The 122451-nt window shown below is 39.7% G+C and overlaps 3 protein-coding genes, 2 long non-coding RNA genes, 1 other non-coding gene and 1 pseudogene across 17 annotated transcripts; 5 read left to right on the forward strand and 2 right to left on the reverse strand.

Moving 5' to 3' along the window:
• The first annotated feature begins 1373 nt into the window (after positions 1–1373).
• nat8 (N-acetyltransferase 8) lies at positions 1374–8653 on the forward strand. The gene is made up of 3 exons (XM_088354519.1): positions 1374–1490; positions 6303–6585; positions 8107–8653. Exons 2-3 carry the CDS (start codon positions 6315–6317, stop codon positions 8490–8492), a joined length of 657 nt encoding a protein of 218 aa, XP_088210645.1. The 5' UTR covers positions 1374–1490; positions 6303–6314; the 3' UTR covers positions 8493–8653.
• LOC148351985 (U2 spliceosomal RNA) lies at positions 7204–7324 on the forward strand (annotated as a pseudogene).
• A 3336-nt stretch (positions 8654–11989) lies between the features above and the next one.
• On the forward strand, positions 11990–67934 carry dctn1b (dynactin 1b). Of its 7 annotated transcripts, none has more exons than XM_088354676.1 (28): positions 11990–12109; positions 32096–32332; positions 33554–33632; positions 33782–33813; positions 43350–43370; positions 43695–43862; positions 47663–47860; positions 47928–48132; positions 49268–49346; positions 52900–53059; positions 53138–53242; positions 54910–55101; positions 55188–55304; positions 56931–57083; positions 57216–57376; positions 57458–57626; positions 59199–59267; positions 59332–59544; positions 60035–60196; positions 61834–61965; positions 62039–62167; positions 62857–62999; positions 63275–63408; positions 65055–65170; positions 65231–65411; positions 66179–66252; positions 66316–66405; positions 67163–67934. In XM_088354676.1, the coding sequence occupies exons 2-28, from the start codon at positions 32105–32107 to the stop codon at positions 67301–67303; spliced, it is 3651 nt and encodes a 1216-aa protein (XP_088210802.1). In that variant the 5' UTR covers positions 11990–12109; positions 32096–32104; the 3' UTR covers positions 67304–67934. The 7 variants fall into 7 exon arrangements, with proteins under 7 accessions (XP_088210802.1, XP_088210798.1, XP_088210799.1 ...); XM_088354672.1 differs by lacking the exon at positions 11990–12109 and adding an exon at positions 20319–20451; XM_088354673.1 differs by lacking the exon at positions 11990–12109 and adding an exon at positions 20319–20451 and having other exon boundaries at positions 43698–43862.
• LOC148351987 (uncharacterized) lies at positions 20780–26448 on the forward strand. The gene is made up of 2 exons (XR_015852849.1): positions 20780–22417; positions 23259–26448. It is a non-coding gene; the product is annotated as an uncharacterized LOC148351987 (long non-coding RNA).
• Positions 67325–93532, reverse strand: alms1 (ALMS1 centrosome and basal body associated protein). Of its 6 annotated transcripts, none has more exons than XM_088354667.1 (21): positions 93514–93532; positions 90080–90188; positions 89879–89999; positions 89349–89761; positions 88321–88487; positions 87813–87975; positions 85732–86346; positions 85452–85567; positions 82729–82997; positions 80758–81170; positions 79671–79814; positions 78343–78483; positions 76563–76795; positions 74681–74959; positions 74039–74114; positions 72575–72730; positions 72270–72514; positions 70186–70279; positions 69118–69172; positions 68929–69028; positions 67325–68093 (listed from the first exon to the last, which is right to left on the reverse strand). In XM_088354667.1, the coding sequence occupies exons 2-21, from the start codon at positions 90168–90170 to the stop codon at positions 68037–68039; spliced, it is 3948 nt and encodes a 1315-aa protein (XP_088210793.1). In that variant the 5' UTR covers positions 90171–90188; positions 93514–93532; the 3' UTR covers positions 67325–68036. The 6 variants fall into 6 exon arrangements, with proteins under 6 accessions (XP_088210793.1, XP_088210795.1, XP_088210791.1 ...); XM_088354669.1 differs by lacking the exon at positions 93514–93532 and adding an exon at positions 93248–93499 and having other exon boundaries at positions 72270–72511; XM_088354665.1 differs by lacking the exon at positions 93514–93532 and adding an exon at positions 93248–93498.
• LOC148351989 (uncharacterized) lies at positions 83721–86364 on the forward strand. The gene is made up of 3 exons (XR_015852893.1): positions 83721–84090; positions 84186–84259; positions 85165–86364. It is a non-coding gene; the product is annotated as an uncharacterized LOC148351989 (long non-coding RNA).
• Positions 93533–97093: 3561 nt separating the features above from the next.
• On the reverse strand, positions 97094–97175 carry trnal-uag (transfer RNA leucine (anticodon UAG)). Its single transcript has one exon. It is a non-coding gene; the product is annotated as a tRNA-Leu (tRNA).
• Between the last annotated feature and the right edge of the window lie 25276 nt (positions 97176–122451).

The following is a 122451-nucleotide window of genomic DNA, read 5'->3' on the forward strand; positions in this document are numbered from 1 at the left end:
AAGCTCAGTGCTCTCACTCACACTTTGTCAGTCCGTCAACGAACCTCTGCAACCGCAAGATGTGGGTTTAAACTCTGTCCAGTTTCCTGCTTGTGTTTCCAGTACGGTATAGTTCCCGTATATTTTGTCCTGTTTATTATCGATCTCTAGTTTTGTTTACGTCTAGTTTGTCCTGTTTAATTTCGATATCCAGTTTTGATATCAATCCTGTCCGGTATCTGCTCGTGCAATTGGTATCGATCTCGTCGGCCTCTGGTTTCCTGTCATTCTACGCCAGACTGCTGCCTTACGTCTTCTGCCCAACCATTAGCAAATCACTGGCGTTTGGGTTAACGTGTATGACTGCCCCATTTCCCGGAAAAAGAAAGATTGTGTGAGAAACGTCATGCATTTGGGTTCTCCTTCTGTTCTGGTTTTTGACAATTGTTGGTTAGACTGGGAGGTCGCTGGTTCGCGCCTCGGCCGAGTCATACCTAATTGGTAAAATGGCGGCGCCCTCTGTTGGCTGCGGCTGCATCGGCTCGCTACAACAGGTCAGGTGTATCGACATTTCGTTCTGTGTACATTGTTACAAAGAATGACAATACAAAGGAAATTATTATTATTATTATTATTATTAAGCAGTTTTCGTGAATTCCGTAAATGTCCAGAGATGGACTGCAAATATTTGATTTTTAGATAATTACTTCATTGTAAAAAATGTTACATTTTACAGAGTTGTAATTATTCAATTATAAAATTCATAACAAAGCAATAAATGTAAACTCTTTACAGTGAATTTCAGCGTGAATCTGAATTTAGAATGACACAATAAATCAAAATTGTACAGTCAATTTGTGAAAGCATACCAGTTAGATAATTGCTAACCCATTTATTTAGAAATATAAGAAAAAAGCATTAAAATTTTGTAAATAAGTGTTCAAAGTTTTCAACCGTTTCATGGACTGGCTCACCTTTTTAGGGTTAAATATTAAACCATTGTCCGGGTTATAATTTTTTTAGGGGACTTTTTATACGGAATTCTCGTACTATACTTTTAAAAATGTTATTAAATGTATTTAGACCAACAGTACATTTATAAATTCATCGAGTTTAAACTTTAATTTGATAAAATTGTTACGTTAGGCTCCGCCCGCCGTGACCTTTAGAAGGATAAAGAGGACTTGCCCAAGATACGTTCATGACTTCCGTTCCGCTTTAGCGTCCAGGTGAGAAAACCCACAAAACATCTAGAATAGTATCATTGTTGCTACATATACATACGTATGTATATATTTACACACAAACCAGCTTAATGTAACGTTACCAACAGAAAATGTGGCAAACAAAGATTACATTTTGTTTCGGAGTAATATACTTTTTATTTTTATGAAGTACCATGAACGCACCAGATTCTCAAAGAGTAATGGGGACAACGAGAGGATATAATTGCTTGTCCATCCACTTTGCGGTTTTACTTGAATCTTTACTTCGTTTTTGATCACATAAAGGTAAAATTGTGCTCTTTTTCGTCTTTCTCCTGCTGTAGGTAAGAATGTGGAAGGGAAATCAAGAAAAAGGCATGCTAGGATGCCTAGCATGATTTTGAGCGTCTCGCTTGCTAGTGAATCGCTTTATTTAAATCGTTTTTATATAACGGTCATGGATATTGTTCCTTTTTGTTGCAAAATATGATGTGGGATGAATAATATTGCCCCTTTATTCGTCTCAAATGACAGGATGTGATTCTCACGTGACGTTGCACCGTGGTTTTGGATTTTAAAGGGACAGTGTGTATTATGGGTCTCAAATTCGCAGGGCCAATTGCGACCCCAAGATAATAGTTTGAGACACCCGCCTTAATATGAAAGTTGAAGGGACAGTGTGTATTATGTGCCATCTAGATTTTGCTGTATTCTGCCGTGCCATCAAAAACGAGTGCTAAAAGCACGACGGAATAAGACAAAATAGAGAGACTCAAAGGCACCTTATTACTTTTGAAAAGAAGATGAATAAGAAAAAAAAGAATTAAAAATAGAAAAGGAGAAACGGACCAAAAAAAAGAAAGAGAGAAATGAAAAAAAGAAAAAAAAACAATAAAGAAAAGGAGAAGATTGCTGTCCCCCCTGTATTTGATTTTTTTTCTCTTTTATTCCTTTTTCTGTCTTATTTTCCTTCTTTTTTTGGCTGTCTTTTCTCCTATTTTTTCTTTCCCGTTTTCCCTTTTTACTTTTTACTCATATCTTCCTACTTTTAATTCCTTTTAAAAAAAATCCCTTCTTTTTGTATTTTTTTGTGAAACGTTCGGTAAAAATTGGAAAAAATTGCGTTTTGGTCACTTTGAGTCTCCGAAATTTGTAGTCTTCCTTGGACTACACATTACAGCGACATCTAGTGGGCAAATATCAAAATTGTCTTTTCTAAGAACAGCGGAATATTTGTGATCAGTGTGTTTTGTGTGGGAAAACCCCAATATACCTAACCTCACCCAGACCCTAGCTTCAATGGCCCCCAACTCAATTGAGTTTGAGACCCCAGATTTAGTTTTTCCTATTGGTGGACCCCTCCCCCCTTTATTCCACTTAAAAAGTATCTATTCAAATAATAAGCAAAATCACATAATATAAATCAATGATGTTCAGTAAGGTTTGTGTCTTTTGAGGCACAGTCAGATTTACAAATAATAAATCTTAATCATCATTTGATTGGCAGAGCAAGAAAGCCACATATAAACCCTAACATTGGCAAAAAAAACGTTTTATTGTGTTACTTTTAACTCATTTTTTTAAAATCCTACAAATCAAACTTACCGTATTTTCCGCACTATAAGGTGCACCGGGTTATAGGGCGCACCCCGAAAAAATAGTTTTTGGTCCTATTTTTGACATACATAAGACGCACCGGGCGCTACAATAAGGCGCTACAATGGGAACGTCGACAAAACAGTCAGATAGTTCAGTCCAACTTATTACCCCCTTAACATTCCGAAAGCTTGCAAAGACGCAAATACGTGTCGAGAACACGTGCGGATGCGGTGTCCGTACGATGTCACTCAAATGCATCGTTCCATCATTCGGAAGGTTAAAGTCTTGGGATTCAAGAAATGCCAACCATTCCTTAGTATCTATTTTCTTTTTCGCTCGCAGCTTTACTGTGCATATGACAATAAACACTTGGAATTGAGTTTAATTTAAAAATAGACACTCCATTCCATCCATTATCTGCACCGCTTATCACAGAAACATCGAATTCAGTCTGAAACAAGACAATATAAAACCCGGAGTAGCTCACCGAAGTCGTGTTCATAATAATGTGCAGCCAATGTCCTCTTACATCCGTGAGGGTAGTAAATCCAGGAGAATACAATATTTACAAATACAGAACAGAAAAAAATGCTTTCAGCCACATGCTATACACATTCATCTTTTTCGGCCAATTGCGGCTTTGTTTCGCCGTTTAAGCCAATGCCAGCCTGTAAATGATAAAAAGGGTCCGCCCCTTGACCTCCGAATAACTTTAGCCAATAGTGATCGTTTCAACTGATGATTGACACATCTTTTTCGGCCAATTGCAGGCTTTGTTTGCCGTTCAAGCCAATTCCAGCCTGTAAATGATAAAAAGGATCCGCTCCTTGACCTCCGAATATCTTTAGCCAATAGTGATCGATTCAACTGATGATTGACACATCTTTTTCGGCCAATTGCAGGCTTTGTTTGCCGTTCAAGCCAATGCCAGCCTGTAAATGATAAAAAGGATCCACCCCTTGACCGCCGAATAACTTTAGCCAATAGTGATCGATTCAAATGATGATTGACACATTGGTTAGCCAATGAAACGCCGGTAAATAAATCCCAGCATACACCGCGTACTACTTGGCGTTCGGGGGGAAATCTAGTCGGCGGCTGCAAGTTAGTTGGAAAACTTTGCAATTTTAAAATTGATCCATAAATAAGGCGCACTGTATTATAAGGCACATGGTCAGCTTTTGAAAAAAATAAAGGCTTTTAGGTGCGCCTTATAGTGCGGAAAATACGGTAATTACACATTGGATTTCTTTTATTTCATTTCTTTAAATGTATCAAAGCAATTAACCCTTGAACGTTTTGCAAATTAACCCCTTAATGTCGTCATACTGTTGATAAACAATATGTGTCTGTACAATATCACCAGTCACTAAAATACGTCATGCCACCTATCATTGGAAATCTTAAACTCTTGGGATTCAAAATATGAATGTACTCGTCACAGAAACAGCCTGATCAGTCTGAAACAAAATACCCCAAAACTGTGAAGCTGTCAAAGCGCAACCTAAACGTCTCCAAAGAAGTCAGATGATGAGTTGATATTCTGCAAAAATTAAGTCATTCCATCCAGGACCATCCAGCGAATCCAACCGTGTAAATGATTTACTGCGAAACACACAGTAATGCAGACAGATGAAAAAAGCCCCAAAAGTATATCTGTTATGTAACTTTTGGGTTGCCTACCGCTGGTTTTGGGTTAGCTGGTTAGGGTAGGTTTAAGGCCAAGTGTTTAAGGTTAGGACAAGGTTAGTGTCATTGGTTGGGGATAGATGTTAGGGTTCGGTTTAGGTTTAGGGTTGAGGGGTGAAGGTTAGGCGCCCCAACTTCACACACCCGAGCTCAGGTGGACCCAAGCAATACACGTATGGCTCTTTCAACATTTTGGGTTGCTTACCCTTGGTTTAGGATTAGATCATAGGTGTCAAACAGGCAGCCCGCGGGCCAGATCAGGCCCGCTAAGGGATTGAATCCGGCCTGCGAGACAACACTCAGAGAACCGCAAAAGAAAAACAAGCTGCAGCTCGAAATATGTCAACTTGAAGTTGCCAAAGCCAGGTGCCTCTCACAAAGACACTGTACTTGTATTTATTTCTCTCTCTCTCTCTCTCTCTCTCTCTCTCTCTCTCTCTCTCTCTCTCTCTCTCTCTCTCTCTTTCTCTTTCTCTTTCTTTCTTTCTTTTCCACCCCTTTTCTCTCACTCTGTCTTTGTCTCTTTCACTCTCTGTGTCTATTTTTCTCTTCCTTTGTTGCTCTTTGTCTCTTTCACTCTCTGTGTCTTTTAACCTCTTTTGCTCTAACTTTCTGTTTTCCTTTTCTCTTTCTCTATTCATACCCTTTGCGCTCTCTTTTCTCCTTTCTCTCCTTCTGTCTTTCTATTTCTCTTTGGATTTTTCTTTCTCTCCCTTTCTTTTCCCCCTCTCTCACAACTCTTTATCTTTTGTTTCTCACGCTCTCTCCTTCTCTTTCTTTTTCTTTCTTTGTCCCGCCCTCTCTCCTTTTCCCTCCCTCTTTCTCTTATTTCTTTATCTCTCTTTTTCTTTCTCTTTAATCTACTAGTCCAGCCCCCGACAGAATGTTTGTTCTATCGTGCGGCCCCCGAGTTAAAATGAGTTAACACGCCTCGGTTAGATGGTTAGGGTAGAGTTTAGGCTTAGTGTTGAAGGTTAGGGTTAGTGTCATTGGTTAGGGTTAGGGTTTACGTTCAGATTAGGATTACAGTTTAAGAGTTAAGGTCAGGCAGCCCAATTTACCACAAACCTTAGCTATGGTGGCCCCCTAGCAATATGGCTATTACAACATTTTGGGTTGCTTACCCTTGGTTTAGGGTTAGATGATTAAGGGTTAGGGTAGGGTTTAGGCTTAGTGTTGAAGGTTAGGGTTAGTGTCATTGGTTATGGCTAGAGGTTACGTTCAGAATAGGATTACAGTTTAGGAGTTAAGGTCAGGCAGCCCAATTGACCACAAACCTTAGCTATGGTGGCCCCCAAGCAATATGGCTATTACAACATTTTGGGTTGCTTACCTTTGGTTTAGGGTTAGATGATTTGGGGTTAGAGTAGGGTTTAGGCTTAGTGTTGAAGGTTAGGGTTTGCGTCATTTGTTAGGGATAGGGGTTACATTCAGATTAGGATTAAAGTTTAGGAGTTAAGGTTAGGCAGCCCAATTTAACACAAACTTTAGCTACGGTGGCCCCCAAGCAATATGTCTATTTCAACATTTCGGGTTGCCTACCCCTGGTTTAGTGTTAGCTGGTAAGGGGTTAGGGTAGTGTTTAGGCTTGGTGTTTAAGGTTAGGGTTAGTGTCATTGATAAGGAATAGAGGTTAGGGTTTAAGAGTTAGAGTTATGGTTGTAGGCGGGCTAAACTTACTCAAGCTGCAATGGCCCCCAAGTACATTGAGCTTGAGACTCCTGTCTTACCTGCATTGTTTATTATAAGAACAAAATAATACAACCACTGTAAATTGTAAAAAAAAAAAAAAAATCCACTTGATCATTTTTTTATGTGCGTCCTTTGCAGGCGAATATCACGATGTCCGGCGTGGTGATCCGCGAGTACCGTGATGGCGATTTGGCAACGGTGAGGGAAATCTTCTCCCTCGGAATATGTGAACACATCCCGTCCACCTTCATGCATTTTCTCAAGCAGCCGTTCAGCCAAATGCTGCTTATGTGCATCTTTTGCGGCCTGCTGGCCAGCTCAAAGTCTTTCCTGCTGCCCGTACTTGCCATCACGCTGCTGCTGGCTGCTTTACGCCAGATAATCGCCTACAGAGTCAACGGATACATACAGACGTGCACAGGTAGAAAACTCCATGTTTTTGTTTCCCCTCACTTTTTCAAAAATATATCCCTATAGGGGGCGACGCGGTGGTTAGCGCGTGTGCGGCACAGTTCTGAGGTCATGGGTTTAAATCCAGCTACCAACCTTCCTGTGCGGAGTTTGCATGTTCTCCCCATGCTTACTCCAGTTTCCTCCCACATTCCAAAAACATGCATGTCAGATGGATTGGCCAGTCCAAATTGACCCTATGTGTGAATGAGCGAGCGAGTTGTCTGTCCTTGTGTGCCCTGCGATTGGCTGGCAACCAGTTCAGGGTGTCCCCTGCCCACTGCCCGAAGATAGCTGGGATGGGCTCCAGCACCCCCGCGACCCTACTGAAGATAAGCGGTACAGATAATGGATGGATGGATATCCCCATATGGATTTTACAGTAAATCGTACACACTCTGCTACAGACAGGATAAAACAATGATTAAAGGAACGTTGTGTTTTATTTGACCACTGGATGTCACTGTTTTGTGTCACGCAAATAAAAACGAGTGCGAAAAAGCACAAGAAAGAATACAAACTATGGAAACTCAAAGTGACCAAACCTCACTATTTTTTTGTCTAATGTGGACCTTATCTTAAAGCTAGGACCTTATCTTTACCGTTTGGTTGAGACCATTTTTGCAACTCGGAGATGGCATAGGAGCTTGCTCTGTCCACTCCATGCATTGACCCGGTATTGCAGTACCTCCGGGAACGGTGCATTCGCAATGATCGCAGCAAGGCTTTAGGGCTAGGACCTTAGCTTGGCCTTTTGGCTGAGAGTAAGTGTCCCGGCTCCTGGGCTTTGTAGCGTATTAAGAACTGACCGATAATGGATAATGGATAATGATTTATGAACAAGCTAAATAACCCTTAAAACCCCTTAACCCCCCTTTTCCATTTTTTTTCCAATTCTTTCCCAAGGCTCATGTTATGTATAATAAATACAAATTTCTCAACCGACAATTGTTAAAAATAATTGTTTTTTTCATTATTCATGTCTTTTTCCTTAGTTTTGCTAGGTAGTTCATATATGTTTCCGTATACAATAATGTTTTTAATAATGTTTTTTACTACTAGGCGCTAAATAATACACACTGTTTTTCGAAACATATTATTAAATGATTTCATTTAATGACTACAATGCAATCAAAGGAAGGTGCTGTATCTGAATCCGATCAGGAAGCTTCTCCTGCTACTGGTAACCACGGAAACCAGTATTATCTGTTTCATTTGGGGGGGAAGCCCTACCCCTCCAGGAAAGACAGGGCTCCGCCAGGCTGTACTTGCCCAAGACGCACCACAGCAAGTGGCTCCCCCCATGACCCTGGCCGTCAAGGGTTTCGTCAACTGTCATGACAATTCTTGCTCCTGTTGCACAGTTTACATATTTGGACATCAAAATCAAGAATCTTTGTGACATCACTCTTCTTTGTTTGCGCAAATGTATTACACTGCCATCCTGTGGTCACAGAGTAGATTTGTCTGACTCATGGTCTCTGTCCTACAGACCTCAATAGCATCCACGAGACCTACATGGTCCCCCGAGATGCCTGTTTCTGGGTTGCAGAGGTGGACGGCCGCTTGGTAGGCACGGTAGCCTGCCTCCCCAGGAAGGGCGCCCCCGACTGTCTGGAGCTGAAGCGCCTGTCAGTGCTGCGCAGTCACCGCCGTATGGGTCTGGCCAAAAAGCTCTGCCGGACGGTAGAAGATTTCACTCGTCGACGGGGCAACGCTGCCGTAGTCCTGATCACTTCGGTGGTCCAAACGGACGCCCAGAAGCTTTATGAGGGCATGGGTTTCCGGTTGGTGCAGAAGTTTTTGGAGACTGACTTGATTGGCAAGCTTATTAACTTCACGCTTTTTGAGTACAGGTTGGAGCTGAACAAAGACTAGAGGGGGAACTGACTTGTTTTATAACTACTTTTGTTGTAGACTTGAGCGGGTTCCATGCAAAAAACTGGTCCGGGACAGATATGAAGTTGAATGCTCCAACTCCTGATGATGATGTTTTTGAGTTACTACAATGAAAACAGTTTTCTGATATTTTATGCTAACCGTGGTTGGGTGTGGTCACAACTTGATTAATAGGCTGTCATTTCTTACTATTGACATTATTTCTTTTGGTAGAATAATACAGGATTAATACGACATTAATACATTCTGAGGTGGGAATTGCAAAGTGAAATTGCTGTAAAGCTAAAGTATCGTAACTCGTGTTATTTGGCTTCAAAACTCGGCCCTAAGTGGAAAAGTAATTGCCCCCTGAACCTAATAGCGAGGTACACTACCTTTGGCAGTGATAACAAAACATCAAATGTTTATAATAATTGGTAATAAATCTTTTACAAGATTGTGGAGGAACTTGGGCACATTTTTCCTTGCAAAATTGTTTCAAATCTGCCATATTGGATTTTCCAGCATTAACTGCCCGTTTGAGGTCACACCACAACATCTCAATTGGATTTAAATCCAGTCAAGAACCTTCATTTGTTTTTGTTGTGTCATGATTACCGATGTGATGAACCCGTGCCGGCTCCTTTGGCGCCAACGGCCTTGGACTCTGATTGGCTTCATGCCACTATTTAAACCCACGTCTATCTGTCACCGGTTGTCAGTCCGTCTGCGAACCTCAGTTTACTCTAGGCAACCTTTTTCGACCCTGACTCACACCTGTTTTTGCTCCCGTCTGTGCCCCGGCTTCGGCCCGTCTTTTGATCCTGACCACGTCTACTCTCCTCCCCTGGTTTTCGACTCATTTCTGATCCCGACCACGTTTTTGCTCTCCTGTCCCGGCTACTAACCCGCTTTTTCTGTTCCCGACACCGCCATCCCTCGCCACGGAATTCCCACTTCCGCTTTCAGAGCGACCTGCTTTCCGCGATCACCGGATCGTGAGTGCGACCCTTTCTTTTCTTCCAATAAAACTGAGGGAAACGTAACGCAAGTGGGTCCTGTCCCCGTTCTGGTCCTGACATGTTGACTCATTCAAAGGTCCAAAAGCCATTTCCAAGGCTGTAGGGCACCAGGCAACAGTCAGAGCCATTATCCACAACTGGAGAAAACTGGGAACCGTGGAAAACCTTACCAGGAGTGGGCGACCAACTAAAATCACTCCAAGATTGCAAAGACGACTCCTCCAGGCGGTTACAAAAGAACTTCAAAAAACATCTAAGGAACTGCAGGCCTTGCTGGTTTTAGTTGAGTTTAGTGTTCATGACTTTACCATAAGAAAGACTTTGACCAAAAACCACTGCTGTTGCAAAACAACACAAAGATTCATATCACATTTGCGCAAAAACATCTTGATTATCCTCGATACTATTGGCGAAACATTCTGTGGACTGATGAGTCAAAAATTGAACTTTTTGGAGAGTGTGAAGCCCCGTTACATCTGGCGTAAAATCAGCAGGGTTGGGTAGGGTTATTTTAACTTGATTACTTTCAATTACTTTTGGATTACTCCAAAACCAAATATGCTAATAAAAGACAAAAGAAACTAAATATGAATAAAATTACTATATTTTGTGCAGGCTTGGGGAGTAACGGAACACATGGAACGGCAAAAATGATGTTGGCAAGCTGTTTGGATTTACTTTCATTTTGTTTCTGTCGCATTTTATGTTAGTTTTGCTGGAGATCAAAGCCAGGAGAGAGAGCTTACCACGTGTTGTGAGTCATCATTTTATTCATATTTAATTTCTTTTGTCTTTTATTAGCATTTTTGGTATTGGAGTAATCCAAAAGTAATTGAAAGTAATCACGTTAAAGTAACCCTACCCAACCCTGAAAATCAGTCCAACATTTGACAAAGAGAACATGATGCCAACAGTAAAGCATGATGGTCGGAGTGTGGTGGTCTGGGGCTGCTTTGCTGCCTCAGGACCACTTGCTGTGGTTGACTGAATAATGTATTCTGGTGTTTATCAGAATATCATAAAGGAGAACACTCAGGCCATCAGTTTGTGGCCATGCATCTTGTCAAGTGTAGAGATTTTTATTAGTATTGCTAGTATCTTTCCTGTATGTGTCATTAATATTATTAGATGTGTTGATTTATATAGTATTGTAATTCACACAACACATTTTAGCGGTTTTAACAATGTTTTTATGACACATATTAACACTGCAGCAGTAAATGTTTGATCAAAAAACGAATGAGACTTTGCCCATTGATCGATTGTTACCTGAGTTGATGTTCACGTACCTTATTTCAACATTATGTCACATTTACATGTATTTCTATATTATAGTTTAATACATTTCAAGTTTTTTTTCTGTTCTTGTGTATCCTCCTCAAAAATGGAAATTTACTTGTTTTTTTTTGTAATAAAGGTAAATGAAATGTGTGTGGTTTTAAAATACCTTAAGTACAAGGTCTCTCAAAGGGCTGCATAGATCACAGACTATCGTAGTTATTCCGGAGAATAAAGATGAAAAATATTATTTTAAATTTTAACATGGAATTACAAACAAGGATAGTGCATTTTTGAAACATATACCCAAAATCCTTAAATTCAGGGGGAAACTTTAACCGAATAAGTCATGTGTCGTTAGCGACCATAACGGCTTTTTAAGCCGGCTCTTTTAGGGGAATGAGAGAATCCAACTCCCTTCATTTTCTCATGATTTCTTTTCTTCTGTAGGTGCACGTGATTGGTCAATATGTATGGTGTCGTCCCTGCACAATATAAACAGGAAATAAAAAAGAAATTAGTGAAAGCAGGAAATTGATAATACGACAGAAATACTACAGCAAAGGTGCAGAAATACTGGAAAATTACTACTATGGAAATACTACATTATACTGAAAAAATAAAACCACGGTAATACTACAAAAATCCAACCTTAGAAATACTACAGAAATAGTAAAGTTAAAAAAGCCGGTTCTCGAAAAGAGTCAAAATTCTCCTCACTAAAACAATGTATTTATGAGGCACACACTGTAACGTTTGTTGAGCTTTTATTTTGAAGGCGGGGTGAAATACTACATTATAATGAAAAAATAAACACACGGTAATACTACAGAAATCCAACTTTAGAAATACTACAAAAACACTAAGGTTGAAAAAGCCGGTTCTCGAAAAAGAGCCAAAATTCACCTCATCAAAAAAATGTATTTATGAGGCACACATTGTAACGTTTGTTGAGCTTTTATTTTGAAGGCGGGGTGAAATACTACATTATAATGAAAAAATAAAACCACGGTAATACTACAGAAATCCAACTTTAGAAATACTACAAAAACACTAAGGTTGAAAAAGCCGGTTCTGGAAAAAGAGACAAAATTCACCTCCCTAAAAATGTAATAATGAGGCACACATTGTAACGTTTCTTGAGCTTTTATTTTGAAGGCGGCGTGTTACCGTAATACTTGCTGTGATCGCGCAGTCGTTCCTCAACTTGCTCGAAATTGTCTTGCGTCGTGGAGGAGACTGACCGCTACTCCAGCTGATGGACGTCAGTGGCCGGAGCCGGAAAAACGGCGATATTTTCGGATAAAACAAAAACAGGTACTCTTTCACAAATATAACATGATTTAATTTCTCAAAACGTGCTTCGAGCTACCCCGTCCCCTCATGTGTAATGTGTTTGGAGGTGCACCAACGCTATTTAAAGGGGCTAGTTAGCAGAAGCTAGCTAGTTAGCCGAGGGAGTGTCCTCCCTTTGAAAGCGTCACGAAGACAACAAACGTGCAAATGATTTACATTGACCCCTAATAGCTCATTTTTCTCCATAAACGGAACAAATATATAATGTTTTTTTATATTCTTATTTGTTGTAATGATTGAAATGATTCGCTCCACTTTGCAGGGCTACATCCCGGATTTAATTCTTAAAATATTTCAGGATAATCATCTTTACTATGACACGTTCTCTGATTTGGGACAAACGTCATTTAATGACAAGTGTATCCCTAATTGAATGCTATTTTTCCTGTAATGTGCAAGTTGTAGTCACAAGATGGCGCCAGATATTAGGCCCAGATTAAAAAACACAAAAAAGTTAAATTATGCATATAAAATATAATTAACATTTCCTGCTGTCAGCGGGTCGTCAGAATAAAAAGGATGTGATAGTTAAACGCTTTTTAAAAAAATGATATTCAGTTGGATTTACTATTGTTTTTCCATTTGTTTTTGTCATCATTTTTACATTTTGAATTTCGTCATTTATTTCTGTATTTATTTAAAAATTTGTTGTCGTATGTATATATTACTGTTTTAATTCCCAATCATATATATATATATATATATTTTTAATATTTGTAATTCAGAATAAATATTTAATTTTCAAATGTATTTATTTTTATTCGCTGTATTATTTATTTATAGATTTATTTCTATATTTTTATAAAGGTATTTTTAACTTTGTAGTGTATTTCTGTATTAATATATCCACTTAATATTTTATTTACGTTTTTTCATATTACTGTTTTCCAATTTTGTGTAATTCAGACTAAATATGTTAAATCCATATTTTTTTATTTACTTGTTAATGTCTTTATTTTATTATTTCTAATTTAGTTATTTATTTTTGCATTTTTACATGTAATTGTTTATTTATATATTATTTTTTTATGTCCAATTATTTGTAATTCAGAAAAAATAGTCCATATCCATATTTATTTTGTCTTGTATTTATTTCCACATTTGTTTGTCAATTTATTTTTATATTTTTAATTTTGTATTTTATTTCTGTATTTATATATACATTTATTCGTTCGTGTATATATTATTGTTTTTATTTCCATTTGTTTGTATTTCAAAATAAATATTTTATATCCTTGTCTATTACTTTATCTGTTCAGAAAGATCCCTCAGTTTTCGCGTTTAATGGGGACCAGAACCTCCCATGTAAAGTGAAAATCCGTGAAGTAGCGTTGCACCTTCATAGAAGCACGCTAAGGGTAAACTTACCTCAAGATGCATTCATTACCGACTAAGAGTATACGACCGGGCTGTACTTGCCCAAGACACACAAAAGAAAAATCTTGCCCCTAGACCCTAGTGGTCAAGGGAACCATCCAACTAACCAACCAACCAACCAACCAACCAACCAAGTTTTGGTTAACCAAAAAAGACAAAAATAATAGTTAAAATCTTGCATTGTTTTTTTCTGTTTTCATGTTACTTTATTAAATTTATGGTTACATGCAATCGTTATATTAAACCATCCTCAAATTTGACTTGGTCAAGAGTGACTAGATTACATTTTAATGAAGAATTTATGGGAAAGCAGCTTTTCCTTGCAGAAGCAATACCTAGACTATGAACAAGTAAAAAAAAAAAAAGAAGATGGCTGGTACAAAAAATATAAGCATTTTCCTGACACAAAATAACCTAAAACCTATTAATTCATTCGTGGCCTCCCAAAGGCATTCAAAATAAACCTAACTAGCTATAAAACTCATCTTCCTGCTGACTGAAAACACATTCAAATAGAAATTTAACATAAAAATACAACATAAGATTATCTCATCTCATCTCATTAGCCGTACCGCTTATCCTCAGTAGGGTCGCGGGGGGGCTGGAGCCCATCCCAGCCATCTCCAGGCAGTGGGCAGGGGACACCCTGAACTGGTTGCCAGCCAATCACAGGGCACACAGGGACAGACAACTCATTCGCTCATTCTCACCTAGGGACAATTTGGACCGGCCAATTCACCTGAAATGCATGTTTTTGGAACGTGGGAGGAAACCGGAGTGCCCGGAGGAAACCCACGCAAGCACGGGGAGAACATACAAACTCCGCACAGGAAGTCTGGAGCTGGATTTGAACCCACGACAGGTTCCCATGACATGAACTGTGCCGCACAAGCGCTAACCACTGCGCCGCCGTGCTGCCCAACATAAGATTAATACAATGATAATATAATGACTTAAAACAGGGGTCGGGAACCTATGGCTCGCGAGCCATATATGGCTCTTTCTATTAATATCTGTGGCTCGGAGACAAATTTGATTGCATGCAAAATATCTCCATCTTGTTCGAAGCTTGAGTTGTTCATCCTATTCAGGAACACGCAAATCCAATCCAAAGCTAAGTATCCAATGTTACTTCGCAGTATATATAGGGCACGTTTTTCACTACAATTTACAGTCAAGGTGTCACACAAAAAAGGGGGGAAAAAACTCGTTTTGGCTGTACAACGCTAAAGAATCCTTTATATAAAAGTTCACTATATAATCTGTGTTCAGTGTTCAGATACCTTATGATGAATCCACAGAACACACTGTAAATACGCCAAAACACCGGAAGAGAACTTAGTCTTTTGATTGGGTGAGTGGGAGGGATGGGTGGAGCCATGCAAAAAGCGCAAGCACTCCCTCCCATCTCTCGCCCTACGCCATCTGCGCCAAAAGTGAGCTCATCAGGCTCCCTATTTGCAGAATGTTGTGACGTTTTTACACAATAACTGCTTGTATCTGGTTTTGAAACCAATATGTATGAAAAAAAAAGGTCAAAAGGAGTTTAACCGATCTTGAGTAATTGCAAGAAAGAGACAAGTTTAAAGTGGTATGTTTGTTGATTTTGGGACAGGGGCTCTGGCATTATTCTCTTTTCATATTTTTTTATCAAATCATCAAAAATAAATGTGCTGAAGACTAAGCTTTTGTCTGGGGTGCGGGTTTAGCAATTTTGTAAATTTGTCTCATAATATATGGTGTGGCTCTTTCCCAAAATAAAATTAATATTTTTTGCTTTTATGGCTCTTTGAGTCAAAAAGGTTCCCGACCCCTGACTTAAAAGCTGTGGTCTCTAGTGGTAATGTCTGGATATTCTCGTAACCTGGATTTTCTCTTGTATTTGGGCAAGACCTTTACTCGAAAGACATCTTGTATCTAAAATTTATCGTAGCTGGAGTTGGTTGAGGAACATATGTTGAGGAGCAGTATCATCTCTGTTAGTGCGGTTAATGGCGGGTAGATCCCCCGCAAAACATGAAAATTCGCAAAGTAGCAACGCCCCTTAATAAAAGTCTCCAAAGGTCAAACTTACCTCAAGGTGACTTCCTTACTGACTGACAGTATACGATTGTAACAAGATAACTACCATAGATCTACAAATAAAAACACAGATCACGGAATTGCTGTTGAATGAATGGTCTTTATTGTCACAATATAAACGTACAATGAAATTGAAGTTCTTTCAGTGTAAAAAAAGCGATCGAGAGAGCGGCTGCCTAGCTACACGCTAGCATCAGGTATCCTTGTCTTGAGCGAGGTCTCTGTGATGGTTAAAACACAACCGTCCCGAATATAGCAGTTTCCCACGAGTCGTAGCTCAAGGTCATCCTTTTAATGGGTAATGGATCTGGCTTTGGTGAGATACAGGCTTGGCAGGAGTAGCTTCTGGGGGTTGTTACGTGGCCGCAGTAGGCTGGAACTGCGGTGCAGATATTGCCTTCTGTCCTAAAGGCCACAGAGCACCTGCTGGTAATCCCCATTTCTTTGCGCTCTTCTGACTTTGCTCAGTCTTGATTTACCGTATTTTCCACACTATAAGGCGCACCGGGTTATAGGGCGCACCCCGAAAAAAATGTTTTTGGTCATATATTTGACATACATAAGACGCACCGGATTATAAGGCGCTACAATGGGAACGTCGACAAAACAGTCCGGTAGTTCAGTCAAACTTATTACCCCCTTAACATTCCGAAAGCTTGCAAAGAAGCAAATACGTGTCGAGAACACGTGCGGATGCGGTGTCCGTACGATGTCACTCAAATGCATCCTTCCAAATATCATTCGGAAGGTTAAAGTCTTGGGATTCAAGAAATGCCAACCATTCCTTAGTATCTATTTTCTTTTTCGCTCGCAACTTTACTGTGCATATGACAATAAACACTTGGAATTGAGTTGAATTTAAAAATAGACACTCCATTCCATCCATTATCTGCACCGCTTATCACAGAAACATCGAGTTCAGTCTGAAACATGATACAGGGAAAATATATAGCCGGAGTAACTCACCGAAGTCGTTGTGTTCAATAATAATGTGCAACCATGGTCCTCTTATATCCGTGAGTTTAGTAAATCCAGAAGAATACAATATTTACAAATACAGAATAGTAAAAAATGCTTTCTCTATGCCGTCAACCCAACGTGTGATTCACATTCATCTTTTTCGGCCAATTGCAGGCTTTGTTTTGCCGCTTTAGCCTATGCCAGCCAGTAAATGATAAAAAGGATCCGCCCCCTTTACCTCCGAATAACTTTAGCCAATAGTGATCGATTCAACAGATGATTGACACATCTTTTTCGGCCAATTGCAGGCTTTGTTTTGCCGCTTTAGCCTATGCCAGCCTGTAAATGATAAAAAGGATCCGCCCCCTTTACCTCCGAATAACTTTAGCCAATAGTGATCGATTCAACTGATGATTGACACATCTTTTTCGGCCAATTGCAGGCTTTGTTTTGCCGCTTTAGCCTATGCCAGCCTGTAAATGATAAAAAGGATCCGCCCCCTTTACCTCCGAATAACTTTAGCCAATAGTGATCGATTTAAATGATGATTGACACATTGGTTAGCCAATGAAACGCCGGTAAACAAATCCCAGCATACACCGCGGACTACTTGGCGTTCGGGGGAAAATCTAGTCGGCGGCTGCTGCATTAGTTGCAAGACTTTGCGACTTAATATTGATCCATATATAAGGCGCACTGTATTATAAGGCGCATGGTCAGCTTTTGAAAAAAATAAAGGCTTTTAGGTGCGCCTTATAGTGCGGAAAATACGGTAATCAAAGAAGTTATTTTCAATGTAACAAGCCACTGAAATACAAGCTGTAGCAGTTTGTTTTGGTGGACAGATTGACTTGTGACCTGACCACCCCTCCTGGCTGTTTGACTGACAGCATACACCAGCCTATCCCCGTCACGCACACAGTCACGCCCACCCAACACACAAAGCTCCCCCTAACCTTGCCCCCGTGATAGCATTTGCCGTGTGCTGTCTGCTGCAGAACACAGTGCACGATTCGTGGATATCAATGACAATAAAGACATTTCAATTCAAAATCTGGGAGGCAGGGAACCAGCGATAACTAAAGCACAAATTAGTGAGGTGTGTCTTTTTTAATGTATTTAGTTTATAACATTATAAATTTGTTGTGACATTCTTTTTAATGCAATTGTAATGTTTGTGACTACATGAAAGAGCAGATACATTTACTTTACATTGCGGTTATATTTAGTTACATGTATGTTTTGCACATGTATGTTTTTATTTATCAGTGTCTTTATTCTCTTTACGGCACCTTTTGGGTGTCCCGAAAGGTGCTTTGAAATAAAATGTATCATTATTATGATTATTATATATATATTATTATAAATGAAGTTACATTAGGCCCTTTGAGAAGAGCCATTACGCTGATGTGACCCTCGGTGAAAATTAGTTTGGCACACTTCGTTAATATGGTCAAAAACGCAAGGTCTGCCCTCCTCCGATTGGTTCTTCCTAATGTCTTATTGGAATCGGCATCATAGGGATCGTGTACACGCCTTGGAACAAATATTTCGGTTTCCAATCCTCCAATAAAAAGCAGAGTGAAGAATCAATCGGAAGTTGGATAGGAGCCCTTATGTGTGTCTCTTAAAATTGATCAAGGCATGACTCAGCTGCTTGCGAAGACATTTCTGTTTCCCGGAAACGATCTCTTTTATCCATAGCAGAAAGAAATGACTAAAACGCCGACGTGTGCAGTCGACTTAATCCTGGTTTTGTCTCCCCCCTGTCCAGCTTTTGTTTAACATTTTATGCTCATCACGTTGGCCTTTTTCATCCTCGGGCTGAATCAGTGCACCTGTTTGTTGACGCTTAGGACTACTAAAGTTGTTTTACATTACCGTCAATGTGGTTATAGTAAAATCTTATTTCTTCTTAAAGTGGAAGTCGACCCAAAAGCTTTTCTAACAATACTATGTTGTTTGGGCCACTATTTGTCTAAACACAACATTTGATTACCGTATTTTACAGAGTATAAGGACAAGGAGAAGTCGCACCAGCCATTGAATGCATAATAAAGAGGGAAACAACAAATCGAACTGACGCATAGGTCACATTCTTGAGAGAAATGTATTTGATAAAATAATTCTCCCATCTTATGAAAGTGTCCATGGGAAAAAGCCCTTCTTAGTTGTTTTCACTACCAAGGTTGAAATTATCAACACAGGCCTAGAGCGCCCTCTTATAGTTTCCTGTGTAAATAACATTTGAAATGAAATACAGAGAGCAAAGTGTTAACAATCTCACACATAAGTCGATCCAGAGGTGAACCCCCGGCTAAACAATGAAGAAGAATATAGTTTAAAGTTAGAAAATCCCCTTATTTGTTTCACTCTCTGAAGGCAGCCATTTTGAGAATTGTCATAGAGGAATGAAGACATTGAGGTTGCGAAGGACCAATCATGATTCACCTGCTCTCTAAAGCAGAACCATGATTGGGTGCGATCTAAAGCCTGAGCAACATCAACAACTCCCAAAATGGCCGCCCGCGAAGATGCATTAAAAACTGTTGGATGTTTCTTCTTAACATATTATTCATAAAAGTCCCCACCGTCTATTGGGTATGGCCATGCGACTTAGCTGGGGTAGCAATTTGTTTGCCTTATTCATATTTCTTGATAATTGCAAGCTTCGTTTTAATGGTTATCATGTGTTTGCTTCTCCGTTTAGCATCACTACGAGCCTTGGACCTGTAGCAGATAAATTCAGTACAGAAAATACAGGAGGTACTTCTGCCAATTGCATATTGGAATTTTCTTAATGCCGTGACACAAACCAATAGCAGAACAACATTTTATATGATGTTGACCAATAGCAGACATGTGTCTTGGAGACGCTATTCGTCCATCCCAATAATTAGGGTGGGCGATACTGGGAATTTTGGTATCGATTTGATCCAATAAATACAGGCTAGTATCGAACGATACCGATCAGATACTGATATTTTTTGCTTGGAAATATAATGATCATTGAATAATTGAGCTATCCCCTTTTAGTTTATTTATAAGATAAAAACGGCACTAAGATTTCAGGCACTTAAAATCTTCTTTTGTTTTAAATTTAATAACTGCGATGCAAATTTTACAGGTAAACTACATAAATATTTCTATTATAAATGTTTCTGAACAAAAGTCAATAGAGTAATCTGAAAAAAGCAGCAATGCAACAGAAATGCAAATACTCCATAACGATGTCGAACAGTAAGCTGAAATATCTTTCATTGCAAAGAAAGTGTAAACTCAATTGGATTGAGTTTGAAAGTTATAATGTATGTATAATTTTTCAACCCACTGAGGACATTATTTTAGTTCCAATTAAAATGGGAAGACAATATCGATCCCAAGACGGTAGTATTGATCCCATGTATAGATAATAATGATATTTGGATCGATTCGCCCACCTTTGGCAATAACATTTCAAGGTTTGTCATATAGTACTGAAAATGCCGTAAATAGGGACGTATTAAATCATTTTATTCCACACAGTAATGTGAAAAAATCCTCAGATGGGGACACCGTACCCCTCGGGTCTCCTGTGATATTGTTAGTAAAGTCTTTGAGTAGTCCTTTTTATAGAAGTTGATCCAGACTGGTAAGAGATGAAAATATGCGTCTGTCGGCTTTAAGACCCTGCACCTTTGTGGAGCTGACCGCCCTCTTTCTCTTTCTCACAACCACAACACACTCACCGATGCGCTCAGTCTGCTTCCAGCCTCTGCATTTATAACGGAGGCGTGAGGTCTGAACAAGTGCCATCGATACAATAGCTGATTCTTAACGTTTTTGGAGTTTTTGTCAGTGGACTAGGGAACATGTCCCTAACCAGGAAAACCACGTCCACCCGGGTGAGTGTGTGACACATTTTTTTTTCCCCGTTTGAGCTCAGGTGATCCGGACTGTTTGTGGGCAAGGTGTATTTGTGTTTCTTAAAAATTTCCGAGGATTTTGTTTTGAATATCCCCATCAGAGTGATGGTGGAAAACGTGTCACTCCAGTGATGATGTCACCTTTTAGGCTTGCCTTTCAATACCTTCGTGCCTTTTAAATGTGCTTCTTCTTTGTTCGAGCGTTGTCGCAATTTCCAATAGTATTGCAACGATTTAAATATTTTAATGTGGGTGCACTTGGTGCTACTTCGGTAGATGCGGCTTTTTCGGCTCGGCTCAGTTTTATTTTAGGAAATTGTTGGGATATTTTTCCGAGACTCACTCAATTGGCCGTGCGCGTGCGAAGGGAATTCCCTTCCGCAGAGTCCTGCCATGGCCGGGCGTTATGCCAACGGGCGGAGACATAATTGCGTGCGATTCTTATTCAAAGATGTAGGAATGTCAAGACTTGATTTTATGAACAAGTTTCTTGATAAAATTCTGAAGTTTAAAATGGAGGACTTGCATTGCGTCATAACTTTGACTTCTGGCAAGGGCTTTGATGTAAGTTTTGTAACGGCGGCTCTTTATCAAGAGTTTTGGAATCGTTTTGAGGGGGTGAGGCCCCAGTTTTCTGGTTTTATAGTGGAGAAGCTGTCTGATAATGCCAACAAGACAGTTATTGTCAGGATGTTTAATGAAATGGTGAATGCTGAGGATATATGTTTTTTGTTGAGTAGATATTGCTTGATAAAAGGACCAGCTATGAAGGTGAGGGATGAGAAAGGCGTTTGGAATTGTGCCTGGAGGATACCCATCCAGCAATTGCAAGATCCTCAGGGCTTTCAGGGACTGAAACAGCTCCCGTCGACTATATTCCTGGGGGAAAACCGTGGCTTTGTCCACTATCAAGGTCAACCGAAACTCTGTCGCAAATGTGGTGAGCATGGACATCTAGCTGAGGTATGTGATCGAGTTTTTTGTGGAAAGTGCAGGACAATTGGACATTCCTTTGAAGAATGCACCAATAGCAGAAAATGTAATCTCTGTGGAGAAACGAACCACCTCTATAGGAACTGCCCAAAGTCGTTTGCTAACAAGTTGAAAGCTAGGAAGGCAGTTAACAAAGACAACAAAGACAATGAAATGATGTCAGAAGACAATGAAATGATGTCAGAAACCATAGATAATGAAATTAATATATGCAACAAAGACAATGAAATGAAAAAAGACAACAAAAACAATGAAATGACTAAAGTTATGGAAATGCAAAATGAAAATGAACAAGAAATTAATAAATTTATGGAAATACCCAATAAAGATGAACAGAAAATGAATAAAGTTATGGAAATATCTAATGAAGATGAACAAGAAATGCACAAAGAAAATGAACAAGACAAACAAATTGAAAATACACCTCAAACCTCTGGAGGAGAGACCAAAGAATCAAATTTGAGTCAGGAAGGAACTGGAAATTCTAATTCGATTTTTCATCAAATACCTGAATTTGGACAAGACAAACAAATAGAAAAGACAACACATATTAATCAGGAAGGGCCTGGAAGACAGTCCAAAATAACAAAATGTTTTACTACGCCACTACCGGAATTTGAAAAAGACAAAAAAATTGAAAAGGTGAACGACTCTCCAAAAACCCCTACAGGCACTGGAAAGAGGGGTAAAAGTAAGACAAAATTGGGGGTGGTGAAAACACCGGAAACAAAGGGAAGAGATTTAGAAGAAAGCCGATTGCCGACAAAAAAGCCCACAAGGGAACTGTATGAAGTTGAGATGGAGGAAGTCGGGGAAGGAAAAAATCTGCCCCTTTGTGGGCAGGGAAGTAAAAGACCCCTTGATAGGTCCTCTGGCTCACCCCCTAACCCAGAAAAAAGGGGAAGACCTGGAACCACAGACAGAGAGTCGGAGGATTCCAGAGTTTTCCCCGGTGAGTCTCCAAATGAAGTACTACTCTTAAGTGATATGTCTGACACAGGTGACACTCTTGATGATCACCAAAGAATGGACTCAGATCCCCCGGTTTTGTCTAACTAGTTTAAATACTTTAACCACAATTATGAACATTACATTCTCTACTATCAATGTGAGAAGTGTGAGATCAAAGATTAAGGCTCACAGTGTTTTATCGTTCTTAAAAACTATCAGAACAGATGTGTTTTTACTACAAGAATGCTGCATCCCCTTTCTAAAAAATTATAAACAGTGGGAAGAGATTTGGCCATATCCTTCATTATGGAGTGGCTCGAATGAAAACCGTAACGATGGGGTAGCCATTTTAATAAACAACCCTCAACTCATCATAAAGGGGAGTACTGTGATGAGAGAAGGACGCGCAATCTTAGCAAAACTTTCTTATATAGGGAATGATTTTAACCTAATTAACATATACGGCCATGCCGACAGACATCTCAGGTACGAACTTTTAGAGGACATCCAGTCGCATATGCTAGGCCATCAACCACTAATCGTGGGAGGAGATTTTAATTGCATCCTAAGTCGGAAGGATAGAAAGAGGACCGATGAGGAGTTTAAAGTAGATAAAACATCAACTTTATTACAAGACATGTGCCGGACATTTAAACTGGTGGACTGTTTTAAATCCATACATCCAGGAGAAGAGGGCTTCACCTGGTTCAGTAGTGACAATGCCAGAGCCTCTCGAATAGACTACATATTTACAAGGGGTTTAGCACAGAGTGATGCAAGATTAATTCCTGTTTTTTTTTCGGATCACTTGCTATTGTCCTGCTCTCTCTCATTCTCTTCAGGTATGACTGTTGGGAAGGGTTTGTGGAAGTTAAACTGCTCTTTGCTGGAGGATGAGGCTATAGTCACACAATACAGAGAGCTTTACAAAGACTGGCAGACCCTTCAAGACTCGTATGATTCTCGAGCAGAATGGTGGGAAATGACAAAGAAACGAACACAGACCTTTTTTAAAAATGCAGGGAAAAACAAGAAACTTAAAGAGATGAAACGCATGTCGGGTCTACAAAGAAGACTCCAACGCTATTTCATCCTAACAGAAAAGGGGATGGACTTTAATGATGAAATCAAAGAGACCAAACAAGAACTAAACGCTTTGGCGGAAATAAAGAGTAAAGGCATCATAATAAGAAGCAGAGAAAGAGAAATAGAAGAAGGGGAAAAATGTACACGCTACTTTTTTAAAAAAATTATGAGCAAAAATGAGGGGCTTTTTAAACTTCAAAACGAAAACGGGCAAATAACAAAGGAAAGTAGTGAAATAACCAGATTGGTAGAAGACTACTACAAAAAATTATTTGAAAAGAAAGAAACACATGAGAATGAAATGGGGCATGTATTGGATCATATTTCAAGATCAGTGCGTCAAGACCCCTTTTTAACGTCAGACTTTACCCAAGAACAACTGAATGATTGCATAAAAGCTATGAAAAAAGGCAAATCACCTGGGGAGGACGGACTCAACCTCGAATTTTACCGGACTTTTTGGGATATTTTAGCACCAGATCTGATTACGGTTTTTAACGAATTTTCCAGTCGAGACAATATGCCAGACAGTTTCAGAATAGGGATAGTTACTCTATTGCACAAAAAAGGAGACAAATTTGACTTAAAAAACTGGCGACCTATAACACTTTTAAATGTGGACTGTAAAATTTTCAGCAAGCTTCTAGCGACACGAATGTCTGTAGTCTTGGGAGACTTGGTTGATCCAGACCAAACCTGTGCCATTGTGGGAAGGAAGATCAACGACAGTCTCATGCTGATCCGTGACACCATTTGTTATGCGAGAGACAGAAACATGCGACTAGCGGTCCTAAACCTAGACTTTGAAAAAGCCTTTGATCGAGTCTCGCACCAATACCTCTTCAGGGTATTGCAAAAATGTGGTTTTCCCCAAAAATACATCAAGTGGGTAGGACTGCTATACCGAGACATCTTCAGCAAATTCATGATTAACGGGAATTTATCGGAAGCAATCGAGGTCAACTGCGGTGTACGTCAAGGTTGCCCTATGTCTCCGCTTCTCTATGTTCTTTGCATTGAACCTTTGGCACAAATGTTAAGAAAAGATAGATTTGTCGAAGGGATCAATATCCCAGGAAGTGGGGGACAAATTATCAAGTGTGTTTTGTACATGGATGATTTTAATATTTTATGTACTGACCGCGCATCTGTTGGAAGAGCCCTTGACTTGACTGACCTGTTTGGAAGGGCGTCTGGGTCAAGGCTAAATAGAGAAAAATCACAAGTAAAGTTTTATGGAATGTGGAAAGAGACAGAAAAGGCAGGACTCCCGCTGACGGTATTAAAGACAGACCAGAAAATCCTAGGGATAAAATTCAATGCGGATGGAGGAGGCGAGACCAACTGGGATGACATGACAAGGAAAGTTAAGCAAAGACTTGTTTTTTGGTCACTGAGAAAAATGACAATAGAGGGGAAGGTCCTTATCATCAAAGCGATCATCCTACCAATGCTTTTGTCAATCAGTTTAGTTTTTATGCCCAAAAGAAACGTGCTATTACAACTGGACCGAGCCATCTTTCGCTTTGTCTGGGGATCAAAGTGGGAAAGGATAAAAAGAGATACAATGAAAAAGAAAAAGGAAAAAGGGGGAAAAGGAGTACCTGACCTCCAGCTTTTCCTGGGAAGCAAATATGTCTCTCTCCACTTCCAAAACGCTGTGGGCCCACCCAACAACCCGAAAAGTCAAGCAATGACCCGGTTTTGGATGGGCTCATATTTGCGGAAGCTAAAGCTTGTACCAAACAATCGTTTGATTCCAGTTTCATTTAACTTGCCACCAACACATCTCTTTATTAGGGATTTTTTAAAGAAGTTTGATTTGGAAAAACAAGAATGTCACAATTTACAAAACCACAGGGCCCTTATTGCTATTGTGCAAGAGCGAGCAACAGTAAGCCCTGTGCGGGGGCTTGCGTTTGGCGAACCTACAACGGTTTGGAGAAACGTGAATCATCCTGCCCTCCCAAACAGACTAAGAGACTTGTCATGGATGGTGGCTCATGAAGTTCTCCCAGTCAGAGCCGTAATGCACCACCGAGGTATGTCGGCGACTTCGACGTGCCCTCGACCTGGCTGTGGCGCCCAGGAATCGGTGAGGCACCTTTTTTGTGAGTGCAGCGCTGCCGAGGTCTTGTGGACAATGGCCGACCAACTAGGAAAGTTCCCGGACTTGCCAGCAGGGGAGGTCCCTGATGCACAGTACGTGCTTTACGGGGTGAGTCGGTCGATGAGGTCTCAGAACGACTTTGCCAGGGACTGGCTCACTCTCGCAGCCATCAAGGACGCCATCTGGACCTCCAGAAACCTGTTGGTATGGAGGTGCAGGCAGATCCCCCCTGTGGCTGTGCTACAAATGGCTGCGGATACCATACAATCTGCGAGCGGCGGGGCTAGGACGCAGCCATAAAGAAGACTCGTCTGCACCCACCCAGAGATGGGAACCGGAACTACACTGTGGGAGTCCCGGCAGCAACGGGAGATATACTGTGGAAGTCCCGGCAGCAACGGCCTGAGAGGACCCACTGTGGGAGTCCCGACAGCAGCGGAAGCTACACTGTGGGAGTCCCGGCAGCAACGGCCTGGAGAAGACCCAAAAAGAGGACTGTAAGAGTGCTGTTTGGGAGGGTGGGATGGCAGAGCTACGCCCTTGCACAATAGTATTGCCTTTTACACGCTGGTTAACTACTGTTGAAAGAAAATAACTCTGAAATTGTTTAATTGATGTCGGTTTTGTTTTTGCTGCTGTTGGAGTCGGTGGATTTTTTCAGACCGAGGACAATCAACTTTGGCCTGGACGGATCTATTGACACTAACAAAGATGTTATATAATGAAATTGTGAATATGCTTGATTGCTATTGAGTTTTTCGAGAAAGGTTGTTCAAACCTCACATTGTGTTTGTTGTTAAAATCGTCATATTGGAATATAATATTGTGAATATGCATGATTGCTGTTGTGTTGGTCATAATTGTTTTCTGTTGTTGGTGATCTATTGACACTAACAAAGATGTCATTTAATGAAATTGTGAATATGTTTGATTGCTAATAGGATTTTCGAGAAGGGTTTTTCAAATCCTCACTATGTGTTTGCTGGTAATAACATCATATTGGAACATAATATTATGAATGTGCTTGATTGCTGTTGTGATTGTCATGATTGTTTTATTTTAATATTAGTGTCAATAAATTTGTTCAAACCAAAAAAGCATTGATTCAGGTGTCCTTAAAAAGTTGAAAGTTAAAAACTTTCTCTATAAAGTTTGTGTTAAAGCCCCAGTATGTAATATTTGACCACTAGATGGCACTGTTGTCCAATGCAAACAAAAACCAGTACCACAGCATGCAACAAGACCTCAGACAAACATGGCGGCGAACTAAATAGGGATTCCACTATGTAAAATGCAAATTTGTCGACCTATGATTTGTTTTATAAAGATTAACATTTGTATGATGGTTGTTGTATTTTTGCCAATTATTCAAAACAATATTTTTTGTACCACTAGGAGGCACTAAATATTACACACTGTCCCTTTAAGAATGCCCAAGTGAGTTCAAAGAGCCCTTATTCTTTATTTCTCACTTGGTCTATCTGCTTTTAGTCTTACTTTTAGCAAAGCTGTTTAGGGCGGAACAAGGTAAGAGGAATGTGGGTGGGGGAATGTTTAAGTGACGTCATGCTCATCTGCGTGGGTTTTAGTTTTGTTTAAATGTGTTAGTGTCGCAAGAAAATGGTGAAATTAAGAAAAGGGCTAGTTCAAGTATATGCCAAACAACAACCAAAACCCCAAGAAAGATGAAAAAAGTTTGTTTATAAATGTTTATTCGAGCACGTCTAAGAAATGCACGAAGTTGCACGAGCACAACATGAACGAGCTGACTGAAGCTGCAATGATGACACAAACCAGGAGATGGAAGCAGCGAGTAAAAAAGTTCCTTATAGCTCTTTTAAGTTTGTTTCTTCAGTTTGCAGTAGCTGAAAAAAACCAATTGTATTACATTTTATATTTAGCGTAAGGTGGACTATTGTTCTGCTGAACAATGATGGCGTGAACGTTAATTAAAGTAAAAGGAATGAGTGCATCACTAAGTCCCATCTATTGGAGAACCACATCAATAACATGCAGAAAAACACAAAGGACTGTCTCTGAAAATTCTAATATTGTTTGGTTTTTGTTTTGTAATGCAATTAAAAAAAACAAATATCATACATTCTGGATCCATTACATATCAACCGAATTTTGGAACCCTTTTATTGTTTTAATATTTCTGATTATTGTTTACAGCCTACAAGTATACCATACATGATAACCTTTTGACATTAACAAGTAGTAGATTTCATCACGCACTCTTATTTTTACGCACAAAACACAATCTGTCTCCAGAATATACCAAAAACGACAACAGGACATGGCAAACTTTCACCAAAACAGAAATCTAATGCGATAATTGGAGCACTTTACTCAGCAGAAAGACTTTGTCTCGCTTTAAGAAAAAGCAGCCGTAGACTAAAATACTATTCTGGAGTTAAGATTTTTGGTTGTCTGAATTAGTAAAAGTGGGAATTTTTTTTCTAAAGGGGAGAAATGCAGTATTCTAAAATAAAGATTTTTTTCATCACAATATCCAAATGGTCTGGGAAAGTCCTCTTTTTACCACATCAATGTATAGTTTGACCTTTATCTGTTTAAAAATCACAATTCTATTACAAAAAAAGTCATAACATTCTCCAGATGCATGTTATAGCTTAGCATAGTAAATTAAGCATAACTTATTTTCAAATATTCTCAAGTTGTATTTTTTTTTTATGGTAGTCGAACTACATGAAGCTAACAAGGATTCAGTAAAACGGTTTACATAATAGCCTTGTTAGCATAGCAGAGTATAGTTTAGCGAACACCTTTAGTGCCAAACCCCCATAATTTTTCAGCTTTTATTTCGTGGCTTAGTGAACAACTCAAATAACATATAGCAAGTAGGTTGTATCACTTTATGTAACACTTGTAACAGTAAATGTAATTACTAATATTTGTATTACAGAGAGAATAACAATGCCACAATGTTCAATTTCACATAATAGCCTAGCATAGTCAATTTAGCATACTGTATTTTCAAATATACTTTTTTTAATATATATTTTTCATATTTTGTCCAAACAAATAAAGCTACCGGGATATAAATGACACGGTTCCCATCACGGTTTGTATTAGCATAGCCAAGAAAAGTGTAGCTTACCCTTTTGGTCATTGCCAAATGTTTTCAGCGTTGAAAACTCATATTTTGTCAGGTTTTAGTGTAAGGCCTTTTCACAATTTTGAATAATCGATGCCAGCATTATTATTCTTGTGTTTTTAATTTCCCAATCTCGTTTTATTATCCGCTTGGAGTTGAGTGACAATGAATAATTCAGCTATTCCTGTTAGCCGCCTACAGTGAGTTGCTAATTTTTGGCAACAACACTCACCAACTAATTGACATCTGCTTATTGTTTGGATGTGTTGTTGAACATGTATTGGTTTTCTTCTTCTAGAATCCGTTTTTATAAGATTTTAAAAAATATAAATTGTTCTTAACCACCATTTACAACCCCCATTTGTAAGTATGTTAGTGTAATGGCATTGTGCCTGTGCTCAGCAATCCATTAGCCACAGTAGTTTTATCTTCATTAACATTCCCTGAGGGATTGACACTCAACAGCAAGTTCTTTATCCACTGTATGCTTTTGTTTTTCTTTTGTTCGTTGGATTTAGCCACAAGCTGAAGTTTAGCAATTGTTGTTTCTCAACAAGGATGTGGTAAAAATTGCATTTAACTGTCGACGCGTTTGAAAAGTATTCTAAAAACTCACTTTTGATATGTTAGGCCAGGGTTTTCCTTGGTGCTTTATGAGCCTGGAAGATTAGCAAGCATATCTTCTTCGACCCACCGGGCTGCCAATGAATAATTACGTCCGAACACCATCCTCCTATGGATAACCCCACTATTTTTTTATACCCCAAAACATTTATGAGCCAAACCCCTAGTTTTTCTCGTTTCCAATTACAAGGCTTAGCAAGTGTTTAGAGGGAAACCCTGTAGACTTAATAGCTTTTCCTATCCTTATACACCAGCCATGCTTAGCAAGTCTGCCGAGAGGAACTCTGTAGACTTCCCAGTTTGTCCCATCATGACTATGAGGCTTTGAGGGAAACCCTGTAGACTTCTTAGTTTCTTGCATCCCTGACTAACCAGGCATACTATTTTTATTTAGTAAAACCCTGTAGACTTCCTAGATTCTCTCTTCCCGGACTACCAAGCTTGTAACGTTTTCTGAGGGAAGCTCTGTAGACTACCTAGTTTCTTGTATCCCTGACTACCAGGCTTACTACTTTTTCTTAAGTCAAGACTTCCTAGTTTATACCTTTCAAGACTGTCAGGCTTAACAAGATTTCTGGGGGGAACCCTGTAGACTTCCTAGTTTATCCGATCCGGACTACGAGACTTAGCACATTTTTTAGGGTAAACCCTGTAGACTTACGTTTTTCCTATTCTTGTATACTAGACTTGGCAAGTTTTCTGAGAAATGTCCTATAGACTTCCTAGTTTCTTCCATCCCTGACTACCAAGCTTAGAAGTTTTTCTGAAGGAAACCCTGTAAACTAACTAGTTTCTTGCATCCTTGACTACAAGGTTTACTGCTTTTCCTGAGGTAAATCTTGTAGACTTCCAAGTGTGCTCCATTCCTGACTACCAGGCTTAGCAAGATTTCTGAGGGGAACTCAGTACACTTCAAATTTTTCCCCATCCCCGACTACCAGGCTCAGCAAGTTGTCTGAGGGGAAACCCTGTAGACTTAGTAGTTTTCCCATCACTAACTACCAGGCTTAGCAAGTTTTCTGAGGGAAACCTTGTAGACTTCCTGGTTTTTCCAATCCCTAACTACCTGGCTTACTACCTTTTCTGAGGGAAACCATGTAGAGTCTTTGTTACGTCAGGTCATGTTTATTTTGTATAGCCCTTTATCATAAGAAGTCTCAAAGGGCTGTACTGTACAGACTACATACTATTACAGACTACAATATTTTGTAAAGTAGGAATATCTGTATTTATTCTTTTTGTTTACCTTCTGTCTAAATCTTTTTGCCTATTTTGTGCAGAACTCTGAGTTATAAAAATGCAGTTATTAATGTTACAACATACTACCATAAAATGTGAACATTTGACGTATATGCTGCATCTGGGCTTTGTGATTTTATTGTGCAGCAGCAGAGGGCCTGCTTGTACTTGAATAAAAGTCAGAGGCAGGAGGATAATAATAAACTGCTGAGTCACAACCAGTGCCCGAATGGAGGCGCCCAGCGCTAAGTCTCGATCGTCCTGCCACGATGCTATAGTGACGCCAACGTCCGCATGTGGTCCCGCGTGGCCCTTCTTGTGCCCTAGAATCATGCTCAGTCTATTTTTTATTGCTATGGCTGGTCAAATGGAATTTTCTTTCATATCAGCATTTGCAATCCTTTGTAAACCATAGGTACACTTTTTATCCGTTGAAAAATCTCAAGTCTGTCAAAACGTTTTCTTGTTCTTCTGGAGCTCAGTGTATCTGAGTTAAGACTGTATATCATAGCATAATTAGCATAATTGCTTCTTTTTTTGTGCACGCTTGTTGTTGCATACTCTTGTGTATTTTCGACTCCTTGCTGACTCAAGTAGTCAGGAAACCCGCAGGGGTGAATAGGAATTTTCTGGAAAACAAGGCACAGAACAATTGGGCCTAAGGTGGTGGTTGTCTGTCAAAATGTTTTAAAATTAATTCCTGATGCAGGATTTTTACTAAAATTGACAGTAAAACGTTTTTCATATTATTTGAGGTCTTTGTGGTTCAAGTAGTCATACGAGTTACTCAAATTTCTTAGTAATTCTGCTGTAATTTTGGATTATACTATATTTCTAACCTGTTTTGCCATATTGATATGTTTTTATAGAAATCTAACAAAACAATGTTTACCAATTTTGGGTATTTGCTACTGGAACAAAAAAAGTGTTTACTACATTCTACTCTTTTTTTTTCAATTTAAAAGAAGAATATCATAATTAAAATCAACAAAATGATGTGTAAGATTTTTATTATTTAATTTAAGAATCATAAAAAAGTCGGATAATTATATTATATATATATTATATTATATATGGAAAAGAGTGCAGCGATTTTTACTTTTTCCAACTGACTATTACTTTGAAATTTAATCTTAAACAGCTTCATCCAACAAAATAAGTTATTAAATATATTTCCATGTACTAACTCATTAGCAGACAATTAGTATAAAACAAAGACAAAAAAACTCATTTACTGCCACTTCTGATAAAAATGAATGTTAGTTAGTCGGCATATCATTGGAAGAAAGTAAAGATACTGAACCCTGGCTTGCCTTTTTTGCAAAGATAAAATAACCGAATTTCTGCGGCAATTTTGCCAAAGTTTCACGGCACACTAGTTGAAAAACTCTTTCATTTTTTTGCAGAGAATACCTTGCTTCTATTATTTTTTATTCATGAGAAGGATTTATTTAACTTTATAATTAGACGTTCTAAACATTTTTGTTTCTCCTATGCAGGCATCAAAAATGAGCTCAGACGGAGGCGGGCGACTCCCCAAGGTTGGCTCCCTGGTGGAGGTCATCGGCAAAGGCCAGCGTGGCACGGTGGCCTACGTGGGCAACACCTCCTTCGCGGTGGGCAAGTGGGTTGGCGTCATCCTGGATGAGGCCAAGGGCAAAAACGACGGCACAGTGCAAGGGAAGCGCTACTTTACCTGCGAGGACGGACACGGCATTTTTGTCAGGCAGTCTCAGGTAAGTGGATTTCATTTTTCCATTAAAATATATTTATAAGATGATAACCCTATAAGAGTGGAGTAGGTCTTCTGTCAGCTCTGTCAAAACATTTTTTTCTGCTTGCGCATTTCTTTTTTCTTTTGTTATGGACAAAACATTTCATGTTTTTCCATGCATGGAGTCTGTTTTGGCTTTGGGGCGCATCAGAGAATCAAATGTGGGCGGCATGCAAAAAATATTCACTTGATAAATATTAAAATCTCGTGATGTAAATTAAAAATAATAATACAATTTTTTGAAAATGCTCTTTCATTTGATTACTACTACTATTACTATTTTTTTTAATCAAAACATGATTACAATTTTTTTTTTTAAATGTATGTACTTCCAGTTATTAGAATGTTTTGATATCGTTTACGATAACAATTAAAATTTTTCTTTTTAAAGGAGAAAAAAACATTTTCGTTTGCAGAAAGAAAATGCTTTTCTTCTAATAATGACTAACGGTGCTGTATTTAAACAATTTATATTACATTTACAATGTATTACCAGTAAATATATCATTTTTAATTTAAAAAAATATATATTTTAATATCTACTCTACACTTTACAAACATATTTCCACATTTTAATTCTGTACTTTAGAAAAAAAACACAATTTTAACCTTTTTTAATGTGTTTTTTTTGTACTTTGAAATCTTTTTAGTGTTTTTCTAATTACAATAGAAAACTTTCTTTTTCAAGAAAAACTACTGTTTTCTGTCATACATAAATCTATCCTGTTCTTTTCCAGTGGTCTTTCATTTACCGTCATCAAAAAAGTAATTTTTTGTATTAATGATGTCTATTACTGTTCTTGTTTTTTATTTGTTTTCAATGTTTTTTCAATGTTTATAAATATTAACGTATTGCTTGAAATCTATTTACTCTGAGAAAAAAGGAATATATTTTTAGTGTTTTAAAGATGAATTACAAATTAAACATGTTTTCTAAAAATGTGGATTACTTATATCCTTTTTTTAAACTTAATATTTTCTCTTTTACTTACATAGATTGTCATTTTTGTGTAAGATTATACATTTTAAAACGTTTCTTTAAAATTGTATTTGAGGAAAAACAATTAAAACTGAGAAACACAACAAAAATAATAAACTTCCTCAGACCCCACCACAAAATCAATCAACTTCCGTAGCCATGTATACATAAAATAATCTTATTGTTTGTTCCCTTTTTTTTCAGATTCAACTAGTAGACGATGGCGCTGACAGCACCTCCCCAGACACACCTGAGCCAAGTGCCACCAAAGTTCCCAAGAGAGGTAACACCTTTCCCTCTAATTCTGATAGCCATGTTGACCTTCATTTTTATGACTTTAAAGTCTACCTCCTTGGTTTTTATGATCAAGTTTTATTGTTTGCACCAGGATCTTTAATATCCTTGTTCCTTTTTTTTCTGCCCCCCAATCAGAGATCCCGGACACGTCCAAGTCGGCCAAACTTGTGAGTCATTTACCGAGATATCGAGTTTTTTATCGCTGGTATCCGAACACAATCTCATATTTCAGTTCTACAGACGCTCCCCTACTTACGACTATTCGACTTACGTAAAACAGGATGCCGAAAAATATCGGGACATTGCTGAAAGTTAGATTTTGTATAGTGTGCACCTTTTTCCGAGTACAGGACAGTACTGTAGTGCTTCTTTCTGCTACGTGGCACCGTGAGAGGTCACCCATCATCCACCCCGTAGAAGAAATCCGGGTTCTACCTCCTAGTCTGTGTCTAAACATACAGTACTATGTGTACTCTATCTCCAGCGTGCTAAGAACTTTGACGTTTTCATTGTTTGACATCTCGTGCATCCATTCATCAGGTTGGTATGAAGTGTAAATAAAAGGCAAGCCATTTCTTTTGAAATTAAATTGGAATAAGAAAGATTGATGCGGTTGAGAAAATTGTTGGATCGCATTTTTTTAACCCCTAAAGCTCATCTTCCAAAAGTAAGTTGAACTCAACTTTCTTAATCATCTCATCTCATCTCATTAGCCATACCGCTTATCCTCATTAGGGTCGCGGGGGGGCTGGAGCCCATCCCAGCCATCTCCAGGCAGTGGGCAGGGGACACCCTGAACTGGTTGCCAGCCAGTCACAGGGCACACAGGGACAGACAGCTCATTCGCTCATTCACACCTAGGGACAATTTAGACCGGCCAATTCACCTGAAATGCATGTTTTTTTGGAATGTGGGAGGAAACCGGAGTGCCCGGAGGAAACCCACGCAAGCACGGAGAGAACATACAAACTCCGCACAGGAAGTCTGGAGCTGGATTTGAACCCACAACAGGTTCCCGAGACATGAACTGTGCCGCACAAGCGCTAACCACTGCGCCGCCGTGCTGCCCTCTTAATCATTATAGAGCATATTATTTTATGAAATGTTTATATATATATTTAGTACAAAACAATACAGCTTACTTATATAAACCTTAAACATACAAAATATAGCACTGAGTAAGTAGGGCAGCGTCTGTACTTCTGACATTTTTTCCGTCAAAGAAGACAATGTATACGTTTTGGGATTTTTTTTCAAAAGTGTGATTTCGAAGGTTTTGGCCTGAGACCAGTGATGTATTTTGTCGACTGAAAGAAGTTTTGAAATGCACACTGTAATCCCTCGTTGATCGCGGTATATGGGGACTAGAACACACCGCATTTGTAACATGCGCTCTGCTGGCACCCGCTCACAGTAATAGTCAACCGGGGTAATGGATCGCAGCTGCATTGGTGCTGTTCATTTTAGGTAGATATAATGGAGAAAAAATAAGCAAACAAATTTGCTATTTTGGCCCCTGCTTTCTGCAATAATCGACTGAGAATAATAGCTCATGCCCAAAACAGTGCAGGTAACTTTATGTGGCCTAAAACAAAAAGGGATTACAGTATTATATACGATACTTATTGTATTAAATATATTTTTTTGTTTTACTACAGAAAAAACAGTATATGATTACTCACTATTAAATCCCAATATGTATTGTCCTGTTCTTGTCTCTTACAAATAACAAATGCACACATATTTTGTTTAAAATAAATGGAAGCTGTGCTTTTTAATGGAGGTTTTTGTATTTTCACAAGAGGTTGACAAATTTGATTATTCAAATTGTAATCAGTGAACTCAAAATTTCTCTTCAAATTACATTGCAGTTGACAATGTTTACTAAAAATGTGGCCATAATTTTTGAAAACTGCATTGGGCAATAATTTTAAAGTACCGGTAACTTTATTGATATATGTCAACGTTTTAAAAAATATTGACTGCATAGAAGTTTAAAAGCTCTTGTCAACAGACAGTAATCTATATAAGTTCCTTACAGATTTTAGAAACTACAAAAAACTTCATATATTATGAATGACATTTTTTTAACCACTAAGAGGTGCTATATAATACACACGGTCCCTTTAATGCCCATTTTTTTTCCTACAAATGCACACAAATTCTATTCATACCTGTATTTATTTGCCAATTTGATCATCCACAAATAGTGGTAAAATGTAGTAAACAGTATCCGCCAGTAGAGGGCAATGTGTTATTCCTAACCCGACATGATGAAGGTAAGATGACAAGCGTTTTTCGCAATAAAATTCCAATCTACTTATTTGCACTCTAGACACGGATGATTAAAATTTACTCTTTACTGTTTTTACATTCAATACCACACCATCCCTTATTTAGACAGCCTGGGTGGTGACTTTTCAAGGTTATTGAAGTCATGATGGCCCAACCTGATTTTGGTTTTCATATTATCTTAATTAAATGATTTGCTGGTGTGGATTTTATTACATCTCTTACATTATGCTCGTGCGTGCAAGATGCAGACATGAACGTGGCTGCTCCCTGCCCCCTCTCCGCCCACAGTTCCTCCGGCACAATTGCCTTTAACCCCTGATCTTTCCTTCCCTACTTCCTTCCTCCGTTCCTTGATTTCCTTCCACTAAGCAGCGTGGAGTCAAGGCCAAAAAGGTGCGGCATGTTTTTTTCGCCTGACATCTCCGCCACGTTACCGTGGCAACAATAGCTCCCAAAATGAAGGCTCAATTTGCTGTTTTGCATCATCCCTACGTAGGAAAAGGCCACGCCTGCTGCTTTCTTCCTCGTGAACGTGCTCTCGGCTCTGGCTGGTCTTTTTTGTGGACTTTGTTAGTTAGCTTGATTCATTTTTTTATTCTTTTTATTGGGTTTTTTTCAGTTTGGCTGCAGCTTGTCGTGCAAGTACAGCAATTAATATTGTATAAAGACTGTGACATCACCGGACATTCAGCACCCCATGCAAAAGTGTGTGCTAGGGATGGATGTTAATGACAAAGGATAGTTAAGAATGACTGATACAGACACATATGATGCGAAGGGGGTAAACCAGTGTATGCTGTTCGGCCTCTTTATTGACGAAGGGTTGCTTGGCACAGCAACTCGCCCCCTTGTTGTGCTGTGCGCTAAATGTTTGGTGTAAGGTTCTGGAAGAGCGAAGGGGAATGAATGTTTGGTGAGTGTATTCTCGAATCTTGCTACCTTCCACTAGAGGGATATGGCTTCGGTATATAGATAGATACATAGATGATGTGTGCAGCCCGAAAGTAGTTTCCGGGCCGCAAACAGCCCTAGATCCTGGACACCTTAACAAAATATATAATGAATAAGAAAATTAAAGGTAAAATATCTAAATACATGGACACAAAAACGTAGTTGATCTTTTTTAAACGGTTTAGAAGAATGCAAAAAAAAAATACTCTGAATGATTTCTGTGTCCATTCTAATATAAAATAAAACATGCCAATCTGAAACAAAAAGGGAAGACAGTACCATAATTCTGTTCCACGACAACTCCGCCTGTGTTTTTTTTCTTTTTCCCTAAAGCACTCATGCCACTGTGATCATATCCTCCTGAGCTTTGCTAATCTCCTTTTCACAGTATGAGCAAGATCTAAGAGGATTCATACAGAAAAAGGATGATGATGCGATGATCTGCCGCAGAACCCAAAATACGTTGTCATTTTTTTTTTTCTAATATCGTGAGTTGTAGTAGAGGTTCCATTACATCTCAGCGGAGGCCAAACGTGTTTTGTTTGAAATATTCATCAACTTCCTGCTAGAAGATGAGTGCTGCACTCAGGCGTGTCAGGTTTCCCAATAGGATAAATCACAGCGTGAAGGACAGGAAGTCAGCGAGACCATTTGGCCTCGCTCTCATGCTGATATTGTCAAATAAGTGGTCTGCTCAATGAGCATTTGCCACACAATTTATTTTCATCTTTCCAATTATATACTTCGTAAGCGCTTAAACAATTGCCCCATTATATTACAAAAATCTATTATTGATTTTTTTAGAGGGATAGTTAACAAATAAATATTTGCAAATAAGTATGCACATTTATAACGATATCAACGTTAATGATAATAATACTATAATATAAAAAATATAAATAGGCAAAGTATTGGAATGTTTGAAATATTGGATTTCTGTTTTATGAACAAGTCGGTTCATATAGTTTTAACATTTTTTCACAATTTATTCCTTAAATAAAACCATCTATGTCAATCTGGTTTTATGCTGCATAGTATTTTTATTTTTTTTCAATAAAAATGTTTTTACATTTACACATAATTGTAATAAGCAAAAGAGAACAAAATCTGCAATACTCTGCAAAGTTTCCATTTAAAGTTCTTTGTTGTTGTTCTAAACGGAAACAAAATATCTAAAAATCATCCTGGCTAGCAAATGTGTCTTGTTCCACTTTACACTGTTTTTTATTTTTATTTTATGATTTTATTTTAAAGTTTATCTTTAATAAATATAAATACATTTTCAAAATGAAAGAATAACATTTTTCATCTCATATAATTATTTTACTATTTTTTAACTTAATGCTCTACTAGAGAACAAGTAAAACATTATTGCAAAATAATCTATTTTTAGAACATATAGCCACTATAGAAAACATTTTTCAAAACTATCTTTCACAGGATATTACACATTTTAAAATTGTTAAATAATTTAAATATCAACACCCTTTACAGTATTAATCAGTTTTTTTTTAATTATAATTTCTTTTCAGGTGATAAAATATTTTACAAATATTTCAACTTTTGATCGAATCCTTTTCATATGGACAATGTTTAATGATAAGTAATTACAGTTAGTCCCGAAAATGTTGGTTCAGTGACACAAGTTTTGTTATTTTAGCTGTTCACATAAACACATTCCAAAATACAACAATATAATGAATATTGTCCTATAGTGCACGATCTCAGCTGAAATGGGAGACTTTTCACATCCAAATAGGAATAAGGGATTCAGAATTATAGCCCATGACACTCTTTATACCCCGTTTTTCAAAGGACCAAAAGTAGTTGGACAATTGACTCAGAAGGCTTCTTTCTACCTTGTTAACACGTCATTAATTAAGTTGTGAAAAAGTCTGGAGTTGATTGTAGGTGTGTGGAAGCTGTTGTTGTGACCACTCGTCATCTGTTCAAAGAAGCCCTCAATGGAGGTGAAGCAAAGGATCCTTGTCCACAAAGATTTTTGTTTGAATTACGCTTGATTGACAAATTACTTTTGAGCCCCTAAAAAACATCCGACTAAAGATGAATCCTTCATTTTCAGTCAGATGTTCAACCATTTGAATTCAACATGACAGCCTGCGCTTCAATTCCGGTGAAAATATTTCAATCTCCGATTTGGTCGCATGAAGAGCCCAACTTGTCAAAAAGTGTGTGTGTGTGTGTGTGTGTGTCTGTCCAAATATTTTCGGGCCCAGATGTATCTCAAACACAGTTTTAGCCTTGGGCTTTTCCAATCGGCAATCACTTGTGGCTGCTGCTATTCCTCGGGGTTGCTAGGAGATGGGCGAGGCTGGCATCCACGCTGTTGCGGTTTATTTCTCCATTCTCTTTGCACTCCCGCAGTTGATTCTTTTTCTGCCCGCAAACAATGTCTCTTTGCATCATTGTCACACCCTGAGCACTGACAGAGCACCGCCTCTCCCTGCTGTGGTCACCGTGGCGATGTGCGGCTGAAGAGGCGGGGATGCGTGAGGGCGCTCGCTGATGTCATGGGGGAGCAGGGCGTTAGTGATGAGTGGTTCGCGAAGGGAACGGCTCCGTGAGCTGGCTCTTTGACTCTCTGTTTGCTCTCTTTTTGTCTCTCTACTTTTCTTGCACTCTTTTTCTTTCTTTTGCCTTTCCTCTCACCTCTCATTTTTCTTTCTCTTCTCTTTTCCTCTCTGCTTTTCTCTCTCTCTTTCTCATTTTCTCTCCTATTTTCTCTCTCCCTTCTCTCTCTTTGTCCCTCTCCATTTTTTCTCTCAATCTCTCTATCTTTCTGTCTGTCATTTTCACCCTCTCTCTCTTTTTTGTATTCTCTCTTCTGTTTTTTTTCTCTCTCTTTCTATCTCTCTCTTATTTCCTTCTTTCTCTCTCTTGCTTCTCTCTCGCTAGTCTTTCCTTCTTCCTCTTTGTCCCTCTTTCCCCTTTTCTTTCACTTTCTATCTTTCGCTGTCTATCACCTAATCTCCTTTTCACTCTTTCTTTCTTTCTCTCATTCTTTCTCTCTTTCACTTTCACTATTTTTCACCCTTTTTGTCCGTCTGTCTGTCTTTCTCTTTCACTCTCTCTTTCACTCTCTCCTTCTCTCACCCTCTTTTTCTTTCTCTCCATCTCTTTCTTTGTCACTCTTGCACTCTTTTACTCTAAGACGCTTGTGACTAGCCAGTATAAATGGCACCATCTTTGTGTTTTTGCCTAATACAAACAGATTGAAAGTTTAAATGAGGTATAAGTTCACTCTATATTGAATAAATAAAGGCTAATATAATATAGTAATACATCTACAAAATTAATTTGGCGCATATCGTTTCATTATTATCGCTTATACATCACTAAAAACCCCAAAAATCTTGTAGAAAACACTGAGCCGAAAGAGCCGGTTCTCAATAAAGAGCCAGAATTCCCATCACTACAGGGCATTGGATGAGAGGGCGGGTACATGGGAGGAGGGAGGAAGGTTAACAGCAAAGAGATGTTAGAATGCTGCCGAGGTGCCGGCGGGATTAGGAGAGGACGGGAGGCTGCAGGACCGAAACGCCGCTGCGGCCATTTGCACTGCTGCAGCTCGCCCACCCAGACGCCTTTTCCGTGTCTGTCTTTCCTCAACACCTCCTCTCTGTTTCCCTGTCCGTCTCTTTGTGTGTTTGTGTCTTTCTCCCTTGCAAATATGATGAGGCAGACGCCGGCCCCTCGAAAGGTACAGAACGCCGTCTGAGGGCTCCCGTTGGTCACTGCCGGTTCTGGATGTTGCCGTTTTGTGGTTGGCTTTTTGAGTCGTGCTGGCCTGGGCATAACGTCGGGGTTTAAGGGGCGGTCAGGTCTTATTTGGCCGGGTTAAGTTCCGCCGAATGGTCCTGCTGTAATCCAATAAAGCATCCAACGCGACGCATGAAGGGAGAGCGAGTTGCCGAGGTCTGGAAAGTTTGCTGGATCCTGAGATTAGTCAGCAAAAATATTGAGAGAAATGTGATGTTCTTTTGTTTTTATTGCTGCTTCTAGTTTGAGTGTGAGGAGCACCAGGATCCAAAGATTTCATTTAATTCATGTGGCGCCAGTTTACCATAGAAGTTTTGTCATTATCACAGCAGAAAATCATGTAGTGTTGTCCAATTGCTACCAGAAAAATACTGCTCCCTCCTTAATGGCTATGGGATTTTTCCAAAATAAAATTTTTAGAGTAGCGTATTTGTTTTTAAAAAGGTCTGCAAATATAATTTCGGAAAAACATTGAGTGGTTAACAGTTTGTATTTGTGTGTAATGCAAATGTTTTTTTAATGTATTGTTGTAATTTGTATCATAATAAAATAATGTTTATTTATTGGTATTATTTTTTTATATTAGGCTTAATATATTTCATTTATACATTTTACATATTAGATTATGTGCATTTTTATTTTAATAATTTTCTCATTGTCATTGGAAATTGATTATTAGTATATATAATATTGTCACTGCTATTATACAAAGATATGTCTTCATTATTTGGGCTTTATTTGTTTTTTTTATATGGCAGTTTTTTCATTGTAAATATTCATTTCATGCAAAAATTCAAAAACTGGCGTCAGCAAAGATACACACGCACACACACTTTTATACATACATACATTTACATGTATGTGTGTGTGAGTGTGTATTTTTTTAAGAGAAAAAGCAATTAAGTTGAATTTAAATTCCATGAAATCAAATTTTAATTTTGAGACTGTATTCTACTTTAGAGTAGGCATTGATACTAGATACAAGATACCAGTCCCACAGCTCTATTACATTCCCTTCCCTCATAACTAAAGCAATTTTGAAAAATGTATATGACTGAATAAAGATATATTCAGAACTTAACAAAATTATTTTCCCTCAGGTGATTAAAAAGAATGGAATCTTTATTTCGATTTCTAAAACATCCACTAAAGACCATCTGATACTTATATCAACTACTTTTGACAGGGATTGTATCAACACCAATACCTAATATAAATATCCTTGCAGTGTAATAAGTGACCTTTAAGCTCAGTATTTTATAAAAATCCTTCCTTTTGCTGAAACTATATTCTAAGTTTGTCATTTTAACCTGTTAGCCAGTAGACTAACAAAAAAGTTAAAAAATAAATAAATAAATACCGCTTCACAGACCATTTTAGTTCATCTGTCGATGCAGACAATAAATAAGAGCACAGTTGGTCAGGTTGGTCATGGCTCACTGAAGGTTGAAATGGATGCAAGAAGCAGTTCAGGTGGAGGTGTCTCGATGGCTTTTTTGTCTCGGTTCTGTGTCATTTTGGACCAAGCGTGCACAATGCACTCTTTCATTACAGGGGCACCGGTGCCAGTCACGACGCTTTGCTTCGCTCAGCAGAGCGGATTGATGTTACGTGACATTTGCAAAGTAGATCAGACGCGCATGGTCGGGTTATTTTGATTCATAGTGTAATTACCAGTAATTATTTTGAAAATATGCGTCGTCGAAAATTGATTTTCTGTTCCAGTGTGATTACAATCAAATTGTGGTTAGAAAAATTTACCTGGAATTTACAGCCGCTGTTCAGTAGTGTATCACAATGTCCTATTGTTCCATGTCAGGAGTCATCAACGTTCTGCCCGCGAGCACCAGGTAGCCCCGTAAGAACACCCGAGTAGCTCGCGGAACGGCTCTGAAAATGGATTACCAGTCATTGTGATTTTCTAGGAAATTAGATTTCTGGCATGAGAAGTCTAGGCCTGTTTTAACCCTACTTCTAATAATTACAACTTGGCGATTACATCGTAATAACATAGTAATACCATGATCACTTGTTATTTTAGAAATGTATAAACTATAAACTGCACACATTCCTTTTTTAAAGAAAAAAGAAAAACATGATATACATAACCCGCACCTGACAATAAGCCGCTATGTGCCCACATTAAAACATGACACCATAAGGTTCTTCAAAGTTTTCATAACAAACACAACTGGGAAAAAGCAACACAAGTATCATGGCAAAGAAAACAGCAACACACAAATATTGGCAAAAAATGCATTTGCATTTTCCATAGTGAAGACGAGATTATTGTAACTTCATTAATTCACAACGGATGTTACTGTACTTTACACTTCTTCTATGGTGTTTTTTGGCGGTTGCGTTTTCCTGGACACCACCTGTCTCACTTACCTTTTCTGCTCGAGTGCCCCTGGCGGTTATTGGAAAAAAAAATCATACATAAGCCTGTATATCTGTTAGGATATTGTGTCGAATAGTCCTGAAATTCCGGTAGCTTTCAGCTTCAAAAAGGTTGGTGAGCCCTCATCTACGCGCTAACCCTTCTTCTTCCTTCCTCTTTCTGTTCCTTTGAACCATTCAAAGAAATGTGCCTCAAATGCTTTGCCTTCAATTACTAACCCTGCCTGTTTGTTTCCTTGCCCTCCCCTACCTTCCTCCTCCTCCTGCGTCTCCTCAGACCACGGCCAGACGGCCCAAGGTGAGCCCTTTTCCCACTTCTAAGGGCTTACAATTTCTACCAGTTTCTTTATTGAAAGATTTTTTTCACATCCGTTACCGTCGATGGGAATAGATTTCGAATCTATTCCAAATTCAATCACTTACATTGACGGCGATTCAGGTTGAAGTTTCATTTCAGTTAACTAGGCTTTATTGAAAGGGTTTTTGCTCTGGGTTTTCTGGGAAAAATTCCCATCATCCAGTACCATTGACTGTGACGCACGTCAACATTTCATCGGTGTTGACTTGGCTTATATACCTGAACATTTTGATTTTTAGCAATTTTTGTATGTCTTTCGTCCAGCAGCCGAGCCGTACGGCAGGGAAAGGTCCGACTTCCGGCTCGGCCTCCGCCTCGGCTGGCGAGATGAGCAGCAGCGAGGCCAGCACGCCTGCCCAGACCCCGTTGGCCGCCCCGGTCATCCCCACCCTGCACTCTCCTGGGAACCCTCCGCCCCCTATGCCCAGCAAGGTCTGTAACATCTGCTTGAAATCTAAAGGGCAACACTGAATCAAGACAATATGAGTCATGTAAGAAATGTATGATAAACTACAATAGGACCAATACAGTAAACAGGGATCAGGAACCTTTTTGAACAAAAGAGCCTTGAAGGTTTTGGGGGGGAGAGTGGAAAAAAAGACGCCAAAAATTTTAAGACAGAATTCAACAAAAATTCAACAAAACAGTCAAACAGACCCTCCAGACATCAAATTGGAATTTAATGTGTGACGTTTGACAATTTGATCAAATCTATGCAGCCTGTGTTCCATTTCAACAAATATAGCACTCAAAAACTGTCTCCTTCCCGCAGTTACTTACAAAAGGCCAAAATGTTCCTCAACAACCTTTTTATCCATAAATAATGGTTTTAAAACAAGGTGCGAGCAGAGTTCTTTGGGAAAATGTCACAAAATACTGCAAATGACAAGTATATAAATGTGTTTACCTTTAGCAAGAGAGAGGGCAGTGCACTATCTGTGCAGAGACCTGCCGACCCATACCGCACACCCAATCAAATTGCTCAGTGTGCTTGGCTGGTGTTTTTGAGTGTTTACAGTTTGTTCTGTAGGCTTTCATGATAAAGTGTCAGAACAGTAAACATAGATTGTGTTATGAGTTTCCATATAAAACATTCCTTCGAGACATATAGCCAAAACAGCATCTGTTGGTTTCACACTGTGAAAGTAAACTGTAGTTGAAACTTTGCCTGATATATTTTGGACCGAGCGAATTATTTTCTATCTTGCTTTGGCATCACATACACTAAATTTGGAAAGGTCACAGTGAAGTTTGTAGTCATGAAAAAGAACCATATCTGCCAGCCATAGGTTTCTGACCCTGCAGTAAAATATGATAAAGGCCTTAACCTTTAATTATTTTAATCTTGCTTATAATTCCCTTTCAAATTTCCTGACACAATCCATTGCTGCCTAATTGATTTTTCACCCCACACCTCAGGATGAAATCACCATGGCAACCAAGGTGCGTGGACCTGATGCGCTGGCACTGTCAAGTGCTGTTTGTCAGTTTTAACAGCTTGTCAAAGGTGTGACTGCTAAAAATACGCATTGAGTTCAGAACCCGGCAAACTTGACTTGCATGGGTTTGTTTAGCACTGGTGTGTTCATTGTCGTAACAAGTCTAATTGCTGCCTTTGAATTGTTGGCTGTTAAAAAGAAAAAATCATTCCACACTGGAAAAAATGCAGGAAGAAAACGTTTTAAAATAATCCTATTTCCAGGGAAGTTGTTCCTGATCCAATTTCGGATCATTTTAAAACATTAACTATTATTTTGCATATTTGTTAGTAAAATAATTGCAAGGAAATTTCACGATCCAAACTTTTTCCAATCATTTTCCCTTTTTTGTAATGAATAAATATCAATGTATGTAACATGATTTACATGTTAATTTTAATCATAAATCAATAAATAGCATAAGTATCTCCCGGTTTTTCTTTTACATAATTTTTTTAAATTTCCACGACAAAAAAGAAACCCTTTAGATAATACATTGAAAGCTACTTTTCAATATAATTTAATGATTTATCTTTTTGTTTATTTTTTTGTAAAAATAAGTGCAACACAATATAGCTTTTTTTAAAATATAAATTGTATTATTGTACTTATTTATTTTAATAATTATTTTTTGTAATATGAAAAATAAATCATGTAAAATCTAGCAAAAGTACCTGCCTGTGTTTCTTTTTCTTTTTTCTTTAAATACAAAAGTCAATTCCATTGAAGTTGGGAAAAAGTTTAAAATGTCAGTAAAATTAGAATAGAATGACTTGCAAACCTTTTCTAACCCATATTTAAATGAATACACCACAAAGACAAGATTATCCATGTTCAAACTCATAAACTTTATTTCCATAAGCAAATAATGATAAACTTAGAATTTTATAATTGCAACAAGTGCCAAAGTAGTTGGGAAAGGGGCTTCTTCACCATTGTGTTACATCACCTTTCCTTTTAATAACACTCAATAAACGTTTAGGAAGTGAGGAGACTAGTTGTTGAATCGTTGATAGTGGAATCCTTTCCCATTCTTGCTTTATGTACAGCTTCAGCTGTTCAACAGTCCGGGGTCTCCTTTGTCTTATTCTGCGCTTTATAATGCGCCACACATTTTCAATGGGAGACAGGTCAGGACTGCAGGCAGGCCAGTCAAGCACCCGCACCCTCTTACTACGAAGCCACGCTGTCGTGAGACGTGCAGTGTGTGGCTTGGCATTATCCTGCTGGAAGAAGCAAGGGCGCCCATGGTAAAGATTCTGTTTGGATGGCAACATACTTTGTTCCAAAACCTGAATGTACTTTTCTGCATTAATGGTGCCTTCACAGATGTGCAGGTTACCCATTCCTTGGCCACTCATGCACCCCCATACCATCACAGATGCTGGCTTTTGCACTTTGCGTGCATAACAGTCTGGGTGGTTCTGTTCTTCTTTGGACCGGAGGACACGACGTCCACAATTTCCAAACACAATTTGGAAAACTGACTCATCAGACCACAGAACACTTTTCCACTTTGTATCAGTCCATTTTAGATGGGCTCGGGCCCAGAGAACCCTGCGGCGTTTCTGGATGTTGTTGATGAATGGCTTACGCTTTGCAACATAAAGTTTTAACCCACACTTACGGATATAGCGTCGAACTGTATTGACTGACAGTGGTTTTCCAAAGTGTTCCTGAGCCCATGTGGTGATGTCCTTTACACATTGATGTCGGTTCTTAATGCAGTACCGCTTGAGGGCTCGGAGGTCACGGGCATTCAATAATGGTTTACGGCCATGCCGTTTACGCACAGTGATTTCTCCAGATTCCCTGAACCTTTTCACAATATTATGGACTGTAGATGATGATATCCCTAAATTCCTTGCAATTGTACTTTGAGGAATGTTGTTTTTAAACTGTTCAACAATTTGCTCACGCAGTTGTTCACAAAGAGGTGAACCTCGCCCCATCCTTGCATGTGAATGACTTAGCTTGTTCGGGTCTCCCTTTTTTATACCCAGTAACAACTCTCACCTGTTGCTAATTCATCTGTTCACCTGCAAATAGTTGGTTGATTTCCATTCATCCACTTTCTGAGTAGTTATTGACACCTGTCCCAACTATTTTGGCACGTGTTGCTGTCATCAAATTACAGAGTTGATGATTTTCTCCCAAAACAATAAAGTTTATGAGTGAAGACAATAAATATGTTGTCTTTGCTGTGCATTCATTTAAATATGGGTTGAAAAGAATTTGCAATTTACTTGGATCAATTTTTATTTGCAATTAACACACTTTCCCAACTTCATTGGAATTGAGTTTTGTAGCTGTACCGGGGGAAAAATACACTCACAGATTATTGCTCATTTATACTATTTTTTAATATTGTTTAAAAAAATAAAAAGATACGTTTGCTCATTTTAAATATTATTTTTCTTATTTACCAAATTTATATTGAAAATTATTTTTTCTAAAATTTTCTGCAAATGTGTGTTTTTAATTTTTTAATTTTAATATTTTGAGATGATTTCATTAATTCTAACATTATTTTTCATTCTACTAATTGAGTAAATATATATTACTTTGTAAAAAAAAAAAAAAGAACATTTTTAAAATTAGCTAAAGCAAAAGTGTTTAGAAATGTCAAATTCATTAGTTTTAATGCCACTTCAAATTGGGAAATTATCTGAGAGTGGAAGACCAATTTTTGTAGTGTCCAAACTAAATTTGACTTGATACGTAATTATTAGTAAACCTTCTATTATTCTTCAGGAAGAGGAATCCCTGCGGGCTCAGGTGAAGGACCTGGAGGAGAAGCTGGAGACGCTGAAGCTGAAGCGAACCGAAGATAAGTCCAAGCTTAAAGAACTGGAGAAGCACAAAATCCAGCTGGAGCAGCTGCAAGAGTGGAGGAACAAAATGCAGGAGCAGCAGGCCGATCTTCAAAAGCAACTGAAGGAGGCCAAACGGGTAAAAAAAAAGAAAAGAAAAACCAGCCTGAGTATAGATATGACTCCACATCGTGTTCTTCCGGCAGGAGGCCAAGGAAGCCCTGGAGGCCAAGGAGCACTACATGGAGGAGATGTCGGACACTGCCGACGCCATCGAGATGGCCACGCTGGACAAGGAGATGGCCGAGGAGCGGGCCGAGTCGCTGCAGCTGGAGGTGGACTCAATGAAGGAGAAGGTGGAGGAGCTCACCATGGACTTGGAGATCCTCAAACACGAGATTGAGGAGAAAGGTATGGCTAGTAAACCTTGAGAAAGGAAAATATGACAAATACAGCGGCGCTACTGGAATAATCCGTTCTGAAGTGGGTATCACAAAGGAAAATTGACATATGGCACGGAATGGAAACCTACGGTAATGCATAGTTAAAGGTGGGGTGCGGCATTTGAAACTTAAGGCTGCAATCAAGACTTTAAACCATGAGATGGCGGCAGAGTAACACATGATTTGCGTGCATGCCATAGACGCGCTCAAATAAACTCTTCTTTTTGCATCTTTTTGAGGGTTTGTTCTTCCCCGAAACAGCCCGGATATAATCAGATAGGCACAATGGAAAATAAAGCATAAGGGCTCTTTGAACTCCATTGGACATTGGTAACAGTTTTCAACTTTTTAAGGACACCTCAAACTATACACCCCACCTTTTAAAGTGCTATGAACCCCCAAAGATGAAAAAAAAACATTAAAATAACAATTACTATTAATAATAATGTTACTACTACTTATGTTTAATTTATGCGTATGAAATTAAACAACGTTATAAGTAAATATATGTGTTAAGGAAAAATTAAATTGGGTCTACCTTTGGTGTGACGTGACTGATGGGCAAGTGGAGTAGTGGGTGGATGCAAAGGATGGAGGAGACTAAAATTAAAACTGATTTTAAACCTTGCATGGATTGTCAAGATGACCTTGCTTTAATCACCTTCTTTTTAATAACAGTATCGATCAACAATTGGTGACGGTCATGCCATTGAGCGAGGTTAGTGACTCTTGTACCATATTTGCAAGCTTTGTTACCATGGTTATCATGCTTTAGCATCACTGCAAGCCTAATTGTACAAAAGTACAAAAAATACATGATTGTTTCGCCGATTCACAAAGTTTTGACAAGCACACGAGATTTTGAACTGAATGAGGCGAAAGGCATTGTCCGAAAGAATTCGCCAATAGCATTTTCATGAAGCTGTGATGCAAATCCTTAGCAGACCAGCATTTTATATGACATCGACCGATAGCATCTTAGAACTCTAACTACATAAAATGCAGTAAAGAAGGGGCAAAAAACCCCCACCTTATTTCACTGTAGCCCAGAGGTCTATTGTATGTAGACACCAAGCTTCTTTATTTCTGCGCTTTCCCTCGAGGCTCGGACGGAGCTGCTTCCAGTTATCACGTCAAACAGCTGGAGGAGCAAAACGGTCGATTGAAGGAAGCTTTGGTCAGGTCTGTATGAGCGGCTCTTAATGTTTCCTACCTTTTTTCTTGGAAAATCAGAGTTACCACCCCTGAGATTACTTATTCACCATCTAGTCTCTAACTATTTTTAGTTAATTCATTGATGTGATACCGTTTGATTAAAAAAAAACCCAGGGCTTTAGAAAATATTGTTAACATTGATAATATTTGATAAATACGGGTGATATGGTTTTTCTTGTTTTGTTTTTTAAATAGAGCAAGGGTCACAATCATCATGCCCACAGGCAAGAACATCTGAGAAGCCTGCAAGCTATTCTGAAAATACCTCAGCAGTAATGGATTTTTGGGATTTTCTAGGATATTTAAATTTCCAACTTGCATGAGAAATCATTGTCATGACCAGTGTTTTAAAAGGAACAGTGTGTAATAGTTTGTGACTCCTAGTAGTACAAAAATCAAGTTTAATTTAATAGTTAAAATAAACATATTTTTGAAAAATAGACAGAAACACATTAACTGTGATAAAGTTAAAACTTCTATAAACTCTATGGTGGCAGAATTACTCAAATAAAAACACAAGCATTAAGGTAAATAAATTTAATAGCTCTGTCCGGTGGCCCCGACCACCTCGGGCGAGTGCCCCGGCCACACTACTCGCCCCCGTGTGTCTAGCTAACTTTAGTCACACAGGAAACAGATAAATACACCGGAAATGCGACTTAAAAATAAAAGAGTACAAAACTGATAAACGTACAAGAGATGCAATTAGACTGATTATTGAAACGTTACTTCATGTGTGTGTGTGTGAAAGATTGTTTTTATATTTAGGAATATAAAAACAAGTTATATTCACACAGTGAATTCTGAGAAATGTTACAACCAAAACGACCAACCTATCAACTGTCATCCATCTATCCATTATCTGCACCGTTTATCCTCAGTAGGGTCGCGGGGGTGCTGGAGCCCATCCCAGCCATCCTCGGGCAGTGGGCAGGGGACACCCTGAATCAGTTGCCAGCCAATCGCAGGTCACACAGAGACAGACAAACTCACTCGCTCATTCACACCTAGGGACAATTTGGACCGGCCAATTAACCTGACATGCATGTTTTTGGAACGTGAGAGGAAACCAGACTGCCCGGAGGAAACCCACACAAGCACGGGGAGAACATACAAACTCCTCGCAGGAGGTTCAATCTCATGACCTCAGAACTGTGCCGCATGCGCGCTAACCACTGCGTCGCCGTGCTGCCCGACATTGACTGTCATACCAGTGCTAATTTTTATAAATATTCATAGGTTGAGAAATTTTTTATTTCTTTTACTGTTAGTCGCTGTCATGTTTGTCTGGCATCTTGCTACAACGCTGTTCTTCATTTGGCACTGGTTTTCGTTCCCTTTAGAAAATACGATGCCATCTAGTGCTCCAAATATTACACAATGTACTTTGGTATACATAATCCACTTTTTAATATTCTTCATTAAATGTAGGTTTTTAGATCAGGGGATGGTGTGCTAATAGTCTGTGGTTTGCAATAAACTGTGGTCTGTGCAGCCCTTTGACACTCCTTGGGATTAGGGGGGGGGGGGGACAAATAAACATGACTTGACCTTTTAGTTAAAAATGTGTAAATCACCAACCAATTCAGGGTGTCCCCTGCCCACTTCTCGAAGATAGCTGGGATGGGCTCCAGCACCCCCCAGGACCCTACTGAGGATAAGCGGTGCAGATAATGGATGGATGTGTAAATCACTCGATGCCCTTATACAAGGCAGACGTTTTAGTGGTTGACTGAGACATTTTAAACCTACTTCTGATAAATACAGGGAGTGCAGAATTATTAGGCAAGTTGTATTTTTGAGGATTAATTTTATTTTTGAACAACAACCATGTTCTTAATGAACCCAAAAGTCTCATTAATATCAAAGCTGAATATTTTGGAAGTTGGAGTGGGGCTTTTTTAGTTTTAGCTATTTTAGGAGGATATCTGTGTGTGCAGGTGACTATTACTGTGCATAATTATTGGGCAACTTAACAAAAAACAAATGTATACCCATTTCAATTATTTATTTTCATCAGGGAAACCAATATAACAGCTCAACATTCACAAATATACATTTCTGACATTCAAAAACAAAACAAAAACAAATCAGTGACCAATATAGCCACCTTTCTTTGCAAGGACACTCAAAAGCCTGCCATCCATGGATTCTGTCAGTGCTTTGATCTGTTCACAATCAACATTGCGTGCAGCAGCAACCACAGCCTCCCAGACACTGTTCAGAGAGGTGTACTGTTTTCCCTCCTTGTAAATCTCACATTTGATGAGGGACCACAGGTTCTCTATGGGGTTCAGATCAGGTGAACAAGGAGGCCATGTCATTAGTTTTTCTTCTTTTAGACCCTTTCTTGCCAGCCACGCTGTGGAGTACTTGGATGCGTGTGATGGAGCGTTGTCCTGCATGAAAATCATGTTTTTCTTGAAGGATGCGGACTTCTTCCTGTACCACTGCTTGAAGAAGGTGTCTTCCAGAAACTGGCAGTAGGACTGGGAGTTGAGCTTGAGTCCATCCTCAACCCGAAAAGGCCCCACAAGCTCATCTTTGATGATACCAGCCCATACCAGTACCCCACCTCCACCTTGCTGGCGTCTGAGGCGGACTGGAGCTCTCTGCCCTTTACCAATCCAGCCACGGGCCCATCCATCTGGCCCATCAAGACTCACTCTCATTTCATCAGTCCATAAAACCTTAGAAAAATCCGTCTTGAGATTTTTCTTGGCCCAGTCTTGACGTTTCAGCTTGTGTGTCTTGTTCAGTGGTGGTCGTTTTTCAGCCTTTCTTACCTTGGCCATGTCTCTGAGTATTGCACACCTTGTGCTTTTGGGCACTCCAGTGATGTTGCAGCTCTGAAATATGGCAAAACTGGTGGCAAGTGGCATCTTGGCAGTTGTACGCTTGACTTTTCTCAGTTCACGGGCAGTTATTTTGCGCCTTGGTTTTTCTACACGCTTCTTGCGACCCTGTTGACAATTTTGAATGTAACGCTTGATTGTTCGATGATCACGCTACAGAAGCTTGGCAATTTTAAGAGTGCTGCATCCCTCTGCAAGATATCTCACTATTTTTGACTTTTCAGAGCCTGTCAAGTCCCTCTTCTGACCCATTTTGCCAAAGGAAAGGAAGTTGCCTAATAATTATGCACACCTGATATAGGGTGTTGATGTCATTAGACCACACCCCTTCTCATTACAGAGATGCACATCACCTGATATGCTTAATTGGTAGTAGGCTTTCGAGCCTATACAGCTTGGAGTAAGACAACATGCATAAAGAGGATGATGTGGTCAAAATACTCATTTGCCTAATAATTCTGCACTCACTGTACAACTTTGCGATCATTTTGAAACGCATATCAAACCCTTTGCGCTCATCTGCGACAAAAAAATATCCCTCAGTAAGGTTGGTGACCCCCTTGCCTTAAGTTACAGTTTGAAATGTTAATTTTTGAACAACTATGTTTTTGGGGTTTCATTCAAAGTTATTATTTTGGAGTTGACTAGTTTCTCCCAAACGTCAGGATGCGAGATCTTTCGGCGTCGGAGAAACAGGAGCACGTCAAGCTGCAGAAGCAAATGGAGAAGAAAAACGTGGAGTTGGACTCGCTTCGGGGACACAAGGAGAAGATGCAAGAAGAAATGTCAGCGGCCGAGAAGACCATCGACGAGCTGAAGGAGCAGGTTACACCAAGACTCAAGACGGTTTTTATTGTGAACATGTTCAAAAACCTGCTAGATTTTCATTTTCTTTTATATCAGGTGGATGCCGCTTTGGGGGCCGAGGAAATGGTGGAGACTTTGACAGAGAGGAACTTGGACCTGGAGGAGAAAGTCCGAGAGCTGAGGGAAACCGTCACTGACCTGGTAAGTGCTTAAATCTGTTAAGCTCTCGTCCTGTTTTTTTTTTGTTCCTCTGACCTTTTGTTTCGAAGTTTTCATGTTTATAACAGTTCATCATTAACTCATTCACCTTAGGCGCTGCTAATTAGTAAGTATCAACCCTCTGGGAATGACTTTAGCATGATCAATCACCACTGAATGGCAGGGATCGCGATGATCTGATCTTTTTCCACACATCGAGAAGCCCCCACTTCCTTTTTCTTTGCTTCCTCTATATAGAGATTGAGAGTGTGTGGGTGGACCCCGAGTGATCAAAATCGTGTGAATAACATCACCGGAAACACTGGGGCGCTGATAAGTTCTTGCAAAGTTCATGCATCATTCATGAATAAGTTCAGTGTGCTTGCAATGAAATGTTATTTTGCAAGCAAAGAGCCCTTTTGTTTATGAAAAACATTTAGATATTAAAAGTATAATAAATGAAGTGAAAATTCTGCTTGAAATGCATCCTTTCACGAAAAGCTGTTTTTCTTGGAAATGAGTATTTTCAAGAAACTTTTTCAACTGTTGTTTACTAAACAATGGTAAAAGCTAGATTCATGCGTTTCTTCTCGTGAAAGATGAAGCTTGAAGCTTTCTTTTGATATGTGCTATGCCTACTGTATATAGTTACAGAACTGCATTTTCTGTAGGCCTTCATAAAAGGAGTCAAAATAGCAAAAATTGGCTGGCACCCACACTTACCATTTGATAGAAAGGTCTGACATTGAATGAGGTAAGGTATTTACAGCCTACCCGATTATAGTTGACTCCTTTGCTTTATGGTGTTTTTACTTTACGGTGTGGACTAAGAGGTTTTTCAGCCCCTCTTACGGCTTTTTCCCAATTAGATGACGTAGAAAACAAATTATATTGCATTTCGGTGTTTCTGCCTATGACTGGTGACGTCTCCAAGATGTCTGTCATCTATTGATCGACATAAAATAAAATGCTGGTTTGCAAATAGTTTGCGTCACAGCATCATGAAAATCTTGATATGATATTGGCTGGACTATGTCTCACAATGCTTCTTCATTTATTCAGTTCAAAATCTTGTGTACTTCATGAAGACTTTGCAAGTCAGCAATACAATACTGTTTTTTTTGTACTTCATTAATCACAATGGGTCTTAAGGTTTACAGGAAGGTTAAATGAAGAAGCACATGATAACCAGGGAAACAAAGCTTGCGATCATCAAGAAATATGAAAGCACCAAAAGTACTACGCTCTAAATTACATGGCCTTAAATAATCGAAAAACAGGGCTATTAAAATAATGTGGCGATTAGAGAAATGACATTTTCTAAATATATGACAATCCTCGCAAGTGGAAGTCTTAAAATCAGTTTTAATTTTAATCCATTGTCTCCTTCGTCTGATGCATCCACCCGCTTCTACACTCGACCAGCTCAGGTCACGTCACACCAAAGCTAAATCAATTTTCATCCTCACTTGTATGTGAATTTTTTGTATAGTAATTTAATCCTAGACCTGAATATCAAACATAAATTGTAATTACTATGTACTATTTTGTTATTTTATTGTTTTTATCTGGGGTAGCAGAGGAACGCATTTGCTTCGCTTTACTATAGGATTATATCAAAATACCGCTCTACCCTACTTACAAAAACAAATTCGGCGGATGTCCTCCAGGAAGCCATCAACGAGATGAACGACGAGCTGCAGGAAAACGCCCGCGAGACGGAGTTGGAGCTGAGGGAACTTCTGGACCTGAGCGGGACTCGAGTGAGAGAGGCCGACAAGCGGGTGGAGGCGGCACAGGAGACGGTTGCCGACTATCAGCAGACCATCAGCAAGTACCGACAGCTCACCGCTCATCTCCAAGTAATTCTCGGTTACATTTAGGACAAAAAAATGGGATTTACTTCCACCTCGTGTCCTGATCGTTCGTTGTCGGCCCTCCATTGCAGGAAGTGAACCGAGAGCTGACTAGCCAGCAGGAAGCCTCGGCCGAGCTCCAGCAACAACCGCCCGCTGAGATGTTTGACTTCAAGATCAAATTTGCCGAGACCAAGGCACACGCTAAGGTCTGTCGCTCATAAATGTTGATATCAAAATAGTATCGAACATCCCGATTATAGAGTGATTGAAGGGCGAGGAAAAGCACTGAAAAGCACAAAAAAACTAAAGTACTGAAGAGTATAGAAATGTAGAAACAAGTACAAAAATTGCTGAAAAGCAATGAAAACTACTGAAAAGAAGTTATGACTACTAAAATATACAAGAAGGTAGTATAAAAACTAAAAAGTACTAAAAAGCACAAAAAATTAATGTACTGAAGTGTATAGAAATGTAGAAACAAGCACTAAAAAGTACTGAAAACTACTGAAAAGAAGAAATAAATACTAAAATATACAAGAAAGTAGTATAAGTACTAAAAAGTACCAAAAAGCAATGAAAACTACTGAAAAGAAGTAATAAATACTAAAATATACAAGAAGAGTCGTATAAGTACTGAAAGCACTAAAAACTATAGTACTGAAGTGTACGGAAATGTAGAAATAAGTACAAAAATGACTGCAAACCAATAAACTACTGGAAAGAGGTAATAACCACTAAAATATACAAGAAGATAGTACAAGTACTAAAAAGTACTGAAAAGCAATGCAGACTACCGAAAAGAAGTAATAACTACTAAAATATACAAGAAGGTAGTATAAAAACTAAAACGTACTGAAAAGCACTAAAAATTATAGCACTGAAGTGTATAGAAATGTAGAAATAAGTACAAAAATTACTGGAAACCATTGACAACTACTGGAAAGAGGTAATAACTACTAAAATATACAAGAAGATAGTATAAGTACTAAAAAGTACTGAAAAGCACTAAAAATTATAGTACTGGAGTGTATAGAAATGTAGAAACAAGAACTAAAAAGTACTGAAAAGCAATGAAAACTACTGGAAAGAAGTAATAACTAGTAAAATATACAAGAAGGTAGTATCAGTACTAAAAGTACTGAAAAACACCAACAATTATAGTACTGAAGTGTATAGGAATGTAGAAATAAGTACTAAAAAGTACTGAAACGTTCTAAGAAGTACTGAAAAATACTAAAAGGTAGATGGTACTGAAAAGTACAGATAATTAAAAAATATTTAAAAAAACACCTTTGAAAGTACTTAAAATACTAAAATAATCTACAGTACAAAACATTAAAATAGAGACAAGTACTGAGAAGTACTAAAAAGTACACAATCATACTAGAGAGTTCAGTAATGAAAAGTATTGAGAAGTAATAAAAAAGTACTTGGAATGATGAAAAGCTTCACAAAGTAGTGAAAGGTGTTGAAAAGAGGCTGAAAAGTACTCAAATTAACAATATTTATAAAAATGACTCAAAAGTATGAAAAGAACAGAAAATAATAAAAAAAGTACTGACATTTTACAGGAACCTGGAAAAAAACTATTCTTGCGAAATTAATTTGGAAGTTTGATTCATTTTTACAGTAATATTGGATTTTTAAAGATGTTTTCCTTTAAATAATCTTTCCATTCATTGAGGGAAGAATTTGATAATAAACAAGAACACATGACAAAAGATACTATAAATGATACTTTTCGATTTGAACCAGGAAGTTTCGTGCAAGAGAATTCCTTTTTATATAATGACACTCTGTAATACGTTGTAAATTGGTGTTTTCGTGTGTAGGCCATGGAGATGGAGCTGAGGAAGATGGAGGTGATTCAAGCCAACCGACACGTTTCCTTGCTCACCTCCTTCATGCCCGAATCCTTTTTGCGCCACGGCGGCGACCACGACTGCATCCTGGTGCTGCTGCTCGTACCAAGACTCGTATGCAAGGTGCGCCTGACAGTTCAAAACGCGCCTCGACAAATAATGAACAAAAACAAAATATTGGTGCTGAATCAGACCGAGGGTACAATGGTACAATGCCTAATTGTGAGCACAAGCTTTGTGTGTTTTTGCGTGTAGGCGGAGCTTATCAGCAAACAAGCGCAGGAGAAGTTTGACCTACAGGAGAATTGTGGGGAGCGAACGGGACTGAGGGGATCGGTGGGCGAACAACTGAGTTTCGCCGGGGGTCTCGTCTACTCGCTGACACTGCTGCAAGCCACCCTGCACAAATATGAACAGTAGGTATTTCTCCAAATGAAAACTCCATCTTTATTTTGCTAGAGATTATGACAAACTTGGGGAAAAAATGCTTGCTTTAGGGCACTGTCAGAGTGCAGCGTGGAGGTGTACAAGAAGATCGGCTCCCTTTACTCGGAGATGAGCGTCCACGAGCGCTCGCTGGACTTCCTCATCGAGCTGCTGCACAAAGACCAATTGGACGAGACGGTCAACGTGGAGGCGCTCACCAAGGCCATCAAGTACTACGAGGTGATAATATTGCAGTTCTTTGTTTTTTGTAATGTGATTCAAAAAACGACAACGTCATACTTTCTGGATTCATGGCTAATCAAATGCAATATTGCAGGCCTTTATTTATTTTAGTATTGCCGATTATGGCTTCAGGTGACCAAGTAACGTCACTCAATACTTTGAGCTCTGCACTGCAGCCTCCGGTTGGAAGATATTCCGCAATCAATTGCACATGTGTAGCCATTATCCCCCATCACACATTGCTGCAAACTAGAAATAGCAAAGCGCGATTTTGTTGGACCAGGTGCCTCTATTTTGCAAATCTGTTGATCAGAAAGTGAACTACACTTGTGTCCGTCATCCACTTTCGCATAGATAGATAGATACTTTATAGTATATACAGACGCTGCCCGACTTACGATCGTTCCTAAGTTGAATTTTTTTCTGAGTTGCTTAGGTGCTGTATTTTGTATCTTTAAGGTTTTTATAAGTATGTTTAAGGCTTGTATAAGTAACCTGTATTGTTTTGTACTAAAAAAATCAACATTTCATAAAATATACTCTATAAATAAAGTGAGGTTTAACTTACTTTTGGAAGATGGGTTTCAAAAGTTGCTCCTCTGTGATAGAGTGGCTGAACAAAAGCGATCCAACCATTTTCTCAACCGCATCAAGCTTTCTTATTCCACTTTAATTTCAAAAGAAACGGCTCGCCTATTCTTAACACTTCACGCCAACCATATTGGATGGAAACAATGAAAATGTCAACATTCTTATAGCGCTGGAGATAGTATAGACATAGTATAGACAGTATAGAATGTTTACACACAAACTAGGAAGAGGAAGCGGATTTTTCTTCTTTGGGGTGGATGCTAGGTGACCTCTCACAGCGCCACCACACAACGGTAGTGGCAGAAAGAAGCACTACAGTAATGTCCTCTACTCGGAAAAAGGTGCACAACTCAAAATCCAACTTACAGCAATGTCCGGATATTTTTCCAAAGCCCGAAAAAACTGATCGTATCTACCGTTTTTCGTAAGTCGAATGGTTGTAAGTAGGGGAGCGTCTGTACGTGCGAGCAGGGCCGGCAGAGCCTGGCATTTCTTTTTTGAAGTTCTGTCCACCAAAAAGTGAACTGCACTCATGCGGTTTCCACCCATTAACCCGATCACAAATTGCTGCAAATAGAGACTGTCATAGAGCACTTTTGTCCGGAGGGGATGCTGTTCTTGCTTACCTAAAATGAACTGCACTGTTTTGGCCTTGTCGACTTTAAATGAGTGTAAATTTGTGTCATGTTTACTTTTTGCTTTTTTTAATTTTACTTTTAACGGAAAATGAAAGGCACCTAAGTGGCCGCGATGCATCATACCCGACAAATGCAGCAACTAGAGGGAGGGACTACTTAGATTTTTACATATTGTTGGGGGTTCTATTCGCTATTAACTTTCTGAGACAGTCCTGTTTGAGGACAGTCTTTTTGCCTTTTAAAATAATAATCCATATTCTAAATGGTTGAAAATAAGGACCATAATCCACTGGATTTCTAAGATAGTTTGACACTGAAATTGTCATTTTTTTCGTTCCAGCAACTGTACAGCATCCACCTTTCCGAGCAGAGCGAGGATTGCACCATGCAGCTGGCCGACCACATCAAAGTGAGAGCGCTCACGCTAGCTAGCTTTGTTTGCAGCGCTAAAGCTGTTGCCGTGCGTGTCTTAGTTCACGCAGAGCGCGCTGGATTGCATGTCGGTGGAGGTCGGACGCCTGCGGGCTTTTCTGCACGCCGGCCAAGAAAAGGCCGATCTGGCCGTGCTGCTCAAAGACTTGGAGACGTCTTGCGGCGACGTGCGGCAATTCTGCAAGAAAATTCGACGGCGGATGCCCGGAACCGATGCGCCCGGAATCCCGTCGGCGCTCGTTTTCGGACAGCAGGTAAGCCGCCAATCGGTCATCAGGGTCCTTTATAATTGACTTGTAATTTACGTTTATAATGATGCTTTGCACTGAAAAATAACGGCGATCAGATGATGAAGGTGCTGTATTTGAGTCATTGAAGAGTTAACATTTGAATTTTGGTCTACAAACTAAATACTTACAAATTATAATGCATACATTGTGTATTGTTTCCTTCAGATAAGGTCATTTTCTTTAGACAAACACACTTTCAATAATTGAAAAAAAGTGTAGTTGTATTCTTAAAAAGGTAATTTTAGAAAATCATTTTTTTCCCGGAAATGTTTTTATTTTTTTTATTTTTATTTTTTTTAACTGTTTTCTACAAAATAAAACAAAATCCCACCCTTAACAATCTCAAAAAAGATAAGCAGAAGAGCAGTTCCAAATATTAAACCCCCCCTATTTATCTCATTATGTTCTCGTGTTTTTTGAGACGTTCATGAATTAAATGGGATTCGTTTTGCAGGTTTTGGAGACGCTCCGCGACTGTCGCAAGCAGCTGAAGTGCGCGGTCGCGCTGTTGCAGGAAGTTGCGGCAGCGGGAGCGCAAATGATGTCGCCGCTGGGTGAGCAGGAGGGGCTGGCGGCTGCCAAGCTGGAGGACGTCGCCTTCAAGGCGGGGGAGCAGGTAAGACACCCGCCCCCACTCTCTAAAAATGGTGGTAATTAAGGCTGCAACGATTAGTTGACATCATTGATGAAAAGTCAATGATAGAAATAGTCGACAACTAATAATGTGACAGAGTGCTAAGCCACGCCCACCATAGTTACGGTACCCATGTTTCACAAGCAGAGCAAATAGGGCAGCCAAAACAACAGCGAGTGACTCTTTATTCGCTATTCCTGATAGCATAGCTGTATTAATCCTTCCTTAAAATGCAATCCTTATCCGAAAAGATAGTAGAGAAGGGTCTCAATTATTATGTACATGGCATCAAGGTGTCAAAAGACAAAGAGTGGTGACATTTCTGGCAAGGAACTTATAGAAACGATATCACAAGTTTCATAAATTTGATGATCCTAGATCACGAATTGCATATCGTATTTATCCCTTATTTCACAAGTCTTCCTTTTAATTACGAAACGCCACCTTTGCTTTGTTTTTGTCATATGCTAATGCAGTATGCTAATGAGGCAGTAGTGACAATTCTCAAAGTGCAAGTAAAGCGGCTGCAGTGATTTACAAATGTGTCTCATTTTAGAACAAATAACCTTGTTTCGGTTCCCATCGATCCTATGCATGCTGAGTTGATTCTGAAGCTGCTAGCATATCATGCATTGTCAGTGATACAAAAGGGGGTCCGCCTCGCGTTCTGATTGGCTAAAAATGAGCACTTTCTGTTTTATTAATTTAATTGTCACCAGAAACGTTTTTCCAACAAAGTGAAGCCCTTCAAGGAATGAAAAGTGCTTGAAATTTTTGCCATTATTCTCAACAAGTCTGCTTAAAAATGAAGCCAACATTGCTCTGGTGTCTTCGCGTTTGCCATTGTCTTTCCTCTTCTCTTGGGATTAACTGCAGCTGACATTAGTTCGTCAGTAGCTACTGGCGGCAGTAGCTCAGGAGGTAGAGCGCTCGTCTTGGGATCAAGGGATCCCAGTTCGAATCGCGGCTTGTCCGTGTTACATGTCGAAGTGTCCTTGGGTAAGACACTGAACCCCTAATACCCCCAATAAGCAGGTTAGCGTCTTACATGGCTGCAATACAAGGCCGCTATTGGGAAATGTGGATCACATTGTAAAGCGCTTTGGGAAGTCATTGACTTGAAACGCGCTATATAAATGCAGATCATTTCATTTCATTTTCTAAATAAACATAATCTCTGCTAAGGGTAACTCACTTGCAATAGAGTCTCTGTCTCGGGCAACAGCATACAGAAACAATGGCGTCAACACCAAAACTTCTCAAGCATTTTAGCCTGGATATGGCCAATTAAAAGACAACTTGCCTAGTTACGAAAGCAGAGATAGCGTATCATGTCAGTACCTCAGGGATGCATGAACATTTGAAGAGGAAGCACGTCGGTTAGTTGAACAAAACAGAGTCTTGTGACCCACCTTGGTAAGATTGAAGTAACATTCAAGCTAGCACAGTTTTAAAGGTATGCATTATACATTTTATGCACTGATTTCTCGAAAAAAGAGAGCGTTGTGCTAGACTAAGGGTTGACAACCCAAAATGTTGAAAGAGCCATATTGGAGCAGCAAAAAATGTAAAGCTTAAGTCTTATCGGTGATCCTGCAATACTTTCCGTCGGTGTTAAGATCTACGGACGTCCCGGCGCCGACCCGTACGAGTGCCTGCGTCAGTCCTGCTGCAGCGTCATAGCGACCATGAACAAGATGGCCACCGCCATGCAGGAGGGAGAGTACGATGCCGAGAGGCCTCATCAAAAGGTCAGGAGACGCCTCCGGATGCTTCAGAGATGCATCTTGGGATTTTTACAACATTTGTATGAATACTTTGTAGGACGCACCCCCCGTGGAGCTGCGAGGGGCGGCTATCCGTGCAGAAATGACGGACGCAGAAGGTTTGGGGATGAAGCTGGAGGACAGGGAGACGGTCATCAAAGAGCTCAAAAAATCTCTCAAGATTAAGGTAAATAAAACGGCACTTATCAAAGAGTTTTCATATTTTGTCGAGACAGAGATTGTCTTCAGTTGGTCCGCTTTTTTGTCGACATTATTAAGGCTTTATTATACTCGTATACAAAAATGTCAACTTTAAGGTTATGACCCAAAATCCAATTTGCCTTGAGAAAACTGAAACATTAAATAGACAAAAACATTCTCACTTTTTAATATTTAACATATACTCTTCTGCCCCCTGCCCTAGTAATAGTGAAACGGGGATAACAGATCACACCTGCATGGGTGCTGTTAATTAGAAGAAAACTGGAGAAAGAGCAGTCTTGCATGACACAAATTTGCCATCTCAACTCATGTTTACAGCAATAGTTGACCAGGCCTCTTTGAAGCAATATGAGATTGGGGATAATGGAATGTGGACGCTCAAGTGCAATTACCTCTTTGGTGGGCAGAGTGGTAAAAAGAGCCGCGATGACGATCCTTAAAGCAATATGTTATTGGGGATAATGAATTACATGCACTCAGCTGTGGAGTACAAAAAGTAAGATAGTATTACAGTACTGTATTAAAATTTGTAAATAAAATCTTTTTTTTTTGTCTTAAGAATATCTTATTTGAAATATTTCCTATTCCCTCTCCCGCCCGAGGGTGGCACTGTCGCAAACAATGCGTGTTTCTGACGTCTCCCTTTTTTTCCAGGGCGAAGAATTAAGTGAGGCTAACGTACGCCTGAGCCTACTCGAGAAAAAACTGGACAGTTCGTCCAAAGACGCCGACGAGCGCGTGGAGAAGATCCAAACCCGACTGGACGAAGCTCAGAACCTCCTCAGGAAGAAAGAGAAGTAAGTCGGCTTGCTTGTACATCGCCTGGGACAGTGCCATACAAACTAATGTCAGCCGCAGTTAATCACAAGGGAAGAGGAAATGCAATTGCAAAAGCGAAGATACCAGAGCAGTGTTAGCTTCATTTTTAAGCAGGCTTGTTGAAAATAATGGCAACAATTTCAAGCGCCTTTCATTCCTTGAAAACACATTAAAACTTAAACTTTTTCAAGGATTTCAAGCACCCATACAAACCCAGTGCGTTGCTCATTTGTGACCAATGTCCTCCCGGCAGGGACTTCGAGGATACGATGGACACCCTGCAGGCCGACATCGACCAATTGGAGGCCGAAAAACTGGAACTCAAGCAGCGTGTCGGTGGACATCCCAAAATGGCCGCCGACGGACTTCGAGGGACTGGCCAGCTCGGTAAGAATGTAATTTGTAATCCAACACTGATTTCAAACCATACATTATCTTTGTATCTAAAGAGTTAAATAAATGATAACCAAGAAACAATATCATTTGTAATCCTAATTCCATTGATTTTCCTAAAAGAAAAAATACAATATTCATTCAAATGTGGAATATGAGGGGTCATTATTTATCAATCCCTAGTATGAAAAAAATATGGGTCATGTTGTTAAAATTTTCTCACACAACCCCAAAAATGAAAATATTTTGTCCTCCAAAAGGACAGTGTGTATTGTTTAGTGCCTCCTAGTGGTAAAAATACACGAACTATCATACCTATGTTCGGTTCTATATTTTGAAAATATATATTTTACACAGTAGAATCCTCACTTAGGTCTCTGCTGTGTTTGTCCAACAGTGCCACCTAGTGGTCAAATAGGTTAGTTACTATCCAAGGTTCACATTTTTTTAAGATAACATGTTGTATTTTATAAAGTGTTGTGTGGATTTGTCCCTTTTCTCCATTCTCTCTCTTACTTTCATAATCTCTCTTTCTGTCACATCATTTTTCTCCTTCCCTGTCTGTCCATCTTTCTCGTTCACTCTCTCCCTTTTGCTATGGACTCTTTCTGTCCCTCTTTGTTTTGCTCATTCTTTTGCTGTCTATTTGTTCCTCTCCTTTTCTGCCCCCCCCCTTCCTCTGTCACTCCACGCAGAAGAGCAAAAAGGTAAAACGGCATGCAAAGTTAGTCGTTTTGCACGCACGTTCAGTGATATATTTGCATAACTTTTTTTGATTTGTCATTTATAAGTTGTGTATTTCAAAGTCTGGTCCTCAAATGCATTCTTATTTTTTTTTTACCCTTTGTTTAAAACGGGGGCGCTATTGCAAAAAACAAGAGGAATGCCGCTTATTTTCGCACGGATCATTTTCTTGAATTCCGACCATTTAGACTAAAGTTGACGTGATGTTGTTTGTCCTCCCCTCTTCTACTGACATGCATCATGTGCAGAAGATCAAAAAGGTACTAGCCTTCTAATGTGCATGCAAAGGGTTCAAAATCATTTTGGATGATCCAATTCAAACTGATTCATTGCCATGGACGACTGTAGACATTCAAAACAGAACAGGCAGTGAATTGGTATTGATAGTTGTGACCAAAGTCATCCAATTAGGACTAATTCTGTTTTACTCTTGCAATATTTTAGTGGCCTCTTCCATTAGCCGTTCAAGTGAGCCACTAATTAACTCTGACCAACTCAAGTTAATTGCCCTTTTCAGACGCTTCAGGTGTCTCTTGCTCACTGCTTATTTGTCCTGCCACTTACTAGAATTCCAGTTATTTAATCAGGCTTCTGAAATCTGCAAATGGTATTCATCTGTGTTTTGTTGTCTTGCTTCGAATGCGCATGCTAAGCTACAGCGTCCGGGTGGTGAATTATTACATTTTATTTAATTTTAATGCAAGGTAAATAAAGTTTTTAAATGATTTCACCCCACGCAGACGAAAATATATTTTGTAAGTGAATGTTAAAAAGTTTAATATATTATCCTTAGAAATGGACACCAAAAACAATACACGTTTATGAAAAATGAATACCCCTAAAAAATACTAGCATTTCATCGTCACCTGCTTCCTTTGTGTACCCCGTTTCGACAGCGAGCGCCTCGTTCGCATCGGGGCTGCAAGTGGTGGACTCTCCTCTGCTGGTGCGTCAGCTGGAAGCTCAGCGCCTTTGCCTGAAGCAGCTCAAGAACCAAAACAACTGGTTGAAGGTAAGGAACTCAAAACGTTCTAAAAACCAGAATGGTCTTGAACGGAGGCGCCCCCTTCAGGCGGAGAAAATGCGCAGCCAGTTGGCGGCCCTGCCCCCGCTCCACGTCACCAAACTGCCGTCCAGGGACGCTTCTGCACCCTTCTCTGGCGCTCTCTACAGGAAGACGGACCAACTGCTGGGAACGTTGCTGCAGATGAGCGCTAATGTCAAAGTGGTGGACGTCACTGGGAAATGCCCTTGTGAGTCACTTTGCTGTTATTATTTGGGTTTTTGGCATATTTTATATCGGTTTAGTAGGACTTTTCCGTGTTGGGAATAAATATAGCCGTTACAGATGGTCAAAAACGGTGTGTTACTTTGGCTGCAGGATGCCAACCACGTCTTTTCGGTTCATGTCCCTGTTTAAAATAGTAAATACCATATAGTTAAATAGCAATTATGAATACAGCATTTACTAATGCGCCAAAAGGTGAGTTGCGAAAAATGTAAAGCCTGTATTTGACAGCAACTGACTTGTGTCGTTTTGTGAACGAAACGTCTCTATGAGCTGACTCTCGGAAGCGAATGGAAGGGATCCTGCTCCCTACCGATCATCAGCTGGTTCCCTTACTGACCTCTTTTTTTCTCAAGTCATGTTTATTTGAGACGCTCTTAATCAGAAGGAGTTTCAAAGGGCTGCACAGACCACAGACTATTATGACACCATCCCCTGATCTAAAACCTACATGAGGGCAAGGAAAATCTCAAAAACCTCAACATGAGAAACGGCAACAAATATAGCCATTGATATTGTAGAGCTGTTAGGGACCCAAAAGAGTCAGATCTTTTTAGTAAGCCAAGCCAAAAAAGCCAGGTCTCTAAAAAAGTCTGAATTGCCATCTCTACAATCTCCTGACAAAGACGTCACTGCAGTGTTTTGCATTTGACTAACAAGTACTCTTTTTAAAGTAACAGAATTAGTTACTTTCCCTAACTAGTGACTTTTTTGTTCATTTTCCTCCTCCAGTAAGTCCGAGCGCTCAACTTCTGGAGCAGACGGCCCGTTTACAGTCGCTACGCGACACGCTCGACCGGCTCAAGGTGAGCACACAAACACGTAGACAAATAGGTACATGTACAACAAACTCCATTTTTTTGTGTCAGGGTGAAGTCGCCGAACACGTGGTCAAGCAACAGCCCGGCGCCAAAGTGCCCTCCGATTTTGCCACGTTTCCCTCTGCCGCTTTCATCAAGGTGAGTGTACGAACAATATGTGTCGCTTGCAAAGCTTAGTTTGAGCTGAGAAAAAATGTTAGTGTTGACATTTCCTCGACGACACCATCATGTGGATAAGAAAATGTATGCGTGCAATAAAATGAGGGGGTGTAAATCATGCTCTGTCAATTCATTTTCATTTAACCCCTTAACATTCCTGTAAAATCCCAAGACGTACCCTAAAGTGTTTTTTTAATGGGGAATTATAGAGCGAAACAAACTGATTACAAAAAGGAACCTTAAATGATGCAGTCATGTATTTGGGCGTGTTTTTTTTAACCTGTCTGAAGTATAGTGTGTTTTGAAATAATGATTTTAAATGGTTGGATTCATGTGAATGTAACGAGACCATGTTAGGGTATTATCGTTTCATGATTGAAATTTTACAGTAGTTTTGGGTGAGGTTCTTCTCTGATAGAGTATATTTTAATATGGTCATCATATCTTGATTCCCCTCCTATTTAAACTCATTACTCCAGTCACTCCTTGTCAGTCCGTCAGCAAACCTCCACATACACAAGGCAAGCACTTTTGACTCTGGCTAAGCCTCTACAGTTTTTAGACTCAAGTGGTTTCCTGTTTTTGGAGATAATTTCAAGTGCGCTTTATACATGAATAAATACTGCAAATGTATATCAAAACATGGTATCAGCCTGATATCGATATAATCATTCATTCTTTATAGGAAAATACAAATGAACAACTCACTGATGAACTTGATGAATGTGTCTTTTAGGCCAAAGAGGGTCTCGGGGCTTCTTCAGGGCTGGTGGGCCGAGTGATGGTCCCGTGTCCTCGGGGACATGAACAAGTCCACCGCGTCCTCCTCACGCAACATCAACTGCGACACGTCCACAGCCTTCTCCTACGCCAATGAGCCTCCTCCTTGTCCCGCAGCTTCCACTTGGTTTTATTTATTGGCTTTTAACATTTATTTTACATCAGAGCAACGTTTGCACATTCGTTTATATCCTTTTTTTTGTGTCTTTGCATGCAAGGCAGGTTGCAAAAGAGTCTAAGAAAGTGGTGATCTTTATGTATTTTGGCACTTTGTCTGGAACAGGGGTCACCCACATGGTGTCCAGTAATGGGTCATTATGATTTTCTAGGATTTGATATGTATATAAGTATATGATCAATTATTTCAAAATACTTTTAAAAATAACTCAAGACAGACGTTCTAGTCGTCAACTGAACCTATTTTAACGCCACTTGTGATAATTGCAACTACATAGTATTAGCGGGATAAGCATTTTTAAAATAACTCATCAAAATTATAGCCGATTGTGCTAATTAGCGACAAAAAGGTTGGTGACCCCTGTTCAAGAGAATATTTCTGTTCATTTTAGTGAAGGGAAGCACTGTTGGCAAATCCGCCTCACAAGTATGAAATGTTACAGCTCGAATCTCAAATTGAGCCTTCCTGTTTGGCAATGGCAAGATGACCCCCTTTTTTAACCACTCTTATGTGCACTGTATGCAAATAAAATGTGGCTTGTCAACCTGAAGCATTTCTCATTAACTATTTTATTATAAAAGTTTTAAAATATTAAAACAACTCTCTATTCTACTCGTTAAATTATTTAAAAAACCACATTGATTAAAACAAATCACCAAATGCTTGCACGTTGGACAGGGTTGTTCTCCAGGCGACGTTTGGTGATTCTCTGCGAGAGGAAAAATAAACCGCCTAAAAGAAAGTTCAAATTGTAAACATTTTTTTTTAAGAAATTTGTATTGACCTTTTTTGGCTTTGGTCTTTAAAAAAAAAAACATTGACAAGTTCTTTAAGAATAACAGCACTTTTTGGTCTTTTTTAATGCATAAATGCCCAAAACATTTTTTTTCAAACGGCAAAAAATTAAGATGCCATATGTACTCGCATATAAGTGAACCTCCTAAAAATGCTAGAAAATAGCCATATACTACGCAAAATACATACCTAAAAGATTCACCTGAAAACTGTAATAACTTGAGTGTTTAGATGATAACAAACGTTAAAATAAAACAATTAGAAGCAGCGCTTCAATGGCACCATTTTAATATTTGGCAATCATTTCCTTCTTTGATTTGTCAATAACTTTCTTGGGACCCATTGTCATGGGCAAAGAGGAAATAAAATGCACTAGATCACAACAAAATGAGATGTGGTCCCCCAAAAAACATCAAAATGGCACTGATTCACTAAACATGAAAGCATGAGGACACTGCAATTCTGTGGACCATTAGGTGGTTATGCCTATCGTACGCCCCCTTGTGTTCATTTTGTTTTATGCCCATATAATAAGCCAAACCCCCATTTCAGTATTGTAGTTTGTAATTCTAAATTTGGCTCATATGAGTATATACAGTACATACTTTTAAAATCGTAACGAGGATATATATATTCCTATAAATGTTAAGTATATTTTTTTGGTGTTGACCCATTAAAGCCATATTTTCTGCACCAAAATATTTTAAAGAATCTCAACAGAATCCCAAATGTAGTCGTGTTTTTCATACCTTGTTGTAGATCTGCAGGTTAAGTCTGTTCAGTCGTAGTTGCGCGTCTCTTCGCTCCATCTCTAACCTGCGCAAAACCTCCGGAAGTCTTTCACACAACCTGAACCACAAAAAACAAACAAAAAAACTGTTGCATTTTGGAAAAGGAAAGAAAACACAAAAAGTTGGCAGTTTGAAGATGTTTCTTACTGTTTGGTTCGCTCCATCATTTCCTTCCGGGGTACCGCCTTCTTCGGTATGCCACCTGCAACCAAGCGCTGTTAGCAATTACAAGCAAAAAAAAAACTGTACAATAAGGGACATATAATAATTGGAAGTTACATTTGTTGTACAAACACACGTCTTATTCAGTGCCGGCCTGTGAACAATCTTCCATGACAAAAGATGAAAACTTGTTTAACTCATTCAATGCCGTAACGTGTGAATACTTTTTCAGAAGCATTGTCCCTGAGTGCCAAAAACTATATTTACGTTTTGCTTGTTTAGTTTATATTATTAAATAAGATTATAAAGGGTTTGGCACAGCTCATGAGTAAGTATCAAGCCTCTGGGAATGATTTAAGTATGATAAATCATTATTAGATGGCAGGAGTGGCTTTGTTCAGATCTTTGTCCACACATCAAGAAAGCCCCAACTTGCTAGTGTTGCTTCCTTTTTCCAGCGAATGTGTGTAGGAGGCCCCATATGACGTCCAGGTGTAGTGAAGCAGTGTGGTGATACTGATGACATATGGACAAATAGTAATAGGCAGTTAACTCTTCAATAGAGCTTGCTCTTTTCCAAAAAGCATGACAGAGTCCCATTCTCGTTGTCTGGTAAGAGAGAGTTGACGTTTCGTGCAAGTCTGCAGGAAGGCAATCGCCATGGTAACAGAAAGTTAACACATTATATATCAGTTGAGTGTTCTTGCAATAAAATTTTATATTGCAGTAAATTGCCCTTCTGTTTATGGAAAGCACCAAATGAAGTAAAAATTCTGCTTGAAATACATTGTATCACAAAAAGCTGTTTTTCTCAGATTTTTAAGAAACTTAAATGTTCAAATGTTGTTTACGAACAATGGTTAAAGCTAAAAACATATTTTTTCGCACTAAAATATGAGGGTTTGAGCATTATATCGATATGTCCTTTGCCTATATAGCTACAAAACAGCATTTTCTGAAAAATGGCAAAAATTGGCTCTTCCAATTTGAGAAAAACGTCTGGCATTGAATGAGTAAAAAAATGTACCAAAAAACCTGTTCAATATTTTTTACCTGACGAGGGTGCGTTCATTTTTCGTGCATGCATGATTCGGACGCGTTGCCGGGAATGAGAAATGAAGTCGGCTCGTCGGCTTGCCAGAGCATCCTGCAGAAGGTGCCAAAAACAACAACGGGTATTAAGTCAGCAGCAAGCTCCTCTGTATTGAACAAGGTCATCCCAATTTAGGTACATGCGGAGCCGAGGTAACACTAACAAGATTCAATGTTTAGTCCAGTAAATATGAGACACATTATTTTCCTAATTAGTTTACAGTCAGGGTGTCACACCAACATTCCCCGTTTAGGCAGTAGGCCGCTAAGAAACCTTTAAAACGGAAACTCGTTCAACTATCTATTTTCACTGTTGAGATACTTGATGAAAACCCACTGATCAAACTAAATAAATAAAAAGCAAACCACTTAGAGCAATCTGATTAGGTGAGCTGTAGAGGTGAGAAGATCTTTGCACATGAGCACAAGGCACTCCCTTCTCTAGCTCACTGCAGTGTGCAGGTAAAGGTAAATACAACGACATCCTTATCATTTGCAATATTTTGTGACATTTTTACCAAAGAACTTTGCTAGCACCTTGTTTTGAAACAATTACACAATTATTTAGGGCTCAGCACTCTTAAGTAACTAAGGGCGGGAGCCAAATTTTAGCTGGTATGTTTGTATTGATATGACACTCAGGCTGTGGCATAATTATTATTTTATAGATTTGATCAAATCATCAAATGACAGTGAAATAAAATGCGCTGAAGAATTAGCTTTAGTCCGGAGAGCAGGTTTAGCAGTTTTGTTGAACTTTGTCTTAAAATATATAGTATGTCTCTTAAAATTTTTTTTTCAATATTTTTGCTTTTATGACTTTTTGGGTCAAAAGGGTTCCAGACCCATGGTGATAGACATCTATGGTAAATAAGTTAATGTGTTCGTTTGGATAAAAACATAAGCAAAAAAAAATAGTATATAGTAAGTACTAATTCTATGTATATTGTATATATGTATTACATATACGTTTAGGTAATATATATAGTTAGCAAATAAATACGCATGAAAAGGAAAAATGTGTGACGTGACTTGAGCTGGGAGTTAGGGGTAGGAGACAGCAGATTAAAACTGATTTTAAAAAACTTAAACTTGAATGAGGATTGTCATGCTCTTAAAAGATTGCCTGTCTTTAACTGCCTCCCTACTTTAAACCCTAGTGGGATGCTCGTTTTTGTGACACAATGCATGTCAGTGTACATTATTTGGAGGTGAAATTAAAGTGTGAGAAATCAGCCATTTTTATGACCAACCACTCAAAATGTTCAGTGGCATCAAACTAGAGGTAAGATTGGACCTTAAAAAAACCCACATCCGACCAATTAACTTGATTTGATGGACCGAGCCCAAACGAACCCAAATTGTCATATTTATTTGAGAGGACTCAGAATGAGGAGTGAATTTGGCTAACTAGGCGGCAAGCTCATCGGCTGCGCCGCGCAAGAGCGGGGCAGAATATATTGCACAGATACTCCACAAAAAAAGAAAAAGGACAATGACAGGCGGATAATTTATCCCCAAAAAAAAAAAAGGCAGCGAGAGAGAAGCCCGGCCAGAGCCCGGACTAATAATCTTACATCAGACCTCTCCATACGCATAAAGTATTTCATTTATTTATTTAGCTCAATAGAATATCTAATTTCATGACGCCGTGACAGGGACCAGCATCGTTACATAATGTGGTCTAATAGCAGACAGGTTTCTTGGGGATGCAACTCGTCATACACATGAATAGCGCAAAGTTCAAATGTTCTAAATGTTTGGGCACACAAAATAATGTGTTAAGGTCGTATAGTCAGGAAAATGCTGTAAGGAGGGGCACTACACAAAGTATTTTTCACCACTAAACGGTGCTATCTAATTTACACTGGAGATAGCACTTCTTCTAGGACATTTGTGAAAAATTGTATTCACAAACAGATGAGCGCCAAGACACTTCATTGAGTCAATTCAACATCATATTCCACCCCGTAAAAAGAAAACATCATAGGGTAGGGATGCTGTATCCTGGGGGTCTACTAGATAAAAATCATTAGAAGTGTAACCTGCAGAGAAGTGGGATGGAGGCTGCTTTTGGACGAAAAAGGACGGGGGAACTCCTCATCCGAGAAATGGTCAGGTTGCTGCTGTCGCGATCGGAGAGGTTCTCGAGCCAATTTGGTGGCGGAGTTGTCGTCGTACCAAAGGGAGCTTGGACCGGGTACCGCCTCGTCCGGTTCCTCGAAATCCTCCTCCCTCTCAGGAAGGTTCTCCTTGGACGAATCGTCCCACGGAATGAACCACCACACTGCTGGAATGGAGATGAATCATATTCATGGAAATAGATATTCTATTTGTCCATCACAGCTACCTTTGGGTGGCTTTGGCGGCATTCGCGGTTTCTTGAACTTGAGGGAGGTCATGAGACCTTTACACGAAGTTCTCCGCGATTTTCCCTCAGGCGGGAACATGGTTCCCACGTCTCGGGTGTGGAGGCGGGTTGCGTTGTATGCGATGTCCACGTCACCTGGCGGCAAAAATGTTATTTAGGACGGTCATTCATTTTGAAGCATTTTATTAAAAAAATGTTGAGTTTAAACTTAAAAAGACACTCAAATTAAGGAGAGAAGACATCAATTGATTTCAAACTTGCAGGGAGGACAGGAAGAAAAGACTTCAGAAAAAAAAAGTCCAACCTGTTATAATGAACCTCCCCGGGGCAATTTTTATTAAATCTCCTAGAATATAAAAGCAGATCCGACTAAAGGTTTTGGAAATCAAAGAACAGTTTTTGGTCATTAGTACCAATGATGAAAATGGCGTGTCATAATCAAGATAATTAACCACAGTAAATAGACTGCATTTATATAGCTCTTTACCAGTCACTGAGGAACTCCAAAGCGCTTTATGATACACTTCACAACTTTACCCTTTTACAAACATACTCTCATATCGATAGCGGAGTCAGCCATGCAAGGCACCTACCTCCATATCAGGGGAATTCGAGGCTAAGTGCTTGCCCAAAGACATAGTTTTTATTCAGTCCAAGAGGTTAACGGAAAAGGTAACACAAAATGGAAAGACAAAAACAATAAACAGTGCAAAACAATAGTCAAAAAAACAAACAGGGAGCTAAAATAAAGAACAACTGCACAATAATAGACAAAAATAGGAATAACCTCAGTAACTTTCTTTGCAGGCGTCCGATTGGAAAAACAGGATAAGTGATTTACTCATCATTCCTCTTCACAGCAGAAAACCAAATAAATTAATCAGTGCTTTTGTGCAAGATACGTTAAATGATTTACTTGACAAAAACATATAAAACATCTTACAATAAAAACAAAAAAGAACTTTGACATCAACAGGAATAGGCGAGTTGTGAACAAACAAAAAAAAAAATCATCTGGTTTATGTCTGTTTAAATGGGCCCATCGAAGGGATGGGCAGGGCACCCATATGATGCGGCAGAGGTAAACCAGTGAAAGCTGTCGGGCCCTGCTGTTGAACAGAAGAGTGTGTTGTGTCACCCTGACCCGAGTGACATGGCTGCTTTCTTGTGTCCCGTTTCATCTGGAGGGACGAAGGCATGACCAACTTAAAGTGCTGAGGTGCCTAACTTGTTTGTGTGTTTGAGCATTTGGGTTGGCCATGGTCCCAAAGATTTTTGTGTGTGTTTTTTGCCACTTTGTCCCTTTTTAATTTTCTTTGTTTTTGTATGTGTTTGTCTTGCTGTCGGTCAACCCTCTCGAGGGTTATGACCTGGTTAGAAAGATAGATAAATGGGGCAAGAAATAAGCCTAATAAAATGTATAGAATTTTGTTGTGACCTTACCTATTTGGATGCCTCTGCTGAAAGACTTCTTGGTGGTTCTGCCGTACGAGCCTATCGATGACGAATCAACCGTCATCTGCAAAATTGAAGGAAAGACATCACAAATTCACCCCAATCGTCCCCCAAAACTAAAAAGATATTTTGAAAAAAGCAAGAAAATAAATTTATTGCAACCCCCCTCCAAGAGAATCTTAAAACAATTTCATTCTTTAGAAAATGTGTATTTTTAAATTGGAATAATTTTGTATTTTTTGGCCCCGTTTCTTTGTAGAATTCTTTTTCACAGTTGTATTCAACAAATTTTTCCATGATAAGGAAAATAGCTCATGTTTTTCTATTTTTTTTTCAATGTTACAAAAAATGTGAATTTTTGCAGCGTAAAGCAATGACAAAAATTTGGGAGGAATAAAGCCAAACGCAAAGCTTTTGATTATTGATTTCAAAATAGTTCCATTTCTTTCAAAATAACAACACTAAAAAGATTGTCCAAAACCTAAATTGTTAGTATTTTTATTTTTTGGGTGTTTTTTTTTTTTTTTTAAACTATTTGCATTTTGTATAAAGAGTAACCATAAACATCCAAATTAGTCCAATTTTGATAAACGTATACACTTACAGTAAAACAAAAAATCATAAACATACATTGGACGCATCAGAGCAGTTAGTCTCAGACTGTGTGTTGTTGAAGTTCCGGCCCTCCCACTTCTCTCTCTGCTTGGCTACATCCTCATAGAGTTTGTGGAGTCGGGCAGGCGTTTTTGAGATCTTGGGGCTTTTGGGGGTCTTGGCGCCTTGGACGCGATGGGCCCCGAAGGCTCGGATGAGGCGGTCTGTGTCTAATGTGGACGTGGTGGTGCTAGACTCATCTCTGTCGGCGGGACAAAGAGTGCAGGCTTCGTGCGAATGCCGCGGCGCCGCTTCCTTGCATGGGAAAAAGGGTCAGTTGCAATCCCGTCAATGAATCACACACTATAAGGCGCACCACCCAAAAATGTGTCTTTTTTTGTATATTTTTCATATGTAAAGCGCATCCGGCTATAAGAGGCATGAAATAGAGATTACAGTAAGAGCAGAGGGTGGGCTGATCGATCAGATTATCAATATTATACTGAGCACAACGATGAATCGCATCAATACTATTGTCCTGTGATCGATACGGTCGTGTCATTTTAACTAGCACTATAATAATGCTACCAGTGATTTGTAATGTTATAAATACAAATTATAACTAGTTCAATTGTGTTTAGACTTTATCGGCACTGGAAGGTATTATGGTTGTCATGTTGATATTGTTACACAGTTGATCAATTTATATTTGTGTTTCATACTGTTAAATTGTCACTGTGTATTATTTGACCACTAGGTGTTGCTGAACTGTGGAGTTCAACAAAAATGAAAATGAAAATAATGATCAGATCAGTACTGACCAATACTGTACTTTACTTGGATCGGATCGATGCCAAAATTCCCAGGATTTTCCAAACCTGGTAAGAGCTACCGACGTGTATTCGTGCATAACCGTTGGGTTCTTCAAACACTCATGGTATTTATTAATGCAAAGATTGATCAGTTGATAAGTGTCGCTGACCAAGATCGCAAAACATTGCAGGCAACAGGAATCAAACCCGAGTAATGGCGGTGAGAGCGATGATACTTTACGACAAGACCACCACAGATGACATATGAAAAGGCATTAAAGCTTATCTCATTATAACACTATTATTATTTTCAATGGCACTTATTTGCATGGATAATCTAATTCCGCATACGGATGATTTGAACATTCTCGCCATTATTTCACTAGTGTATCACATATGTTTTCGTTTCATAGTACTTTGTTTTCTCCATTCTCCAACATTTTTGCGTGAAGAGACTGTTTAACGCAGTGTTTTTCAACCTTTTTTGAGCCATGGCATGTTTTTTTACATTGGAAAAATTTGGAGGTACACCACTAACCAAAAATGTTATAAAATGACACTGAACAGTGTAAATATAATTTATAATACCCCCAGTTTTTACGGCACAGACACTTGACAAAGACACAATACTGATTCATAAATGTTTTATAAAATGTTAAAAAGTGACATTGAACAATTTCTCATGGCACACCTGACGATCTCTCACGGAAAACTAGTGGTTTAACCTATCAGAATACACTAAGAAAATCAGTGTATCTGGCACCGTGATTTAAAAAAATAGAGTGATAATGAGACAAGGTCTTATCGCGTGTCACCTGTATTACAGTTGGTCTAGTGGTAGCCCTCTCACCGCCACAACTTGAGTTTGATTACCGTTGCATACAATCTTTATCGCCTCATCACTTATTACACAATCAGTGCACAACTACAGTAATATAACATAAACCCTCCTATGGTAATGAATACCTATAGTTACTGTATGCACTACCAATCTTATCCACCATATTCTGAGGTATATGAGGTTAGCATTCAAATTTCTAGCCAATTTGAGGTTTTTAGATATGCCTTCATGTCAGAAAAATAAGGTTTTTAATTGTGGGTATCACCTGAGGTCCGTCGGAGTACATCCTAGCCGGTCTTGCGCCAGCGCCCCCGGTGGCAAGGATGAGATCAGACAGGCGCATCAGCTGCTCCATGATCCACGCCTCCCTGCTGGCAGGTGAGGGTAGCGATTGGTCCATTTCCCGTGAGACTCCGCCCCCTGTTCTAAAGCGCTCCATCGTAGAAGTCTGATGCGGAGTCCCGGGAGGAACCCTAGCATCTGACGCCACAGCACCACCTAGCATTACAATTGCATATAACACCGGATTGTTATATCATTGGTTGCGATAATGTAATATACATTTGGGAAACCAGAGTAATGCAGCCATATTGGATGGGTGTAATAACTTTACCTCATTATTTTTGTGATTGACATTCGAAATATAGAGATCAAAGTGGTCATTTAACGTTCCAGGCTAAGTTACGACAACACATGTTCAATGATGTCCAAACAAGACCCATGTGCAGTAGAGAAAAGCGTGTTGTGTAGGGGTTAGGGTTCAAATAAGGCGATCTATGGGACTGGCAAACGCTGCACTATCATCAGCAAGGTGTTTTAGTGTGCTGCGTTATCTTGGGGGCTATATCTGCCCTCAGCTCAAGGTGCATTCTTTTCAGCTCTGCTTTCTTTGGAGCTCATTTTGGCTGGGATTATATTATTTTCGCCCGGGATTTATGGCATGCGCCCATTATCTCCGAAGGGCGCATTGCAAGTGAGGTTCTCGCTCTTGCCTCCACTCACAAGGTATATAGAAAAAAACTGTAAAATCACAAAGAGCAACGCTTGACACATTCGTCTTTCATTTGAACATCCAACAAAATTACCATAAGCGTTACTAGTGTCATGGGCGTTACTGAAAAAAAAAAGGAATTAGTTAGTTACTTAATTTCAAGTTATATAGTTACGCCCCAGATTACCGACACCAAAACGTAGTGCGTTACTCTGAAAGTAAAGTAAATATTTGGTCACAAATTACTGTATAAACTCGCAATGAAACGACCCCTTAAATCTGCTTTAAAATAGTTAAATAATTAGGAAAACAGAAGTAAACGTGTGAACACTTATTTCACTATATTTCTTAGCTTGTGCAATCTGGAGAGCTTGCAAACTAACACAGCCAAGACACTCCACATCCATTTTGTCATTTGACTTCAAACCACTCGAATGTTTCCTTTTCCATTTATGGTTAATGTCGTGTAAATTACCCCATTGATTTTATTGTGCTTGTATAACATAACCCCCCTCCCAGCACGCTGCCCACCATTTTAAGTATTTATTTTATAGTTGTAAATACAGCTTGGATGTTAGTACGTACCGTAGGAAAACAATTCCAGAATATCAATTGGGAAAGGGATAAATTACGTGTTTTTGTACTCTGTGCTTGAGTTGGTGCTACTGTAACTCTGTTCAGTCGAATTTTCTAGTCAGATATAAACATGCCACCTTACTGAGTATTTGTATGCAGCGTTGTGTTGCTGGGGGACTGAGGATTGTATGCTACTTTGCGAGCGAAAGACAAACCATTTTAATATGTGTTCTGATTTTAAAATGTATTGGAGTAACGCACTGGGTTGCAACGACATTTGAGCTACCGAATGCTATAAATAACGCATTACAATGCTTGTCAGTGAGAAAATAAACTGCCCTTGACAACATCAAACCGCATCCGGTAGACCCATCCAATATGGCCAACTGGTCACATTTGACAACACGCTTGCAGTCACAAGAGAACTATCAATCGCAGCAGAAGCACTTGAACATATCGTGTGGCCTTTTGCGCTGACCGGGATTGTGAAGTGAGGCGGCGCTGCGCCTTTTGCTGTAGATGCCCTCGGCATGCTTGATGGCGACGCCGCGGTCCAGACCCGGATCTTGCTTGCCAAGAACGTCTGCGCTGAACAGCGGCGGCACTGCGTCATCCAGACCTGAGGGAGAAGACAAACACAGGTAAGGTGATGCTTGGTAGGAAATGGGGGGAGAGATCATCTCATGTGTCACACATACTGTGGTAGATTAGCGTGGCCATACCCCCTGCACCAAGTGTATCAATTATAAAGCGGTGCACGTTACAAAGCGGCAGCTGCTTAACACAAATTTACGGGAGAATGTCTTGTGGGTGGAGTGGACATTCATTTTTAAAACTTCTGTAAGTACAAAGCTCACATGAAGAAAAAGGAAAGCTAGATAAGCAAAAACAATAACTGAATAATAAACCAAGAAATTACGAATGTTTATTTAATAAAACATGGAAAGTGACGTGGGGTGAAGATTCATGTCTGGTGAGGCACAATCAGATTTACAAATAAATTAACCAACATCTTATAAGATATGTATATATAAACCACAGCATAGGAACACATGTTTTATTGTCATATTTTAACTTATAGATGAAATCTATGCGCTGCTCCTTTTGAATAGAATTATCATTAGACAAGTAATTATCCATTATGTAAAAAAAGTCCATGCAGCGAGAAAAAAAACAACTAGACGTCTTGAATTGCTGGTAAATTAATACTACCACTAATTCTATTGTTTGGGGCTGAGATGTGCACTATATCAGAATTCTTGTTCTCACCATTGCCTTCTGCCATGAGGCAAGAGGATTGCGTGCCTCACTGCATCGGCAGATGCTCAGCATAGTAATATGTTATATACTTATTGTATCAATAATGTTCAGAATCTCATCAGCTGCACCGCTTATCCTCAGTAGGGTCGCATGTTCCGAATATAATGTGTAAATTTAGCGGTTATGAAAAAAATCACAAAATAGTGACGTTAAATGAGTAAAAACTCGAACACTGAATAATAACCATTTGATTTTTTTTTAATTTTGTATTTCCATGAATACAGGTGAGGCTGTACCTCAACTGTTCCCAATATTTTAAAAACATGCATTCATTTGTACTTACTTACAAATTCCAATTTTCATGTGCAGCAAAAATAATAAATTGAATCTGAATTGAATGAAAACTTTAAAAGTAAAATACACTTTTGTATTTGCAATTTTATTCTCAGTGTAAATAAATATTGTATAAATTTAAAAAATATTTTCAAAACCGGTTGGAAAATATACTGGATTCATTCTCGTGAGATAAAAGAAATTTCAACCTACCCGTGTGCGAGCTCTCCATAGTGGTGGACGAGGAGCATGCGTCGGCTTGCATGTGCGGCACGTAGAAGAGCTCTTTGGAGCCGTGAGGCTTGTAAGGACGCAGCAAGGGCGGCGCCGACGCACGTGGGGAACACTCGTCTCTCACTGGGCCAAACACATCACGAAAATTCTTAGCAAAATCATGTTGCATAGAAAACTTTTAAAAAATAGAAAACTAAGCATATGATTTATATCTGACTTGTGTGCTTGGTAATTATAGATCTCATGTAATGAAATACAGAGACACCTCGCTACTTCGCACTTCAGTTATCGCTGGGTCACTCCTTTGCGGGAAACAGAAATTTAGAAACCGAACAACAGATGCTTTCCTGCAACACGGAGGAACGTTTTGGATAGCAAAGATTTACGCAGATTGGCCAGCACCCCTAGACTTGAGATCTCCAATGCCGTTAGGCCAATTTATATCATGGACGAGTTTGTTTCCTGAGCCTTTGTCATGCTACCTAAAGGATGCATCTTCTGAACCCCTTTGTTCTTACTCTCTCAGTTGGCAGGGCTTGGATCAAGGTGCGCTCAAAAAATGAAATAAAATAAAACAATTAAAGACATTGACGGATTTAAAATATGTACTGGGTTTCAACTAAGTTTAAATGATATCAAGTTGACAGGCAAGTAATCTCTGTGACTCCGCCTTGAAACCCATCCCCTTCCTATGCAGCATAATAGACTTGTATTTTATTTTGTTCATATCTTATTTATCTTATTACTGTATTTTTTGTTTAATTCTTATTTGAATGTGTTTTAATGATAAGCAAGATGTGTCCGGAAACTAGGGTACGCTTTTGAGTGGACGGGAGCCGACCGAATCGTTTTAATTATTTCATTTAGGAAATTCACTTTTTACACGGGCAATTTGAGCTCAAACCACAATCCTGTAACCAAGTAAGCTTGTAAGAAAAGATACTACTGTATTGAGTTATTGTTTGGTGTGTGTAAAACCAGTCCTCTTTTCAGTTAGACATTTCCAAAAATAATTCTAATACACTTGACATATTGTTTACATAATTCATTTCATATTTTTCCCTACCTGGTGTTTCAGGTGTGTAACTCCTCATGGCCATGGCTGGGACAGAATGCAGACGACGACGATAATCAAAATGATGAGGGGAATGGGGTAGAGCAGCTGTCTGGTGTCTTCGTCCCTCCCACCTGGGCGGGGTGCTGGCCGGGCCCACACCTTCATCCGTGCTGCTGACGGCAGGCGAGGAGCGCCTCAGGGGAACGAACTTCTCAGCAGGTGGCTCATCTGAAGAGGAGGAGGAAGAGCAGACAGCAAGAGGTGCCAGCCGAGGTGGTCTCGGCGAGATGGTAAGGTGGGCCCGCGATACGTGGTTGAAGGGGACGGTGGAGTCTTCGGCATTGTGCTTCCCCAGTCGAGAAGTCGACGCTTCAGTCACGTTTGAGCATTCCGACACAGACTTCCTGGCCACGGGAGACTTCCTACACATTTTAGATTGCAAAAGAATGTTCGTTAACTGTAGTTGTACGAGTGATGTATTGACAAATTAAAAAACAAAGATGAATCTTCCATTGAAGAAGTCTCTGAATAAATGAGTTCAAGCAGGGATCAGCACCCTAGGGCTCTAGCACTGCATGTTTTACACAAAATGTTTTGAAATTGAAAAGTATGGGGGAAGAAAATGTGTACATATTTTTATGTGATGGTTTTCTGTAGGACAAACATGACACAAAGATTGTTATGTTTTGGTGAGGCAAACTGACTGACAAGACTTTATTTGGCGTTAAAGAGAAATAACAAAATGCAGTCCTCACAAGAGGGGGAGAAAACAAGTAAAGGAAAAGTCCCCAAAAAACTCAGCTGGCAAAGTTAAGGAAGTCAATAGTTAAATGACAGGTATACTCGGGCAGGAGATTAGGAACATAAAGGAAAGGGAAAGTTCTGACAGCTGTCGGCACAGTCCTTTAATACTAGGTTTCTGGTTAGAATCGGATGCGGGAAATGAAGAACAGGCACCTGTAGTTTGTATGCCTGTTGGCATCCTCTGGAGGACAATTGCATGCTGGATCCCAACAATTCTTAATATTCACCAATACAGACGCTCCTCTACCTACGAACATTCGATTTAAGTAAAACGGTAGATACGAAAATTTTCTTTCGGGATGTCGAAAAATATCCGGACATTGCTGCAGGTTAGATTTTGTATTGTGTGCACTTTTTTACTAGTAGAGGACATTACTGTAGTGCTTCTTTCCGCCGCTACCGGCGTGTGGCGCTGTGAGAGGTCACCCAGCATCCACACAGAACAAATCTGGCTTCTACTTCCGGGATCGTGTGTAAACATAACAACGTGTACTGTATTACTAACGCGCTAAGAACTTTGGCGTTTTTATTGTTTAATCCCTTGTGCACCCATTCAATATGGTTGGTGTAAAGTGAAAAGAAGAAGCAAGCCGTTTCTTTTGAAACAAAAATGGAATAAGAAAGCTTAATTCGGTTGAGGGAATGGTCGGAACGTTTTTTTTTCGGCCACTTTTTACCACAGAGGACCTCTTGAAGCGCATCTTCCAAAAGTGAGCTAAACTCAACTTTACTTATTTTTATAGAGCACATTATTTTATGAAATGTTTATTTTTTAGTACAAAACAATACAGATTACTTATAGAAGCTTTAAACATACTTATATAAACCGTAACATACATTCCATACAAAAGATAACACTGAAGCAACTTACGAACAAATTCAACTTATGAACGAACGTCCGGAACCTCTCGTTCATAAGTAGGGCAGCGTCTGTACTTTAAAAACATTTTGATTAAATATTAAATGAACTACTTTGATGTATGAATCCAATTTCCATTTTAATTTAGAAATAGGGGTGTATAAGGCTTTTAATATTTTGGGGGGGATCCAGGGCATATTTGTTATTGGGTCCGTTATGGCGCTTGTAAAATTTTGGGTTGCTGACCCCTGAGCTAAAGTGACTTATCATAGATATCAGAAAACTTCTTAGTCAGAAATACATCAAAGTGGACGTACCCTTTGTCCAGCTTGGCCTGTGAGGAGGGCCCAGGGGAGGATGGCCCAGGGGAGGGGCGCTTACGGGCGGCGATAGTAATGGAAGTGTGCGCTCTGACATCCGCACCAGCGACCTCCTGCGAGTGAGCCTCCGGGTTGTCATCTTGCGGCGGCCTCGCAGATGCCAGTTTAGAAAATGAAGATGCTGCCGCGCTAGATGCCGCTGTGGCCCTAGATGCCGCTGTGGCGCTAGATACTGCTGTGCTCTCGGTGTCTGTGCTGCTCTCGCTCTAAAAGGGAAGGGGCCACAAGGCGATGATGTCATGGAGACAGAAGGAATGATGCGTTTGGGCACACTGCAAACTTTGTCATCACGACACTCTCAAGCTTTACCTGCAACGTCGCAGATGACAGCACCAACCTAAACTTGCATATTAAGGTGACAGAGAAGTTACACTTAGTGTCATTTAGGTTACTGAATTAAACATTTGTAAATGCCATAAGGCGAGTTTAAAAACTTGACACCTGATGACACGGTAATTTAGGCCAGTGCTTCTCGATTATTTTCTGTTATGGCCCCCCTAGAAAGAAGAAAACCTCTCATGGTGTAACTTGAGGGTCGACTATACTTACTGTCTACACTTCATACTCTGTCCTATGTGCAAAGCACAAATGCTCAGCGCAAACAACTCTTTCACCACCGAGCAAACACTCTGCTAATGAGAGTGATACTGCTATCTAATGCAGTGGAGGTGCAATTGCAATTTTATACAGGACAGTAAAAAAAAAAAAAATCTGTGATAATAATAATAATAATAATAATTTCCTTGTATTGTCATTCTGTGTAACAATGTACACAGAACGAAATGTCGATTGCACCTGACCCGTTGTAACGAGCCGATGCAGCCGCAGCCAACAGAGGGCGCCGCCGACCACTTTTTAAGTCTTAGGAATGACTCGGCCGGGGCGCGAACCACCGACGCAACTACCCCTATTTGAGAAGCAATGATTGAAACGAATAACAATGCAGCTGGTACAAAATGCTGCAGCGAGGCTTTTAACTAAGACAAGAAAGTTTGATCACATTACCCTAATTTTAGCTAACCTGTATTGGCTCCATGTGAGCTTAAGATGTGATTTTAAGGTTCTGTTGGTAGCATACAAAGTCATGCATGGACTTGCTCTCTCATATATTTCAGATTTAATTTCGCCCTATGTTCTGGTCCAGAGCCTTCGCTCTGAAAATGCTGGTCTACTAGTGATCCCAAGAGCCAAGAAGAGATCCGCAGGTTCAAGAGCGTTCTCCATTCGGGCCCCAGTGCTGTGGAATGCTCTTTCCCCTGAGATTTGATCTGCAACCTCAGTGGAACTCTTTGAATCTAGGCTTAAAACACACTTATATTCTATAGCGTATGAATAACCTATATTTTATGTTGACAATATCTGTGTATTATTTGTTATTGCAACATCTGTTGCAGCCTGGTCATCCTGGAAGGGGGATTACCTCATGTGTGGTCCCTTCTCAAGATTTCTTCATTTTCCTCACGATGAGGTTTTTGAGTTTTTCCTTGCCCTCATGTAGGTTTTAGATCCGGGGATGGTGTCAAAATAGTCTGTGGTTTGCAATAATCTGTGGTCTGTGCAGCCTTTTGAGACTCTTTGTGATTAAGGCCTATACAAATAACTTGACTTGACTTGCTAATTAGCTTAATGTTGTAATTGTTTTTTAAACAATTTACAGATCCTTGTGAGTGTTATTATGTTGGGATTATTTGGGGGACAAATAAAAATTCTTCATTTTGCCCCCCCAAAATAGCTAAAAATTTAAATTCAAAACTATTTTCAAAGAAAAGATTTCGTAAACCTCTATCAAATTGATAACTAAATAATTTGAGGATAATAACATTTGTTTCTGGTAGTTTCGGCTTAATTATGACTGAAGTGAACCCATATACATGTAAGGTTAGGGGTCACCAACCCTTTTTGAAGCTTAGAGCTACTTTGTTGTTATTGATTAGTACAAAGGGCTACAAGTTTGATATGTGTTTCTAAATTAACTTATTACTATGTTTTCACTGAGTTATTATGTTTTTGCTAGTTGCAATAAGAAGAAATAGGGTCAGTGACTAAACCACCAAGCAAGTTTTCAATCAAATTTTCTAGAAAATGACAATGAACCATCACTGGCGAGCTATTTTTAGAACGAGTCTGCAGGCTACTTAATTATTCTAAGTGGGCACAACGGGTTGATGGTAAAAAAATACTTTTCCGAAGAGATGACAGCAAATCCTGATTAAACAATACAATTATATTAACTTAAAACCAAAATGTTAATTAAAAATGCTTGAAAAAAATCATTTCATTAAATTGAACACCTTTGTTATACATTACTGAAGACAAATTGGTCATGCTACTAGATTTACAAGCATTTATTTCCTGCCCATATTGCGTTTTCAGAAACTTGTGTGCCTCCAAGTCCGACGAGCAAATTGCAGCAGCTGGTAACCACGGCGACACGACATGCCTCCATATTAAATATGTTGTTGATGTTAATGATCTTTTGTCTATTGGTGCACATGCAACATCCATTGCAGCCTGGTCATCCAGGAATGGAGATTACATCATCTCAAGGTTTCTTACTTTCAGGAGATGATGGAATGTTGTAATAGTGGCCCGTGCAGCCCTTTGAGACTCTCTATGATTAAGGGCTATACGAGTAAATGGGACTTGACTTGTATCCTCACCGTCACAAAGTTGTTAGAAAGCATCGCTGCCTTGATCTCTTCGACGCGCCGCCGATCCTCTTGGGCTAGCTCCAGTGTGTCGAAACGGCCTTGTGACATGTCCAGCATAAACTGCTCTGTAAAGTAAATGATTTTTGTCATATTTTTGAAAGTCTGCCTGATTGAAAAAAAAGCCGTATTTTGAAGAAAAAAAAAGAGGAAATGTACTAGTTTCCACAAGACGAGAAAGTTTACAAAAAGGAATCTGTTGTGAATTTGGGAAGCAAATGAAGGAGCTCACTTCTGTGTTCCATTTTTGCGACCTGGTCCGACAGACGGCCAACTGTGGTCTCTCCTTGCAGTAGTTTGGCCACCCTGACAGTCAGCGAACTCTGACCACTGTCGTCGCTCATCACCGATTGGTCCTCGGGATCTTCCGGGATCCGCCCGAGGGGCGCTTCGTCCGGCGCATCGGGCTGTTGTTCGACAAGCGGTGCAGGCTCCTGAACGTCTGGACTCGGCGGAGGTCCGGGTACTGGCGGCAACTGAGGAGCGGCGCTGCAACCTTCGGGCTCCGCCCGCCGGGGTGCAACTGTGTCTTGTGTCCTAACTGCAGGAGGTGGATCGTTTCGCTTTGGTGACAAATTAACGCTTCTCGGGCGGGCAGCAACTTCTCTCGGTTTCTCCTGAACAGATGGCGAGCGGACCACCAACAGAGAGGTGTGAGCACGGGGATGGGAACTCTCACTCGCTGGGAGATTTTGGCCAGTGGGAGGAGGCGGGGCCAGCTTGCTGGCGTTTATAGATAATGATGTCACAGTCTCTTCAAGAAGAGGTTCAGTTCCCAGCAAACTGTTCTGGTTGAAAGATACTGATGTACTGGAGTCTGAAAGTTCAACTTTGTGAGGACTGCCAGCTGAAATTAAACGAAAAAATTAATTGCGATATTCTTCCAAGTTTAAAATACGTTTAGTAATTCACTACCTGGCAGTTGAGAGGGTGAATTTGCGTGATTAAAACTCAAGATGTATAAAAAGTACAGTAGACCCCCATGGATACAACATGAATCCGTTCTGTTGTGGGTATCTCACGGCAAAATTGTCATATGGCGGGGGACGAAAACCTAGAATAATTAGCTAATGCGCTGCAAACCCTTTATACTCCAGGTAAAAATGTGTATTTAAAATATGATGTTTTAAGTTCAAAATTTAATAAACACTCAAAGTAGGGAGGAAAATCACTAATGGATTTTGAATTTGCTGAGACCAGAGAGAGAGAAAGAAGCATTCAGTTAAGAAAATTCTATTCCCCATTCCCCTTAAATCTTCATGGTTAGAAAAAATCATATCAGCCCTAAGTGGTGTGATATCAAAGAAGAGGAACATGATTGGCGAATAGCAACAATGATGATAGTCAAAGCAACGAACAACAGTGCACAATATGAGGAACTGGCATCCTATGAAATACCCTTTTAATTTGTAAATCGGAAAAATAGTATAGAGTAAATACTACTTGTATATTAAATAACATTTTATATATAAAGAAACAAAGGAAAAATGCTATTTTATTTTCCTCTAGTGGGACGGGACTTAAGCTGTTACAGTGAATTGGTGGGTGGATGCAGAGGGGGAGGACAGGGTTGCCCAAAACTGAAACAGATTTTAAAACTTCCATTTGTGAAGATTGTCATGCCCTTATAAGACTTTGTTGCTTAACCTCCTTTTTAATCATTTTGCCATTCATTGATTGGTTACGACCATATTACTTAGCGAGGGTAACGATGAGTGTGACTTATTTTTATTTCACCATAAGCTTTGTTTCCTTGGTCATCATGTTTTTGCTTTTCCCTTTAGCATCACTGAAAATCTTGTGACCCATAGCTAAAAAAATACAGTACATAAACTGCAGTATTGAAGTACATTCTAAAAAGAGGTAACGCTGTACAAAAAAGTACAGTATTGCATTAACTCAGTCTTTACGGATCACACAGGATTATGAACAGAACAAAGAGAATGTAAAGCAATGTGGGAGGGAGTTCAGCCAATAGCATGCCAGCAGCTTCATGATGCTTGTCTTCAACCAATTACAGACCAGCATCCTATATTACATCAACAGATAGCAGAAAGGCATCTTAGAGATGTATGAGGCACGTAACTCGCACAGTCATAAGCAAAAATTTGGTTTGTTTTTGGGCACACGAAAGAATGTAGTTGTTGATTTTGTACGTTGGGGAACATTTTCATAAAAAAGAAAAACCTTGTATCCACTTCGTGAAAACATCGTAAGGTAGGGACGCCGCAACCAGCAGGTCTACTAAACTTTTAGATTAAAAAATGGGCAATTGTGGGATATTTGACAAGAACAAGAAACAGGTTTCTTTACCATCAGATGAGATGACGCTCCTCACCGGCGTACCTCCCGCAGAATCCTTAATAGTGCTGAGATCGGTGGGTGAGTATTCCGGCTCCCTGATTGGTCCCCTGGGCGCAAACGGATTCAAGATGTCGTCGGGCGATTGGTTGATGCCGAGGTTTTGAAGGTACAACTAGGAAAGAGTCAAGTCAAGTCATTTTATTTGTATAGCCCTTAAAGAGGAAACGGACGTCAAACACTTGTTACACGGGAGGGCTTTGATCTGTCTTGATGTCATTTAAGACCTTGTGTCTGGCTGACATGCTTTAGTGAAAACAAACAAAGGATCAAAAATAAGAGTCCAACTACGCTAACAACTACTGTTTCCCCCCTCCCACTCTACTGCCTGGCCAATCTTGAAAGCTTTTGTTTGAGAGACCTTCTCTTGAATTTGTTTTCACATGATCATTGGCTTACAAATCTGATTTAAAACCCAACAATGTTCAGTTTGGGAGCGCCACAATCAGTTAGCACTTACCGGGATCCTGCCTTCGATGTCGAGTTGCGTCTGTTTGGACTGCAAGGCCCAATGTGAGGTATCATCGTCAACCTCTAAAGTGACAAAAGAAGAGGCTGCTCCCGACTTCGAATCCAACGATTCGTCTGAATCTTGGGACACATCACTGATTGGGTTGCCACCATGTTCTAAGAATTTTTTTAAAAGGGAAAGGTAACTGAATTGAGCGTTTTTCAATGAGCAGATAGGTTCAACAGAAAATGAATTCGCCAACAGGCAAATGCTCAACTAAAAATATACAAGGTTCACTGTACTTGTAATCACCCTCCGACCAAAAATTAAAAATTATAAATATATTCCTCTTTTGTAAAAGTAAATACAAAATGATAAAGTAATACAAAACAATCAAAAGTTCTGTGTGTCATTTAAATCTTTAATGGCCAAATTCTTTAATGTGTTTAATGAATATGCAGTTTTCAAATCTTGTTGTCTGGTAAAATATTGAAAAAAATACTCAATTATCTTTTTATATTCATTGTGTTATTTTTTAATAATTTACTTATCTATTTATGTAATCTTTCTGGTGAAATCAAGTTTTTATTTTGTATTTATTTTGAGTTATTTTTTCACGTTTTACTTTATTTTTAAACACGTTTTCTGTTCGGTAAAATAAGAGAAGTAATGCTGGATTTGTTTTTTACTCATTCAATTTTAGATATATTTTGTACCATGTTTTATCATATTTGATTTGTTTTTTAGTTTAATAAAAAAAAAAATACTTGAAATGATCGAAACATTTGTCTACAATCACAACAATAAATCTGAGAATTTTTACAAAAAAATACTATTCGTTAATTATCTTGACAGAAATGTGTTTAGCTCGGAAAAACAGATCGTTTGCGATTATAATTTAACACAAAACTATGACTATTTTCAAAAAACAGAATATATATCCAGAACACAGGAAAAAATAGAAGCTATGGAATAAATAAACAAATTGACAAAACGAAGTAAAAATTCAAGCAAATAAAAATGGGACTCATAAAAACCTTGTTCTGAAGTCTCTTCGCTTGACAGGATGACAGAAAGTCTTCCTGTCTTGACAGCAGACTTAAACGGGGGTTTGAGAACCTCTGACGTGGACTGGGATTGTGGCAGTAAACCCAAGTTAGACAGTATAGAGCTTTCTCGAGCAGATCCTGCATTGCTCATCTCTTTTTCGGAAATCTCCCAACTGGTGTTGTTGCTCTGGGAGAGCAGTTGTTGGTACAGGAGCTCGCTGGCGGCGTCAGGCCGGGTATCGCGAGACCCGGAGCTGATGTGACTGACATCGGCAGTCTCGGCGACGCCCAGCCGTGACAAAGAAGTCTCGAGCTCACAGGGTAAGGTCTCTTGGGCCAGAGGGTGCTGAGATAAGGAACCCTCATCTGATGCATGCACCACAGAAAAGTCTGGACTTGCACTAGAAAATCAAAAACGAAAGCAGAAATATCGGCTAAGAATTATTGATAATCAAAACCTAAGGGTCGATTAGCTGTGTTTCAGAAGGAAAAGTGAAAAAATGTGGCATTTTCTTCACCTTAAAGGCAGAAATTCTACATTGCTCTTTTGGAGGAGTGAATATTCTGCCACATTGGCGCCTTCAGTTGGATTTGTAGGCAACAGGGCAAGTGCCGGAGACAACGCACTGTCCTGGAAATCTAAGCCATACCAAAAAAAAGAAAAGGTAATACCATATTAAATGAAAAATGTATTTTTGCCGTTATAAAAACATTCTTACGGAGCTGTGAATGTGGAAGATTGGTCTTCAGCTTGCCATTCTTGTGATTGCCGTCAACAAGGCTTGCTGCTGCACCAAAAGAGACATTCATGTCCTCATCGTCCAATAGCTGAGGAACAAAGAGACAAAACGTTATAAAATAATTTAGTGATGTGCTTCTTAGGTCGAGTCCCTCAAGCGTGTGCCGAGTGATTTAGATGAGTGGCTCATGAACGGCGAGTCGATGCACGTGTTGATGACGTACGTGGTCAGATGTACCACGTGACTTAGTCAGGAAATTACTTTTGTGTATATTTTAGAAGTAAGCAGCTGAGAAACCCGATGTACTCCCCTTCACTTTTTGTGTTTTCGGGTCCCTTATTGCTCTACTTCCCAGCATTCGATTCAAGGAGCTTCTTTTTTGTTATGGCAGATCTCACCTTAGAATGAAATGCACTGCAATGTTTACAGATTCCAATCATGAAATAAAATAAAATGTGATGACACCTAAAATTCACATTTTCTTTTCTGGATGCTTTTAGTATTTGGTATTATAACACCTTAACTCTATACAAACTGTCTCATATCTATGCACCCCTGCCTTTGTCTGTACCCTGTGAAATCATTTTTTTCAAAAGCAGCTGAAATTCTCTGCGAAAAAAAAGTGTCCAAAAACCTTGGAAAATATATTGTTTTTAAATAAAAACGATTAAACACTTTATTATACCTCCATATTTCAAATTTTTCTGCATCAACACAAAAATAGACAAACAAATACTTTGGGGGCCATCCCTGCCACTTTAGCAGGTACTCCACATTACCCTGCGAATCTCTTCTTGGCTCTTGGGATCACGAGTAGACTAGCATTTTCAGAGCGAAGGCTGCATACTGTCCCACCAAAGATCCACATTCACGCTGGACTGGATGATGAGGTTATTAGTTTCTGCAGATGAAATGAATCACAACATTAGCTTCTCTGCTGTCTTTGATCTCGTTGGCAGCTCGCTCTGTAGACTGCTAGTCTACTCGTGATCCCAAGAGCCAAGAAGAGATTCGCAGGGTAATGTATATTTAAGTATTCAGAGCATAATTTACACCTCAACATTTTGTTGCATTTATTAAGCATGTTATTTTCTGTCCATATGATGACATAGTCGAGAAAATGAATCATCTTGAAGCACCTATGTGTGTGCGAAGCATTTCCCTGCAGGGCTTTACTGCTTTATGGGCCTTTATTCAGCATCACTGCCTGCCTGAGTTCCTGTAAGAAGACCCTCCAGCGCACGGTGAGAGCTGCGGAAAAGATCATCGGTGCCTCTCTCCCATCTCATCAGGAGACTGAGGGGGCTGCGAGCCAGGACCAGCAGACTGGGGGACAGCTTTATCCACCAGGTTGTCAGGATGCTAAACTGACTCATTGCTCTGCCATCCTTCCACACAGCCACTTTCTCCCTATTGTCCGCTCCACCTAAAGCCTGAGTCTTGACATTTTTTCTTTTTAATTTTTTTCAACAAATGGACACACACCAACTGCCTCCAGGAAACCACATCACTTTAACACTTTAAGACCAAAATAAGCCAACAGTGCTCATTGCACAATCATGTGCATTTGCTTTACAACTCAGAACCTTTTGTTTACAAGGTACCACTATCCACTTTATGACTAATGTGTTTACTGTCTATCTGTCATACTGTCTACATGTGTCTCAGTGTAGTGTGTCCTAGCATAGTTTTTTTTGTTTTCTAGAAACCGAGGGCTGAGAGAGAAACGCAATTTAAATTCTCTGTTTTTGCTGCAGAATTGTCAATAAAGCTGACTTTGACTTGACTTTTACTTAATTTGCCATTCATATTATATGAATAAGTATAAAATATGGTTGTCCAAACTCTTTAAATAAAAAGTGGGACAGATTTGGTAACCTGAAAATAAGTGAGGGCTGACATTTAATTTATACTGCGGTCAACATTACTTTCAGGCCACATATTAATGTTATGACAGAGACCTGGGGCCAGTAAAAAAATTGCTCGTGGGCTGCAACTGTCCCACTGGCCGGACATTGGACATATCTGATGTAAAATGATGCTTGTGTAAAAAAATGAAACATTGGCTGAGTCCCACTTGATTTTTCAACCAGGATACCACTATGTGGATCCAAGTCAAGTCAAGTCATGTTTAATTGTACAGCCCTTAATCCCAAAGAATCTCAAAGGGCTGCACAGACCACAGATTATTGCAAACTGCAGACTATTATGACACCATCCCCTGATCTAAAACCTACATAAGGGCAAGGAAAAACTCAAAAACCTCAACATGAGGAAAGTGAAGAAACCATGAGAAGGGACCGCACATGAGGTAATCCCCTTTCCAGGATGACCAGGCTGCAATGGATGTTCAAATAACAAATAATACACAGATATTGTCAACATAAAATATAGGTTATTCATATGCTATAGAATAGAAGCATGTTTTAAGTTAAGATTTAAACCTTTCCACTGAGGTTGCAGATCGAATCTCAGGGGGAAGAGCATTCCACAGCACTGGTGCCCAAATGGATAAATAATATTTTTTTGCTTAAATAAAAACAAATAAGTCAAGTCATGTTTACTTACTGCCCACTGCCCGGAGATGGCTGGGATGGGCTCCAGCCCCCCCGCGACCCTAATGAGGATAAGCGGTACGGCTGATGAGATGAGATGTTTACTTTTATAGCTCTTAATCACAAAGAGTCACAAAGGGCTGCACAGACCACATATTATTGCAAACCACAGACTATCATTACACCATCCCCTGATCTAAAACCTAAAATGTGCCACCAATGTTTTATGTTTAAGTATTGTAAACAGGCTGAACACCAAAAATGGAACATGAAAGACACCGAGCACTTTTTGAAAGGAGGAGTAAAGAAGCCAGAAGAGATGCAACAGGTTGCTAACGACTAACTAAATAGCGACACAACAGTGACAACAACACCTTAAATGACAATAGTATGTCACTAAATTTGATTTAAAAGACTTCGAAAGATGTCGCCCGAGTTAACTCATGAAATAAGCTAACAACAGAGCTAGTTAGCTTCACGTGATAAGCTAGCTGCGAGATGTGCAACTAGGTTTTACAAACCCAAGCGGAGCAGAAAAGACAAAGTATCCGTTAAAATACTTTTAACAATTATTTTAAGGTTATAAAAGTACCTTAGAACATTAGCGTTTCACGCGAAGACAGCTTCTTGTTTTATTTTTGTATTTCCGCCACAACGCGCGCGCTTCCCAACTCCGCCTGTTTGTATCCAAGCGACGTTGCTAAGGGTGTTTCTGCAAGTAGGGGTACATATCCAGGCTGCAATACAAACAAATATAAAACTACCACTTTTTATTAATTTGTCTTCGAAATGACACAAAGTGAGTATTTAATTCCCCCGAAATGCTATTTAAGTTTGAGCATGATATACAACACTTACTCCAAAGCAAAAGGTGGCGGTAGAGTACTATTTTCCCTGTTTGACAAAGAACAAGCCCTACAGCGCATGCGTATATCGACGGGAAAAAAACGGAAATGTGTTCAAAATACAAAGGAAATAACGCAAAACATAAACAAATTTTCTTTGATTATTAAGGTTCCTTATGGTGTCTTCAATTATGTTGATGTACAATATTCAGTAACAAAATTATATTACTGTTTTTTATTAAAAAAAAAAAAAGAAGGGGCACCATTTCCTGTGGTGCGTCTTGGGCAAGTACAGCCAGGTGGTGCCCATCCCTCTTCAGGGCAACACATGTTCCTTTTTTTAGGTAAAAATGTAAATTTCCTACACCGATTTCCAAATATCGAACTGCCAAATTTGGGAAAATAACCTGGAAATGAAAAAACAAAACTGTAATAATACAATATATTCTTATGTTCAAATGATCTCATTGTTTTATTTTGAAAATATACAATATACAAATACATTTCAAGGAGCATATTACCGTTTTTTTTAAGCAAAAAATAAATAAGTAAAACCCGTTATAAACATTTGTAATTTCACAATTTAAGCAAACCATGACGTTAACTTCATGTGAAAATGGCATTATTGACAGTATTTGGTTTACGAGCAAAAAGGCTAAAAACAATAGTTGCGCTTAATGAGTCTTGTTTTTTTCTAATCCCCAATTAATTAGTATTGATTCAACATAATGAGTTTGTCGAAATGAACGCTAATTAGTGAAAAAATATATTGTTTTTAAATTGCGTGACTTAATATTTTTATTATTTAAAAAAAAATTAATTTCACATAATTATTTTGTCAAAACGGTCTCTGATTAGTGAATAAATTGTAATTTTTTTTTAATTGCGGGCGATACCGGTCTTACTCTCTACAGATTTTTTCATGCGATAATGGCTTTTACCGGAATCTGATGGATTTGTAAGAAACACTGAAGAGAAAAGATTGGATTTCAAAGAGATATGCGATAATAACCTTACAGTATGTCAGTAAGGCCTTTATCGCATACAAGTTATGCAAGTAGTTAAAAGCCATTATCGGATGCAAACAGTCTGCAACCTCAGTGGAAATGTTTAAATCTAAGCTTAAAACACACTTCTATTCTATAGCATTTGAATAACCTATATTTTATGTTGATAATATTTTTGTATTATTTGTTAATGCAACATACATTGCAGTCTGGTAATCCTGGAAGGGGGATGACCTCATGTGGTGTCCCTTCTTAAGGTTTCTTAATTTTCCTCATGTTGAGGTTTTTGTGTTTTTCCTTGCCCTGATGTAGGTTTTAGATCAGGGGATGGTGTCATAATAATCTGTAGTTTGCAATAATCTGTGGTCTGTGCAGCCCTTTGAGACTCTTTGTGATTAAGGGCGTCACAAATCAACATGAAATGAAATGATCTGCAAGTCAAGACTTCCCAAAGTGCTTAACAGTGTGCTTCACATTTACCAATAGCGGCTGTGCAGCCATGTAAGGCGCTGACCTGCATATTGGGGATATTAGGGGTTCAGTGTCTTACCCAAGGACACTTCGACATGTAACACGGAGGAGCCGGGATTCAAACTGCGATCTCTTGATCCCAAGATGAGCGCTCTACCTCCTGAGACACTGCAAAATGACTTGACTTAAATTATGGATTTTTTTAGAACTCCAATTCCAACTATGCATAAAACCTAAAATCTAAACGAAATTCAGTCGTGGTATTTTCGCATGAGGTTAACGATTTTTTTTCATACAGTGTTTTTTTTGTGCAATAAATACGCATTTTTCATATAACCTGAAAGTAATTTTCACAGGCGGAATGCGACATAGAAACACAACTACTGTTGGCTCGCAATTATCTGCATTAAAGGAAGCACATTCTGCTAGTACAGGAAGTGCACCGTTTAAAATGACTTAAATTTTCTTCTAGGTGTCTCCTGTCGTAAATCAATGGTACATGTTGACAGGTTTCAATGCTGTTGTGTTTAAAAAAAAAAAAAAAGAATTTCAACCCCTGGCAAAAATGAAAAGATTTATAGTGGTCTGACAGCTATTTTGCTTGTATTTCAATGAAAAAGCTGAGAGAAGGATGGAATGGTGGCAGCGGCCTGGCGCAAATATTTTTCCAGGAAGGAAACATGGCGTGGAAAACGAGACGGAGCTCAGCAAAGCGAATCTTTAAGCGAACACGTTACCAAAACAAATAGAAAATATAATCATCTGGTGCAAATTGTTTAGCACTCGACTGTCGTGCTTGTTAGCATTAGCATTGGTGTTATGGAACTACACTGAAACAAAAAAAAAATGTTAAAATAGAGTACAATCAGAAAAATAACAAAAATGTGTATGTATTTATACGCTTTTATTTTTATCAGCTTTCTTTTCTCAGGTGAGTCCCCACTGTTTTCGGGAAGGAAAACAAGATGGAGCTCAGCATGCCAATATTTTTGCTAAGACACTACTAAAACGTTCAGAATTGCTTCAAAAACCAAAATTTCCAGCTAAGGAATAGATTTTTGAGTCTGTTAGTGATCCCAAGAGCCAAGAAGAGAACCATAGGTTCGAGAGCGTTCTCCATTGTTGTTGGCCCCCTGAGATTCGATCTGCAACCTCGGTGGTTGCGGTGTTTAAATCCAGGCTTAAAACACACTTCTATTCTATAGCTTATGAATAACCTATATTTACTGTTGATGAGTTCTGTGTATTATTTGTTATTACAACATCCATTGCAGCCTGGTCATTCTGGAAGGGGAATTACCTCATGTACGGTCCATTCTCAAGGTTTCTCCATTTCCTCATGTTGAGGTTTTCGAGTTTTACCTTGCCCTCATGTAGGTTTTAGATCAGGGGATGGTGTAATAATAGTCTGTGATTTGCAATTATCTGTGGTCTGTGTAGCCCTTAGAGACTCCTTGTAATTAAGGGGGACCCAAATAAACATGACTTAACCTGACATGACTTTTCTTCCTCCGCGTGATCGTTCTTAAATCCGGGTTATGAGACGAGAAGTCAGTTCCTTCAAAGCTTTTATTACAGAATATTCCAACCATAAATGAGCCACAGGCAATGGCTGTAGAAATTTACAAATGCAAATACTAATGGCAATCCCTAAGATGATTACAAATCTATCACAAAATTAAACATCAAAGGGATCCCATGTGTGAATGGAGCACTGTCCCACTCACAATGGCCTGTCACCCTTAGGGGAAATTCTACTCAAGGTGCCCAACCTTTGCCCGATGAAATCAATTTTGTTAACAGGGATGAAAGCTGGTTTTTACTTATTGTGATCTTCCGCGATGGAATTTTTGAGGTAATTACATTGTCTAAAATTGATATTTCCTGTCTTTCATTGTGTATTCCAATCAAAGAAGAAAGGTATTGGACCTAGCATTAGTGCCTATGGCTATGACTTACAATAAGAATAATTAACTTTCATTTTCACGACTAAAAAATGAACAAGTTGAAAATAAAGAAATTATATAGAACTATGACTTAACATACTGTAGGCCGTGAAATTGGGAATTGTTGGGCTCCTTTTGATTTCAAACAAAAGAGACAGAGGTAAAGAACTGGCAGTGATGGGATTTGAACCCATGCCTCAAGAGAGACTGGAGCCTAAATCCAGCGCCTTAGACCGCTCGGCCACACTACCTGGTAATTGACACCCTGGCAGTAAAATGTATCTGTTGTACAGAGTCTCGAAGGTACCCGGAATGCAACAAAGAAGAGTCTATTGCTGATTGCTAAATTACAATTTAATTTCAAGATCTGACCTTAAAAGAGAAGAGAAGAAGAGATAGAGAGAAAAAAAAACACTCAGCCACACTGTCTGTAATCTTCTGGTCTGGATCAAGATGTTTTTGGAAATGTATTGATTCAACAAGGTAATGAGTTACTCCGTAATTGAAAAGCTACTGAACAATCACTTTTTGTACTCGTTAGCAATAGCATCGGTCTTAACACGGGTTTGGCTTTTCCAGCATATTTCCTTTACAACGTCCTTGGACAATGAGGAAGCGTTTCAATCACTGGAAGAGCTTTGAGAGAAAAAAGGCCGCAGCTGATTGCCTGAGTCAATCCCGATTCCGATAAAAGACGAGGCAGCGGTTCATCCGTCCGCCTTTGATGCAGCCGAGGACAATGAAAGCCAAGCAATCAATCCCCTAATTGGGTTTCGCGCTACCGCCGCGCGTTAAAAGGGGAAGGTCAATTTCTCAACGCGACAATTACTGTGTTTATTTCACAATGGTCGGAAATACGACGATCCATCGCATTCTTTTGAAAAATGGAGTTTTTGAACCACGCTCAGTACATGTTGCCGCTTGTTTTTTTTGTTGAGTTGTTATACTACCTGGTAGGTCTAAGGTCTTTATCACGATACTCAAAGTGATAATCTGACTCCAAATTGTTGAACATAAATTTACCATTCAAACCGATACTAACCTTAGCTTCTTTCCTAACAATTATGCGTACTGGTTCTGTAAGAGAGAAGACCAAGAACCCAATCAGCCGTATCACTCGAGATTTTATTCCTAACTGAAAAAAACTAATACAGTATTGGGGGCTGGGGTCCCTCTCAATACAATCAGTGCTTCCCCGTGGTCATCAGGGAGAGGCACTTTTTGCCGAGGAGCCCCGAAGAGTTATCCATACAATATTCCAATGAAGACAGCAAAAACACTACCCACTCCCGTTTTATTGGTTACATGGCGTCTACTTCGTAACATGATTATTGGCTCTCTTCTCTCCCGTTCTCTGATGACGCCCTTTGACGCGACTTTAATCGGGCATGTTTATGGACTGTACTCCCAAATCCATTCAATTGTGGACTGAGCAATTCGGAAAACACTGGACTATGTGTAATGTAAGATCAAACATTCCGGTTGTTTCCGGCAACTCTGTTTGACCCTCACCCCCCTCATCAACCCAACTGGAGTCGTCCAATTTCGTTGTCACAGCATATCCCATGTTGTAACAGTGACAATAAAGGCATATTCTATTCTATTCTATTTCTTGCGCACGTCACTCTTTGGGTGGAAACACCTCACCATCTGGATTCCCAGGAGCGAGGATTCTTCGCTCGGCCTTGGGCCCCCCTCCCCTTCGGTTTCTGTTATGTATCTCTATCGATTAAGCCTAAAATACAACTGTAAAAAAAGCACTATTCTACTTAATTGCAATACATCCTTGAACTAAAATAAAAAAAAAAACAGTTAGCATAGCACTACATGTCTGCAAAAAATAATAGAATTCTTCATACCCCGTATCCCCTTTTTTTCTGTGTCTTTTTTTCTAAAACTCTTTCTGGAGTAAATCAATCCCAAAAATGAGATCAGGATTACATATCAATGTCCATGCAATGTTCAGGTTGACACGGAGTTCACCGGCCTAGAATTTTTCCACCCGATACAGTTGTAGTATTTCTCTAACCTTGGCTTCGTTTACAATTTATTTTCAGCAAACAATAAACAAAGCTTGCGCGACATCTATATATGTTGTGTCACGAGACCGGACCAGATCGGAGGTAGGAAGGGTGAACTCATTCGCGTTAACGATCAGTTACTTTTATTAAGGAAATAAAAGTCCTCCAACACTCAGGGACAAAACAAAACAAAAACAGGCTTACAGGCAAACAGGAACTCAGACTAGGAATACTCACAAAACAGGCTTTTACTCAGAACGGGCAAACACAGGATTCCTCAAGTCAAACAGAACAGATTAATGCAGAACAGAAAACGCAATGAACCAGCCACCGGCAATACCCAAAACCCCCCTTAAGAAGCACTCACGCAAATTAGGCGATCTGCTACAGCCGGTGCCCAGGGTGCGGGGCCAGCCGGTCGCCACGGCAACCATGCTGGACATGACAATGTTGCACGCTTCAAGGGGGACAATGATAAGTGCGGTGTGCGTTGGTTGAAACTGTCTTAATCCTTTCAGTTTGCATCAACTTTTTAAAAATTTGTCATTTTGTTTCTGTGCACTCTCCCGTTTTTCTCTCATTCGTCTCTCTTTCATTCTTCTAATAGGCCAACCCTGTCACTTTCAGGGACCCCTTAGCTGCCCTTGTGCCTGATTACAAAAACAGGACTACAAGTGCAAAGGTTTTGCAAAACTAACAGAAAAGTGCTAAATAATTCATGCGCAACAAAACGAGACAACATTAACATACAAATATTATTCGATAAATAAAATAACATAATAATGCAAAAACATGACTGGGGGTGTTCCCTGTTACAAGCATCTGTCAACATTCATTCATTCACTGCATACACTCAATTATGTGGGTGTCACATATACTTTCAGGTCCATAAATATTGTGACGTGGGTACGATTATCTATTTTTTCTCTATACAGCAAGAATGGAATGTCCCTGTAATAGGATTGATTTTTTTTGTTCTCAACAACCACAATGGAATAGGTAAGGTAGCGAACTGAAAGAAAAAGAATAATTTCCGCTACTGTAATTCCAGACAAAGGATAAAAGGATGAATTAGAAGATAAAGAAGCAAATCAAAAGAGAGAAAGACTCAAGTTCCTTTGTATTTAGAAAAAGAAAAGAAAGTATCTGCATTGGAAAAGAGTCGAAAAACCTGAGACTTTCATCTCCGTCATTATCTTTCAGGGCAAAAAATACAAATTGTTAAGGGACACTAAATGGAGCTGTATTATGTAGTGCAACCGGAAACGAGAGCTAAAAAATACAAGGAAGAGTACAAACTACGGAGACTCAAAATGACAATGAAGAATCATTTTTCTTCTCATTGATCTGCCGAACCTCTTGGAAATGTTTTCCTTTTTAACACGTAATGTCAAACGTAAGCAGCACGGCGGCGCAGTGGTTAGCGCGTGTGCGGCACAGTTCTGAGGTCATGGGTTCAAATCCAGCTACAGGACTTCCTGTGTGGAGTTTGTATGTTCTCCCCGTGCTTGCGTGGATTTCCTCCGGGTGCATTCCAAAAACATGCATTTCAGGTTAATTGGCCGGTCCAAATTGTCCCTAGGTGTGAATGAGCGAGCGAGTTGTCTGTCCCTGTGTGCCCTGCGATTGGCTGGCAACCAGTTCTGGGTGTCCCCTGCCTGCTGCCCGAAGATAGCTGGGATGGGCTCCAGCACCCCCGCGACCCTACTGAGGATAAGCGGTGCAGATAATGGATGGATGGATGTCAAACCTAAAGAAATGCATGTTTATATGACAGTATGTATTTTGCTCTTGTTTTTACCACTAGGAGGTGCTAAATATTACAAACTGCACCACAGTTTAGCCTCCCTCGAGCGGAATATTGATATTGATATTATTTATTTAATCAAAATATATAATTTACTGAAAATGTTATAATCCTATTTTCCATCCATCCATTATCTGCACCGCTTATCCTCAGTAGAGTCGCGGGGGTGCTGGAGCCCATCCCATCGGCCAATTAACCTGACATGCATATTTCTGGAATGTGGAAGGAAACCTGAGTGCCTGGAGGAAACCCACGCAAGCACGGGGAGAACATGCAAACTCCACACAGGAGGTTCGATCTTATGACCTCAGAACTGTGCCGCACACGCGCTAACCACTGCGCCGCCGTGCTGCCCATAATATTATTGTGATTTATTTTATTGTGGTAATACAGTACACTAAAATAGTCAACTTGAAATCGAAGCTGTAATATAAAATGTTGCTTTGAAAGAATAAAAATGATGCTCTTTTTAAGGATTAGTTTTTTATTTTACATTTTTAAATGTGTTTTCCTGTTAAAATCGTACAATACTGTATTTGAATTTCCCTTCGGGGATGAATAAAGTATCTATCTATCTATCTATCTATTTTTAATATTATTTTCTAGTAAAGTGAGAAATATTCATTACAAAAATTTGGTGTCTAATTTTAAGACATGCTGATTTAGTTCATGTTAAGGATTCTTTATTCATTACAATAATGAAAAGATGACACGGACAACCAAAATTAGTTACTGTTACCCACTATTTGCCATATCATTGTAGTTAAATAATGTTTCTGTTTTACATGTTTAAAATATCATAGAATAAAAATATATGAAAGGGAAAAAATTATACACAACGTGACCCAAAAAATGTGTGCACACTTTGATATTAAATAGCCACTAAAAATACAATTTTTTTATATTTCAGATTTGATTTTGGAGTAAGAATGGCCAATACTCGTTCGCACAAAACATGTTCTGAAAACATTTTGGAAATGTGAAATAAGCTGAAGTGCAATGAGTTTCACACAAAGATGCCCCAACGTGTATTAGCTCTTCGTTATTTTAACATTTCCAGAGTGTTTTCAGAAATCTTTAAGGTTCTTTTGCACAAGTGTGAGATTATAATTCATGCGTTTGTTACCTCTTGTCTCGATTACCGTAATGTACGACTCTCCGGTCTCCCGAAGTCCAAAATCAAGAGCCTGCAGATGGTTCAAAAGGCTGTAGTGAGGCTTTTAACTAAGACCACTAACCTGCATTGGCTCCCTGTTAGCTTAAGATGTGATTTTAAGGTTCTGTTGGTAGTATACAAAATCATGCATGGACTTGCTCCCTCATACTTTTCAGATTTGATTTACTCCTATGTTCCAGTGTGGATTCTTCGCTCTGAAAATGCTGGTCTACTAGTGGTCCCATGAGCCAAGAAGAGATCGGCAGGTTCGAGAGCGTTCTACAGCGTTCGAGAGCATGTGGAATGCTCTGCTCTCTGAGACTCGATCTGAAACCTCAGTGGAATGTCTCAAATCTATGCCTCAAACACACCTATATTGTAAAGCTTATGAATGACCTATATTTCATGTTGACAAAATCTGTGTATTATGTGTTATTTCAACATCCGTTGTAGCCTGGTCATCTTGGAAGATGCGGTCCCTTCCCAAGGTTTCTTCATTTTCCTCATGTTGAGGTTTTTGAGTTTTTCCTTGGCCCCATGTAGGTTTTAGATCAGGAGGTTGTGTCATATAGTCTGTACAGCCCTTTAAGACTTCTTGTGATTAAGGGGTATACAAATAAACAGGACTTGACTTGAGATTATACGCCATTCTTTCTCCAAAACCAAATAAGAAATGAAAATAAGTTGATTAGCGATATAAAGTCAAAGTGTGTATGGTATATACAGTGGAACCTCGGTTTTCGAACGCCTCTCAGTTTGAACAAATCGGAGTCCGACCAAAAATTTTGAGAAATTCTTGCTTCGCTGTTCGGTCAAAAAATCGGAGTTCGAACGCCGGTAATGCGTGTGTGCGTACGCTAGGGTGCGATGCTGAGCGGCGTACGGGTGTAGATCGCTCTTTTCATGACCAACTGTTATCGCGTGCGGACGTGCTTAGTTTTGCTTTCGCTTTTAATATAGGTGTACGAAGTGTTTTAGCCCCTAATTATGCCTCCAAAGAAAGTCAGTGCAAGCAGCAAAGTTGCTACAGGTGAAAAAGAAAAGTAGTGCGTACAACTATTGCATTTAAGAAAGACATAATAGCACCACCGTCCACCTGCGCCTTCTGCTGACCACCACAAAGGTAAGAAATCCTATTCATAATTCTTTTCTTTATCCTTTTTTTATTTTGACACGTTCATGTTAGCGTAATCTTTCGTACGGAAGATTACGATAACGCAGACGTACGATTAGCCTGGGTTAGCTTTATGTTTACGTTAAACATTCAAGGTAAACAATCAGGGTGTTGGAACGGGTTAAAACAATTTACATTATTTTTAATGGGAAAAATGATTTCGGTGATCGAACAAATTGGTTTTCGAACAGGGTTCTGGGAAGGATTATGTTCGAGAACCGAGGTTCCACTGTATATTTTTCCTGATATAGATATACGGTAATAAGATATACTATTTATGTTTTTTTTGCAGTGAAAGGCAAAGAGTGCATCTTGAAAGAATTCACCGCTTTTTACGTTTAGAGAGCTGTCAATGCATCCTTTGGGGTTGCATCCCCACGCTTTTTTCCATTATCATTTTTCTTTGCTCAGGGGAGTCCCCCACTGTTTTTGTCTGGCCCCGCGGCGCACCCCCCGACAGTAGCCGACCAAAACCTCCATTTGCATTACATAATTTCATGTATTATTCAGCCAGTCGAAGGCGTCCTAGGAGGCGGTTATGGAGATAAGCGTTAGTGACAGGACTGCCTCTTGCAATCTACTGCTTTAAACAGAAAGCTTTTGTTTCGAAAGTTGCTTTTGTTTTGCTGTTTACCGGCAAACATTTGTTTTCCTTAGAGTAAAAAATATTTCATGAAGTAAAATGTTATGTAGCTTTGTGTGTTGTCTTAGCTATGTCATGCGGAACCGGGAGCTTTTCTCTCATTTAGATGTGATTTATATTTTAGCATTCCTAGATATGTTTGAAATATTCAAGTGTTTTGGGATAAGGGTTTGTAGTATACAGTATTTATAATTGAAGAACTGTCTTAAATTCAGTTTCGACTGCCCAATTTTTCGAGAAACAAGACAGCATTTCCCTGTTTTTTTTCCTTTATTTGTGTTGATTTAAAGCAGGGGTGTCAAGCTCATTTTAACTCGGGGCCACACGATAGAACCAACATTCTGTCGGGGGCCGGACTAGTAGATTAAAGAGAAAGAAAAAGAGAGATAAAGAAATAAGAGAAAGAGGGAGGGAAAAGGAGAGAGGGCGGGACAAAGAGAAAAAAAGAGAGAGAGGGCGAGAGTGTGAGAAACAAAAGAGATAAAAAGTCATGAGAGAGGGGGAAAAGAAAGGGAGAAGAGGATATAAATCCAAAGAGAAATAGAAAGACAGAAGGAGAGAAAAGACAAAAAGAAAGCGCGAAGAGAAAAGAGAGAGAAGGAAAAAAGGAAATTAGAGCAAAGGAAGTTAAAAAGACACAGAGAAAGAGACAAAGAACAACAAAGGAAGAGAAAGAGACACAGAGAGTGAAAGAGACAAAGACAGAGAGTGGGAGAAAAGGGGTGGAAGAGAGAGAGAGAGAGAGAGAGAGAGAGAGAGAGAGAGAGAGAGAGAGAGAGAGAGAGAGAGAGAGAGAGAGAGAGAGAGAAATACAAGTACACTGTCTTTGTTCGAGGCGCCTGGCTTTGGCAACATCAAGTTGACATATTTCAACCTGCAACTCGTTTTTCTCTTGCGCTTCTTTGAGTGTTGTCTCGCGGGCCAGATTCAATCCCTTAGCGGGCCTGATGTGGCCCGGAGGTTGCCTGTTTTACACCTGTGATTTAAAGTAAAACAAAATATTGGGTCATAATGTGGTAAATGTAATAGGTTTTCAAGATATTTGATACGTTTTCAAGATATTTTATAGTGTAAATGGTGATGAGTTTAAAGTTTAGTAGACACTCAAAACAAGGGGAGAAGACATAAATGGATTTTGAACTTGCAAGGAGAACAGGGAAGAGAGCCCAAACTTCAGATAGGAAATTCCAACCTGTTCTAAAAGCCCCCCCCCCTGAGGCCTTTCTTTTGATTACATCTCCCTAGGTTACAACGACAGATCCGCCCTAAAGGGTGGCCGATAGTCACAACGATGTTAATAGTGTAACCGCGTTGTACGTGTCCCACCAAAGATCCACATTCACGCTGGACTGGATGATGAGGTTTTTATTATTACAGTTTCTGCAAATGGATGAGTCACAACATTAGCTTTTTCTGCTGGGTTTGATCTCTTTGATCTCTTTGTAGTACTCTGGTTAAACTGACAACAAAGCATATCAAAGAGCTGTCTTTTCACTTTACAGAAAATACATTTTAGAATATCACAATACATTTATAAATCTTTGCATTTTAACAAGATACTTTTAACAAGAGATCGTATAGTGGATTTTTAACGTTTACAATGAATTCAACATGTTTTTCTTTACTCTGAATTTTAACCAACATCATCCTTTTTTTTTTGTATATGAAAAAATAGGAATAAAAACAATAATGAGTATAAAAATGGGTACAATTTACCTGCAAATGGATGAGTCACAACATTAGCTTTTTCTGCTGGGTTTGATCTCTTTGATCTCTACAAGGGGAATTAATATTTAGTAAAACAGAAACAAAACGAAAATAAATCAAAACAGCTTGACAAGATCAATCACATTACTATGCATGGTGAGAGATTTGTCAGCTGGGGTTATAATGTTTAAAATTAACTTATTTTGTGGAGCACCAAAAGATATGTCTTACCTTTGTAGTACTCTGGTTAAACTGACAAAACCCCGCCTCCTGGTCACATGTTAGAAGCCAAAACCAAACCCCACCCCATACCAGCAGATGGCACTGTTGGACTCAGCATTGCAGGACATTTACCAAAAACTATACACATATTTTAGCAGGAATTTCAATAAAATAAAAGTTATTATTACACCCGTTACATACACCCCCCTGAAATTCTGCTAAATATGGGAGTGCTACACTAAAAAGAAAAAAAATCACATGCCAAAAAGGCAAATACTGATGAAAAAGAGGACACGAAAACTGGTACAGTATTACAAGGAACAAACTGAAGTGCATGTCAGTTCTAAAACTCTCCCAAAAAGGAGTGTGAAAAGAAAGGAGGCGAGCAAACTCCTAACTAAGCACAGACTCAAAGATGCCTGTTACATCTCTGAAATATCAAACATTGTTCCTGTAGTTGTAAGTGCTCACATAGGCACAATTCTTGTTTCTTACTCAAGCTTTGTTACTCAAACTGAAAGTGCATCTCTACTGAACTTAAACTAGGAACTTGCAGATATTGCGGACAGATGATTGTCACCTACCACATGGTCATTCATCTGACAAATAAGACGACTAGGAGGCCTGATGGACTGGCGGACCCTAAGACCATAACGGTTAGGTTGAGCACAAATAACCTGAGCTTGAAGGTCTGGGGCAGTCAAGTCTAAACAGTCAGTATCAGGGGAGTCTGCGTCCAGATGGTCAGTGTTCAATGGGGTCTCGTCTGGGAGACCCATACCCAAAGGGATCATGTTTTCAGAGCACTGTGATGGGCTTTCCGTATTGTCACTTGAAGTATGGTCAACATCTTGTTCGGGGATGTGCTGACTTCCTCGGCTGGATGTATCAACACTGCGAGAGTCGGACTGGGCATCAGATCTGCTGTCTAGTGAGTTATCCTCTACCTCTGGATGAACTTGCTCTTCACCTGCCTGTATCACCCAGTTTACTGTATGGACATCACTGTCTTCAACCGCGTCAGGTAAATCAGGGCATACATCACTTCCATGCATAGCAGCGTCAGACTCTAAGTGTTCAGATTCGCTGGCCAGATCATCCTCACAGGGCAAGAAGCTAACAGAGAGCAGCAAATTCCTGTGAACTACCTTCTCTTTGCCCGTCAGACAATCCTTGACTCTGTAGACATTGAGATCAGGCTTGACTGATATGACTTCATACGGGGTTGACTCCCACTTGTCTGCAACTTTGCGTTTCCCCGGGACACCTCTGTTGGCGATCAACACCCGGTCTCCCACGACGAGAGGTGATCCTTTGGCCCTACGGTTGTACAGCTTGGCATGACGAGTCTGTTCTCTGAGAGTATTCCTCTGTACAATCTGAGCAGCTTCATGTAGATCTTTCTTCAGATGGCGTACAAAGTCAGAGTAGCTGACAACAGCATCATTGGTATTAGCATGTTGAAACATGACATCGACAGGGAGACGAGGGATCCTACCAAACACTAGGTAAAACGGTGCAAACCCTGTTGTCTCATGCTCTGTGCAGTTATAGCAGAATGTGAGCTGCTGCAGCATTTGTGGCCACTTTGCTTTGGGCTGAGGGGGAAGGGTTCTGATCATATCTCCCAATGTTCGGTTGAATCGTTCTGCGATGCCATTTCCCATGGGGTGGTACGGAGTGGTATGGGATTTCTGCACCCCTGCCATCTCTAGAAGCTCTTTGATCAGTTTGCTCTCAAAATTAGCTCCCTGATCAGAGTGGATACACCGTGGGAAACCATAGACAAGGAAGAAATCCTGCCACAGACGGCGAGCAACTTGTTTGGCGGTTTGATTTCTGCAAGGGAAGGCGTGCGCCATCTTGGAGAAATGATCAGTTACGACCAGGACATCTACAGACTTGTTCTCTTGCTCAGCAGTCCAAAAGTCTATACAGACCAACTCCATAGGCTCAGAGGTGACTATGTTCTTGAGTGGTGCACGGTTGTGTGGTTCCGGTGTTTTCCCTACTACACAGCGCTGACAGGATTTGACATAATTCACAACATCACGTTCCATGCCATTCCAGAAGAATCGTTGCCGCACCAGAGACAAAGTACGGTTCTGGCCTTGGTGACCTGCTGAGTCATGTAAACCTTGAAGGACTTTCTGTTTCAATGAATCAGGCACCACAAACTGGAAGATTTTCTTGGCCATGTGAGGATCTTTCCTTATTTTGTAGAGCATGCCATTCTGTATGGTGAGTCTGCTCCAATGCTTCAGTAGTTTCATCACACTAGGCGACTCGACAGCTCTCTCACGCCTGGTAGGTCTCTTGTGTCTATGCACAAAGTACATGGTCCTGCTTATTGTGTTGTCCTGTTCTTGTAAACCAACAAGCTGACTCTGTGGGAGTGCCGTTGACTGATCTCCCTTCTGCAGAAGATTGAAGTTGGCGTCTGTTCCCATCACTTGACCCACGCCACCAGTGGACTGAGCACTGAAGACAGCAGCAACCTCTTCTGATGTCACAGAACCATTGGAGCCTGATGGATTAGCCCTTTTTACTAACTCGTCTGATGTCCCAGCACTCTCGTCTACAACAGCGTGACAATTGTTGGATACTCTGAACACCTCTTGCACAGTACTGTTGTTCACCCTGTTGACTTGGTCCAAGAGCGAAGTATAGGGCTCGGTAACAAGGCGATGACCCACACATGACCGTACAAATGGCTCACGGCTCAGAGCGTCGGCTACGATGTTCTTTGGTCCAGGAATGTACTTCAGGTCAAAATTGTATGCAGCTAGCTTCGCTACCCACCGCTGTTCACACGCATCAAGTCTTGGTTTGGTCAAAATGTATGTAAGTGGGTTATTGTCGGTCCACGTGGTAAAGTGTCTTCCTTTCAACCAATGGCTGAATTTATCACATACCGCCCATTTCAAGGCAAGAAATTCGAGCCTGTGTGCAGGATAGTTGAGCTGGGAGCGAGAGAGCGTCTTACTTGCAAAGGCGACTGGTCTGGCTACTTTTCCACCAGGTGGCAGCTGTGACAGGACTGCTCCAATCCCATCAAAGGATGCGTCGACAGCCAGAATAAACGGCGCATCAAAATCTGGGTGGGCCAGAGTGACACCTGTCACAAGGTCGTGCTTCAGTGTTTCAAAGGCGTTCTGGCATGCATCGGACCAATCTGCAGGCGTCAGCTTCACTTGACCTTTCTTGCGGGCTCTCTTGTGCTTATGCTTGTCACCAGATTCAGATGTGAGCCTGAACAGAGGTTTTGCCTTCGCAGAACATGCTTCAATGAAGCTTTGGAAATACATCACCATGCCTAGAAAAGATCTGATTTTACTAGGGCATGGCGTCTTGCCATCCGACTCCATTAGATCAGTGACTTGTACGTCATTTATCGCTCTCACTTTCTCGGGGTCAGTCCGAATTCCATCCTCACTGATGACATGCCCAAGAAATTTCACAGTCCGTCTGAGGAAAAAACACTTTTTGGGTGCGAGCTTGAGGTTGTGTTCCTTAAGGCGAGTAAACACCATCTGCAGGCGTTGGAGTGCAACTTCCTCTGTGGGGGCAAACACCATCAGATCGTCGAGGTAACATAATAGGCTCATGAAATTCTGATCACCAAATATTGACATCATCATCCTCATAAATGTTGCTGGGCTGTTGCAAAGTCCCTGAGGGAGCCGGTTGTACTCGTGAAGGCCGAATGGTGAGGAGAATGCCGTGTACTTTTTGTCGTCAGGGTGCAAGGGGACATTGTAGTAGCCTGACGTCAGATCCATTGTGGAGAAAAAGGCATTTCCCCCAAGTGCGGCCAAAGCATCAGCTTGATGCGGTAGTGGGTAGGCATCCTTTATGGTTCTTGCATTAAGCCTTCTGAAATCAGTACATACCCTTAGTTCTCCATTCCGCTTCCATATGAGAACAAGCGCAGATGCATAGTCGCTAGTCGACTTCTGAATAATTCCTTTCTCTTCCATCTCGTTCAGAGTCGTCCTCAGTTTTTCATACTGACTTGGTGGTATACGTCTGTAGGGTAGACGGAACGGCTTATCATCAACAAGGTGGATACGATGTACAAACTCTTTGGCCTCTCCACAGTCCATCTTATGGCGAGAAAAGATTGACTCGAATTGTTCGATGATATGAAGGAGCTTGTCTTTACACTGCAGCGAAACCTCACATGACTTCAGGTCAATGTCTTGCAGTCCCAGAGCTTCCAATGCACGCATCATGTCCTCTTCTGACCTGGGTCGGACCTCTTTGCTCTGTACACTCTGCACGTTGCACTTGACCTCCTCTGCATTGGGCAGGTCTTCCGCTGCGATACAAGGAGACACATCTGCAATTTTCCTGTTTCTTCTCAGCACCACAACTCTGTCCGTGGGATTAAAGACTTTAACAGGCACCCATCCATCTCCCCAGAGTGGAGTAACAACTCGTCCGACAAGGACTTGTCTGGGCGCAGCCTTTGATTGGGTTGGCTCAACGACCACTGTGCTGCCCACAGACGTCCCGGCCAACTCAGATAACTTGCCCCAAATAACGTACTCGGTCCGTGGATTCAGCGTCACGCAACTCTTGATTTTTACTGTCCCTACTTTGTCTGGAATGCAGTCACCTCTCCATCTCTCTGTGTTAGAAAGCATTGACAGGAATTGACTGTGGTTATCGGACAGACCGTTGTCAGGAGTGGAAACTAATCTCCAGTAGCCATCAGTACTTTTCAATTGAGTCAAAATATATTTGATGGCATTGCTGCCAAGGATCATCTGTTCGGTCTGGCCTGGCACAACCATTACTGGTATTATCATTTGGCACCCGTAAACTGTGACGTGAATGTCGTACATATCTCTGGGAGAAACTTGGTGTCCACCGCAGCCTACAATGACATAATCATCGGCCGTGTAACTCATCATATCAGGGAATTGCTGCAGGAGGGACTTAGCCGTGTCCTCACTTACTGTACAAGCCATCGACCCGCTGTCCAACAGCGCTCTGAAAGTGGGGCCTTCTTGCACAAGTACAGGTGTGTAAAACAGTTCGTCAGTCTCCGCTATTCTCTGAAACCCCTGAAAGATCAGCTTCTTCGATGGAGGTATCTTGTTGCTATACAACTCATAAATTGATTTATTGTCTTGCATGTCAGGCTTCACATTAGTGGTGGGAGGTTTACTCAGTTGATCTGCACTGTTCTCCCCTAAGCGCAGATCAGTTAGTTTCCCTGAGGCAGCGGGACAACTTTCGTCACTGGACAATCACGTCGAGAATGCCCTGGGGCATGGCAGTGAAAGCAAAGGTTTTTGTCTCGGCAATGAGAGAGAGCACTGTGTTCGACTTCTTTGCAAATGATACATGGCTTGGCAGTGAAACCATTTATTCTGGCTCCAGGTCGCCTGGTTGGAGCTCCCCCTCTCTCTTGAAACTGGTTCGAAGTAACACGTATCAGAACTTTCTCCAACATACTAATAACGTCCGTTAGAGAGACATACTGTGGGCTCGAAGTCTGAGGTGGCTCGTGCACGAGGGTTGGACCATGGTTCACCTCAGCTTTGTGTACGGCAATTTCCGCTCTATTCGCAGGTTGTTGTAGGGAATCTGCTTTGTAGCTCTTCTCAGCGTGGTATTCATTCAGCACCTCTAGTACCTCACATGCTGACCACTTTTCGATGGTTTTTGATCTGTAAGTGAGTGCCAGTTCCTTGCATGGGCAGTTCCGAATAAACATGCGAGTAACCTCTATTTCAGGGTTGTCAAATGTTTTGCCCTGCTCACTCAAGCACTCAGAGGCAAGGTCAGCTGCTCTGTTTAGTCTCAGCCAGTAGTCATAGGGGTCTTCCTGGTCTTTGGGCAAAGTTGAATAAAAGTCAGCTAAAGGGACAGCAGAGTACTTGGTACAGCTAAAGTATTTCCTGAGAAGACTATAAATCATGTCAGGGCGGGTATAGACGTCTATATTACTGTTTCTAATGCTAAACCTAACTACATCTTTAGCTTTTCCTCTCAAATGTATAAGGATTTCCTCTGCTTGCTCTTCAAGTCTCACATCACTCCTTTTTATAAATGTCCTCATTAGATCTTCCCACTCATGTATTGTTATTGAGTCTGAGCCATCCCCAATAAATGACGGCGGTTCCTTAACCTTTCTCTGCGTTACCACCTGACTCAATCTGTTTGCTTCATCTTGTGTGGCAGCAGCGTTAGGTGCTACTATATTACGTGACTGTATATTTGTGAATATGCTATCAGCCAATTTATGTCCTATCTCCTGAATAATATTTGTCATCTGATCAGCTACACCCTCAGAAACGTCACTTGTGCTCTGAGTAAACATGTTTCAAAGATGTAAATAAGTCAAAATCGCCTGCGTAACACGTCACTGTATAGCAGTTTTAAATACTGTGAGCTGATGGCTTTATGAAATGATGTGGCAGGTAGGACAGTCCTCGGTTCGGAGAGCTTGATAGAAGTCACGGGTCACGGCACCAATGTAACCGCGTTGTACGTGTCCCACCAAAGATCCACATTCACGCTGGACTGGATGATGAGGTTTTTATTATTACAGTTTCTGCAAATGGATGAGTCACAACATTAGCTTTTTCTGCTGGGTTTGATCTCTTTGATCTCTTTGTAGTACTCTGGTTAAACTGACAACAAAGCATATCAAAGAGCTGTCTTTTCACTTTACAGAAAATACATTTTAGAATATCACAATACATTTATAAATCTTTGCATTTTAACAAGATACTTTTAACAAGAGATCGTATAGTGGATTTTTAACGTTTACAATGAATTCAACATGTTTTTCTTTACTCTGAATTTTAACCAACATCATCCTTTTTTTTTTGTATATGAAAAAATAGGAATAAAAACAATAATGAGTATAAAAATGGGTACAATTTACCTGCAAATGGATGAGTCACAACATTAGCTTTTTCTGCTGGGTTTGATCTCTTTGATCTCTACAAGGGGAATTAATATTTAGTAAAACAGAAACAAAACGAAAATAAATCAAAACAGCTTGACAATATCAATCACATTACTATGCATGGTGAGAGATTTGTCAGCTGGGGTTATAATGTTTAAAATTAACTTATTTTGTGGAGCACCAAAAGATATGTCTTACCTTTGTAGTACTCTGGTTAAACTGACAAAACCCCGCCTCCTGGTCACATGTTAGAAGCCAAAACCAAACCCCACCCCATACCAGCAGATGGCACTGTTGGACTCAGCATTGCAGGACATTTACCAAAAACTATACACATATTTTAGCAGGAATTTCAATAAAATAAAAGTTATTATTACACCCGTTACAATAGTTCATAGTAGTCAAAACTCCAAACAGCTGTGTGCTGTGCAATTACACTAAAAATAACAAACAGGCATAATATGCAATTTCCTTTGCAGGTGCCTGATATCAAAACAGAAAAAAACCTGCGTTGTGCAAGTGAAGTCAAGTCCTGTTTAATAGTGACACCCTTAATTACAAGGAGTCTCAAAGGGCTGCACAGAGCACAGATTATTGCAAACCACAGACTATGATAACACCATCCCCTGATCTAAAACCTACATGAGGGCGAGGAAAAACTAAAAAAACTCAACATGAGGAAAATGAAAAAGGCTGCAATGGATGTTGGATTAAAAGTATTACAATTAAAATAATTCGATATAAAATTAAATAAATGTGTCATTAGTGTTATTATATTTTATTATATTCACTTTTTAATGTGTTCATGAATCTGAGATTATTTTTGAAGGCACATTATTTAACCCCATGCTAGCAACTATTTTTTTTGGATCATAATGATTTTCGATTTTTTGAGGAAAAATATATGGAAAATAAACAAATATTTAGTGGTTTTTACAGGTTTTATTTTGCACAAAATCTGATTGACATCATTTAAAATGATTGAAAAATGAATCGAACAGCAGTTTTTTGCCACCATAGTCTGTATTATGTCCACACCATTTTGCCAAAATGGAATAAAATATAATATAATATACCTTTATTGTCATTGTTACAAAATGGGTTGAACATATCGTGTCAACGAAATTGGGCGTGGCACTCCAGTTTCACATTTAACAGTGAGGATAAAAGAAAACAAAGAAGATAAAGGAACAAAGAAGATAAGGTTATAATTTACACAATATTTACACAAGAAATGTGGGCATGTAGGATGTTACATACAGTTTTGGGATCGTATTAGTGCAATATGCGTTAAGTGCAAAAATAGTCAACATTGTGCAAAGTGAGCATAGGCATGAATACAATTTTACATCTGTATGAGGTAATGTGTTTGCAAGAATATATATTTCCTTTTTTTTCTCTTGGCAACGATTTGTTGATTTTTATGAAGTCAATACTTGAAGAGACAATGTGGATTATTTAGCGCCTCCTAGTGGTAGAAAAAACTTCATTGATTAAAAAGAAAAACCATAACGGTTTAAATAAAAAGCAAAAATACGTGAACTTTCATACGAGCATTTTTTTTTAAATACTCTAAGGCATTAATTTTACATAAATTGAGCCTGACCTAGAGGGAGCTGCCTTAAAAGTATTTTTTTTTTAGAAAATAAGAAGTACAAGAAAAATTGTGCTGTTTGGTCGCTTTGAGTCTGCATAGCTCGTATTCTTCTTTTTGAGTTTGTATTCTTCCTTCTGCTTTTCCCCACTCTAGAGGTCGAAAAATAAACACTTCCCCCTTAAGTGCAAAATATATAATATAAGTGTTCCTTGGGAAAAGTACAACCTATTCATATTTGAAAACCTCTACACTCAAAAAACGTAAACTCTCTTTGAGTGAGTGTGCGTGTGTGTGATTTTGCACACAAAGCTCATAAAATGAAAGCCCAGGCTGAAAGGAAAATATAGCCCCTAACATCCAATCATAGACAATAAAGTGTTTGATGAAGCCAGATAATGGCCTTTGCGTGTGTGCGGCATTTCATTACCATAGATAATAAGTCGGGAAATATTTCGATGAGACATAGACGGTCGCCAGGGCAACACACATCTTAGCATACGAAAGAATCGGGAATGCTTGCCAAGGGACGGAAACGGAAAGAAAAAAATGGATCGTGTTTGTATTCACGATTCAACAATGCATGAATTTGAAAGAAGATGCAAAAATCAAGTAGGAGTCAAAGAGGTGACCTTGGGAAACGAGAACGAGTCTATCTCGTCAGTTTGTGGGCAACGAGTGTGACCGGGGACCTGGCCAATTGCAAGCCTTTTGCTTTTCCATTACAACACATTGGATGAATTTATTCAATCATCGGTACAATCTTTGACCACCATCTGCTCTGTGCTTTGTTTGCAAAGAACAAGACTGCGAGTCACGTTTTTTGCCTTGCAAACGTCGCAAATGACCGCAGTCAGCGAAAAACGTTTGCGAAAAAGTAAAAAAAAAAAAGAAAAGCTTTTGTATGAATTGACTGATTATTTTTGTGAACGAAAAATTACCCAAAAGCAGCCTTACTTGTTACTGCGTGGACGGATTTTAGAAAATGATTTTTCTACAGAAAAGGAAACACAACCACAAAGCTGACGAATATCTTTACAAGTTAAGACATCAAAGCAACGCATCCCTCCTACTGTGACGGAAACAGGACCCACTCGCGTAACGTTTCTCACAAGTTTTAGTAGAAGAAAGGGAAAGGGTTGCGCCCACGGTCTGGGGATTGCTGGACGCAGGAAGCAGGTTGCTCTAAACGCGGAAGTGGGACTTCCGTGGAGAGCGATGGCGGTGTCGGGAACGGAAAAAAATGGGTCGGTAGCCGGGATAGAACAGCAAAAACGCGGTCGGGATCGGAAACAAGTCGAAAGCCAGGAGAAGAAAGTAGACGTGGTCGAGATCAGAAACGGATCATTATTTGGGACGGGAGAGCTGAAGTGGTCGAGATCAAAGCAGGTCGTAATTCTGGACGGGAGAGCAGACGTGGTCGAGATCAAAACAGATCGTAGCCGGAGACAAACAGGAGCAAAAAACAGGAAAGGTGAAAAAGGGCTTGCCGTGTAAAAACAGAAATCCGTAGATAATAATAATAATAATAATAATTTCCTTGTATTGTCATTCTGTGTAACAATGTACACAGAACGAAATGTCGATTGCACCTGACCCGTTGTAGCGAGCCGATGCAGCCGCAGCCAACAGAGGGCGCCGCCGACCACTTTTTGGACCGACAAAAGGGGACTGACAGGACAGAGTTTAAATACTGACAGGGAGCCAATCTGTCAACAAGCTGCAGCTGGCGCCACACAGACGGGGCCAATTGGGCGCCATGGCAACCGTGACACCTACACTAACTTGATCCAAATGAACAAATTAGGAAAGTAAAAACGCCATATAGGATGGAATACCATCTGGTTCTAACTGAACAAAACAAAAAAGGTGGAGGACGCAGGCAACATGCTCACGGGTAGATAGAACAACTACGTAATGATCCAACGCCAACCAGCTCTAACAGAACAAAACATGAAAGTAAAATGACATGAGAAAATTCCCACGGGAAATACGTTGCAATACAGAAACATAATGTTCAAACATAAACTAGATCCAATTCAACAAAACATGAACAAAAATAAAAAGTAGGAACAGGATATCGCGGAATACTAAATGGATCTAACGGCACAAATCATAAAAGAAAGAGGACGCAGGGAATATACTCATGCGCGGATATAACTACTAATGTTCCAGCACCAACCAGCTGTAGCAGAACAAATCAAGAAAATAAAAACACACAAGGAACATTCCCACTCCTGGACGGAACAACAAGACCATAAAAAACTGAATAATGCAGGAACATGATGTTCAAACATCTAAATCAACAACAAAAAAAACAATAGAAAATAAGATGTCTGGGTGTTCAACACTGTTTGGGACTGGGCACAGGTGTGTGGTGATGGAATAGATCTGTGCCCATGCCGGGCTATTGTCATTTTCATTTCCACTACCATGATCCCAGGTTTGTTTCTGGCTTCTTTGTTACTTTACTCCTTGCATTTTCCAGTTCCGGCTTGTTTTTTTCTGTGGTTTCTTGTTTGGGCACTTTGTTGGTCGCTTTGCACCCACTTGTTTGTTTGGTACTTTGGTCCTATTTTTATTAATAAATACCGTCCTTGTTTGGAGCATCTCGGTTTCCATTTCAAGAACCATTAAAGAGGAATAGAGTAGAATAGAAATGGTTCTGACTGGACAGAACACAAAAGAAGTAAGAAACAGAGAATATACTTATGTGGGGATAGATCCGACACCAACCAGCTCAGAATAAAACATGAAAGTAAGACACCATAAGAAACATTGCCACATGTGGACAAGGCAATCATGAGATTGCAATGACAACAAAAACCGTAAAAAAATAATGTGGGCACACTAACTAGTTGTAACTGAACAATGACACGAAAGAAAGAGAACGCAGAATATGTTGGACAACTAACTAACTCTTATGAAACAAAACATGAAAGATGACACAGACCCACAATAACCGGGTTGCGATGACCAATGATCATCAAATCAAGAAAGAATATTCTAAGTTACTGACACCACCTTTAAAATAGGAAGACTGTATATATATATTTGTCAGGACCAGAACGGAAACAGGACCCAATTGCGTTACGTTTCTCACAAGTTTTATTGAAGGAAAGAGGAATGGCTGATGATCCGAACACGGAAGTGGATCTTCCGTAGCGAGCGATGGCGGTTTCAGGGATGGAAAAACGGGTCGGTAGCCGGGACTGGGAGAGCAAGGCCTGGTCGGGGTCGGAAACGAGTCGTAAGCCAGAACGGGAGAGTAGATGTAGTCGGGGACAAAAAGAGGTCGTAAGCCGGGACGGAAGAGAAGACGTGGTCATGATCAAAAACCGGTCGTAGGCGGAGACAGACGAGAGCAAAACGGGACAGGTGGGAGTCAGGGTCGAAAAAGGCTTGCTTAGTAAACACTGAGGTTCGCAGACGGAATGACAACAGGGGATTGACAGGACAGGGTTCAAATAGTGACAGAGAAGCCTATATATATATATATATATATATATATATATATATATATATATATATATATATATATATATAAATAATCTTTGTAAAATCATATCTTTTAGACCTCAAATAACTAAATTTCACTGAAAGCATAAATAGAACATGACACAACAACAAGTACAGAACATTAAATTTATAGCGCCAAAGACGTATATTCACATCATTTCATTCTCTTTTTTTACAATAAGGGGTTTAAACAGGTCTAATATTTTTTTGTAATTTGAAAAAACTTAAAGAAGTAAGGCGCATAATTTTGATTCGTTAAAGGAGATGTATGGAATTTGGAATTTATTTACTCGTTGCCGCCATCTCCTGGTTCATGTCATCATTGCAGCCTCCCTCTGCTCGGTCATGATGCACATGCAAGCACATGCATTTTCGAGATGCATTCAAATAAACTGTTCTTTTTTCAACTTTTGGGGGGTTTGGGTTGGCATTTGGACACTACTTGAAGCAGGTTGCTTCTTACTTTCACCATTTTCATGGTACACTAACATATAAGAACAAAAACGAATCCCGCGGGGACAAGCAAGACAGCAATTCCCCCACCCCCAACTCCTAGTACCTAAAGTGTTCTGACCTCGAAAGAGAAAAGCAGATAGGCGCAGTGGAAAATAAGGCAGAAGGACTCTTTGAATTCAGTGTGACATTTTTAACACATCCTCAATGGAGATAATCTTCTAATTTCAATCTTTTAAGGACACCTCAAACGACAAAGCTCAATCTTTGTGCTGTTTTTGCTCTAACGCCTTTAAATGCATGTGATTTCACAAAAAGCAGCAGATCAAATATTAATCCCGTTGCTCCACCGGGCTTTTTTTTTTTCGGAATCCCAGGAGCAAATTGGCCTGGTATGTTCCCAGGCCAGCTGAAAGAAGATAGCACTCCAGATGGAGCCCCGCATTCTTTTAAGCCCGACGGTCCACATGAACAAGTATCCCAAACTCGTTTCTGAACCTTTCTCGGAATCTGGCTCCCCGGTTTTGTTTTTAACATCTTGCGTCCCTTCACGTTGTTCAACTTTGCTTCGTTAATTGTTTCTGACTTTTTTCCCTACATTTGAATTACAGCAGTGGAATGATGTGACTAACACAGCCTGGCAGAACTTGAAGGTTCTTTTGTGATCAATTTCCATCCGTGCCCCTTTCATGTGCACTCAGAATGCGATTTGGGACTAGTAACAGGAGCCGCCGGGCTGGGCCCCCATTAAGGGGGGGCCCATGTGCTGCCACTCGTCTGAAACGATATTAAAATCCACTATTTATTCTTTTGTTAATGCGTGGGCACATCAAATTTGCAATCAGTTAATATTAAAACCAATTGGGATGGGATCTGTATCTTTTAAATTGGATTATAATCTGAAACTATACAGAAAAAGAGTAACGTTTAGGCCACAGTAAACCAGACCCTTGCTATTGTAGGTATGGGCTTTGGACGCACCACTAATCCAAAGTATAACCTGACGGACGGATTACTTTTCATTATTTGGGATTTTCCTCAAAAAATACTTCTTCCAGAATAACGAGGGATGTTTGCTTCAATATTCCTTTTATACTATAACCCTCCTATTTAAACTCAGTGCTCCCATTCACTCCTGGTCACTCCGTCAACGAACCTCTGCAATTGCAAGACGTGTATTTTGACTCTGTCCGGTATCTTGCTCCAGAATTTGGTATCGATCCAGTCTGTCCCGTCTTGTTCGGTATCTTGCTACTGGATACATGAGCAAGACACTGGACAGGACGAGACAGCCGGGATCGATACCGGATACTGGATACAACAGCAAGATACTGAACAGGACGGGACAGCCGGGATCGATACCGGATACTGGATACAACAGCAAGATACCGAACAGGACGGGACAGACTGGATCGATACCGGATACTGGATACACGAGCAAGATACCGGACAGGACGGGATCGATGCCGGATACTGGAGCAAGATACCGAACAGGGCAGGGCAGACGGGATCGATACCGGATACTGGATAGGCAAGCAGGATACCGGACAGGACAGATGGGATCGATACCAGATACACGAGCAAGATATTGGACAGGACGGGACAGTCGGGATCGATACCGGATACTGGATACTGGAGCAAGGTACCAGACAGGACGGGACAGACGGGATCGATACGGATACCGGAAAGGACAGGACAGACGGGATCGATACCGGATACTGGATACACGAGCAAGATACCGGACAGAATGGGAAAGACAGGATCGATACTGGATACTGGAGCAAGATACCGGACAGGACCGGACAGACGCGATCGATACCAGATACTGGATACACGAGCAGGATACCGGACAGTCAAAATGCAAGTCTTGCAAGTGCAGAGGTTCGTTGACGGACTGACCAGAAGTGAATGAGAGCACTGAGTTCAAATAGCAGGGGAGCCAATCAGGCAACAAGCAACAGCTGGCAGCAAACGAGCGGGCCCAAGGAAAGGCCAATGGGCAATCGTGACAAATATGTATGTTTAAATATAGTTTTAAAGTGTAACCCTGCAAAGTAATCCTAATTTTAATTTATTTTTTAATGTAACCGTAACGGAATACAATTACTTTTTAATTATGTTGTTACATGTACTCGGTAACTCCCAGACACTTGTTATAGTACTGTAGTCCAACACTTCCAAGTATTGGTCTTTCCTGAACTCATCAAACTGTGAATTGAGCAAAGAAAAACAACCATGAAGAAATAGCAATTTTTGAGATGAAGCACCACCTAGTGTCTTTCTGTGCATGCCACAGTCACTCAGTGCTTTTCTTTCTTAAATCAACCTACGTTTTCTCGTCTAAAATGCACTTAAATACAACGACAACATCGCGTGTATCGGTTGGTAACAGTCTTAAACGTCCCAAAGCTGTCTTAAATCACCCGTATTGCTCTCGCCTGGTTGTTTGCCTTGAAAGCGGGTGCGCGGTGGGCGAGACAATGGCGGCCCCTCAAAGCATTGTGTACGACGGTAGAATTTTTCCAAAGCCGTCATTAAAAACGGATTTGCTCTTTTGTGGGACGTGCCGTTAGTTAACCCAACAAAGGTGGCTGCGGCGGACCCCCGCGGGTCTCTGGGGGGACTTCCGCTACTTTAATCCCGCACCGCCTCAATTTCTAACTCCAAAACGTTCTCGAACCTTTTCTGTGCCTTCTCTGCCCGGCAACATATGATGAAGCTGACAAAAAAAACGTATTTATTTAAACTTCAACCGATTTGATACTGTAAGTTGACAGACTCTTCAATTAATTGTAGCGGGTTTGAGTGATTAAAATTGCTTATCGTGAGTACAGATTTTATAGTTAAGTTGCAATATTCAAATATGTCACTGTATACACAGTCATTTTTGTATGTTTTTAGTTCATAACCTTTTTATCTTTTCTATTGTTTATACTGTTACTCTTTCACTTATTTTATTTTAATACACTTCATGATTATTCATTTATCTGAGTATAATTATTTGACTTCTTGATATATCAATTTATTCAGTTGTTATTCAGAATCCACAATGTTTCCGCGGTTTTTAAATTAGAAGGCTCTGAACGTCTAATTTAGGTTTTGTTTTCATCATTACCCTCCTAGTATGAAAGTGAGTGTCAGCCTTTAAAATAAAGTGAACTTCTGATTGTAAAGCCAATGTTCTATACCTCACATGTGCCAGGTATATTCTGTAATTAAAACTGTGACTTTGTGATAATACCTCCATCCATCCATCCATCATCTGCACCGCTTATCCTCAGTAGGGTCGCATGGGTGCTAGAGCCGATCCCAGCCATCCTCAGGAAGTGGGCAGGGTACACCCTGAACTGGTTGCCAGCCAGTCGCAGGGCACACAGGGACAGACAATTCGCTCGCTCATTCACACTCAGGGACAATTTGGACCGGCTAATTAACCTAACATGCATGTTTTTGGAATGTGGGAGGAAACCCACGCAAGCACTGGGAGAACATGCAAACTCCACACAGGAGGTTCGATCTCATGACTTCTGAATTGTGCCGCACACGCGCTAACCACTGCGAGATAATTCATTAAAGTGTAATTATTTAAGTCATTGATAGATCCAATTATTAACATGTTATTCTGTTTCCATTTTGTTTCAGTGGTGTTTTGATTTTGTAGTTACAATACATCCTTGAACTTGCCAAAACTAGTTTAGATAAAGGAACCGTAGTGAAGTGGGATTTTCCATTGCATCTCTTATTCAGGTTTCATTTTCGTCATTATCCGCTGTAATTGGGTCTCTGCACTTCTGACTTTAGAGCTTTTGTTACGTACTGTTCTGAAAACTTCACCCAAATTGCTCAATTCCAGCACGATAAGGAAGAAAAGCCGTTCCTCTCAATTAACTTCAGGTTCATCTCAATGAAAACACGGGCAATTTGCATTATTTTTATCGTGAAAATCTTGTTTTGCCTGTGTTTCCTTGTTTCTGTTGCATTTAAGTAATTGCACGATGAAGAAAAATGACTTTATTAATATCATTTTTATTTGACCGCCCTAATTAAAAGTTCTGTCCGGAAATGAAAACTTTCCTTCGCTCTGGCGCCATCTCCTGGCTCAAAATCACAACTGCAGCCTCAATCAGCTCATTTGTTAAGTACTAATTCTTCTCATTTCATCTTTTGGCGGGTTTGGGTTGGTGTTGGATTGTATTTGAAACCGGCCTTTTATTACTTTTACCATTTTCAGGTTACACTAACAAAAAACCCCGGGGACAAGCATGAAATTGTTTGTCAGTATCACCACCCTTTCCTGGTTCCG

This window comes from Urocampus carinirostris, chromosome 15 (genome assembly GCF_059441175.1).
Source record: "Urocampus carinirostris isolate Australia breed hairy pipefish chromosome 15, RoL_Ucar_1.0, whole genome shotgun sequence".
In the NCBI taxonomy this organism is placed as follows: domain Eukaryota; kingdom Metazoa; phylum Chordata; class Actinopteri; order Syngnathiformes; family Syngnathidae; genus Urocampus; species Urocampus carinirostris.

What these genes read in the sequence shown, in the direction of transcription:
- nat8 (XM_088354519.1), top strand. Translation starts at nt 6,315, where the DNA reads ATGTCCGGCGTGGTGATCCGCGAGTACCGTGATGGCGATTTGGCAACG. An exon ending in ATACATACAGACGTGCACAG is followed by an intron (nt 6,586 to 8,106) that starts GTAGAAAACTCC and finishes TCTGTCCTACAG; the next exon opens with ACCTCAATAGCATCCACGAG.
- dctn1b (XM_088354672.1), top strand. Translation starts at nt 20,419, where the DNA reads ATGTCCCTAACCAGGAAAACCACGTCCACCCGG. An exon ending in TCGACGAGCTGAAGGAGCAG is followed by an intron (nt 53,060 to 53,137) that starts GTTACACCAAGA and finishes CTTTTATATCAG; the next exon opens with GTGGATGCCGCTTTGGGGGC. An exon ending in GGGAAACCGTCACTGACCTG is followed by an intron (nt 53,243 to 54,909) that starts GTAAGTGCTTAA and finishes GATGTCCTCCAG; the next exon opens with GAAGCCATCAACGAGATGAA.
- alms1 (XM_088354667.1), bottom strand. Translation starts at nt 90,170, where the DNA reads ATGAATGTCTCTTTTGGTGCAGCAGCAAGCCTTGTTGACGGCAATCAC. An exon ending in CGCCTCACTTCACAATCCCG is followed by an intron (nt 76,796 to 78,342) that starts GTCAGCGCAAAA and finishes TTGTAATGCTAG; the next exon opens with GTGGTGCTGTGGCGTCAGAT. An exon ending in ACCTGCAGATCTACAACAAG is followed by an intron (nt 68,094 to 68,928) that starts GTATGAAAAACA and finishes TTCCTCTCGCAG; the next exon opens with AGAATCACCAAACGTCGCCT.